The following is a 144,179-nucleotide window of genomic DNA, read 5'->3' on the forward strand; positions in this document are numbered from 1 at the left end:
AGAACATTGTTATGTTCTGGTTATTTTCTTGTTGCTATGGCAAAATACCAACAAATCGACCTAAGGAATGTAGGATTTATTTTGGCTCACAGATTGAGAGCAGCATAGTGGAGATGGAGTGACTGTGAAAATGGATTGGGTATTGCCAAAAGTAGCATGAAGCTTGGTGGCACCAAAATCCATAATGAAGAAGTCAGGAGTGATGAATGCAGAGGCTAAGTCTCACCTTTAGAGCACATACAGTGGCCCCTCTTGGCCTCCTCACTGGGAACCGAGCCCAGATGGGTATTACCTGGGATCTGTAGTCTTCTGAAACCTTGATCAAGTCTCCATGGTCTCAGATCCCTGCATTTTGCATGGCTGTAAAAGTAGCATCACATGGGCAATGTTGCCAAGTTCTACTGCCAGCATGAGATGTAGTCACACCTTCTTCCACCACACTTGTGCAGGCCTCCATGTATCTTGGTGTTTGGATCTGGGAAAACAGTTACCAAATGGTTGGTTTTGAGCAGGAATCTTCTTCACCTGCATCTTTAATTCAACTCTCTTCTTTCAAATGTATTTGCATTTATTTATTTATTTATTTATCTATTTATCTATTTATTTATTTATTTATTTGGTTTCTCGAAACAGGGTTTCTCTGTGTAGCTTTGGAGCCTATCCTGGCACTCGCTCTGGAGACCAGGCTGGCCTCGAACTCACAGAGTTCGGCCTGCCTCTGCCTCCCGAGTGTTGGGATTAAAGATGTGCGCCACCAATGCCAGCTCTGTATTTGCATTTTTATAGGTTGAAACTTTTGTTGGGAGGTGGTCTTGCCCTCAGGGTCCTTCTTCTTGTCCCCATGCATTCACAGGACCTCTCTTTAATCTTCTTCCAGCTGTTTTCTTTTTACTGTCCCTATCTGTGACTTTAAACTCAACCAATGTCCTTTCTTAACCAACCTGCACAGTTTTCTTATCTTTTATCTTTCTTTCTCTGTGGATATGACTAAGAGCAATGAGAAACAGCCATGCCATATGCAGATGTTGTGTTTGCAGGAAATTTCCTCTGATAAACAACTTAGCTTATTACTTTTGGGTTCCCTTAACTCAAACTATCAGGATAAGAGCAGAAAGAGGTCTTATACACTGTCAGAATATAGCAGAAATGACCTTTTGCCAAATTCTCAGTATAACTTATATTTCCCTCTGAACCCTGATGCAAAGTCTTGATTTTCTATCTTCCAATTGGTTTCCTATTCATCTATAATCCCATCAAATTGAGTATTAAGTTCTTATAATACTTAGGGTTTTCCCTCGAACAACACTCTTCAACATTCTTCCTGAAAATCAGTTTCAATGGCTTATAAACTATGCAGTCAGATCAGTCATAATACCAGTCCTCCATGTATCCTTCACTCCTTGCTACCAATTTTCAGTAATAGTTACTTTTCTCATTGATGTGACTAAATACAATAATACAAAAGCAAACTAAGGAAGGCAGGTGTATTGATCCATAGTTTAGGATGAATTCACAGTGGAGAAGGCGTTGTTTTGAGTGACTCAAGCTGTGGCAGAAGGAATGTATCATATTGTCACACATAGCCAGGAAACAGGGAGAGCAGCTTCCTTTTTCCTTTGTCCTGCTAACCCAGTTAATGGTGTGGCGAGCCCACCTTTCTGCAAACATTCCCTGAGACGTGTCTAGAGGTGTGCCTCCCAGATGTTTCTAAATCAAGTCAAGTTAATAAGGAAGATTGACATAAAGCTCTTCATATTTTCATCTCACTTTTCTTCTTCATTTCTCAGAGTAGTTCTAATCACCTATATTTACATTAGTATTATGACACTGACATTGGTGGGTAAAATTTTGGAAGAAATTTGTTTTTCTGGTTGTAGTAAACAAATTAAAGATCCTGAGGGCTGGAGTCTTGTGGGCAATATCCAGAAGCACACAGAGCTGCAGAAGCAGACACTTCAGCTCTCTGTGTTGGATGGATGATAAAGTTTTGAGTTTACCTCAGACATCACATTAACAGGCTGAAATTTTGTTTGTTTGAAGGTTGTATGTTGAAATCTCATGCTAATGGACAGTTACTGGCAAGTGAAGCCTTTCAGGGATGGTAAGGTTCATTAATCAATGGTCACTCTTGTGAGAGAGGTTCCATAATCTCACCCACTTTAAGAAAAGACTGACTAAATGTGAAGAAACTTGTCTATGAAAAAAAAAAAAGAGCAGGCTTTCTCCACATACTGACTTTGCTGGGGTTCTGATATAGCACCTCCCAGCCCACAAAACTGTGAGAAACAAGTGTTTGCTGTTTATCAGCCACCAGAGCTATTTGCTATTGTTGTTATTGTCATTTTAAGTTATAGAAGCTTTGATGGGCTAAGACCCCAAACAGCACATTGAAGTCTGTAAGAACTAAAGTGTTAGATATAATAGACAAAGCTCTGAGTGACATGTTCATGAGTAGCAACCAACACAACATAATAAGGCCTTTGAGCCCCCAAATGACATTTTGAACTTCTGCATATAGAAAATGAAACAGTACTTGCTGTGAGAACCTAATCTGGAGGCAAATTCCCAAGGTATTCATTAGTGGCTTGATCTAATACAAGGGCAGCCTCAGTAGGCTACTCTTTGGATTAATTCCCTGTGCTTTTCTCTGTCCTTGACCGAGAAAGCTCAGTCCAAACTGAGAGATCATAAAGCCATGAGTCACAAGTGATCACACTAAGTGCATTTCAGATATTTAAATATTTCTCACATAACAGATCTGCAATTGGTCTTTTGTCACCTAATGAGGTTTGCTGTCTGTTAAACAAATGGATTAGCAACAGTCTCTAGAGATTACAAGACTCAAACTCTCTTGATACACTTTTTAATCCAACATTTATTAAAACATTTGACAATTGGAAATATGATAAATTCTAAAGAGAAAATATTATCAATAGGTAACATCCTAAAATTACCCAAATGTTAGAGTTATCAGACTACCAATTATTTATTGCAACAATGTTGCATTAGGCAAACACTCTTCACATAAAGGCAAAACAGTATTTAAGGTAGATTACCAAAACAGTGCACAAGAATCAAAATAATATCTTTAAGTGAAATATAATATAGAAAACTTAAACTGTCTTTGTTGGTATCCCTTACCAAAATGGACAGGATGGGACAGTCAATGCACTTGAAGGTCATTCATGAGAAATTACTAAGCTTGATACATTTTTTTAAAAAAAAATCCATATATTTTGATGTAAACCCAAACAATTGATGATTATCATTAAAATGTAGTGCTCTACGTAAACATCAAATCTACTTTCTATTCATCTATCTGAAAATTTAGGTCAGCATAGTTAAATAATGATAAAAATTTTGTGTTGACATCTCTGCAAATTTGCTCCTATTTTACAGTACTAGTCATCATTTCACTAAGGAATCCTTAAACCACTTGAAGTGATGGAAGCAAATTTCTGAGTCATTCATTAGTAACTTGATCTAATACAAGGGCAGGCTCAGTAGGCTACCCTTTGGATTAATTCCCTGTGCTTTTTCTCTGTCCTTGACGGAGAAAGCTCCATCCAAGCAGAGATTATATAAGGCCATGAGTCAAGAGTGATCACACCAAGTACATTTCAGATATTTACATATTTCCCATGTAACAGATCTGGAATGGTACCACAGGGTAGTTTGATGTGCATTGCCCTGATTCAGAGCAAGGTCAGTGCTGCTTGTGTGAACTGGTGTGCAGTGAATAATTATAGACCAAGAAAAGTGACATATTGCTCATTTCTCACAATGAGTGTCTGTTACTTACATAGTGATTGTGAACTTGATGGCAGTGTGTAGTTCATGCAGTCACAGTTAATGTAACAGTGTGCTTGAAAGTTCCACTTGTTGTTGGTGGCACTTGTGTTGCTTAACTTAGTGTCTAAAATGTTTATATATATCAGAACTGCCTAAAACAATGACTGACTGATACATACATACATACATACATACATACACACACACACACACACACACACACACACACACACACACACACACACACACTATCTCTAATGTACATTGGCCCTTTCAGGAAAATGTGTATAAAATGTCTGCTACCCATGGAGTAGCATTTGTTTTTATTTGGTGACATGCATTTGTCATTACATTTAGTAAACTCTATATGCTTAAACTATGTATCTTTTCCAGTTCTATGCAAAGAAAGTATCTTTTGTTGGTGACAGCTTGTTTTAGAATTGTTTATACTGTTTTCAGAGTTTCAGTTTTCATTTCAGTGTGATTTCTCATGTATTGTACATTCTTTTGTGTCTTTTGCAGAAATAGTTTCTTCCTCTGCTGCTGTAAACACACATTCTCATGTTTCTACATATGCCTTGTGTGCACTTGTGTTTTGAATTTACATCTACAGTGACTATGAAATTGCTGAGGCTGGTTGTGGGCAGAGATACAGCTTGAATTATTTTTAATATACTTAGTTAATTGACTCAGTAAAAACTTACATTATTTCTTCTTCCTTCTGCATAGGAATGGTTTTTACATAAATTTAAGATATACAAGGCAATTCTCAGATTTCTATTTTGTCCTATTGACCTAGATGAATATTTATGAATCCTGATCACAATATTGAGCTATTATAATTTTATAAAGTTTCAGCATAATATTGATGGAACTAAAATCATTTCTTTTCTTGCATACAATTCACAGTTATTTCCAGTTCTTATTTTTTCATATTAATTTCAGAAACAATTATGTCAGAATTATAGCTGAAATCTTTTTTGTCATTTGGTTAATTCTTTTGGTCATTTTTAAAAGTAAATTTAGTATTATTTCGGTATATCACTTTATTGCCTGCAATAGAGTTTTACAATTTTTCCAATACAATTGTTTTTTTACAAAAGCTGGGTGTTGATGGTGCAGGCCTTTAATCCAAGCACTCATGAGGCAGAGGCAGGTAGATCTTTGTGAGTTTGAGTCCTGGCTGGTCTACAGAGTGAGTGCCAGGACAGGCTCCAAAGCAATACAGAGAAACTGTCTTGAAAAACCAAAAAAAAAAAAAAATCACAATCTCTGTTTGGTAATTTCTTGAGTATCTTGTAGTTTTCATTTAAAAAGAATGGTTATTGTTCTAAAGAGTGTGAAGATTTTATTGGTTAATTTCAATGTATAAAAGTATTATCAGGTATTAAGAATTATGTAATAATTTTACTGTGTTATCTTGATTTTCTATTTGAAATTATCCTGAGCATAATTTTATGGAAAGTATGATAATATTCATTGATAGCAATAATTCATTTTTTATATTGTTTGCTTTTTCTGTCTGCATTGTATATGATTTTTTCTGCATTGTATATGATTTCTAGCTTACTATGATATGGAAGTAATAATGCCAAGAACCCCTGAAATTTTCCTACATTTCCTTAGGAACACCTCCTAGCTTTTCAAACAGAATACTGAGTTTGTAGCAGTGGTCAATTTATGTTATAAGAATGAGATGTTTTCTCCCTTTTTTTAATTTGTAGAAATATTTGTGAAAGTAAATTGAATTTGTCAAATTATTTATTTTTGAAATATTCATATGATTTGTCTTCTTTTATCTTTAAAGTAATACACAAAAATATATCTTGAAAGCAAATAAAGACAATGACAATATGCAAAAACCAACAACCTATTGACTTAAGTGGTTGCACAGTGACTAATGTGTCCATGTCAAGAAGCAGCTTCAGGGAACCTGATTCTAAGGCAATTGTAGTTCTGAGTGGACAGGCCAAAGTGGGCTCCCTTCTGATTGTACTCTCTAATTATCTCCTTCATATATTTCAGAAGACAGGCTTACTTTTTGTTTGTATCGTTGCCTTTACCTTTTCTGGTAGGGTATTTTGTTTTATTTGTTGTGCTTGCTTTAGTCTGCCTTCAAATACAGGTTGCATGGAGGAATAATTCCCTTGCATCATGGGAAACAATAAAACAATTTAGAGTAACTCATATTGTTCATACTCTTTATTAAACTTTGAATGGATGGGTTACAATGAAACTGAGCCAGAGAGTAGAAGTTCCAGGCATTCAGGTTTCAGTAAGTGAACACAAGGTGCAGTATCTAAACTGCTGGGCTCCACTTGCAAATGCCAATATTTCTTTCTTGTGTACCCCCATCCATATTTCCTCCTTCGGAGCCTTGAGGAGAGTCTCAGTGGTAGTCTCAAGCCTGAAGAAAGCTATCTATTGGAGCCTGAGCAGAGATAGCTATTGTCCGGTGAAAGCATCCTGTTATGTAAGACTGCCCTGTTATTGGCCGGAGCAGACAGGTCGGATTCATGCTCCCAGTGTGTATTCGCTGGGCTCTTGCCAACACAACATCAACTTAAAAGAAAAACAAAGGAACAAAATGATGGCATCAAGACAGTCAGGGGGCATTTTGTGGTGCCACACACCGGTAGGATTTGCTGAGGCAGACAGAGGCAGGTGGATCTCTATGAGTTCTAGGCCAGTCTGTTCTACAGAGTGAGTTCCAGGACAACTTCCAAAGCAATACAGAGAAACCCTGTCTCGAAAAACGAAACAAAAAAAGAAAGAAAGGGAGAGAGGGAAGGAGAGAAAGGAGGGAGGGAGGGAGGGAAGGAGGGAGGGAGGGAGGGAGGGAGGGAGGGAGGGAAAGGAGGGTTTCCTTAGTGAACCACTGAGTTTATTGGGGTTATACAGAAGAGCATAGGGATGCAAAAGCAGCCATATTTTTGACAAACCTCCCTAGCATGGATGATGCTTCTCAGAAGCTCCATCCCTGGAGAAGCACCTTGCTCAACTTGCAGGCAGCTCCACCGGAGACACCAGACAGTATGTGCTCTCTCACAGCAATTATGCACATTTTTTATCACCTTGGGGAGGAGTCTTGAAATCTTGTAACTTTATGCACTTCCAGAGACTTATGAGTTTAATTAGCATCTAGAGTCTTATAAGTTTGAATCTTTTCTCCAAGAGGGAGTGTTTCAACTCAGAGGAAATGAGTGCACAGCACCATGCTGATGGCTCTTTTGAGGAATGTGGTATTGAAGCTAGAGGCTTGGCTGCTGGAACACTGAGATATGGGTTACTGAAATGAGATCAAAACAGCACAGTAGTTGTAAAAGACAGGCTACTTGGTTGCTATTTACCCCCCTTTTTCTTGCCAGTTCTCTATGGTATTTATGCAGAAGTTCTTCTAAATCCAGAAATATTGACAGTTGAGTTATGTGCCTTCATTTTGTGAAGTCTTTGGGAAAGTAGTTGAGACTTGATGATTCTTTAGAAAAAGAAAACTAATAAGACCATGTGCATGATTATATCAGTATATGTAGCATGTATGCACCTATGTGTCAAAATGTTTTCACATTCATACCTTCAAAGAGACATTATTTCAGGTATGGAGTTGGAAATATGAGCATGTGGATACAGTATTTTACATTTACTTAGGTTGATACTATTACCAGTCGATACTATTATCATCACAAAGTTTTAGAATTATAGATAATTCCTAGTTTACCAAGATCCAACACCATAATGGTGTGAAAACAGTATGTATTCAGTAGAAACTGCTTTGTGAATTTTGATCTTTGCCTGGAACTGATAAATGTAAAATAATATCTCCTGCTGCTTGGCAGGAGTGGTGAATCAAAGCTCCAGTCGGCCATGCAGTCATGAGGGGAATGAACAGAACTAAAACCCATGCACTGTGATAAACCAGGGTCTTCTATAAGGTAAGTGTAGTAGATATATTTTACACACAACAGTATTTTCAGCTTATAATAGGTGTGCTGAGACAAGACCTTTTCTAATTCAAGTACCATCAGCACTTATATTTTCCTCCAAATATTGTAAAGCAAGAAGATATACACCTTTCTTGACTCACACCAAAACATTGTTGCAGATGCTAAAACATAAAAAGACTAGGTGTACAGTCTGAAGTTCTGTTTGTTGTACTCGGATTTTTCTCATTGTTTTGGGAAAGCATGGCATTTATGTTTTGCAGCCTACTTATAAATTATCTATCACTATGGGTACTGTGTAAGAAAGGGCTACGCTGCTGAGAGAAATAAAATCTGTACAATGTGAGCTGAGGGACACTGGGGGAAAGACACACTTATAAATGTCTTCTACTTCATAAGCTTTCACTCAGTACTGAGATTTTTATTGCCAAAGTTTAATATTTTGAGTTTATCACTGTCTCAGTTAGAGCAAGCCTAATCCAGAGAGAGTAGGATTTAAAGCTTTTGTAAATTAATAATATTTTCATAAAGTATCTTATTAAAATCTTCCCAGAAGGTAAGTTTCTGTGTATAGAGCATGAATAGAGAAGTGAGAAGTAGGCAATGGCCAAGGCTGTACACAGTTGGTCCAAAGGCTGAACCAGGCATCATAGTAAAAGGGATGGATGAAGAAAGGAACGTTCATCCTCTCTCTCTCTCTCTCTCTCTCTCTCTCTCTCTCTCTCTCTCTCTCTCTCTCTGTGTGTGTGTGTGTGTGTGTGTGTGTGTGTGTGTGTGTGTGTGTTTAGTCTAATGCAAAATAAAGATGATTAGCTATATGGAGATAATACTTTTATATTTACATTCATGAGCACAAGAACAGCAGGGTAAAAGTTATAATGAAATCAAGTGCATTTGTAATTAGTATATCCTACTAACAAAATCAGAAGGTGCTGTATGTTAACTAGCCAATGAAGAAAACTCATTGTCCTTTAGTCCTTATAGTAAAATGACTACAGATTGCCAGGTGAGAATTGATATTTTTGGAGTACTTTAAGATTATAAGATATGTATGAAAGACAAGTATAAAAGTCTTCATTGCATATCAAACAACTGAGACCACAGAGGAGAGAGCTGGGCTAATTAGGAGCTCAATATTATTCTAAAATCGCAATGCCAATCTGCTGACTTATAAGAATAAATGTAACTTTCAAGATAAGTGGAAATCAGCTTGTCTGTTCAGTCTAAGGTATTGGCATGGGAAGCAGACTGAGTTAGGAATGCCAGAATGAGTATAAATTCCTACAGATATGGATGCAAACCCAAGCCTGCTGTGCACCACCCTATGATCTCACCTCATTTCCTAACCTCAGCTAATGCATTTGTTTTACACTTTCTGTAAAATGGCGGAAATAACACTTACTTTGGCAGGTTATTATGATGTCATGTGTGCAAAGAGTATAGCAAAATATTGATGCCATTTAGACCCACAGTAAACGGTCGGCTTTTAGCATTCCCTTTGTAATTCAAGTAGATGATGACATCAGTCACTGACAGCTTGATGTGCCTGTCAGACTGACAAGGTCCTTTTTTTCCATGTGTCAGTGTTTGGATAGAAGCAGAATGATGTTTAAAGAGTTCTCAGGCATTGGATCACCATCTCTCAGTTTTGGCATGCCTCTGATTCATGCACTTGGTTTAATATTTGGTGTTGAAGGTTAAAGAAATGTAGAACGATTACAACAACAGCTTGGCATGGGAGGATAGTTTTTGCTGTGTAGCGAACCACCAAACAAAACTAGCCACCTGCTATACTGCTCAGATTCCAGGGCTTATCATTGCCCCAATTTGATTGGAACCATGGGAAGGTTTTTATGGCTAACTTAATGTAAGGGCATTATATATTGATCTTTGTGTGGGGTTAATTTGCTGGCATTTGTGAGGTATGGATATAGATGTACTTGCAGAAATGGAAGTGTTCAAGTGTTTTACAAAGGCCTTTCCTTTCATAAAGCCCATGTGTCTGTTCTGTGTGCTATCAGCTAACTAAGGAGAATGACATTTGAACAAAGAGAAGGTGATTGTCAGAAGAAAGGTTTCATGCAGACCTCAACTGAAGCAGGAATCCTGAATGGCCTTGGTAATTCACAAAGAATCATCACAGTCCTATGAATCAAATACTACTGTCACCACAATGCTGGGCAGTAAACTATGCTATGACAACACGTTACTACATTGAGAATTTATTCAGTGCATCTATCTGTGGGGTAGCACTTCCACCTGAATTGGCCAGATGCTCCTGGCTTCAGCTGAGTTCACTCTCTGTCTGGGCAAGCTGATGTGACAAGGCAGACTGACTCAAGTACACCTTCTCCTCCAGAAGACGAATGTTGCGTGGTAATGTCACAGGATAAGAACTGGTGTGAAAGTGCCATTAAGACAAGTCATGCATATGTCATACTAACTACATCCATCAGCATGGTACATTGAATTGCCAAGCCCACCAATATCCATAATGAGAGGACACTTGACAGTGACTGGCAAGCACAGTGGGTACAGGCAGGTGAACATTCTGAGCCATTAATGAAAACCATTGTTCAGAATACCTCTTTGTGACACTACCATCCTGTCATGACTTTCCTATCTAGTCTCTAAATTTCATGGTGGTCTTTTCCATGCTGTTGACCGACAGTCTCCATTTCTTCTTAAGACAGTGTCCTGATTAAAATATAAGCATATTGTAGAAATATTACAAAATGAAAAAACATATCTTCTTACCCAAATCATCACCATTCCTTTTCTAACATGAATCCTTTCAGACAGTACTGCCTGCTGTTTTATTAAATGTAGTGTGTGCTTTCTGGGAAAAGTAGAAAATACAGAACACTGCTATTAAGAAAATTACAATTATCTAGTATTCCAACCCTGCAAAGTAATCTCTGTGAGCATTTTATCACATTTCCATCTGGTATTTTCTACCCTGTGTGTGCACATATTTGCATATAGATTTACATATATTATACTGCATGCACAAACTTATAGCCTGTTTCCTTCTCAAACTTATACCAATAGCATTTTACCACTTATAATTTTCAAAATATTGATCTTAGTGAATATATATGTATGTAGGCATACTCTAAGTTCTCTATTCTTCAGTCATTATATAAGAGGTTATAGAAAATCTTTAGTTTTACCATTCAACTCTGAAGTTCTTACATAGTTCCAGGGCCTATTCCTCTCCTTATGTGCCATCTTAGGTGAGGTTGCAAGTGATATTTTATTAACAGCTTTGTTCATGTATCTAATTATTTCTAACCTAATTTACTATAAGCTGTATTATTAGGTTAAAGGATATGAATGTTTATACTGTTGTTAGGCAAGCTGTTCAAATGCATTTCTAAAGAATCTTATCAATTAATTTACATCACTATGAGGTTTCTTTATCATACTGCATCTTTGCAGGCAGGTATTGAAGACTGAATTTCAAAAGTAACTTCTTTATTTGATTGCATATTTTCCTTTAATGATTGTACATATATTTTTATATATTTCTAACCTTTGTTTCTTTTCTCTTATTAATGGTTTTAAAGATTTTATTGATCTACATAAGCCTTTCATGTGTTAAAGGCATTAAGCCATTTTGGCCACATATGTTATAGATGTTTTCTGTCTTTATTACTTGTTGTTTATGGTTTTGACAAGAAGTTTAAAATTGTGTCTAGTGGTGTCTATTGATTGCTTTGTTTTCAATGTCTTCCATTAGTTTTGAATATGGTCACTTTGCCTTATCAAGGATTGGACAGTTATTCATTTATATTTATTTCCAGTTTATTTGTTTTATAATCGGAATCTGTAATTCATCAAGGTTTTATTTTGATGTTTAGTTGTAAATGAGGTTTTAAATTGATTTGCTTTTTCCTCATAAACCATGCCTACATTCTCAGCACCATTTACTGAATAATTCACCCTATCACCATTGATTTATGCAGCTTTTTCTGTCACATGTTGACCATGGGCACTCAGAATAAACCAGGGACTGCTTGGGGATTTCATCTACCAGTGGATCTTATTGTGTATTTGGTGGCCAGATAGACGTTTAATACATAGCTTTTAGTTTTGTTGGAATGAAAAATTATCAAGAGAAAAATAACCACGATTTTTTAACTCTGTACTGGGATCCTACTTCTGTATCCCAGTGACTCAAAAGGAAGCCATCTACTGTTCATGAAACTCAGTTTCTCCACCTGCTGTGCCATGCTAATAATACCTCTTTTTAATGCTGCTTTGTGAAGCTGTGTGGTGCAGAACAATCCACAAATAGTATGTATGGTAAAATGCATTGCCAATGTTAGTTCTTTGCTGCCAGAATGAATAGGACATTGGTTCTGACTTCATTATAAAACCCAATCAAATATGGCTGGTTTTATGTTCATATAAGCACAAAAAGTGAACAAAGACAGGAATAGACCAGCCCCATTTCTGCTCTATTGTGCTTTAAAGAGGTGTCCTGAATCATCTTGAAGACTGCTTCCCATTTTTGTTCTATGTAACTAGAAATCAATGCTGTAAACACTAAGCAGGATGGATGTTAATTAATGAGGTCATTTGTAGATGCTATTTGATGTGGAAGATAGAAAGTGAAACAATTAGTGGAAACTCTATAGAAAATGACATAAACAGTAGGTTGGAAAGACTATAAACACAAAAATCTAGTCTAGAAAAACTATTCTACCATGAAGAAAGGAGTTGACAAACTGACTCTCCCTTCAAATCTGTGAACTCAGTATTAACAAGATACACACACACACACACACACACACACACACACACACACACACACACACACCAACTCTCCCAAAAGGAATTCCCACAGGCTCAAGACACTCAAAAAGTTAGAATACAATCAGAGAAAGGATGTTTAGTTATATTTCCCTGTGGTACTAGTGTAATAAAGAAGCAATTAAACTGTCTTCTGGGTTCTCCCCCAAACAATATGACTGACTTTGAAGGTCTCTGGTGGAGGGCCTCACTGTCCCTGGGGAGGAGTTGGGGGATGGGTTGGGGGGGTTGGTGGGGAACATGGGAGGATGGGAGGGTGAGGGAATGGGGGGATGGATATGTAAATATGAGTGATAATTAAAGAATTAAAAATTGTCTTCTGGGTTTAAGAATTTTTCTCTAATATCTAACCTTAAGATTATCCTAAATGATGTACACAGAAGAATCAACATTGGCCCCAAAATTTCTAGTGGGAGAGGAGTTCATTGAAGACTTAGCTTATGGTTAAAGCTAACAGGGGGAATCAATCCATGTGCTCATGGCTGAATCTGTGTAAATATCAATACAGCAGGCTTATAGTAAAATTCACTGGAGTTGTGGCAATTTGAATTAAATAAGTGACAACGTCCTTGCATTCACTGAAATGACTGCTTATTCAGAATAAAACAGACTTATGTTTTTACCCAACTATCAAAAGTTTAGTAAATATTATATGTATGTCCATAAGTATAATGCAAAATAGAAAGTTATAGATAACATAAATGTGATATAGACAGGATAATGGAAGGAAAATATGTAGGTGTTGGGGGGATAACATGTGAAATGAGTTTTTGAGAAAGAGGAAAGAAAGATGGGGAGACAAAGAAAATCATTTGTAATGCAGCAGAACAATTTTCTTATGACTTAGAAATCTAGCAGATATAAAAAGAAAACTGAAAAAGTAAAATTCAGTGTTAGGCAGTATCTTGAATATGGAGTAATGGAGAACAGCTGGGAATTCAGGCAATTCTTGGAGAAATTACAACCACACACAAACAACTGGCATCTTGAAGATTTTGGTCAACTCTTGTAGACCATCAACTCTGTTTGTGCACATGCCTCTTGTTACCTTTGTATCTAGCCAAATGTTTGGCACAGTTCATAATAAATACTCTTAATAAATGAGAATTTTTCTGATCCATAAACCAAGAAACTAGATAGAGAGACACAATATGTATACCCTATGTACCTATCTCAAGGAGGAGAATGTGGGAGATGGGACAATGGGCTACCATTCTTGACATGAGTGACCACTGGTAAATCAAATTATTTCTGTAACTTTGAATCATCTAATCTATGCAACAAGGAGGGTGAAGAATCTCCCTTCCTGAACTATTCAGGATTTATGAAATCTGTGCTTATTACCACGGAATCATACTGTTTCTACTAGGTATGACAACAGTTGTGTTCAAAAGTAAAGTGCATTATCACTGGTGGGAGGACTTTCAATGACCAAAGACCTGGAGCAGAAGTGATCAGGCTTTGTTGTCCTGCAGTTAAGAACTTTCTGTGCTGGTTATACCAGCTAAGGACATGGCTGCTGGGTGACAAATACTCACTCTAATAACCCCTGGTTCTTTTTTTTTAATGGGCTGCTTTTCATATAACTTTCACTGTCAATTATATTAACTTAATTTTTCACAGTTTCATGTACATATGTACATCCAGATTACTCCCATTACCTCTTATGCTCTCTTTTAAAATTCATTTTTATCTAAATTAAAGAAAATCTTACTTTACATACCAATCCCAGTTCCCTCTCCCTCCTGTCCTCGCATTGCCCACACCATCTCCCTATCCCACCCCCATCCACTCCTCATGGAAGGTGAGACTTTCCATGGGGGATCATTAAGTCTGTCACATCATTTAGGGAAGGACCAAGGACTTCTCCCCTGTATCTAGGCTGAGAGAGTATCCCTCAATTGGGAATGAGCTCCATAAAGCCACTTCATGCACTAGGGATAAATACTGGTTCCACTTCCAAAGACACCATTGACTGTCCCAGCCACCCAACTGACCCACATTCAGGGGGCCTAGTTCGGTCTTATGCAGGTTTCCCAGGTGTCAGTCTGGAGTCTGTGAGCTCCCAAGTGGTCAGCTGTTTCTGTGGATTCCCCAGCATGGCCTTGATCCATTTACTCATCACTCCTCCCTCTCTACAACTGGATTAGGAGCATGGGGTGGGTGGGTGGGAAGGAGGTAGGAGAAAGAAGAGGGGTTAGGGGAGGAGAACATGAGGGATCAGGAAGTTTGAGTTGGGGGAAGAACAGAGGAGAGCAAGAAAAGAGATACGTTGATAGAGGGAGCCGTTATTGGCTTAATGAGAAACCTGGGAATTCCCATGAATCAACAAGGATGATCCCAACTAAGAATCTAGGCAATAGTGGAGAGGTAGCCTTAAATGCTCTTCCTCTATAGTGAGATTGATGATTACCTTAAATGCCATCATGGAGCCTTCATCTAGTAACTGATGAAGCAGAAGCAGAGATTCACAGCTAAGTATGAGCCAAACTCCTGGAAGCCATGGTTCTTTATCTCACAGTGAATGCTAAGTTTCCCTTTAAAAAACATGAACTTGCTGTGTGGTCTTCCTGGTGCCTCCAAACCCAACTATATCTGGTAGAAAAGTAAGAAAATAGTTAATGAAATGCATTATTTTTTCTTATCTTCACCTTACTTTTTTGTTTCAAATTGTGCTTTTAGTCTAATTGTCAAATGCTATGGGACCTCTTTCCTCTTCTGCAGGGAAGAAGAATAAAACACCTGTTAGGGCTTGACAATGAACTAGGTCCCAAATGATGAACTTTGTGGTGCTGCTTTGAGAGTGCTGAAATTTTTAGGAGTCAAGGCCTAGCTTGGGGAAGTAAATCCCTTGGTATCTACCTGTGAAGGTTGAAATGATGGTCAGGTTGGTCCTCTCATTCTGCTTTAAGCCCATTATGAGGTGAATAATTTCTACCTGAAGACTCCTGAACTATGGCACTCTGTCTCACCACAGACTCACATTAACCAGGAGGAGGATGGGCCAAAATAAACAAATCCCCACTTCAAGATTTTCTTTACATATTCAGTTACAGCTGTGGTTAACTAACACAGCATCCATACATCACATTATTGTGATAGTTAAATAGTAAGGATGATTGGTTTTCAGAATCCATGAAGCATCAGGCCATGTAAAACATGACAATGACATGATTTTATTATCTTCCCCTACTACCTACTGCTTAGGGATGGACATAGGAAATCTAACCTGTTCCTGTTTTCTATCCTGACCATGTCTGTAGACCTCATTTTAGTATCTGGAAATTCAAAGGCTGCCCATCGTGTAAAACAACAATGATTTCTATAAGATCAGCAGCTCCCAGACAGTTTAAAATCACACACTTTCAGGTTTCCTTATGCATACCCCAGCCTCTGACACATTCTGATGAATTCATGCATGTCTTGGTCTGCCCAAATTAACAGACACTGACCTTTTCTGCCCTATTGAGACTTTTCAGTATATAATCACTCCAGCCTTCTATACAAACCTCTAATTCCATCTACCTGGTGTTCCCATAGGCCTAATCATCATTTCCTTATAAAAATACCATCACAAAGGGTGCATGATGACATTAATATCAGTAAATATCATTAACATGGATTACGCATATCCCACAAACCGAAGGTTTATAAATTATTACATTAGCTAATATATTTTAAGCTAATATTCATTGGGAGCTTACTATGTATCAGGCAGTATAATCGATCGTGTTTCATTTATTATTAACAACAACTCCAAAAATTAGGTATTATTAGTTGCATGTGTTAGATGGGGAATTTGAAATGGAGTGAAGTGACATGATTTGCTATTCCTAAAAGTGCACAAACATGCTGCACTGTGGACTCCCATCTGAGTCAAAGCCCAAGCTCTTTCTCACTGTGGAGCATGAGGCTACTGCTCAGTGGTTTTGCAGAGATGTATAAAGTCTCATGCACCATATACTGGATGGGCCAGTTGCCCTTCCATGTGTAATTACTTTCAAGGGGCAGATACAGAGCTATTTGGGGACAACAATGATAGAGATAGAAATGGGCAGAGCTCAAATCATCCTTGGCTAAGATCTGAGAGAGAGATTTAGAGGTTTGGGATGAAATAATCTTGAATAGGAAATGGAGTTGAGGCCCATTGGCTGATCCATATGCATATCACCAAGCCAGCCATGGCTTGCCAAGGCTGTGGCTTCTGGAAGGAGAGGTCTGTTATGCAGCCTAACACCTCATAGTCAAATTCTGGGCAGTGGTCAGGAAGTAACCAGCTGTGGCATCAAGGGCTTACCTTCATTGGGATCTATTTAGGCTGATTAAGAACTCTAATTGTGACCAGCTGGTCCTCTCAAAAGTCAGTCAGGGCCCTGGCAAGTGATAAGGACAGATATGTCTGCCTGTCAGGGGAGCCCACTCCCACACACATACAGTGCAGACTTAGACCAGACAGCCTGAGGTGGCATCTTCTTCCTTCCACAGGTGAAAAGAAGAGTCCCAGCAGCTGACCACCTTTATATTAGTCCCACCTTTCAGCCTGCAGTGACTGCCCAAATCCTAACGCCATTTGTGATCATCAGACAGCTCAGTTAAGAAGGTTGTAGCAGAACAATGAACCAGACAGGTTCAGTCTGCAATAAATCACTGTTATAAACCAACTGACCTCAGACTGTGGGGGCAAGGGCAAAATTCTGAGCAATGGATGATATCCTGGAAGCTCATCTTGGCTATGAACCTGCGGTGGCAGCTGTGGGACGCAACTTTGGAGTCATCAATATAAATTCAGTGTGCTAATTCTCTGGGGATAGTAAATGAAAAGGGCTCAGATTATATGGCATTTGGAGTAGGAGCTGATTATCATGGAGGCCTAGGTCAATCAGGACAATGGCAGATTTCAAAGGGCTGTTTGTCTCTCTCATCCTGCAGGAGACTCCCATCAGACTAACACGACAAGCTTGTTAAACTTGATGACATGCCTAGCTTGTCTTCCAACACAGTGCTCTCTGTTTTTCTTCTAATTATAACTAGTGTTTAATTGAAAACTTTGCATTCCGAATTTTTATAGTTATGAAATGTCCTTTTTCATATATAGCAAACACAGCTCAAAATGTATAGCTTTTTTATCAAATCAAATAAGACATTATGCTAACATGTATGACAAATCATTCAGATGTGCATTTATGTGTAAAATGTGTCAACAATGAATGCCTTGTTCAGAGACAGACAGACACACACACAGAGGATAGAGAGGTAAGGGGGAAAAGAAAAAGGGGGCTGGAATGAAGAAGAGAATGAGAAGAAGGAAGAGGAGGGAAGGAGGAGGAGGGAAGAGAAGAAGAGAAACTGTTTGAATTTTTGTGAAATCAGTATGTCACATATTTGACCTATTTCAAAAAGAAACTTAGTAGAGAAATAAATCATAATTTGGGTCTCAAGTAGTTTTGTCCCTTACCATATGTTCTCCATATGTTGAGAGTTTGAGGGGCTAAGAGGTGGAACTTAGTGATATGAAGTAACTAAATCTTCCCTACAAATGTTTCTGAAACATTACAATTAAACAGAAGGAAAAAACAGCCTTAGACTATATCAGAAATCGAGTTCTGCCACTGAAACAGTAATTTGTAGGCTACAGAATTAAGAGACTAGGTGATGTGTTCCATATGGGTCATGCCTGAGCATGGTCTTGCCCTTTGAGACCTGGGCAGATGAAATGATCACTGCCAGTCCATTCCCCCAACTACAGCCCTGCCCCCACGCTCCAACCTGATGTCTGGGTTTTTGGTGAGTTTGGTGTGGGCCTATTATGCTTGGGTTGTAGACTAGTTGGTTGGAAGACATGGCCCACTCAGTATCCCCGATTCATGCTCTCATTTGGAAATTGATAGGAGCTTCTTTTCAGTCCCATAACTAAGCATTGGTGAAGCTCACAGAGAGGCCATGTTTTAAATGGCATTCATCCACTGGTAAACTCTTAATATAATGATTTGACTTCTTTTACCCTTTATCTAGTCTCTTCCAGCCTAAGATGCTGCTGTTGCTCCTTGGGACCACCACCAAAATAAGTCACAGAAATTGTTAAATGCTCAAACAGAAGGGACACTTGGATGATATCGATAGAGCTCATATTGTAAGACAGGACACAGGCGTAAGAAATAACAAGAAAACATAAAGTCACTGCATATTCCATGAGTCTGAAATGTGAGGAAATCATTCTTGCATGTTTTTGAGAACTGAAGCTAGTAGGGCTTTCATCACCCTGACAACACCTTTCTGTAAACAAATCAGGAGATTTAAAGATACTAGACAACAGGCTTTCTCTTTGCACTTCTCCCCATTACTTCAACTTACTAGTTAGGACAACCTTTGGGTTTAGTCTACTGCAGCTGAAGTTACAAAAGCAAGAGATTTACTCTGAGATGTCCCTTCATGCTAGCAGCTGGGGCATGTCCACTTCTTACAAATCACATTCCAAACAAAACTCCAGTCTGGAAGAAGAACACCAAAGAGGTGGGCATGTTGTCTTATTTGTCCTCATTGACTTTATGGGGGGGGGCTGTACAAGCATTTGCACATAAAAACAGAATATATACCCATATTCTGTGTTATTATGCTAGGCATCTGGGCTGTTCTGACAAGTATTTCAGAAACAGCAAGGACCTGATAGTCACATACCCATGTAAAGGCCCTTTTTGTCAAGGTCAAGACTAGGACAAAGGGTTGATGGAGGCAGAAATATAGAGAGTCCTGCTTCAGGAACCTTCAACTATGCAGGCCACAGCCAACACTTAACCTGCAGTCCCCAGTGCAATGTGATTAACACATCCTCTCTTTCTCAGAGCATTTTGGTTGAAAATCTATGAAGCCACTCAACTACCCACCTTTAACACGAATTCTGGAGGAAAAGGAGAGAATTCTCCACACCGCACTACCCTTCATATCTTCCTTTCTCCCACACTTAAAGGGTCTCCAATTTCTTAAATGGCTTTTAGTAATTTGTGTGGCTTTCATCCCAGCCTCTCCAGTGATGTCTCGTCAGACAACAGCACTTGGCAACTCTGTTGTCTTCTTCCCTCGCAGGGTTACATTATTTTTTATTTCCTACCTCCACTTCTTTCTAAATGGTGTCATTGGAGACTGACAGAAGCCAGAAATGATTTGTTGGGATTCCTCAGGCAGTTAAGGCCTCTTCAGACTACAGCACAGTAATATCAGAGTTATGGCTTTCCAAAATGGATTTTTTTAATGTTGGAAATATAATCTTAGGAGAAAAAAATGCAAAACAATACATAAATTACAGTTGGTAAAATGTGTTTGCATGTAGATAGTCCCTAGGAAATTATAAACAGAGGCCTCAACAGTTGTTTTGAATGGTAGTATTAGGTAAGGGTAAGTGTTTGTTTTCTTATGCAATTACTTGTGACAGTCTCTTTTTTTTTTCAATTCCAAAGGAATCTCTAATTTTGCCAATCTGTAAGTTAAACTAAATTCAGCCAATGAGCATGATTGGGACTGGGGTTTAGTCTTATTTCTCAAAGGGGGTGTCCAGAATTATAAGCATAACATAGCTCTTTTTACCCATTATTAAGCAAAATTCTATTAAAGATCAGGGTTAGGCCCAAGGGAATCTGAAAATCACTATTGATCACTCAAAATGATGTCTTCCCATGGCTTGGTGTAGCTTTGGAAGCTGCACTAGTTACTACTGTTTTCCTTGGATATTGACTTAGAAGGATAATTAGGAATTACAGGGATACTAACCATGGTAAAGGATAAGAAGCAGATCATGAGATAGCTGCTACAAACCAAGTTCCCAATGGGAGACTCTACTCTCCAATTTTACTTAGAAAGTAAAACAAAAGCAACAATGAAAGCTACATTTCTCTTACTTTTCATGTTTCTTCCTCTCAGGATCAACTTTATTCTTGTACTAGTTTTTACTAGCAGGTTTTACATAGGCTCAGAATTTCCCTTCTTTAGCAGGAGGAAGGCACGACTGCCTTTCTTAAGTTTTATCCCTTCAGATTTGGGTACTGTGTGTCAGGATTCTGATAATTTTGTAACCCTAAAGAAGAGTGGGAGATTAAAAGCTCACCTTTAAGCCATCCCTTCCATATGGCTGGTGAGTAACTAAAGCTGCCTGGCCACCACTGACTCTGCCTTGATCTCCTTAATTGAAAAATCTGCTCCCTAGACAATCCAAACTAAATTCTTAGGCTCTGATTAGTATAGCATTCCAAGCAAAAGGAAACCGAGACTAGTGGGATTTCTTCATAGGAAAAAGCCTGTAGGTTTTGTGAGCAATTTCTATGTGGTACTACTTCTTCATACCTAACTCAGTAAGGTCAATTGTATAATTGCCCACAATGGGTCCCTGGGCTTCTTCTGATTCCTTCTTAGGGACATGGTGTAGTGATCAAGCCTTCATTCTTCCCTAAGATTGAGGTGATATGATAGATAGTTCAGGAGGTCTGCCTTCTTTACTGCCTCTGACTCTTCCTTCTGCCTGTCCAGAAGCCCCTGGGGTCAAAACCATCTTATTAGAATAAAAAGGAGAACTGACTCCATGTGATAGCAGATAAAGGCTCTGAGTTTAGTAAGCTTCTCATTTTCCCCAGCAAGTTCTTATTTTTTTCTAATTTTTTTTTAAATTAGAAACAGGATTGTTTTACACAACAATTCCAGTTCCCTTCTCCCACCCGTCCTCCCCTACCACCCCCACAACTAAAACCCTATCTATCACAAATCCTTTCTGCTCCCCTTGGATGGTGAGGCCTTCCATAGGGTGTCATAAAGGACTTAAAATGTATGGATTTATTTACATCAAGATATGATAAGGAATATACCAGCTCTGAGCATCTTTCCTAGTGTTGGCTCATGGGCACCTTTCCATACATACCAAAAAGCCCCCATAGCAGTCTGGGATTCTGATTACTTCACACAATTGAAAACAAGCCATGACTTGTGTAACTCTCTGCATAACCTGTCTCCTCTATGACTGCATAAGCGGCAAACAACCCAAGATCAGTCACCCATGAGCACCACTGTGCCATAGATAGCACATGGCCCAGGGAGTGGTGGGTGTTCAACAAAGACACCTGATCCAGTCAGCTCAGTTAGTGAAAGGACTGAGAAACAGCTTAAATGAGAACTTTGGTTTTATCTCAATTTCCTCTGGAGAAAGGACTAGTTGTTTCATGTTGAAAAGGTTGTTGTCACCACCCTGCCTCCAACACTGTACAGTTTCATTTCCTGCTTTACAGTGCCTGAAACTTGACTGCACAGTTTCCCCAAAGATACTCAGGCTTCAAGTTCTGTAAAGCCCTGAGCAGCCCTTGGTGTATCTGTAGTTCAGTTAAAACACATCTCAAAACAAAGGAAAGCAAGTGCGTGTACACTCCCTGTTTAGCACCGAAACCGTTGTTCATGTGTCAGTTCTGTAGACACAGCATTTTCTTTGTTAAAGATCAGAGCCTGAAGTGGCAGTCACATACGTGCTCCTGGTGTTGGGCTGCTCTGAGTGGACTGCAGGGACCCGGTTCATACACTCACAGTTTCAGCAAAGTGGAGAGATGAATCACAAACTTCAATAAGAAAAAACCAAGCTCTACCTTTCCCATTTGCCTTTCAGGCTAGAAACGATTTAAGTCCAAGAAAGGAACATATTTTGTGCAAATTTTTTTTCCTTCTCTTTGAAGGAATAACAACAACTGCCAGTGCCTTGAGCAAGGACTCCAGATGGCTCTGTGTCCTGTTTTAAGAAAGTCTCTCCTGCTTCTGGGAACGAGTCAAGGCCAGAAGTTCTGACAGTACAAGGCCTGTTGCTTTTCTCCTTGTAGGGCCATTATGTGGTAAAAGAGATGTGACCAACCTTTGCAATGACACAAATCTCTGTTCCAACTAAACTCTGCTCTATGCTAACCCTGCATTCAATTCTAAACCACAGCCCAAAGCCACTGCAACCTCAAGCCTTGCTTTCCCCTGCCTTAAAGGCTGCAGGCTCATTTCCATGCACAGGGATTCTACTTCTTCAATCCTCTAAGACTGAGAAAGACATTTCTCAGATCTCTTTTGTCTATTATAAAATTGGAATGAAAAGATATGAGGTTAAGTGCACACTCCATGTTCTTTTTCAGTGCCTGATGCACAAGGGGTTCAAGTTTTAAATTTATTTAGAGCTGGTACCAAGAAAGTTCCAGAGGTCACGTTGGTAATAAGGCAAACAGAAGTCAATGATACAGCATTGTCTGTATGGTTCAAACCCTGCGGACTTCAGAAACAGGGAGCTGGAGACAAAGAAAGGCCCTAACTCAGCTCTTAACAAGTCAAATTTGAAGGGGCAGATGGCTTGGATTCATCTAGGGACAAATGGAACAATTAACATCTGAATAGGAAATACATCTACACAGTTGGAAAGTAAAATGAATCAGAAGTATGTATTTCTTGGTCATCACTAGGAAATATTCTAAAGCTGGCCTAGAATTTAACACTGTATGGTTAACACAGCTTTGCTCCGGGATGGTCAGTCTTTTGATAGTTTGATTCACAGCTCTGTCTATGCCACCTGAGAAAGGGCCTGGACCACAATGAGCAGTCAAAAATCACATGAACAAACAAATAAATGAATGAGAAGACCTGTTCCACAATTGACTTTACAACCATTTGTCACACTTGTACTTTGTAAGATCAATTTTCCAACAGGCTTAAAATAATCCACCCAAGCCCCTCTCCACCCACCCCCCTTAAAAAAAAGAAAAAAAAAACTTCTTAGGCTTTCCTATTTGGTATCATGATTCTAGAGAAAACCTTAAATGCAATAGAATTAATTATCTTAATTATACATTCCTTTCATAGGCTTTGTCTGGTACCTCTGGTTTCTTTGAAGAAGAAATCTAATATTTTCCAAGCCCTGTAGAGTAGATGCATGCCAATCAACTCAGTCAATATTCATAAGCAAACACTTTGCTTGGCACACACACACACACACACACACACACACACACACACACACACACACACACACATGCAGACGCAAAGGGAAAACTACATTAGCAATTGTAGCTCCCATTAATTCTTGCTTGCAAACCACTGTGGAGGCAAGTTAGATCCACACAGCCAGGAATGCCAATTGATCTGGGCCCAGCAGATAGAGCATGGCACTCTCTGCTACAGAAAAAGATCCACACTTCACATGATTACACACAGTCCTGAGAAGCATCTAAGGGCAACGTGTTCCTAGGCATCTCAGACTATAATACTTCCAGATTTTTTTGCTAAAATATTTTCTAAGCACTTTCTAAGCATAATGGTTATGTTACAAGAATAAGTCCAAGAAGTGGAAAGACCAACAAGGTATTTTAATTTAAATAGTTATTCCCCTACAATAAAAGTCCCCATATTTGATCACTATAACTCTTTTCTGTTAATTAGATATGGTACTGAATAATATACAAAATTAGAGGTTTCTATCAAGAATTTTCAGAGTTCTTATTATTTTTATGCAGATGGCAGCCATCTACAGGTTAAGACTTTACAGAGTAAGGTAAAAAATAACTTATTTCAAGTCATTTCCACTATGTTCTCAAAGGAAGATGCACAGGCAGGCAAATGCCAGATAAAATGGAACCTTGCAAATCTTTCTCCTGAAGGGAGATGTAAAAAGAGCTGTAGGAAAGGTACCAGCAAGACAAATAAAAAGGTGTCTAATGCAGTTCTACAGTGAACATCAATAAAGTGAACTGTCCCTTCCATTATCCCCTCATTTCAGAAAGGTATTAACTCCATGCCTACATGGGTCATCTAAATAGGAATGTGATTAAGTTGTTGAAATCACTTTATTTTTAAAAATGGATATTCGACCCTACAATTTTATTTTAAAACAGACCTACATTGGTAAATTAACACACAGAATTTAATAAATGTAAAAAGGTCTTTAGATGATTTAGAGATATAAATAAGTCTATTAAACCTAAAAGGCTTAGGATCTTAAGTTTTACATGTTTCCACATCAGTATATTCTGACTTATAACACATCATAAGGTTAAGGGATGTTGTTTTGTCTCTGAGATGCAGAAAGACAAACACAAATTGATAAAAAAAATCTTAATGTGTCAGGGAAAGTAATAATATAATTACTAAGGGCCTCCGTGCAATGGCCTTTGCTTTATTTTTACCAAAATGATAAATGCACTTAGCTGAGGTTTGTTGAACAATAATGCATATATATATATATATATATATATATATATATATATAGTTGTCCAAGAAGTGTTAATATGAACCCCCAAGCTTCAAACTTACTATTTCAGCATCCAAAGAAGGCCCATAATCATACACAACCCCCTTTCTTCTTAGAACTCTGCTAATCATTTTCCATTTCGAACACAAAATTACCTCAAGCTGTTTAGTCAGAGAAATGTAATTGCTATTTTTCTGATTGTTATTGATAGCAAATAAGAGTAATCTTGAAACTTCTCTGAGTATTAGTATATTTGCTTTCCAGAACAGTCTGCTTACATTTAGAGTTGGGTACCTTAGGAAAGTCCTGTGACCTCTGCTCCCTTCCTCATCTGAAAAATACATAAGCTCGCCCAGGCAATCTCTAATGTCCCTGCCAGCCTGGAAATTCTAAACGTCTGTGATATATGACTGTCACTTGTTAGTCTAATTTAAAAGGCTAGGCCAACTTTGGATCTGTTTTCGTGTCTACTATTGTAATTATTATTGATCTTTCAGTAATACTCTGTCCAAAGCCTCTGGGAATATCGTAAAAAGGAAACACAAGTACTATGGGAAAGAAAAATGGACAGAAGTTTCTGTAATAATGAATATTTCATTCCATTCTCTGGTCAGAGCATTGCAATACAGAGCTCTCAGTCTCCGTCTCAAGGGAATGAGAGTTAGGCTCTACTCATGGGTTTGGGCACTCTGACCTCATAGAGGAAAGCACTGATTCCACATAACTCTATTTTCTACATTGCTTATCTCCAAATAGAGCATAAACTCAGCTTCAGGCAGGGCCTGGGGAGAGAACATGCACCTTTGTTTGCTTCTTTTTTTTTGTTTATTTATTTATTTTTAACTAGCCTGCAGTGTCCCTACACTGACCACTTTTGCAGCTCTGCCCAGCAACTCTGCCTCCATTTTTCCTGGCATCAGTATGAGTCCTGCTTGGATCTGTCGGCCATGGAGGAGGAAGAACTTGGCTGTGAGGGGTTTTGGCTCTTACTCCTTCACAGCACTTCTCAGCTTGATTGGCACAGCATTGGATAGCAACACCACCCACTTCTTTCTCTTTTTGGCCTCCTGTTTCTACCAACTTTCTCTCAGTTCCCCTAGCTGAGATATATAGAGGTAAAACCTGACTCCACAGCCAGAAATCCTGAGCACAGTAGCGAACATAGAACCCAGGAATTCTTGGCATTTTTCTGGGCATGTCAAACAGAGCCGGCCAGGGTCCCTCTTTATCAAGGAAGGCACACATCCCTACTGTACTCAGAATGGTATCATAAAGTGATTCTGCCTCTAATTGTTCTAAATGTTTATGCAAAGAGTCTGGGAGGAGATACAGCTGACTGATAATTATAGAGTGATTAAGTCTGACATTTTCAGAGAATTGGTGAAAAAAGCTGCTCAACTCTGGAGGGGTCAAAAGACCAGGCACCTTTCTAAATTTCATCACTGCAATACTTTCCTGATGAGTAGAAAGAGGAATATTAGAAACTATTCCCAAAATGAAAAAAAAGATTTTATGATAATGGCCTGTTAAACATTTAATGCTCTGTTAACAAATGGTTATTTCTCCATTAAGCACCGTCACGACCTATGCATAGTTTATGAACATTCCTGTTGTCCTTGAGAGAAATAGCATACTGTATTAGCTAAAAATAACAGCCATGTGAGGAACAGAGTGCAATTTGCATCTGGAGTTCAGCTGACATCATCTGGCTTAGAAGCTGGCTCCCAGGGATCAGCCTCTGGAGAAGGCTCCTGGAACCTGACACCAAAGCAGAATGTGTAGATCTAAGTTCTCTCCCTTGAAGGAAACTGCTTGAGAATGGTGATGTCTCTTTAACAGTGAAGTTCACTAAAGAGCTTCTGTCTTCCAGTTTGTGTTATTCTTTTTGAAACTCCATCCCTTTTGCCTTTGTTTACACAATACTAGGGACTCATCTCCATCCAAGAGGAACCAGTCCTCTCATTTTTCTTTCACCAGGAAGAGCCAGCCACAAAGTCCAGCTATATCCAGAAGCCATTTTGAATATGACTTAACTAAGAACTCTCCTTTAGGGGTATAGACACAGACTGCCCCAGCGAAAGGGGTTTAGAGATTGAAACATAGTCACAAAGTGTCCTTGTAATGGAGGCTGCCTGAGCATTCTAAACCCCACATCAGTTTTCTTTCTTACTCCTATCCTCCACATACTAACTTTGCATCAGCTTTTCAAGCATTGCCTTTTTCAAGAAGCCTGCGATGAATGCTGCAACTATTTTGCCCTGAATTGAATAAAGCTCACAACACATCCTTATCCTAGAGCCCTTACCACTTCACTATGTTAAATGTAAAAGGCTTTCATTTCAAACAATGGAGAGAAGTCACAATGGAGGAAGATGACAAGCAAGTAAATGGGGACACAGAAGGTAGGTTGGACACTGTGATCTCAGAGCTAACCCAGTAATGTTAGGTAGGGATGGGGTCTAGACATAATTTGGTATTATAAACAACAGCACTCAGAAAACAAAAAATTCTCTCTTACCCAGCTTCTAGTGATGCCAAATCATCAACTAACCTGGTTCTGTTTCCTAGTTAACACTTTCATTCTCTGCCCCTGTGAAAGATGGGTCTCAGCACCCTTCTTTGAGAAGCTGAAACCTGTGGATGTTTGGTCTAAATATAAACTGACATGATGGATACATGTATCATACATACACACACCCCTATACTCTTAAAACATTGTCAGATCAGTTGAAATGTCTCACTCAATGGAAATGCTATGATGGGAATGATGACAAGAAGATAAAGTCTAAACTTGATCGATCAGCTTGATTGAATCTACAGAAGCAGATATAGTAGATATGGAGGGCTAACTGGACCTTTCAGGTACAAATGACTGGTTGGAGGATTAAATCAAAACTCCTTTGAACTGCAAGGCAAGCCCATTGTGTTCTCAACATGTCCCAAAACTCCCGGCCTTACACTTCACATTGCAATAATATTGAAATTTTTATATCTCTCTCTTTTACCATGTTATCTCAGGCTGTGCCAACTTCTTTCATTTGTTCTGGAAAAGCCCACTTTCCATCTTTTTCTGCCAGGATAACTCTCATTTCAGAAGTTTCTGAGGGCTCATCCTTTTGTGATCTTTCTTTCCACCTTCACAATAAACCTCCTTGATGCTTTCTAGTTATCCCCTGAACATCCTTGCCTTTGGAACTGAGTGTACCAAAATTTGAGGCCAATGAGTATCAACTCTTAGCATAGCCTAATACCTATCATGTATGGTTGGGTGTAGAGAGGCTTGTGTTACTTAAAATCTCCAGACTTGCTGAGTAGAGATAGCTATCAGTAGAGGGGGTACTACTGAAATTATCCACAGTGAGTTAGAGGTTAGAGAAGATATTCCACCATTGTTTCCCAATTCCTTTAGTCAGAACTCCTTAATGTCTCATAAATAATGTTAAAAGAACACATAACATGCCTTCTTCTTATTACTGTCCTTATCACTGTTACAAGTTTAAATTTAGAGTTTAAAAATTAGATTTGAGGTGATACTCTATGGGGATCCTATTATAATACCCAATGCTAAACAAGACCAGGGCATTGAAATACTTTCTTGTAATTAGTGTTCCAATATAGAGCAGTATAATATATCAAGACCATCTCTGTCAAATTTATTTGTAAATTCTGCCTTTTTAACTATGGGGTTGTTTGGTGAGTCCTGATCTTGCTTTGAAATTAAGTTGTGTTTTGGGAATTTGGTGCAGTCTCTTCTGTTGTTGTTCCTCTTGAGAAGTTAGGGGTCCCAGTATTCTCTCCCATGAATACCCAATCTTCTACAGAACTACATCCCATACCATTTCTGATGCAGGGGAATAACCCTAAGATAATCAATGCAGATCTAGGTTTTCAGACTTGTTGATTTCTTGGTCTTACTCTTTTTCACAAATATTCTAAACACTAATTCTTTTCTTGAACTTATCTTCTGAAAGAAATATATATTTCCAAAACAATTTATGCCAGACATGAGACCCAGTTCTTTAATATATGATGTGTACAATTGCATATTCTTCACCATCCTGTACTGAGTACTACATTCAGAAGTATACAGTAAGCACAGGGGGTTCTCCAGCTTGTTTTTCATAATACAAAGGAACTCATTCACAGAAGTCAGTGAGATAGGAGTGGCAGAAAATACCCATTACATTTTGTGCTGCCAGGTAACAGCACCTTAACAAGAAGGATACTAACTCAGATGAACATAGAAAACTACGAGAATCACAGTGTTGCCCATGTCCACCATCTTCCGTTTTAGGCTTGTCATTTATCATTCTACAATCTGAAGCTTGGTGCATTTTGACCTGGACTCCAAACTCAAATGTTTCCACTGTTCCTGTCACACTCTTTGGTTTCATTTAGTTACCCTCACTGTTTTTCCTAAATCATTATATTTACTTTCTATTTATTAGGACTTTAGCTGTTTAAATTGCTGACATGTCTCTGCTTGTTTGATTATCAAATTTATATAGTCTGAGTAGTTTGAGGCCAACTCCATTTTTCCTTATCCTTGTCAATTTTCAGAGCACAGTTTTTCACAATACCAGAAATGCATTCAGACATTAATTAAAGCTGAGTGAGGTGCCTGCATCACCTATGTTGCAGACACAAAATAAAGATAACTTTCAGTATGGCATGGAAACATATGGTCACCAGGCTGTTTTACACAACTTGAAGATAGCCACTGGATTAATGAGTGCCACACTGGCCATGCCAATCAAGCTCTGTTTCATTCAAAGCCATTTACTATTTTCATCACAGGAAGCTCAGTTCTCCCTTCTCTCTCATTTCTTCCTCATCCCCCAAGGTCCATATTACCTGCATAAAAGCTAGTCATTCCTATATATGTGCCTGCATGTCTGCATCTGGTGGCTTCAAATGCACTCCTTTGCTCATGTGCCTGCTTATTCCAGTGGTCTCAAATCCCTGCTGCAGGCAATTGGGCGTCAGCACTTAGATAAATGTGCAGAACTTGCAGTACAAGGAGTCTCCTGGGCAAGGGAACACCTGGCTGGAATCACAATGTTTTCCTTGGCTCCCAGAACAGCCATGTGAGCAGTTGCAGCAATTACCATGACACATGGGGATGACACCTGACTTGCCAGTCTGAATGGACTAGTGGAACATGGCATCCAGGAGGGAGTAAAATATCTCTATCATAAACTGAACCATTTTGCTGTTTGAAATGTTGCCAGTTTTTATAACAATTTCCATCTTAAGCTGGCTCAATACATATTTAATGAATTCATCTATAAAGCCTTTAACAGCCCTCAATTCATTTCAAGTGGCAAATGACTCAGCAGTTTTAAATGGTGAGCTGGATACTGCCTCTGGATTCATTACTTAAGAAGAAAAAGTGATTTTTGTTTATTTTGTTTTAATGATCTCTCATAGACAGGGACTTTTCCTTCTTTTCCTTATATTGATATCCATACAATATAAAAACACTTCCATATGCAGATCCTCTTTCTCTCAGGGATGTGGTTACGAGAGGAAACTTGTACGTTTCTATAGCAAAGAGTTGTTATATATACATTACAATTTCATGTTTGCTGGGTTTTGTGTTGTCATAAGTCATCTAACTTTAAAGACCTCTTCCCTGTGCAGCACTTCCAAATCCACCAGCAAGCCCATTGATGCTGACTGCTAAGGTGCTATGGAAAACACAAAGGTTGAGTAGATGAGAGCTTTGGTTTTGAGAAGCTTCCACACAGCATCAGGATCAGTTACCAGACAGCACACATCTGCTCTGAGAAATGTATGGGACCACATGCATCATGCTATAGTAAAATGTTTCTCAGAAAACTCTGACAGCTTGAGAGCAAAAGGGCCCTCTTCAACTGCAATGTCTAATGCCACCCATCCTGAGGCAATGCCCTGACTAGAGCATCTTCTCACTTACATATGTACAAACAACTAAGCTGCCCCAAATCCATTATCCTGTCTCCTGCCTCACTTCTACTGTTCGCCACTTCCACAGTTGACTCCTGTCCACTTATATAGACTGTCTAGACTGGGCCCTTATATTTGCTGTCCCTGATAGCTAAAATGTTTTCCCTTTCCATAACCTCATGGCTCTCTACTTCATCAACTTTTTTTTCCTGCTTAAATATTACTTTATCAGTGACTCATTTGAAGTAATCTCTTGTGAGATGACAAGATGGATTAGCAGATAAAGTTGCTTGTGGAATATACCTGGAAACACGAATTTGAACTTGGGATCCAGATAAAAGTAGAAGGAGAGAACTGACTCCAAAATGTATCTGACTTCCAATTGTGAGGTAGGACAAATACACATTCTATCAAATAAAATAAAAAAATAATGAAAAAAATCCTCCCAAATTAGCACTGTAGAACATTCTTACAGTTTCAGCACTCAGAGACTGAAATGGGAGAATTTTGAGTTTGATGTCAGCTATTGCAAAAGAATAAGACCTTATTACTCTAGCTAGAAGTTCAAGTAACATATTGAAGAGATATGGAGAGAGTAGACAACTTTGTCTTGTTCCTTATTTTAGAGGAATCCCATTGAGTTTCTCTCCATTTTGTTTGATGTTGGCTGTTAGTTTGCTGTATATTGCTTTTAATATTTTTAGGTACATTCCTGTTATTCCTTATATTTCCATGACGTTTATCATGAAGTTGGATTTTGTCAAAAGGAGATCCAAGGGATACAAATTGGAAAGAAAGAAGGCAAATTTGCACTATTGCAGATGATATAATAGTTTATATAAGTGACCTGAGAAACTCTACCAGGGAACTCCTAAGCTGATCCTGCAGCAAAGTGGGAGGATACAAGATTAACTAAAAAAATCAGTAACCCTACTATATACAGATGATACATTTGTGGAGAAAGAAATCAGGAAATATCACCCTTTACAATTGCCACAAAGAACATAAAATATCTTGGGATACCACTTTCCAAATAAGTGAACATCCTGTATAGCAAGAACTTTGAGTCTTTAAAGAAAGTAATTAAAGAAGATATCAGAAAATGGAAAGATCTCCCATGCTCTTGGATAGGTAGGATCAATATAATAAAAATGGCAATCTTGCCCAAAAGCAATCTACAGATTCATAGCAAACCCCATTAAAATACCAGCACAATTCTTCACAGACATTGAAAGAACAATTCTCAACTTTATATGAAAAAAAAAAAAGCACAGGAAAGTCAAAATAACCCTGTACGATAAAGGAACTTCCAGAGGCATCACCATCCCTGACTTCAAGCTCTATTATAGAGCTATACTCCTGAAAACAGCTTGGTATTGGCACAAAAATATACAGTTAGACAAATGGAATCGAATTGAAAACCCTGATATTAACCCACACTCCTAGGCACACCTGATTTTTTACAAAGAAGCTAAAATTATACAATGGAAAAAGAATCTTCAACAAATGGTGTTGTTAAAATTGGATGCTGGAATGTAGAATATTGCAGATAGATCCATATCTATCACCAAGCACAAACTTAAGTCCAAATGGATCAAAGACCTCAACATAAATCCAGCCACATTGAACCTCTTAGAAGAGAAAAAGATCTTCACCAACCCCACATCTGACACAGGGCTGATTTCCAAAATATACAATGAACTCAAGAAGCTAGACTTCAAAACACCAAATAATCCAATTAAAAAGTAGTGTACAGAAATAAATAGAGAATTCTCAATAGAGGAATCTAAAATGCCTAAAAACATATAAGAAAGTGCTCAACATCCTTAGCCATCAGGGAATTGCAACTCAAAACAACCCTGAGATACCATCATACACTTGCCAGAAAGGCGAAAATAAAAAACACCAATGTCAGTCTATGTTGGAGATGATGTGGAGAAAGAGGAACTTGTATGACAACTTTGGAAATCTGTATGGTGGTTTCTCAGGAAAATGGGAATCTGTCTATCTCAAGATCCAACAATTCCTGTCTTGGGCATGTACCCAAAGAATGCACATTCATACAACAAGGACATGCTCATAGCATGTTCATACATGTTCATAGCAGCATTGTTTGTAATATCCAGAAACTGGAAGCAACCTAGATGTCCATCAACAGAAGAATGGATGGAGAAAATATGGTACATTTACACAATGGAGTATTCCTCAGCGGGGGTGGGGAGAACCAATGAAATCTTGAAATTTGCAGGCAAATGGATAGAACTTGAAGAAACTAACCTGAGTTAGGTAACCCAATCATAGAAAGATAAGCATTGTATGTACTCACACATATATGGGTATTAGACAGAGCAAAGTACTTCCAGCTTACAATCCACACCACCAAAGAAACTAGGAAACAAGGAGTAGCCATAGAGAAAAACACATGGTCTCCTGAAGAAAGGGAAAGAGATAAGAACCCCTGAACAAATCAGGAGCAAGCGGGGAGATAGGAGGGAGGTAGGGAAAAGAAAAGGGGAGAAGAGGAGGGGAAAGAGAAAAAGAAAGATCAGAAAGACTGAGACAGGGTAGGAATAAAGGAGTGTAAGAAAGGAGATGCTTTGATAGAGGGAGCCAGTATAGGTTTAGAGAGAAGTCTGGTAGTAGGGAAATGTTTAGGGATCCACAGGAATGACCCCAACTAAGAATCTAGGCAGTAGTGGAGTAGTGGAGAGGCTGCCTTTGATGTCCTTTCCCTATAATGAGATTGGTGATCACCTTGGTGCTCATATTAGAGCCTTCATCTAGTAGCTGATCAAAGAAGAAGCATGCACCAACAGCTAAACACTGAGCCATACTCCTGGAATCCAGTTGTAGAGAGGGAGAAGGGATGAGCAAAGGAGACAAGACCATGCTGGAGAAACTCACAGAAACTGTTGACCTGGCCTAGTGAGAACACAGAGACACTACTCGTAAAGCTGGGGAAGTGACATTGGACTAAACCAATCTCTCTGAATGTGGGTGCCAGCTAGGAGGCCAGGGAAGTCTATGGGACCTCTAGAAGTGGAGCCAATGGTTATCCCTAGAGCACAAGTGGACTTTGGGAGCCCATTGCCTATGGAGGAATATACTATTGCAGCCCAAATATAGGAAAGAGGGCCTAGGCCCTCCTTCAAATGATGTGACAGACTTTGATGATCCTCCGTTGAAGGCCTCACTATCCTTGGGGAGTGGGGGGTGGGTTTCGGGGGTCAGTGGAGGGTATGGGATGATGGGAGGGTGAGGTAATGGTGGGACTGATATGTAAAATGAGACTATTTCTAAAATAAAAAAGAATACCTTGTCTCAAAACAAGCAGAAAGCATTCCAACATCCCCCTCTCCCTTGATTTGTGTTTTTTTCCCTTCTACATAGAACTCATAACATTCTGCCCTATTATAGATATTTTCTTCAGTATTCATTATTATTTGTTTTGCCTATTTAAGTATTATATAAAATTAACAAAGACACAATGCCCATTTGTTTGCTGTGTATGCACTTTTGGAGCAGCCTGGAACAAGGTAAAACTAATTTCTTGTCTGTATCATCTTTACCCTGGAGGCCAATATCTACCATACCAACCTGTACTATACATCTTCATGCATTATATTATTTGCTATGTGACAGAAAAAGTGAATGAAATAAACGCCTTTTCATTTTTGTGTTTTTGTGTCATGAAAAACCACAGGCAGCACCAAAGTTCTCTACATACATGCAAGGGAAAAGAGGGAATTCCCAGTCCAGTTTGGGCCTGAAAATCTACATCTTAAAACACAATAAGCTCTACAACCTATGTCATGTTCCACTCCAGAAACCATAGCCACCATTGGAGCTCTTCTGCTACCTTCCCAATATTAGGTTTAAATGACTACCTCCTATGAAATCTAGCAATGTTTATCATGGTGTAATTGATAAATGTGGTTTCCCACTTAAATTTGTGTGTTCCTTTGTAAATATCTTCCAAATCCAACCACTCTATGCCAAATAAGTCAAACAGGGCAACTGATGGCACATGCATGCTGTAATCAAAGCCCTCTGGAGTAGAAGCATCTTCCAAGGGCAGAGGATATATGTGTGCATCTCCTCTTATGTCCTGTTGGTGCCATGTCTTTTTTGGAAGAATTCCACTCCTTGTCCTCACAGGTCATCATAAAATGTTAATAGACTTAATGACATCATGTCTATCATTGCATATGCATCTCCAAGTTTTATATGTTGAAAAACAAGAGCAGTCCCATTGGAAGACATACTACAAAAGACAAAACAAAAATTCTACCTACTAAGTAATTTCTCCTCTCCTTTACTACTATTTTTTTTTTAGTCAATGAGACAAATACTCCTAAGGATGTTAGCAAAATATATTTTGTTCTTTTTGTGGAAACCTGCTCTTAGATGGTCAACATGAATAAAACAAAATAAAACAAAACATGCTTTAAGTACTGGAATCACAAATCTCTTTGATAAAGGATCAACCACAGAGGGCACATAGTTTCCAGCACATTATATTCCATGTGTGTCATTGCCTTACAAGACAGTGTCCAGTGGCAAATTGGGCTTTGGTCTATCAGTGATGGGTTCCTTTTCTGAACTCCATTTCATAGGATGCTACCCAAGAAGCAATTCTAATATAATATTTTAAGCATTCTTTCTGAAACAACTTTCTATTTCTGCTGATGCACTGAATGTATCTGGAATCCATGCACATCTGCTAGACAAGTACCTCATTCAACAAAGTCAAGGATTGTTCTGTAAGCTGCTGTCACCTGATTTACTAGAATCAGAACTTCCAAATCACAACTGCCCCTTTACAAACGTTGCAAGATCCACCAAGTATTTCAGATTCAAGGATCACAGAGATGCCTGGAAACATGCCGGAGGTCACAGAGTTCAGGGAAGGAGAAAGTGTACAGTATTCCAACGAGGACCAGCTGTGATAGATATTGAAGAGCTTGTTCAGAGTCACACCCACAGATCTTGTCTGCCTAATGAGGATGAAAGTCACATGTACTGTTGTCTTGTTCATGGTGGAACTCAGGTAAAGCAAAAGAAAATCGAACTGGACTCTGCCTAATGTCAACTTACTTCCTCGACCCTGTTTGTGCCTCCATCTGCCTGAGCACATCTGCCTTTCCACTCACCATCCCAGTTTCTTCTAAAACATTCTATAACACAGAATTTCACTTTTACACATGGCCCCCATCTTAACTCATGCCACATTTCTGCCTGTGGTACCCCTGACCCCGCACACTGGAATACAGTAATCTCTGGGAGTTTAGCACCAATCTTCTTCCTTTATGAATGCATCCTTGCCTCCATCCCCAAAGAAACTTCTGGGTTTCTCTTCCTGTGCTTCTGCTATAATTCATGAAGACATCTAAGATAAAGGCAGCCTTTTTAATTTCCCTTTGTGTGTCTGTCGTCTTTGTTAAATGCTAAATTTCCTAAGAAGAGAATTATGCTTTTGAACTTTGGTTTTCTGAAGCTCACAGGAGTGACTGACAGAATATACATTTTAAACCCTTCATTGAAAGAGATAATGGGTAATTCTTTGAGAACCCAGTACTCAGGAATAATCATTGATTTTTGCTGTATAACATTTCTCCATTTCTTAGAATCCAACAAGTGGTGGGTGAATGTTCTAGATTAAATTGGGCACTAAAATTTAAGACTATGACAACAAGGTGATAACGGGAAGGAACATAGACCCATTGAGGATGGGCTCCTGAGAGGATGCATGGCTTCTGGTTATTTTCAAGTTTAGAAACTTTATTCCTTGGCCCCAGGGGCAATTAAAAAGAGAGTAGGAGAGCTCTGCAGGACTCCAGTCCCTAGTTAAGTCTCACTTCTCCTTCTGCTACCTGAACATGTGAAGAATCAACAGATGGCTAGGCTCTGTATTTATAGACTGGAATGATAGGCAAAAAAATAAAATAAAATAAAATTTTGCAACTGGCTCCTGAACTTAGAGAAAAAGCCAAACTCTTTCCTGCTTTACAGATAACACCATGAAGGACAGCAGAGTTCAGCCACCATCATCACTAAATAGAAGATGTACTTGTTAGTATAGTCAGCATGACACCCACTATATAGACCTCTGCTTCTGGAGAATTATGTTGATTAAATTAATTATAGTAGGAAGACCCACTTATTGTGGGTGAAACTATTCCTTGGACAGGGAATCCTGGATGATCTAAGAGTATAGAAAACGAGATGAGCATCAGCACGAATGCATCTTTCCCATCTCTGACTGTAGATGATGTAACCCACAATTTCAAATTTCCAGGTACCTTGGCTTCTCCACCATGATGGTTCCTTCGACTGTGAGCTAAAATAAATCCTTTTGCTTTTGTTGGCTTATTTTTATCACAGCAACAATAGTAGAAACTAAGAAAGCAAGTGAACTTATTTTCTCAGGAGGTAAAGTAAACGATATTGCACATAAGGATTTAGTGATATTTCCAGAACTCCAATCAGTCATTGGTCATTGGTTAGGCAATTTTGGCCATGCTTTAGACATCATGGACATTACTACCTGCTGACCACATAGTCACTTAGAGAAGCCTGCTGACTGTGTAGGCCATAATAAGCAATATAATGACTTGCATTGTCATTATGTACTTTATCATTCAGAGATGGTTGTGGTTTATAATTCATGTGAGAATTTAAAGTCAGTATTTCCCACACAAGTTCTCTTTAACAACTTAAATTAAGAATGGACCACTCTTGTTAGTATTCTGGGTACAGATAGTTTGCTCAATCTATTATGCACTTCTTATGCTAAGATAGAAACTGAACATTTCTATAGATGGACAGAGGTTATTTCAGTGTATAAAAAAGAGAAATATTCTTTGCTTTGGTGCCTGATAACAACTGATCTAAAGGGGGTAGTGATAGAAGATGTAATGGGAAGAAATCCATGTGTTTCCAATGATTACATTTAAACCACTCCAGTAGAAGATATAGTGAGAATTTTTCTTCATTTTCATAAAACTTTCTGTCTCTCAGAAGTGACATAATAAGACCTATCAATAAACTACTTTTCCAAACTGAGCTCTGAATTCATAAAGATAACAGGGTGCCTATATACCCATAATTTTCTATCAAAGCAGTATAGTTGAAATAAGTTTTGCATTTGCTTCTCATAGTATAGGAGAACAAGATACTGAGGAACACACTATGTTGAATAGGGACATGCCACATTCAAGAAGCTATAAGAAAGTCAAAACATGTTTGGCTGAACAAGCACCATTTTAAGTTGTCATACTGGGTATCTTTCTCTAAGATTGTAAGGCACTTAAAGGGCTACTTTCTGACTGGGAGCAATGGAAAAGAAAAGTTCATTACAACTCATTAAAAATTAATATAATTCTAAAGCAATTTCCATTAGTTAAAGTGTAGATACTCTACATGTCTTGTAGAATTTTATTATAAATTCATGCTAACCCTGTGAGTGATGGTAGATAGTCCCAATATCTTTCCTAATAAAAAGTAACAGAAATCTGCAACCAGTACTTTCTTATTAAATGAAATATTTAAACGCTGTCATCTTGTTTCTCATGGTCATGTCCTGATTATGTCAAGTCAAATTAGTAAAGTATAGAGATCAGAGTAAACAAAAATGACAGATAAATGAAGCACATGGGGACAATCCTATGAAACCTATCTATGGAGTCTATAGTAGGTGGCAATCTTACCATCTGGGGAGTCAAAAGGAGGAGGCAGTCTTCCAGTGATACATGTTTTCTCCCATATACTTCTTTCATTTTCTATGTGTTTAATATTTTTATTAAAGTCTATGAGTTGCTCTATAAAGACCAATGGAAGAATATGCATCATATCACTCTGTAACAATCTTCCTTCTGCCTTTTCTTGCACTAATCAATCCATTCCAGCTCTGCCTTTTCTCTATCTAACAGGATGTTTTTAGGTCACTGGGACATTCTTGAAAAGAGATCATAGGAGTTTAGACTTTTATTTCAGAGCCATGACCTTGGGGTCATATCCTTCCAGGGGACAAACAATCATGGACTGAGACTCAAAATCTGTGAGCCAAAACCCATTTCCTCATGGAAGCTGGCTCTCAGGCATCTGTGATAGTTTCAAAAACTTAATTATCACTGTATTTATGGCACTTGCACCTAAGGAGTATCAATTGAAATGGATGCCATGTCAAAAACATGGGTTCTGGAGAACAAGCCAGTTTTTTATCATAGCCAAATTTTTGAGGGTTTGGACTGAATTGAATATCTACACAGAACTCAGCTCCTAGAAGAAATGTATCCAGTCTAAAGAAATCAAGATAAGGAAAGGAAAAAGGGACAAAATGAAAGGTTACCAAACAGTAGAAAACACAACACACTCAGAGAGAGAGAGAGAGAGAGAGAGAGAGAGAGAGAGAGAGAGAGAGAAATTTAAAACAAATCAGCAAATAAAATTAAACAAAGCAGAACAAAGCAGGTACTTAACACAAAGCCAATACCCAGGAAACTAAGAATTCTCTGGGACTAAAGAAATAGAGCCAAGCAAGGACGAGAACAGATGTGAAGTAATAAATCAAGACAGACTTCACTATGGGAAACAGGCTTTTTCCTCAGGCCTGGTGGTTATTTTATAGTTCTTGTTGATTTTAAAACCAGAGTCTTTGTGCTTTCTGAGCCTTGTCCTGCTGAGGCAGGGAGGAAGGAAGAAGGGAATAGGTAATTGGGACCATGTGGTCAAACTGATATCTGCCAGAAGATGGAGAGTGGTGAGGAAGAGCATCCTGAGTGAACCTGAGAGTAAATCATAAATACCTGTTACCAAGAGCAGAAACTCAATAATGATTTACTGTGTGAATAAATGAATGAGTAAAGAACATTTATTACAGTGAGTTTTCAATGGCAAAAAGAAGTGCTGGGTGACTTGTATGTCTAAATTATCTTTCCTTATAGTGAAAAATAGTGGACATGCTTTTTATCACTAAACATACTCCCCAAATTCTTGATTATTTTATCAACAATGTCACAGAAAAACTGACTGGAATTTAGTTGAATAACTTAATTCACTTTATTTTCAATTTGGAACTGGACAAAACTTCATTCTACACAAGGAAAAAATGTTCTAATGAGCTAAGTAGAAGGGATGATTTATAGACAGTATTTGGAAAAACAGAAAGACAAAATTTTAGTCATTTCTGTCAGGTAGATATTAGAATAGAAAATCACTAATTTGTTATGAGGAGGTTTTAAAATAATATGTTTTTTCACTAGTACTCAAGAATATAACTGTAAATGCTAATAGGTCATGTAAAGCTTGGATACAAGCTGGATGTTGGTGGCTCACACCTTTAATCGTGGCACTTTGGAGGCAGAGGCAGGTGGATGTCTGTGAGTTCCAGGCCAGCCTGATCTAGAGAGTGAGTTCTAGGACAACCTCCAAAGGAATACAGAGAAACCCTGTCTCGAAAAAACAGAAAAAAGTAATAAAAATAAAAATAAATAAAAAGCTTAGATACATAAATATATTTATATATTATTTAAATTAGGCTTAAACCATCATTTCTTTATTACAAAACATTCAAAATGAAGCTCTGTTATGATAAATCTTTCCGCCAAAAGCCGCTGAGCCCCACTGCCACATGTACGCTTTACACCAGCAGCCCGCCTGAGTTAGGGCCCAAATGAATACACAGAAAGACTTGTATTAGGTTCAAATTCTGTTTGTACAATGACTAGGATTCTCATCTGTTAGCTCAGTCTCAGTTATCATAAATCTATATATTTTATAAGACTTATAGAGGATACCTTTCGCTGGCACCCTCACTTGCTGGTGGCTCACATGGTACTGCTGGAGGAGGAAGGGGAAAAAGGGGAACTTCCTGTTTCTCCTTGCTCAAATATGAGTCTCCTTGCTATGTCACTTCCAGCCTGAATCATCACTTCTCTACTACATTTCCCAGAATCCTCTTTGACTCCTAGTCCTGTCTAACTTGCTGTTTCATTGGCCAAACAGAATTTTATTAAACAATCAATAAGATATATATACACAGAAGTACTTACCCCATCAAAGCTCCATCCCTACTGGCAGATTTTGAAGTGCAAAGGTTCTTTGCACACTACCATGGTAGAAAAGTAGTTAGCAATCTTGAGCAGCTGTGAACCTTGAGCACTACAATAATGACAGGCTAGCAAAAAATACTCATTGTCACAATAGTGTCTAGAATGTTATTGTAGTAACAAAGAAATTTCCAATTGGATTTAAAACCCAAAAGGTGTAATTTTACTTTATGCCTGGTATCATTAATTGGGCCAAAACCCAGTGACTGCCTAGGTCATAGGCCCTAGAGGAGACCTACTACTATTATTTGGCAACAAGGACATAGTATTAAACTGTGCCCATAAGATTAAAAAATGCATAAGATACAACCTCTAGGTTTTATCTCATACCATTAGATTAGTATAATCATTTGACACAAATCAAAGAAGCTTCTTTGTACAAAAGATAATGATTAGTATAGAGACAGATGTTAAATTTGTACAAGAAATTCTGGAGTGATGGATCAGTTCTACATGGGACACTTGCATCACAGGCTCCTTCTCCAAGGCTCAGGAATCATCACATAAGAAGGCAAAAGACCTTAGAAGCCAGAAGTAGTGATACTTGAAGCAAAACAGTATATGCCAGACATGATAGAGTCATTGCATGCATTCACTCATAGTGGCTGTGCCTACGTGCACAAAACCTGCATAAAATCAAGGCAATCAAACTCCAAGCATGGATACAGGATGGACTCATGAAGTCCCACACTTTGATGAGAAGCTACTGGGAATTGGTGGCTACTAAGGGAAAGTGGATCAGTTTCTCTTGGTGATGCAGCCCGTAGAGACTACCCATGTGCTGATAGATTGTCTTGTACTCATGTATGTACAGGCAGCACAAATAAACGTAGGGATTAAAAAAGGAACACATGAAATTGTGAGAGAAAAGTAGAGTGGGGATTAGAGGAGGACTTGCAGGGGAGAAAATGGGGTAAAATTTGAATAAAATAAAGTATATGCATGTATGAAATTCTCAATAAAAAGAGGGATGTTGGAACATAATTATAGCTTATCTAGCACAGCAGAATTTTTTTTTTGTTCTTAATTTATTGTAACTCAGAACCAACTTTTACCATCTTCAACCTCCAATAACCACTACTCTACTCTCATCTTCCATTAGATCAACATGTTTGATTTCACAAGGGCAAGATGTTACAAGTTTTTTTTGTGTCTGGCTGGTTTCACTTAACACAAAGAGCTCCAGATCCACCTATGGTATCTAAAATGATAGGTTTTCATTCTTTTTATAGCTGGTAAACTTTCAATTGTATACATTAAGTTAATTTTTCATCTGCTTTCCAGTTGGTAGACTAGAAATGTTTCCATTTGTGACTATTGTGAGCAATGATGCCATGAACAAGGCGAACACAGATGTCTCTTTAACATGCTAATTTTGTTTATTTTGGATACATACTTGTTAGCAAGATTGCTGAATCATGTGGTAATTCTATGTTTACCTTTTTGAAGAATCATTATATTGTGTCTACATCACTGTGTCTACATCATTGGCAGTATTGGTTGCATTAGTCTTTTTATAATAGTCATTACTAGAATTGACTGATGTTTTCTTTTGTGTTTGATTCACATTGGTGACTAGTTATTTTGCACATTTTCATGTATCTGTTGGACATTTCTATGCCTTCTTTTAATAAATACCGATTAGGATTTATTGTCTATTTTTTAATTTCATTATCTTTACCTATTCTATGAGAGTTTCATACATGTATACAACATGTTTCAGTCTATCTCCCCCTGCCTTCCTCTAACTTCTACTAGCTGTTACATATATACCCACCTCCCAACTTCATATCCATTTTTTAAAAAAGATTGAGTATTATTTGTGCTGCTTGTGTGAGCATGAGTGGATGATCAGATGGAACACAGGCAATCTACCAGCTGCCACAACCTGGAAGAAAAGTGACTTACCCTCCCCAGTATCCATAAACCCCAATAGCTTTTAGGAGCAGTAGAACCTTTTAAACCCCTCTCCTACCCATGCTGGAATGTTAGGTAACTTGATCTTGTTAGGTCTTGTGTAGACAGACACAGTTGCTCTGAGTGCATGCATGAAACAGCATTGACATAGATGGAAGACACTATTGAACTGATGTCCTCCTCAACTACTAGCTCCCACAATATTTCCATGCCCTCTTCTGCTATTTCCCATGCCTTTCCAAGGACCTTATGTAGATGTCCAATTTGGGACTGAGAATTCTATAGTCAGCTCTTCTCTGGATTTTGACTAGTTGTGAGTCACTGTATTCACAGCCATTCACTGCAACAAGAAGCTTCTCTGATGAGGATGAAGAGATGCAGAAATGGCAACTAGCTTGGCACCATGCATCCATTTGTGCAACAGTAGTATGAAAGTTATGGGAGTAACTATCAGATTTTTTATTGGAATTAAGACTCCTTCACAGGAGGAAACTCATTACACCTGTTCCCTTAAACATGGCCAAGAACCTGTGGCTGGGAGGTCATACTTCCCAGGAAATAGCCTTCCACTGTTAGTTTGCTAAACAGATATAGCATCTACTTGCCTTAAGTGCTTACCCTTATTTCCACTTTTAAAGATTATTTCAGGTTACATTTTCACTTTAAGGATAAAGACAGATGGAACTTCACAATAAGGATAATTGGTGCTTACTAAAAAACAATAGCTTCCTACAATTTTTTACAAAATAGTATAACATTTTACTATAATAGTTTTGATACTTTAAAGTTCCTGAAAAGAAACATTATGTGCAAGGGAGTGAATGTTCCACCATAGCAATGGAGCAAAAATTGAAACACACTGAACATCATTGTTGTTTATACTTACTCTACTGTATAAATGCATACCAAACTTTCTTGCTTCTTAGCTCCTTGTTTGGAAACCCAGCACAGTGATATTTAAGTTATTAGTCTGTTGCAAATGCTAAATTTAGAGCACAGATATTAGCCTTTGCCTTTCACTTAGTAGATTACAAAATGTCAGGTGAATTAATTTCACTGGTGAAACTATAATGTTTTCATCAAATGGTGCTCTATCAGCTACACAGTGACATGGAAAAGATGAACCTGAGACTTCAGCTCAAATCATCCACAAAAGTTAACTTAATATGACCATAAACTTATGAGACAAAACAAAGTTCCTGAGAGATATTAAGAGAAAAATCTTGGAAGCTCTGCTAAACCAGAGATCATGCCTACCAGAAAACCAAATAGGCTGCCCACAGACCTTCTCCTGTCTTACTATTCCTCAGATTCATCCAGCACTCTCATCCCCAGTGCTGCACTTGAAGACCAGCTACAGCCCCTCTCCATCTCCTGTGGATTTCACAGATCACTCTCTCTCACAAATTCCCTCCTCTCTATTGGATTTTTGCATCCCAACCCCCAGTTTAGCAGGCACCCCCAGCTAACTCAAGAGCTTCCCCTAATAGAGTAACAAATAGGCTAAAGACTGACCCACACCTCTCCCACTGCTCCTGGAAATGAGTACCTCCAGTAGGATTCCCACTCCTGTAGCTGCAAACCTGCTGTGGTGTCCTTTCCTCTTTGACCTCATACTCAAGGGGTGACAAAGACCTTCTCCATTAACCTTTCTTCTTCATACTCATTACAATTACTCAGCTTTAAATGACAGAAGGCATTCCATAAGAATTTTTCAGGGTAGGAAAAAATGCAATTAACAACCATTACACCAGAAAATTCAGAGAGGAAACAAAAACCAAGGAATAAAATACCCATCCAACAAAGACAAATCCAGAAATTAACACTTAGACATATAATCATCCCAAATCCAGATCATGAGATGCCAGCATAAACATGCAACAACAGCAAGAACAATATTTCTCTACTACAACCCAGATAACCTACCACAGCAGGCCTCTAGTATTCCAATATAGCAGAAACACAAGTAAAAGACTTTAAACCTCCCTTTCTGAATATGATAGAGATCTTTAATAGGAAATAAAAAAATTCCCTTAAAGAATTCCAGGAATGTGCAAATAATGTAAGGAAATAAAATTCTTCAAGACCCAAAACTGGAAATGAATCAATAAAGAAAACAGAAACTGAGGGCATTCTCAAAATGAAAAGTATAGAAACTAGAAAAGAAACTCCAGAGGTGAGCTTCATAAGCAGAATATAAGAAATGGAAGACAGAATCTCAGGCTTTGTAGATATGATAGAAAAATAAATAGATATATTTGTGAAAGAAAATATTAAATATAAAACCTTCTGACACAAAACATTCAGGAAATCTGGGACACTATGAAAAGACTAAACCTAAGAATAATATAGGAAAGAGAAGAAACCCAGATCAAAGGCTCAGAAAAATGTTTTCAACAAAATCATACAAAAAAATTCCTAACCTAAAGAAGGACATGCCTATAAAGATACAAGAAGCATACAGAAAACCAAACAGATTTGAAGAGAAAAGAAAATCCCCTCAGCACCTAATAATCAAAACACTAAACATACATAACAAAGAAAGAATATTAAAAGCTACAAGGGAAAAGACCAAGTAATATATGAAGGCAAAATGATTAGAATTATACTTGATTTCACAATGGAGACATTAAAAGACAGAGGGCCTTGAGAGATGTGCTGCAGATTGTAATAAACCCCAGATACCAGCTCAGACTACTATGCCCAGCAAACGTTCAATCACCATAGATTAAGAAAATAACAGAGTCCATGATAAAGACAAATTTAAACAATATATCTATCTACAAATCCAGCCCTACAGAAGGTGCTAGAAGGAAAATTCCAACCTAAGAAGGATAAATACACATTTGAAAATATAACACATAAGTAATCTTCTACTAGAAAAATATAAAGAAAGGAAGAACACACACACAGAGACACCACCACCACAATCACCACCACCACCAACATAATAGTAATCAACAATAATTATCATTGATACTTCTCAATGTCAATGTTCTCAATTCCACAATAAAAAGATACAGACAAATAAAAGGAATGCCAAAACAGGATACATCCTTATGCTACATCTAAGAACATACCTAAACATTAAAGATAGACATTATCTCAGGGTGACAAGGCAGAAAAAGATATTCCAATCAAATGAACCTGAGAAGCAAGCTAGTATGGCCATTTTAATATGTGACAAATTAGACATCAAACCAAAACTAATCAAATAAGATGGTGAAAGACAATATACAATTATTAAAGGAAACATCCATCAAGATGACGTTTCACTTCTTTACATCTATGCCCCAAACACAGGGGCATCCAGGGTTGTAAAAGAAACACTACTATAACTTAAATCTAATATTGACCCTCACATACTAATAATGGGAGACTTCAATATTCCACTCTCACCAGATCATCCAGACAAAAGCTAAATGTAGAAGTACTGGAATTAAAGATGTTATAAATCAAATTGACCAAACAGATATTTACGAAACATTTCACCCAAAAACACAAAAGACATAGAGTATATACTCAGACACAAAGCAAGTCTCTACAGATACAAGAAAACTGAAATATTTCTAGATATCCTATAGACCACCACAGATTAAAGTTGGAGATCAACAACAGAAACAAAATCTTACAAACTCTTAGAAATCCAACAATACCACTGAATGAAAAACATGTCAAGAAGGAAATAAAGAAAGAAATTAAAGACTTTTAAAAATTCAATGAAAATTGTAGTGATAAATTATTTATGATTTATTAAAGTTTGACTGAAGAGCCAGAAAAGCAAAGTTAGCCACAGGCTATAGAGATCAGGCAGTGATGGTGCACACCTTTAATCCCAGCAGCCAGAAGCTAGGAGGTGTTTGTACATACTTTTAATCCTAGAACACAGAATTAAGAGATAGATGGATCTTTGTGAGTTCAAGATCACCCAGATCTTCACAACAGTGAATCAATCTGAAAGAGAGTTATAGCTCACACCTTTAATCCCAAAATTAAGGAAGTATATAAGACAGAAGCAAGGTCTCAGAGAGATATTCGTTTTCCAGCCACACTGAGGAGAGGCAGTAGTTTGAGACTTGAGGAAGAGCTTATGCCTGGATCAGCCCTTTCAGCTGAGAGCTAGTGGCCAGGTGCTTTGCTTTTCTGATATTTAGCTTGAAGCTTGAACACCAATATCAGTCTCTGGGTTATTTATTTTTTCATATTACGGAACATGAATAAACAAGTTACCAAAACTTATGGAACACAATGAAAGTGGTACGAAAATGAAATTTCATAGAACTAAGTGCTTACATTAAAAAAGAAGAAGAAGAAATGGAAATAGCTCATACTAGAACCTGAACACGATACCTGGAAATTTTGGACAAAAATAAAATAATAACATCCAAGAGGAGTAGAAAGCAGAAAATAATCAAACTGAGGGCTGAAATCAGTAAAATAGAGTAAAAGAAAAGAATGCAAAGAATCCATGAAAGGATTGATTTTTTAGAAAATCAGCAAGATAGACAAATCCTTATCCAAACTAACTAGAAGGCAGAGAGAATATCCAAATTAATAAAATCAAAAATGAAAATGATGGTATAAAAATAGACTCCAAGGAAATCCAACTAATCAAAAGGACATGCTTTTAAAATCTATATGCCACCAAATTGAAAAATCTAAAAGAATTTACATTTTTCTCAATAGGTATCACTTACCAAATTTGAACCAGGATCAGATAAACAATTTGAGTAGACCTATAACCCTAGTATATTAGAAGCAGTAATTAAGAGCCCCCCCCCAAAAAAACAAAGGCCAGATGCTTTTAGCACAAACTTCTACTAGACATTCAAAGAAGAGTTAATGCCAATACTCCTCAAATTGTTCCACAAAATAGAAAGAGAAGAAAAATTATCCAATTCATTTTATGAGGCCACAGTTACCATAATACCCAAACCACATAAAGACACAACAAAGAAAGAGAATTACAAACAAGTTTTCCTCTTGAACATAGATGAGAAAAACACCCAATAAAATACTTGAAAACTAAAAGAAAGATCACATGAAAGGATCATCCACCTTGTAGGCCTCATTCTAAAGGTTGAGGGATGGTTCAATATAGAAAAATCAGCAAATGCAATCCGCCATATATATAAACTGAAAGAAAAAATGCATGATCATTTTATTAGATTCAGAAAAGGTCTTTAAGAAAATCCAATGCCATTTTTATGATATAAGTCTCCTGGAGAGATTAGGGATACAAAGTACATACCTAAATGTAATAAAGGCAATGTACAGCCAGCCTATAGCAACATCAAATTAAATGGAGAAAAACTCAAAGCAATTCCACTAAAATCAGGAACAAGCCAAATGTGTTCATTCATTCCTTATTTACTCAAAATAGTACTAGAAGTTTTAACTAGAGCAATTAGTTAACTGAAGGAGATCCAGGGGATATAGTTTGGGAAGGTAGAAATCAAACGATACTTATTTGCTGATGTATTATACCAGGGAAATCCCCCAGCTCACAAACACTTTTAGCAAAGTTGCTGGATAAAAGATTAACTACAAAAAAATTAGAAGCCCTCCTATATACAAATAACAAAGGGACTGAGAAAGAAATCAGGTAATATAAAATATCTTGAGATAATTCTAACCAACCAGGTGAAATGACTTGTATAATTAAACCTTCAAGTCTTTCAAGAAAAAGAAAATGGAAAGAGCTCCCATGCCCATCCATTGGTAGGATTAACATAGTAAAATGGCCATCCTACCAAAAGCAATCTACAGATCCAATGGAATCCCCATCAAAATTCCAACACAATTCTTTGCAGAGACCTTGATTCTCAACTTAATATGGAAAATTAAAAACAAAAAACCAAACAACAATCCTGAACAACAAAAGATGAAAGCACATTTCCAGATTTCAAGTTGTACTACATAGATATCGTAATAAAAAAAAAAACTAAAGGCATTGGCATAAAAACAGATATGTTGTTCAATGGAATTGAACTGGAAACCAGAAATAAATCCACACACTTATGAACACCTGGCTTTTTATAAAGAATCTTGAAATACAGACTGTAAAATAAAAAACCTTCAACAAATGGTACTGGTTAAATTGGATGTGTGCTTGGAGAAGAATGCAAATAGATCCATACTGATTACCCTGCACAAAAGTCAAATCCAGTTGGATTGAAGACCTCAATATAAAATTAGATACAGAGACAGAAAAGAAAGTTTGGAATAGCCTTGAACTCATTGGAGACATGTTTCTGAATAGAACATTGATAGTGCAGGCATTAGGATCAACAATTAATAAATGGGACCTCATGAAACTGAAAAGCTTCTGTAAGACAAATGACACCTCCAATCAGACAAAGTGGCAAACTACAGAATGGGAAAAGATTTTCATCAACTCCATATCTGACAGAGGGATAATATCCAAAATATATAAAGAACATAAGAAACTAGATATCAAACAAACAAACAAACAAGTAATCCAATTAAAAATGGGGTATAGATCTAAAGAATTCTCAATAGAGGAATCTCTAATGTCATAGAAACACTTAAATGTTTAACATCCTTAGCTATTGTGGAAATGCAAATCAAAAGAAACACTTTGAGATTTCATCTCACACCTGTCAAAATGACCTAAAACAACAACACAGGGTCAGTTAATACTGGCAAGGCTATGGAGAAAAGAGAACACTACTCTATTGCTAGTGGTTGTGCAACAACTACAGAAATCAATATGGTGGTTCCACATAAAGTTAGGAATCATTATACCTCAAGACACAGCTATGCCACACTTGGGCATATACCAAAGGATATTCCATCCTACCATAAGGACACTTGCTCAACTGTGTTCATTTGGTCTCTATTTATAATAACAAGAAACTGTAAATAACATACATTCCCCTCAATACATGTTTAGATAAAGAAGTTGTGATATATTTACACAATGGACTGCTACTAAGCTGTTAAAAATGTTGTCATGAAAACTGCAGGCAAATGGATGGAAATAAAAAAAGAAATGATGATGAGTGTGGATTATATGTATCTATTTCTAAGGAGATGTTAGTTGTTAAGTAAGTGATAATAAAGCTATACTCTGTAGACCCGGAGAGCTTAGGTAAAAGGGGAGGTCTGGAGCGATGCAGAGAACTCCCTTGGAGGGGGAAATATAATAGATTTTAGCAGAAGACTGGGGCAGGTGGGATTGTGAACAAGGGATCAGGTATAGGGGACATGGGGTGGAAGTACAGAGTGCAGGGGGAGAGATGAGAAATTGGCAGAGAAATTTTGGGGGGCAGTGTAGAAATCCACTGTAAACTTCTGGAATCTGTGAAGGTATCCTAATGAGGACTCCTAGTAATAGTGAATATGGAGTCTCAACTTGCCTTCTCTTGTAGCCAGGTGAGGCTTCCAGTAGAGGGATCGGGTTACACTCAATTGACTGCAGGCCAAGAGGGTTCCCATGGAAATTCCCTAACAACCTAGGCTATTTCTAAGACAAAAGGCCATTCCCAGCAAAAACTGTCAGTGAGACCCCATGGCTGAAGACTACACCCACAGAACTCAATGAACATGGAGAAGTCAAGTTGATGCTTACATGGAGGCCTTATCCTTACCTTCTAGTTTCTTTGGTATGGGAAGGTACTGTGCAGGATACTGAAAGAGAAACATGGAACGTACCCAGCTACAAAACCTTTGACCTACAATATATCTTGTGTGCATAATATGCTAGGAACATGTTGGTAAAGAACATGAGGCAGAAGCCAACAAAAATCTAAGGCCCACTGCAGACACTGCTTAGATAACTATGAACTAGACAAGATAGCACAGAGAATGGGGGTAAAATCAAACACTGTTAGTCAGAAAGAAAGAAAGAAAGAAAGAAAGAAAGAAAGAAAGAAGGAAGGAAGGAAGGAAGGAAGGAAGGAAGGAAGGAAGGAAAGAAAGAAACATGGGAGGTGAGTAGGGAGGGAGGAATGAAATTTCCTAATGTTTGCTGTACTAACAGATCAGTGCCTTATCTCTGGACAGACAGCAGATGGGAAGAGATGCTGAGACCCACAGCCAGACATTATGTGGAGAGAGGATCTAAATTGGAGGTCTCCATCAAATCCCTCCCATCAAAGCTCAGGGAACCCTGTGGAAAAGGAGGCTGAAAGAGTGTAAGAGCCAGAGTGGATGGAAGACACCAGGAGAGCAAGGCACTCTGAATCAAGTAAGCAAGGCATATATGATCTGTCAGAAACTGAAGCAGCAAGTACAGGGCCTACATGAGTCTACACCAGGTTCTGTGCATATATATTATAGCTATTAGCTTGGTATATTTTTATGGAACTCCTCACTGTGAGAATGAGTGGGTCTCTGATTCTTGTTTCTGCTCTTGGGAGTCTTTTCCTCCTGTTAGATTGCAATGTCCAACTTTGATATGAAAGCTTTTGCTTTATCTTATTATAATTTATTTTGTTATGTTTGGTTGTTATCTCTTAGAAGCCTGTTGTTTTCAACTGAGCAACAGAAAGGGAGTGGATCAGGAGGGGATGAGTTTGTAGATGGGGTCAACAGGTAGGAGTGGAAGGAGGGGAAACTATAATCAGGATATATTGTATTTGAAAAGAATCCATCTTCAATAAAAGAAAAAAAAAGAGAAAATCCTCAAGATTTGTACTAAGAAATTTTTTTCTACATGGGACATTGAAAATAAAAACAATGACAAATTGGGATCCATCAAAAGGTGAAACTTTGCATGTCAAACAAACCTATTGAGTCAATCAAAATATAAGCAATAGGTTGGGAGAAAAGTATTTACCAAGCACAATATGATAAAGGACTGCTTCAAGGGTTTACAAAGAGTACTTCCAGCTCAGTTACTGAAAGAGAGGCAACTCAATTTTTAGAAGGATGCAGAGATTATGAAGAGATATTGCTTCAAAGAGTCCCTGAATTGTGAAAAAGCACATGAAAAGATGCTCAAAATATTATTCATCAGAGAAATGTAAATTAAAACCACAACAAAACATGGCTTCATATCTACTAGACTGGCTATTATAAGGCAGATGTTGACAAAGATAGAAAAGTAGGAACCCTCATCTATTGAGTGGGGATGCAATACAGTATAACCACTTTGGATAAGTAGTCAGTGAATTTCTGAAAAAGTGAAAAAATATATCACAATCTAGCAATTCTATTTCTGGCACTATATCCCACAAGAGGAAACATATGCACAGAATGACCTACATGTAGATGTTCATATTTGTTTAAGATAGAGTTACTAGTGATGAGTGGAACTTGAAATTACCTAAATGCTTTAGCAACTAGTAAACAAATAGGTAATCCTTAATATCTATTCCAGTTTTATTCAGCAATAGAAAGGAAGGAGCTGATGACACATGTTATGACACAGATGAATCTCAACCCTTGGAGTACATGAAAGAAGAATCAAGTCAATGTACATTGCATGGTCAGTGTGGAGACATTATTTAATGGTTGCTTAGAGCAGGTGGCAGAAGTGTGAATTAGATAGCTGGATCTTCTTGACTGGATGACAGTGTTATAGAAATGACTGATGATACTTCCCTCATTTGGCAAGTCTAGTAAAAGTGACTACGTTTCTATTTTGAAGACTTATTTTTTAAATATTAGTATTCATGTGTATGTGTGTGTATCTTCACATTTGTATATGCACACATCTGTGGGTGTCTAGGGAGACCATAGAGGTCTTTGAATCCTTTGGAGTTGGAATTAGAGGTTGTGAAACAGCCCTATGGGGTTGCTGAGAACCAAACTCCAGCCCTCTGCAAGATCAGGATGCACTCTTAACTGTTGAGTCATCTCTCCAGCTACTGTCCTTTGCATTTGAAATGGGAAAAATTTATGCTATGTGAAGTATATTTCATTTCAATGGAGTTCATTTTTTAACAGAAACATTGGTTAAAAAAACTAAATTAATTGCACAGTAACCACTTAGTCTTTATACTTTCATGCTCTTACATTTCATAGAAAACTCCACAGTGAGGTCAAGTCTCCTCTCTTTCCTGCTTCATGCAGAAACTAACATTTTTTATAAAATCGACAACTTTATACATATATTTTAAAAAATTAAAGATCAATGGCTAGCTTTTACTCTTGACAATTCTTGTTTTGCTGTATATTCAAGACAGGGGTTCTGAATAAGCAAGTCTTGAAATGAAGACCCCATCTTTCACACAGCCTGCCTTTCCACCTTCCCTCTTGGGCCTGTGACAGTACAGATGCAGAACCCAGCTGGCAAAGTCCAATGTCGCTGGCTTAGCTGAGTTCCTGGGTGAGGACGCTGGCCTCAGCATGTTCACCATCCTTATTTGCTGGCTCTAATAGATACATTTTGCCTGCAGCAAAAAGTCTGCGAATAGTTAATAAGAATAATGAGCAGTAGCAGAGAATTAATGGCCTCTTTATTATGAGAGATGGAGTCTGGTGTTCAGTGTTCTTGAATAGAAAAATTGTTTTATAGACAGAATTAACTGGAGAGACCTTACTTAGTCAATTTTAAGGTAATGGGGTTTGGCTTCTAAATGTCAGTAAGTGCAGAGAAGAAGATTTTAGGTAAGATTTGAGCCACTCACGTGGCAGTGGCATTTCTTCAGCTACTGAAGGGATGCTTCACTTAGTCTCTGCAGCAGATGGAAGGCTGATAACTACTTAAACCTCTTCCCAAATAGCCAACAAAAAGAGCAACCTCTTGGGCTGCCTGTGAGTTTTCTTCTGGCCTCTTCTTATCATGCATGATACTTAGCTCTATTATTTCCCCAGTGTTGAAATGATCCAAATACCAATGTTTATTTTCAATATCATCAGTGGTCTCATCTGAGCAAATGACCCCTACCTACTTCACTGTCAACATGATCTGTATTTAGCATATGTTCTAAGACTGCTGAGCCTGACTTCAAGAGGCCTCTTTCCAGGTTAGTAATATGTGAGACATTAGAGATTTGAGGGATGCCATTAGTGTGATCCAAGATGGCCCCCAGAGCTTACTTATGAGAAACTTAACAGCCAATGAAAGAGTATTGGGAGCAGATCCCTAATGAGAAATGATTAAGGTTGTTATTGTGGCGCTGTAACAGTTATCATGAGAGTAGTCTTCTTATGAAAATGGGCAAGCTCCTCCCTTGCTCTCTCCCTCCCTTTCCTTCCTTCCATCTGCCATGGGATGATGAGGCATGAAAGCCCTTGATAGGTATGAACCTCTTAGCTCCAATGCTCTCTATGTCCAGAGCTATAAGAAAGAAATTTATTTTCCATGTATTCTGCCTCATCTGTGTTTTTCTGTTATAGAAACATAAAATGGAGACAACAAGCAATAGGACAGCAGTGTTTCAGCTGCCCAATGCATTGGGTTATACAATAAGCAAACAGCTTTTTGCTGGTCATATGTTCATTCAATTTCCTTAAGAGCAAATGAACAAGGTCCTGGAGAGATGGCTGAGTAGTTAAGAACACTTGTTGCTCTTCCATAGAACATGAGTTCAACTCCCATCACACACATGCTGGTTTACAACTGTCAATAATTCCCATTCTAGAGGATCTGGCACCCACATCTGGCTTCCGTGGGTGGTGTACAAATGTGTTATACATTTGTACATATAAGCTGTTTTGCCTGAGTCATGAGTCATGGTGAGAGAGATCACCAAGAGTCTGAGTTTGTAGGCAAAACAAAGAGCCTTTATTACAAGCTCCAGCTTGGGCTCTCCATCAGTTCTTACACAGTGGTTGGATCAGGGAGAGCAATGATCTCAGCTATGGCAGGGTTTTTAAGGAGTAAAGGACGGGAGTGGGATATTCTGGATTTAGATATGAGCTGAACACTTGATTGGGCAGGAATGAAGTAACAAAATCTATCAAACAGGGAATGGCACTGGCATGGCTGCAAGGAAATTAGCAACCTATATACAAGTTAGGTAAGTTATTCTCAATGGTCTAGAGCATCTAGTACTTGATTGTCTCAATTCTGATTGGTACTTCACAAGTTAGAGTTTGTGGCTTTACATGGTTAGGTTTAGGGTGAGCCCTAGTCCCAGTATGTTAGTCTGAGTCTGTCATGGCTGCACTGATGTTGAGTTAGGTCTCCTCAAAGCAAACACTCACACACATAAAATAAACATAAAGCTTTACTTAAAAATAGCATATACACTCACTCTCCCTACCATACTCCCCATTAGCTTGGGAGATCTTGTCCCTTTCCTTTTCTCCTGGGGACTATTTATGTCTGTCTTAGGGTATTTCTTGTTGTCTAGATTCTCTGGCATTGTGGATTGTAGGCTGCTACTTCTTTGTTCTAGATCTAAAATCTATATGTGAGTGAGTACATACAATTTTTGCCTTTTTGCGACTGGGTTACCTCACTCAGGATGGTTTCTTCTAGTTCCATTCATTTGCCTGTGAATTTCAAGATTCCATTGATTTTTTCTGATGAGTAGTACTCCATTGTGTAAATATACCACATTTTCTCTATCCACTCTTCAGTTAAGGGGCATCTAGGTAGCTTCCAGTTTCTGGCTATTACAAATAATGCTATTATGAAAATGGTTGAACAGATGTCCTTGTTGTATGAATGTGAATCTTTTGGATATATGCCTAAGAGTGGAATTGCTGAATCTTATTGTAGATTGATTCTCATTTTCCTGAGGAACCACCATACTGATTTCTAAAGTGGCTGTACAAGCTGGCAGTCCCACCAGCAGTGGAGGAGTGTTCCCCTTTCTCCACATCCTCTCCAGCATAAACTGTCCTTGATGGTTTTGATTTTAGCCATTCTGACAGGTGTAAGATGGTTTCTCAGAGTTGTTTTGATTTACATTTCCCTGATGGTTAAGGATGTTGAGCACTTTCTAATGTGTCTTTCAGCAATTTTAGATTCCTCTATTGAGAATTGTCTATTTAGTTCTGTACCCCACTTTTTAATTGGATTATTTGGTATTTTGGAGACTAGTTTCTTGTGTTCTTTGTATATTTTGGAAATCAGCCCTCTGTCAGATGTGGGGTTGGTGCATATCTTTTCCCATTCTATAGGCTGCTGTTTTGTCTTGTAGACTATGTCCTTTGCCTAACAGAAGCTTCTCGGTTTCATGAGGACCCAATTGTTAATTGTCCCGATCTCAGTGCTTCTGCTACTGGTGTTATGTTCAGGAAGCAATCTCCTGTACCAATTCATTTGAGTGTACCAGCTACCTTCTCTTCAAAGAGGTTCAGTGTAACTGGATTTATCTTGAGTACTTTGATCCATTTATACTTAAGTTTTGTGCATTGTGATAGATATGGATCTATCTTCAATCTTCTACATGCCAGCATCCAGTTATGCCAGAAACTTTGGTTGAAGATGCTTTTTTTCCCAGGACATGGTAGATCCTTCCATTTTCTGCTGTCTTCTTTAAAGACTCAAAATTCTTACAACACAGGTCTTTCACTATTTTTGTTAGCATCACCCCAAGGTATTCGATGTTGTTTGTGGCAATGGTAAAGAGTGATGTTTCTCTGATTTCTTTCTCAATGCAGTTATCATCTGTATATTGTAGGGCTACTGATTTTTTTGCATTAATCTTGTATCCTGCCACTTTGCCAAAGGTGTTTATCAGCTGTAGGAGTTCCCTGGTAGAGTTATTTGAGTCACTTATGTAGACTATCAGAAAGAGAAGGGGAGAAGAGGAGGGGAGAGGAGGACATTAGGGAACAGGAAGATATCGTCAGGAGAAGAATAAAGGAGAGCAAGAGAATAGATACCATCACAGAGGGAGGCATTATAGATTTAAAGAGAATTCTGGCACTAGAGAAATGTCCTGAGATCTACAAGATTAACCCCAACTAACAATCTAAGCAATAATTGAGAGGCTACTTTAAATGTCCTTCTCTGATAATGAAATTTATGACTACCTTGTATGCCATCCTAGAGCCTTCATCTAGTAGCTGATGTAAGCAGACACTCACAGTTAAACACTGAGCTGAACTCTGGAATCCAGTTGCAGAGAGGGAGGAGTGATGAGCAAAAGGGTCAAAACCAGGCTGGAGAAACCCATAGAAATAGCTGACCTGAACAAGGGATTAATCATGTAGCCCAGACTGATAGCTGGGAAACCAGCATAGGACTGTTCCAGACACCCTGAAGGAAGAAATCAGTTTGGAGGTCTGGACAATCAATGGGACCACTGGTAGTGGATCAGTATTTATCCCTAGTACACAAATGAACTTTGGGAGCCCTCTCCACATAGAGGGATACTCTCTCAGCCTAGAAACACTGGTGAGGGTCTAGGCCCTGCTCCAAATGATATGACAGTCTTTGAAGATCCCCTGTGGAAGGCCTCACCCTCCCTGAGTAGCACAAAGGGATTGGGATAGTGGCGGGGGGAGGTGAAGGGGAGAGAAATGGAATTGAGATTGACATGTAAAAGAAGCTTGTTTCTAATTTAAATTAAAAAAAAAGAAAAATAGCAAATACACAATAATAATGACCAGAGTACAATGTCTAAACTACATCAAGAGATATTGAAATATGGTTAAGTATTAGAGCTAGGATGCAAAAGCTGACCTGCAAGAATGGGAGCAATGCCCATGAGAAGAAAGGTCACAAAAAAATTTTCACTTAGTCTGCATTCATGCCAATTTTGTAGTCCAATTCCGGTTAAGGAAATAAGGAAGACTTTAACAAATGTAATTATTTAAATTTTCCCCTTTTCGGGTTTACATGCTTGCCTCTTCATTTTTAAAGTATTTTATTTAATTTACATAAGATTTAAAATTACATACCAATCCCAGTTTCCTCTCCCTCCCATGCTCCTGCTTCTCCCATCATCCCTCTCACCCCCATTAAAACATCTTCTATGATCATAATTCTCCAAGCACTGTGCTGAGTTTGGAGCAGAAGGCACCATTACACTCCTCCCAAACACATACTCATAGCTTGCTCTTTCCGTTTCTGTCTGCTATGTCTCTCTCTGTCTCTATCCCTCTGTGTCTCTGTGTCTCTGTGTCTCTCTCTGTCTCTCTCTGTCTCTCTGTCTCTCTCTCTCTCTCTCTCTCTCTCTCTCTCTCTCTCTCTCCTCACACACACACACACACACACACACACACACACACACACACACACTCTCAGACTATCAGTTGTAAACAGAAGGCTCACCGGAATTTTGAAGGATCTCTGTGCCTTCGGAATGGTACAAGGGAATAAGGAACAACATATTCACAGGGTGGCACCCTTAGTGTATCTGCCAGTGATATAGATTAGATCCAGAATGTCCCCTAAAGCCCATATGTTAAAGGCTTGCTATAGTCGGGTTTTCTTTGGGCCACAAAGATATGGAGACTTATTATTAATTCTATAAGCTGGGCTTTAGCTTGGGCTTATTCCTAACTAGTTCTTATAACCTAAATTTAACCCATACTTTTATTCTATGTTCTATCACAAGGTTCATTACCTCATCTCAGCGCTGTCTATCCCAATCTGGATGGTGACTTCGTGCACACCTAGATTCCTTTTCCTCTTCTTTTCTCTCCCTGGAAATCCTGCCTATCCTCCTGCCTATCTATCGCCTATCTATTCAGCTTTGTTATTACACCTATCACAGCAACACATCTTCACACAGTGAAGTACATAGAGTCCACAATAGCTTGGCCCTCAGTTTGGTATTATCAGAAGTGGTAGGAAACAGTGTAAAGTATGTTCCTGAAGGGCATTGTGAGACTCTGGTCTCTTTCCTTCTTTGTTTCTTGGCTTTCCTGAGGTGACAATGTAGCCTACCACATACTCAAGTCATAGTTTTATTCCTCAAAAAGACCCAACAACATTGGGGCCAAGTGACCAATGGAAGAGTTTCTTTAATACTGTGAGAAAAAAATAAGCCCTTTCCTCTTCTCAAGTTGACTTTCTCAGAGTGAGTTTGGTTTTGTTTCTGTGATAATGGAGATTGAACCTAAGCTCTTAAATACTGGTTGCACCTAGCTACATCCAGCTCCCATGCCATCTCCCTGCATTTCCAGTTAGGCAACACCAATGCCACCTAGCTGAATGCCCTGCCCTCAGTTTACTTTTTCTTTTCTTTTCTTTTTTTTTTTTTGGAGCAGGGTTGCACTAAATTGCTCTTTTTGGCCTTGAATTCACTCTTTACTTCACAGTCTTGAATTAGTAATCTTCCTGCCTCAGCTTCTGGGGTAGCTGGGGTTACAGACTGCTCCACCATATCGGGCTAGGTGTTTTATTCTAATAGCAGAAAGCTGACCAATGCAGAGCTAAATGTACCCAAAGGACAAGCTAACTGAGACACACTTTCAAATGAGATCAGAGGCATGGGAGAATGGAGTTTTCAGAACTATTTTAGAGATTCAAAGGAAGCTAAGTAAAGCCATGTGATATGAAAGCCCAGGGAGATGTCAGGGACCCAACAGAGAGCAGCATAACTAGCAAATTGGACTCTTGGCAGGAGTTGGGCATGAAGGAAACCAGGGGCAATCCTGGCAGTCTATGAGAACAGATGAACTTGTAGATCATGACATCATTTTCATAAAGTTCTTAGCATGGAGTTTTGTGAGCAGGTGTGTGACACACAGCATGGTCAACCTGGTAGCTTTGCATGTCATGGATTTGGATGTAGAGGGAGAGGTTTAAGCTGGGATGTTATTGGTTCCACAGAGCTCATGTTACTACTGGCTGAGAAGAAAGTATTTTGGAATGAGTGGAAGGGAGAACACTACGGATGTAGCATTTCAGGCTGTAGATCAAAGCTGGCCTCTGAGCCTTGTCAGTGATAGTGCAGATGAGAGAATATAGATGTGCAGTTTTGTAAATAGGACTGTTTCAGACAGTCCTGGTGCTCCAGACAGGAACTGGGCTAAGGCATGGGCTAAGTGTCTTTCATAGTTTCTCCATTTCTGACTGTTCACTTCATCTCCACCCCTAAATGTCTCCCAAGTTTTACTTTACTTCTCAGAGGAAAAGTTGAAAGCAAGCTTCCTACCTTCAGATAAACACTTCCTGATGAAGACTAGAAAAAGTATTACAAGGGATGGTCCTCTGGGAGCCTGTCATGTTGGAGGGCACTTTCTTCATGGTGAACATAGGGCCTGAGACCCAGACACATTCAATATACAATTGACCAATGGATGAAGAAAGGCCATTTCTTTGGATTTTTATGCAAACTTTGAGTTACCCCCAGTAGCTCTGTCTTCATTGGTTCCATCTAGGTTGAAATGGCCTGTCCCCACTCTTGTCTCTTCTGAAACAAGTACAACTAACATCAACTGGACTTTATGCTTGAGTTCTTCGGGAGCAGGAAAACATTCAGTGTTTGTCTCAATGTATTGTGGTTTCCTCTGCCTGATGGATAAAAACCAGGTAAGGCAACAGTCTTTTCTGTGACAGTTTCAAGAGAGAAGGAAATGAATTGGCTTGTGCTCCCCCCAACAGAGCTGCTTTCCTCCAAAGAACTCCCCTAGAAAAACTAAGAAGTTAATCATATTTACCTTGTTACTCTTGAGGCAGCTGCCACTGCACCCTTGAACTGCTTGTGTCTTTGGGGGATGATAATGACTGGAAAAGATGGCAACAAATTCTGGGACACGAATGGCATAGTTGCATTGGGCCCCAGGTATTTTAAGAGCTATGAAGAAGGTACCACAGAGGTGGCTGCCTTTGAAGGAAACTCATAGAGATAATCAATTAGATCACACAGGCAGACACTGAGGTATTTGTCAAAATGTCAGGGTTATGGATGGCACCAATATATTGGCTTTTCAATGCATTAGTCTTTTTAAAAGCCTATATCTACTATCACACTGGACAGTCTCTTTGCTTCCCACAACAGATTTCTGTTTGAAAATACAGAGACTTCCTGCCAAATAGAGAGGTGGTTTCGTGTGTGTGTGTGTGTGTGTGTGTGTGTGTGTGTGTGTGTGTGTGTGTGTGTGTGTGTGTGTGTTTATTTTAGGAAGGTTCAAGGAAGGCATGGTTGTGAGTGCATTCTTTCTCTGTATTAAACTTCAGATCCAGCTGAGGGGCAGGACAAAGTGCTGGACTCTAATGAGTTCCAGGCACCTCCTGTTGTAGCTTGCCAAAGCATCTGCTTCCTCCTTTTCATCCTACCCACAGAAACCTTGAAGTAGTAGCCAGCTGTTCCTGTGCTGTTCCCTGAGATCCCAAAGCTGCATAGACCTTGACCGTGCACTACCATGCTGATGTATTTTGTGCCTAGCACGACTGATCCCCTAAATTCCAAACTAGGAGCTTACCTTCAAATGGAAAATAGAGCTGGTCAACATCTTCTGAAACGACACTGTAGGCACAAGGCTGGTATTTGGTTCTGGATGGCAATTTTTCTTTAATCACTAGGAAGGAAGGTAAATCTTTTCCTCTTCCAGTGGCTTATGGGGACAAGAGAAAAAAATTTAAAGAAGCACTATATCTAGAAATTCTTAATATGAAAACCAATCAGCTGAAATCATCATCACCATCATCATCATCATTATCACCACCACACAGTGAAAGACTCAAATCCCCTGGGTGTTGGTGATTTGGGCTTCTGTGGATTTCAGGGGAAAGCCCTTCTCTTCAGCTGTGAGGCTCAGGTAGCACTGCTCTCTGCTTCTACTCTTTTTCAATCCATATTTGTTTTTGTCTGATAGAAAACATTCTTTTCCTAGTCCCAGCCACTCCCCTCTCCATTTCCTATCTGCCTTGGCAAGTTTCAATTTCAGGCTTTTCTAGGTAATTACACAGGAGTGTTTCTCAAATGCCTCTCAAATTCTTCTGAAACTTCAGATTTGGACCTGGTTTGTGTTATAGTTAGGAGCAGCTATGCAATCTCAGACAAATGTTTCAAATTAAGAGTTTTGATTTCTTCCAATGACAAAGTGATAATTATAACAATAAGTGATAAGTTCTGGGCACCGCTGTAAATTCTTGAGGTGTATCAGCTCATCTTGTTCACTTTATACCTGTCAGGAAGATGTCCTAAATCCATTTTACAAATGAGCAAACTGAGGTCCAGTAAAATAAAGGACTTACTAGCACATGATACATGGAAGCTTATTCTGAGGCTAATCCTGGTCATCAACTTGACTACATCTGGAGTAGACTAAAACCCAAGTAGCTGGGCACTCCCTTGAGAAATTTCCTGTATGATTTGTGGTAGAAAGACCAAATTTAAATGGGGCCACACTTTATAGTGGCAGATCACTTAAAAAGACATGGAAGAAGGGAGATTCTGCTTCTTGCCTGCTTGCCCTCTCCCTTGCTGGCAAGTGGTATCCTGCTGCTGAGAGATCCCTTCAACTGTATTAGAACCTACTTCTTCAGTATTCCAGCATAGATTGAAGACCAGCACCTCCTCATGTCCAGCACAAGGGTGGGACTGCTGAAACATCTAGTCTTGTACAGTAAATAATTACCAGATTCTTGGCTTTTCTATTACCAGACAGCCACCATTGGAATCACTGGACTACTGGGACTACAGCCTATATGGTACTACAATAAATGAATCTCTCTCTCTCCTCTCTCTTCTCTCTCTCTCTCTCTCTCTCTCTCTCTCTCTCTGTCTTTCTCTCTGTCTCTGTCTGTCTCTCTGTCTCTCTGTCTCTGTCTCTGTCTGTCTCTCTCATCTATTTATCTCTCTCTCTCCCTGTGTGTATATATGTGTGTGTGTGTGTGTGTGTGTGTGTGTGTGTTCCTTTAGAGAACTATGACTAATATAATTGATATTAGTGTTGATTCTCCCCTTCCCTTCCCTCAATTTGCACGTTGCCGTAACTCTTCCCAAAAAGCTCCTAGAGTAGCATACATGAAAGGAATTGGTACACAATGTGGTACTTTGTCACTTTTACCAGAGACAAAATATGTGGCTAAAATTGGTCATATCACCTCTGTGCAGGGTGTCTGTTTTTTTTTTAATTTGTTCATTTTTGTTCCCCCACTCTGGCTTTTAGCAGATAACATGGTGTCTATTATACTATTACAATTTAATATTAATGCTTAGCCAAGAACAAATGTTATTGTTGTAAGATTTTTTTTCTTTTGTGGGGACTGGCCACGAAGCTCCCAAATGAATCACACAATGAGGCTTATTCTTAGCTATGAATGTCTGGCCTTAGCTTGGGTTTTTTTTCCAGCCAGCTTTCTTATCTTTAAGTTAACCTGATGACTTTTTTTGCTTCTGGGCTTTTCCTGCTCTCTTACTTCTGTAAATCTTAGTCTTCCTCTGTGGATTACTGTCTAGCTGGATGGCTAGGTAGCTGGCCCCTCATGTCCTCTCCTTGTTCTCTTGCTTTCTTCTTGCTTCTCCTTGTTTCTCCTCTTTATACTCTCTTCCTGCCAGCTGGCCTATCCTTGCTCCTGTCTCACTATTGGCTGCTTAGCTCTGTATTAGAGCATCAGGTGTTTTAGACAGGAAAGGGATCACACCTTCCCTGAGTTAAACAAATGCAGCATAAACAAAAGTGTAGAGGAAACGAGATGGGAATAATAATTGTTCTCCCAGTGGAAGAAGTACAGATGCGCATTCCCCTACCAAGCCGGCAAAGCATAGTGATGACTCCCACCTCCTGTCCTTCCCTCCCTCCTTTCAAAACGCTAACAATTGGAAAGCCTTCCAGATTGCAGGCCTTCCAACATGCGGCCTTTCAGGTTAACTCAACTATCTCCTGGGATTGACACATTGTTTTTGATAGTGTAAAAATAGAGTTGCCTCTATCACATCAAAGGCACAGCCATGTCTCATCTATGAATCTGCATTGGCATCCCACTCACAGTTTACCTGCATGCTGGGGAGCAGTGAACACTGCGAGGCAACAGATAGCACCCTCTACGTCAGTCTTCTCTAGAAGGCTCCATAACTACAAAGAGCTCATAACAGGTGTGGCTGATCAGTGTGGTAACCTGGAAGTAGCTATGCAAATTAGCAAGAAAGAGTGTTAAGGCAATATCTATCATCAGCTATTAGTTCGGGCTCCAATGGTAAAGCGCCATTAAAGAAATATCTACCACATGCCCAGAGACTATGCACTGCATTCTGAGAAGTCTGCATATATGGCTCTCTACCCCACTGTTACTTTCACTCTATTGTCATTCCTGTACTTTGCTTCCCCTGAACCTGTTGGCTGCTGGCCTTCCTATCTAACACTTTCCACACTGCCTCAGCCTTTTGGAATCCCTCCTGGGTCTGCTCTGCTCCTCTGTCTGTCCTCCAAGGTTCTTGATGGGTATCAATAACATTTCCAGACTCATCTTTTTTGCCTAGTCCTCGAGTAGTCCTTGCCATAAAACAGGCCTTATAGCTCTCCCTAGCCCTAACTAATCAGACCAGATAATATCATCAGCAACAATTTTTTTGAGTGCATCTGGTCCATCTAAAGTGGGTACTGACCTAGCATGGAGTTTCTGAGAGTCATACAATTGGGTTATTGAATTTTTTTTAAACGTGCAACTCTGTCTGACAATTAAATGTCATATCAAAATGTCTCCCATAACACTGTAAAGTGTGTTGTAAAAATATGGTCTTGTAAATTTATTATATACATGCATATGTATATAATTTATTACATATATATATATATATATATATATATATATATATATGTAATCATGCTAGAGGGGAGGTCAGAGGACAACTTTCAGTCCTTGCTCTTCTACCACACATGGGTCCCCTGGATGGAATTCCGGTCATTAGCCTTCATGTTAGACATTCTTACCCAGTGTCCTATTTCACTGACCCAAAGCGGTACCTTTTTAATACAGATCACATCAGAAACTGTCCCTCAATATACCATCTAGATTTTGAGACAAGGCGTGGCAAAAATTTAATTCTGAACTGTAATATCTGTAAGAGGGGACATCACAAGGATGTGCGATTCACTGCTATGATTTCAGAAGCTATGATTTCCACAGCTGCGAAAAATCCTCATAGCGTGGGTAGTGTTTGAGAAGAGGAGCAGCTGCAGCAGCCTATCCAGAACAGCCACAGGGGTAAATGATCATACATTGATAACAGTGCTCCAGGAATGACTATGCACCCCCCAGGAAGGTATTACTCAGTGGATTGGCTTGGTTTAAGGTGTTACTAATTCCTGAAGGTAAATAGAATTTTCTTACGTGTGTAATGTTTCCACAAAAACAGAAGCAAAAGAACAAAATCCCAAATAACTAGAAGATCCTTTGTGATCTAGGAGCTCACATTCCACCTTTAAGCTTTTATACCAGGCACAAGAAATGATTTATTTTGCAAATGGCCCTCTCCACAACATGGCCTTTGGTTTTGTTTTCCTCAACAGTACTTCACCGGTGAAGTATAGCAGAGTGTCACCTTTAGAATCCCAGAACTGGCTCAAGCACCACTGAATTATAGGCAGCTTGGTATGTCATCACTTCAGCTCTGTCGCTTTTCCAGAGCCCTGTAGCCCAGATTTCACTGGTTTGATGTTTTTGAAGTTCTGTTCTGCCTTTCATCTATTCTGTCTCAATTACAAGCTCAAGTTATTCGACCTGTAACAGGTTATAATATTATAATACTGAGATCTATAAAAGATCCGCATACCTAATGCAAACCTGAAGAGCCCTTGCTTGAAGATTCCCTTGCATCTGCTACAAGGGTCAATATGATTCAGCTGTTTTTATAAGAGCAGTTAGAATGCCTCTTCTAGTGCCTAGTTCATGTTGGTGATGGATATTGGGGTGGTAGCTAGGTATCCTTCAGTTATGCTCTCCTGATGTTAAATGCAGGGTCTCCAGTGATCATAGATATGGAAACAGTCTTCCAGCATCCTGTGTTTACAATCTTTAGCACTGCTAGTTTAAAAAATAAGACCATGAACAGATCTGAGAATGTGTCATACTCATGGTAGTGCCAGAGACATGATCAGGACATGCAGATTCCATGCCAGGGCTGCAGCATAAATCCAGAATGATGGTGGCAGCAAAGGAAAGAAGGGGTCTAGGAAGAATTCTGAAGTTAAATCATGGAAGAAGCAAATAAATATTTTTAGAATCTAGATGATCATCCTCTCAGGAGGTGGCCTGTGGGGACAGATTTATTCACCCTGCATTGAAGCCACAGGCACCAGAAGTGGCTCTGACCTATAAGTGTTGTTTACAAAGATGGGGTAATGATAGCCACATGTTTTTCTCAGTGAATACTACTATATTTTCTTTTAATTTTTCTTATTAAGTTGAAATATCACACTCATATATTAAGATATCACAATTATTACAGCTTTTATGAGATCATAAATCAGGAGGGAAACAAATATTTGTCAGATCATGGGTACTATTTTCTAGAATAGGAAACTTATGGTCCTTGTAGCCAGCAAGCTAAGGCTCTGACAAGATCTACCTGGGTGAAAATGAAGAGTTTCTGTCCAGGACTTAGCTGCTTTCTAGTAGAAAAAAAAAAAAAAGATTAAAAAAAGTGTTGTTGTATTTCATCACATCTAGTTCCTACCATTACATACATTGCAAAAATGACTATAATAGTGTTACTCTGTTTTGATCTCCCACACCTTCACTTAAAAACTGCTTCCATGAACATTAGGATGACACACATACCTGAAGAATGCCAGCTATGGCTTCAATATGTACTGTTCCATAGTCTCATGACTTAAATGCTTGGTCCCTAGGTGGTAATGTTACTTTGGTAATTTATGGAAATTTTAGGAATTGGTGGCTCATTTCAGGAAGTAGTTCAGTAGGAACAATTACCCATGACTGCTTCCTGTCTTACACTGCTCTTTGGCTCACCAGAGAACCAAGAATGCTGTCATGCTTTCTCTGCCATAGTGGGATGACCTCTTAAAAACATGGGCCAAATAAATACTTACTTTAAATAGTCTCTGTCAGACATTTTGCTATAGCAACACAAAAACTAATATGGTAATCATAGGTAGAGAAATAGAGAATTATGTAAAGATGTAGCTTAATAAACACCTAATCAAGCAAGCAGCCAGATCTCGTGTCTTGGAAGATGGTCTGCTGTGATAATTCTCCCTCATGATTTTAGGACTTGTAAGAGTCTTGCTTCCCTGAGAACCCCTGGCAGAAACATCAGACTAACAGGAAAAAATAGGATGCAGTTACTGTGCAAATTTCTGAAGACCAAAGAACCTGATAGGTTTGAGTATCAGGAATAGCAAAAAGGTTCACCTTTAAAAATGAAGTCTTCTCAACCCTAGCCAGAGGGAAATCACAGGCACCTAGATGAAGGCACTATGTGCCTTCTCTTTGATGCACCCTCTCACAGGAAGATTTAGATTTAATTGTGTGATCACTTAATTAAGTCTGGCTCTATCAACACTCTGAAAGTTCCAGGAGAACAGGGCAATTGTTTGCACTTTTGCACTTTATTTTATCCCCTTGTCTAGCACAGTGTCTGGCTTTCAGTAAGTATTAATTGAATGGTCTAGTGAATGGACTAATGAGAGGACTGTGATGCTAAAGAAGGAGCATGGAAAAAACTACAGTCCCCAGTAGAAAATAAGCGATATGATATTAAATGATGAGAAAGCCTAGACAGGGCAGTCTGAGTGACACAACCAACTTTTTTCCCCCTTTTATTTCAGGTGTTTCAAAATAGAATCATACCAGTGACTCTTTTATTTTCTGTTCCTGACACCTCATTACTGGAGATCAAAAAAGTCAACTCTGCTGAGGGTGAAAGCAAAGTAAAGAATGGGAGACAAGCAACCTGATGGAACAAAAATGGTATTGCAGTATAGGCATGATGATGGAGAACATCACTTCCCCAAAACGATCTGGGAAGCGTGGTTGACTACTGTTGCTTCAGAAACAGATGACTCTTACTCCTGTCCTAACCAGGCACATGAAGACATGTTTTCTCCTTGAGAGGGAATCTCTTTGTTTTCGGACTATATCAACTTAAAAATAAGATAGCTAGTTTGTTGGAAGATTCTAGAATTAAGGTTGTAGGTGAACTGTTATAGTTGTAGTGGGGCTTCGCTTACAACCTTGGCCTCATTAAAAATAAACTTAACTATATTAAACTGAATGGCCTTCGGTCCAAGTTCAGCCTCTGTTCTTTGATTTTTCTTGTTTCTTCCGGTATTAACTTCTGTCTTAATAAAGGTCACTATGAGGTGAAGCTGCCATATGCAGCATCTTAAGAGGTAAATGGTCTGTGAGGAGGGTAATGGCTGCCATGCACCAAGCTCTTCTGATTTCTTGGGAAAAATATATTGATTGCCTACAGCCACAGAATGGATATCCCCGGAAGTCTGTGGGTTTGTTGCTATTGCACACTGAATTTACAATTTTATATTCTTAATTAGGTGAGATTTTTGCTTCAGTAAGAAGTTTGTGTATAAGCTCACAATTACATGGCAGCTTTTGCCTTTAATTCTGAAAAACACATTGAGGTTTGGAGAAGCATATGTTTTCTAAATGTAACTGGAAATCCGATCGGGATAGATACCTTATTGGTACTGTGGTCTGACAGTGTCTAGACATTGTAGCTTTAACAAGGAAAACAAGTTCCTTCATAGTTATATGTAAAATGGATCTTTAAAATCCACATCTTCATCCTCAGTGCTCTGCCCCTGTCTACTGTGGTACACTATTCTGCTTCGTTCAGTATCCCCACCCCTTCCTTTGCCATTCTGTAGCTCACAGTGTTAGGCCTGCAGTGAAAGGAATCTAATGTTCTAATACTGGCAGGACACAGATTAAGTGCTCCTAAGAACTTTGTCAATCAATTCAATTAGCCATGGAGGGAAACTCTCAAAGCTAGTCAGAGTTATGATCCTCCCTATGGAGGTTTGCTAACATGAAAAAGTATGCCATGAGTTAAGACACCAGGTGCAGCACCAGCCATGTTCAGAACTGAACAGAGCTCAAATGATGGCATCATTACTTAGTTGTCCCTTAGAAAGTGCCACCTTCCACATCTGGAATGCTAAATCTTGCTTATTCAAATTTTCTTCAAAGACAGGTTCTGGGGTTTCGTTAATGTTTATAAAACATTTTGAAATCTTCCTGAAAGTCATTAAGGAATGATGTTAGTAGCAGCACTAACCCAGTGGGAAGTCAAGTTCATCAAACATCTCCAGGAAGACTTTTTCTAGCTAAATTGAACTTGTTTTCATACACTTGCCATGAAGAGTGCTTGCACACTCACTATCCTTCACTATACCATCATTTCTTGGGGTTTGCTTAATTTTTCTTTGCACACATTCGAGAAAACATGCCTTGTATCAGGCTTTGTGTTTCTTTGTGGAGAATGAGTGGATTTGAAAAAGGGATTTTCTGCATGTATTAATATGCCCAATGCTTGGTACAAAGAACGTCTACTGTAAGTGTGTGTGCTCCAAAGCGACTAGGTATACAATTATTGGAATTTTGGGGAAAAGAAAGGGTGGAAGTCGAGTCTTCAATTCTGAGAATCTTTTACTTAAGAAGTTTATAATTAGATCCATTTTAACCGTAGACCTTCTGAAAAAGTTCTTATTCTTAAAATAAAACCCAGTGTAGCTGAGACTAGATCCTGGGCATGCTCTGAAGTAAATATTATGGTTGCTGTTATTATTCCTGTTTTTAGGCAATAAAAATTCAAGAGACCCTGTTAAGATACCTGTGAAATGTCACAGTGCAGCTTGTGCTCAGTCTGATAGCCAACTCAAGAAAAAAAACTCATTTTGCACATTGAAGGCTCTGGCTGATCTCTGGCCCTCTGGGTACTAGAGCAAATTTCCTGGCGTTGCCTGATGGTCACTCTTTGCCTCATTAAACAGCTCCAGATCAATGAGCATGTGCAATCATAAGAAGGCACCATCCTACGGAAGGCAAATTGAAGTCCGACTTCAAAGCAGCACACCTGACCTCATATGAGAGTGTTCCAGTTTATTGCTTTGCACGAATGTGTGTGTGTGTTTCAATCTATTACACTGATGACTTACCTTGTACTACTCTGTGTTCAATTATGTATTTCTTGCTCTCATTATAGACCTTCAAACGACCACAAAAATATTCATTTAATGCCTTTTCTGTTCTTTTAAAATTTTTATCATTCAGACAGGAAGAAGAAAATGGTTCAAGGATTAGCACTGGGTATAAACTCAGATTGATTCTATGCACTTAAATTACTCAGATAATTGGAGTGAAAAAACTTTCACCTGCTACGGTTAAATTAGTTGCTGAAAAATACGCTTGGGGTCTTACATACCTAGATAGTCTGAATACATCAATGTACCCAGTATGTATGGTGGTACAAAAAAGAGGGCAATGCAAATATCTGGAATCTCAGGGAGACAAGTATATAAAAGTGGGGCCTGAAGAAAGAGATGGAGACAATAGTTGAGAGTTTTTATGCTGGATAATCTTCTAATTACTTGGTTTGTGATTCAGTAATATCTTGTTTGTGGGAAAATGAGATTTACTAGTTTCTCACAATTTTAAGTTATATAATTGACTTTTACTTTAAAAGACAAATTAAGTAAAGTCAACTAGTTAATAATACATATAATATATATGTATATATACACATACATATGTGGTGAGTTATGTATGAGTGGTTTTTTTTCACAATGTAAAGATAAAAGCACATTGACAATAGTCTAGGCTTTGTTTCATGTTAGTATGAATCCTGTAGTGGGCTTAAACTAAGGAACAAAGAACATAGCATGCATTCTTACACTGTAGCTCTTTTCTTATATATGAAATTTATTTGTTGATAAAGAAATGGGTCAATGATAATGCTCTGAAGAGAAGCAGTTCGTTTACTGCCATTCATTCTATGGGGAATATGGATGGAGACAAGTGAATGAGAAGGTTCTCATTCACTCTAAGATTCAGAGCCACTGACTGAATTTATAAGAAGACTAAGGGAAATAGCCAGCTACTCTTTCAGTGACACCATCTACCATTTCTCTGCCTGAGAACTGTCTTCCGTACAGCTTCTGGACAGTGTTTGCCCTTGAAGACAGCTAGATTTTGTTGGGTTTTCAGTCCCTAACTCTGATTTGTCTAATCTTTGTGGTATAATCATTTGTCCTTGGGAATGTTGTTAAATTATTACCCCCAAACCTGGCAATAATATTCATTTTATCATCATTAGTTAAAAAAGTTGTCATTCAGCATTTTCACTTGGAAGCAAACTATCACAATAAGAACATGGTAATATGATGACTTATTACTGAAATTATGCATTTGAAGCAAAAAAGTTGAATATGAAAAATAGCACAGAAACAACCATTTGTTTAGGTTACAAAATGGCAAGCAACATAATGATTCTCCTAATTTTCTTCACCAATTTAATTGCATTTCAAAATAGTAACCTGTGGGTGATATGGTGGTATCTTGCTACATTCAGAGACACATTTGTCATTGTTCACTTCATCTGTTGCTTATTTACCTGATAAAAATTTATGAATTTCTACCACATTGCTAGGTACCCTGCTAAGAGCTTGGGGCATGAAAATTTAAAGACTAAAAATTCAGATCAGGTCTTTTGCCACCTTGTGACTCCTTGATATGGTAAACACCTGCTATCCCTCCCTTGTCCCTCTGTCCCCAGGACATTGCAAGGCACTACACAGTCAGGTTCTGAAACAGCTTGGTTCTCCAAGGTCACTGAAAGAAAACCCAACACCCTTATTATCCAAAGTGTGTCCATGAAGCATTGTGTATTTCATTCAGCACCAAGTTTTGTTTCTTGTTGGCCATGACTTTAGGATATGATTTTTGATTTAAACCATTCTTATTCTGATCTGCTTTTCTCAACATCACAGAGAGATCAACGTGCTTTTTCTCTACCACCTTCTTGAGGTTGAAATCCTTTCCATGGTATGCAAATAAGGGGACCTCTTTGACAGGCAAAGACCCAATCTGGAGCTGCCTTTGCTGAAAATGCCTCATTATAAAGACATTTAATAGCTGATTTTGAAATATAAAAGTCTTTTCAAGTCGTGGTTAAATAACAGCATATTTTAAGATTTGTCATGAACGCCTCCCTTCAAGGGCTGCTTAATGAGTTCCCAAGTTTAAAGGGAGTCAGAAAAAAATGGCTCCTTCTTGCTTTTTCTTTGTTACCTTAAGAAATGAATACCCATTATGATTTATGGAAGCCATTCCAAGGGACTTGTGTCTAAGATCACATTTGCTCGGCTCATCTTGCAGTGACTCATTCCTAGAAATACCTCCAGGGATGGACCGTGTGCCAGATCCTCTCCTCCTAGGAACAGATGGCACCATCAAATTGTGATAATACAAGAGGATCTTATTTACAAAAAGACTAACTACAATGTTGCATGTGGGGAGTTAGGGAGAGCCCGAGGGGTATCACAAGAACCCTGGGCTGATCCCAGCCAATTCTGCTAGCTCCAGTTCTAAGGGGACCTGGAAAGGTCAAGGTTATTAGAACATAGAGGAGAAAATGGCAGGCCTAGAAACAGGGTCATCTTCTTTGGAGATGACCTTAATGAAAGGAACCAGAGGAGCAAATCCTTTCTCCTTCCTTCTCGAGTTGGAGCTCCCCTTTGGCTGAACTCACCTTAAACCCATAGGACACATGAGCTTCTTAATGTTCCCTTCTAGGTCAGTGTCCTGGGGCAGAGAGCAAGGTGAGGACAGGTGCACAACATATGGAATGCATCTGGTACAAGCAAACTGCTGCCCCTTCCTCAGAGTGGCTTCCACATGGTCTCCCTGCATTAGGATTAGTATGCAGCTTGATTTCCCTGGGGCATTTTCTATATTGTTTTTCTTCCTTGCTGAAGCCTGGTGTCAATTTCCACACTCAAAAATGTCCTGGCTTTGTTTATAAATTGCATATGTAACCCACTTTAATCTCAATTATTTACTCTATTGATATAGGGTTACACTTTAAAATAAAGTGGGATCTCTATCCAGTGTATATGCTTTAAAATCTGAGAGAGCTGCCCACTTCCGTTACAGAGTACAAAAAAATCCTCATCTCATCCTCCAAGGCTGAAGTGTCCTGACTCCTGAATTTATGAAGGGGATGCATTCCACACCATGCTGTCACAGATGCATGGGGTTCTCCACAGTAGCCACATTGTCACCTGGGACCTTTTCAGTTGCTATTGTGTCAGAAAAGTTCTTTACCAAGATAGCATTCTGGCTTTATTTAATTTCCTTTATATTCTTAATGAACGATAATCACAGATTAAGGAGTCTTCCTTGGCCCATAATTCTCTTCCCTCCACAAACAATTCTCCTTGTTCTATTTTCTTCTTGGAACTTCAAACTATCTGTGTATTTATGTGTCTTCTGCATTCCCTCACAGTGGAAACTGTGTCTTATCAGGCCTAATTTGAAGAATTATCAGAGCCTGTAATTTAATAGATTGCTGGATATTGTATGCTAAATATATAATCATTGTACAATAAAAATAAAGTATATAAGTAAAGAATTTGGTTAGGATTCAACCATGAAGTGTCATAATTATACCCTTTAAACAATGGGGGACAGGTGTATGAACTGTGAGGCATGATATACAACAAGGATAGTCATTAAACTTGTTCCCGTCACATAAGTACAACACCCATGGCAGAGATCTAGATCAACCAGTATTCATGATCCTTCCTCTTTAATATGAAGTTTAAACACTGTATTTTTGTACTTCTAAAGAGATAGAAAATAGAAAGGATGATATAACTACAGCAAAGACAAAATAATCAAAATGACTTATTTAAAGTCTCCAACATGAAGAACCATATCATTTATAAACAGTGATACGTTTCTTTTGTTCCTATTCATATCCTTTTGTTCAATTGTCTTATCTTATTGCTCTAGCTAAGACTTCAAGCACTATGTTGATAAGGAGTGGAGAGAGTAGAAACTTGCTGTCCCTGTTCTTAGTGGAAACTGAGCTTTCTCTTCATTTAGTGTGAAGGTTGTGGTTTACTGAGGTAAGGTTCATCCATTGCAGTGCCTCGGACTTTTATGGTGGAAGAATGGTGGATTTTTCCAAAGGCTCTGTATACATAGAATGAATTGATTTATTGATTTGTGCATGTAGAATCATTTCTGAATCTCGGAAATGAAACAATTTTGCTCATGATAAATAACCTTTTTATATGTGAGTGAAAGTTTTAAATTTTCACTATATGCAGATGATATGATAGTCTACATAAGTAACCCAAAAATCACTACCAGAGAATTCCTAAAGCTGATAAACACCTTCAGCAAACTGGCAGGATACAAGATTAACTCAAAAAAATCTGTAGCCCTACTATATACAGATGATGATACATTTGTGGAGGTGATCAGGGAAACATCACCCTTTACAATTGTCACAAACAACATAAAATACCTTGGGGTAACACTAACCAAAAAAGTGAAAGACCTGTACCATAAGAATTTTGAGTCTCTAAAGAAAGAAATTAAAGAAGATACCAGAAAAATGAAAAGATCTCCCATGCTCTTGGATGGGTAAAATCAGCATAGTAAAAATGGCAATCTTGCCAAAAGTAATCTACAGATTCAACGCAATCCCCATCAAAATCCCAACACAGTTTTTCACAGACCTTGAAAGAACAATTCTCAACTTTATATGGAAAAACAATAGACCTGAGATAGTCAAAACAACCCTGTACAATAAAGGAACTTCTGGAGTCACCAACATCTCTGACTTCAAGCTCTATTACAGAGCTATAGTCCTGAAAACAGCTTGGTATTGGCACAAAAATAGACAGGTAGACCAATGGAATAGAGTTGAAAACCATGATATTAACCCACACAACTTTGAACACTTGATTTTTGACAAAGAAGCTAAATTTATACGATGGAATAAAGAAAACAACTTCAACAAATCTTGGTGGCATAACTAGATGCTGAAATGTAGAAGACTTCAGATAGATCCAAGTATATTGCCATGCACAAAACTTAAGTCCAAATGGATCAAAGACCTCAACATAAATCTGGCCACATGGAACCTATTAGAAGACAAAGTGTGGAATATCCTTGAATTAATTGGTACAGGAGACTGCTTCCTGTACATTACACCAGCAGCACAGACACTGAGATCAACAATTGATAAAAGGTTCCTCCTAAAACTGAGAAGCTTCTGTAAGGCAAAGGACATAGTCAGCAAGACAAAACTGCAGCCCACAGACTTGGAAAAGATATTCACCAACTCCACATCTGACAGAGGCTTGGTCTCCAAAATATACAAATAACTCAAGAAGCAAGTCTCCAAAACACCAAACAATCCAATTAAAAAGTGGAGTGCAGAACTAAATAGACAATTCTCAATAGAGGAATTTAAAATGGCTGAAAGACACATAAAAAAGTGCTCAACATCCTTAGTCATCAGGGAAATGAAAATCAAAACAACTCTGAGACACCATCTTACTCCTGTTAGAATGGATAAAATCACAAACACCAATGATAGTTTATGCTGGAGAGGATGTGGAGAAAGGGGAACACTTCTCCACTACTGGTGGGAGTGCAAACCTATACAGCCACTTTGGAAATTAATATGGCAACTCCTCAAGAAAATGGGAATCAATCTACCACAAGATCCAGCAATTCCACTCTCAGGCATATATCCAAAAGAAGCACATTCATACAACAAGGAGATCTTTGCAGCGATATTCATAGCAGCACTATTTGTAATAGCCAGAACCTGGAAATAACCTAGATGCCCCTCAACCAAAGAATGGATAGAGAAAATGTGGTACATTTACACAATGGAGTACTACTACTCAGTGGGGAAAAAAAACACAATGGCATCTTGAAATTTGCAGGAAAATGGATAGAACTAGAAGAAACCATTCTGAGTGAGGTAACCCAATCACAAACAGAAAAAAACTTGTTATGTATTCACTTATATGTGGATTTTTGACATAGAGTAAATGAATACCAGCCTACAATCCACACCACCAGAGAAGCTAGGAAACAAGGAGTACCCTAAGAAAGACATACATGGTCCCCTGGAGAAGGGGAAATGGACAACATCTCCTGAGCAAATTGGGAGAAAGGGAGGAGTGGGGAGAGAGCTAGGAGAATGAGAAGGGGAGAAGAGGAAGGATGCAGATGACATGAGGGAGTAGAAAGTTTGAGTCAGTGGAAGAATAGAAGAAAACAAGAATGGAGGTACCATAATAGAGAGGCATTTTTGGTTTACAGAGAAATCAGTCACTAGGGAAAGATCTGGAGATCTACTAAGATAACACCAACTAACAATCTAAGCAACAAATGAGAGGCTACCTTAAATAACCTCTCCTGATAATGAGATTGATGACTAACTCATATGCCATCCTATAGCCTTCATCCAGCAGCTGCTGGAAATAGAAGCAGACACCCACAACTAATCACTGAACAGAAAAGGAATCCAGTTGCAGAGAAGAATGAATGATGGTCACAGGGGTCCAGTCCAGGCTGATGAAACCCACAGAAACAGCTGACCTGAACAACAGGGAGCTCTTGGTCCCCTGACTGATATCTGTGATACCAGCATGGGACTGATCCAGACCCCAGGAACATGGGTTTCAGTGAGGATACCTTGGAAATCTACAGGACCTCCTGTAGTAGTTCAGTACTTATCCCTAGCATAGGTGTGGACTTTGGGACCCCAATTCACATACAGGGATACTCCCTGAGCCAAGACACACAGGGGGTGGGTCCAGGCCCTATCCCAAAGGATGTGATAGACTCTGATGACCCCCCCATGGAAGGCCTTACCCTCCCTGGGGAGCAGAAAGGATACGTGATTGGTAGTGTTTTAGTTGGCAGGGATGGTAGTGGTGGAGAGGAGGGAGTGGGAACTGGGATTGACATGTAAAACAGTCTTTTTCCAATTCAAATAAAAAAATTTAAAAAAGAAAAGAAAAAATAATTTTGCATCTGTATTCACCAATGAGATCCATATACATTTTTTTTTGTCTTTTCCATTGTTTTTTGCTTCTTTGTTTGCTTTTACTTGCCTTCCTCTGTTTTTGGTATCATGGTAATAATACCTACATCATAAAATGAGTTTGAGAGTCTCTGCCCTTTTCAGTTTCATGGAGTCATTTGAGTAGTACTGATAGCAGTTCCTCTTTGATGTTCTGAGAGCGTTCTTTGTTATTTTAGAAACAATCTTATTGTTTTATTTAGAAACAATCCCCCCATTACCTGTCCTCCCAAGCTCCCATATCCCCACTGACCCCCTCCCAACCAATCCCCCCCCACTCCCCAAGGCTAGTGAGACCCTCCACAGGGAATCATCACAGTCCTTCACATCATTTGGGAGAGGGCCTAGGCCCTCTTTCATGTATCTGGGCTGCAATAGTATCCCTCCATTGGGAACGGGATCCCAAAGTTCATTTGTGCACTAGGGATAAACACTGGCTCCACTTTTAGAGGTCCCATAGGCCTCCTAGCTGGCACCTACTTTCAGAGGACTTGGTTAGGTCCAGTGCTAGCTCCCCAGCTTTACTAGGTCATGCTTTCACTAGGTCATGCAACTGTTTTTGCAGGTTTCTCCAGCACTATCTTGGCCTATTTGCTCATCCCTCCTCCCTCTCTGAAACTGGATTCCAGGAGTATGGCTCACGATTTAGCTGTGGGTGCCTGCTTCTGCTTCGATCAGCTACTGGATGAAGGCACTAGGAATGGCAACCAAGGTAGTCATCAATCTCATTATAGGGAAGGACATCAAAAACAGCTTCTCCACCACTGCCTAGATTCTTAGTTGGGTCATCCCTGTGGATGCCCAAATATCTCTGCAGTGCCAGACCTCTCTCCAAACATATAATAGATCCCTCTATCAAGGCATCTCCTTTCCTGCACTCCTCTATTCCTCCCATGGTTCTGGTCACCTGTTAGTTGGTAGATTTGTTAAAATTATTATTGCTTCAATCTTGGTGCTGGTTATGGACCTATTTAAATTATTTGTTTCATCCTGCTTCAGTATTTGTGTGTTGAATTTACCTAAAAATTCATTCACTTTTTCCCCATGAGATTATATTTGTTAGTTCAAATTAGAAACAAAGATGCTTCACATAGCAATCCCTTCTCCCTCTCCATACCCTCCCCCCAAACCCCACTAGCCCACCTCCCCCCTCTGCTCCCCAGGGAGGGTAAGGCCCTCATGGGGGCTCCCTAAAGTCAGTCCTTATCATTCTGGGTGGGGCCTAGGCCCTCCCCCATGTGTCCAGGCTGAGAGAGCACCCCCCCTCAAGTGGGATGGGCTCTCAAAGTTCCTTCTTATGCCAGGGATAAATACTGTTACACTACCAGGGGCCCCATAGAGTGTCTGGGCTTCCTCATTTACATCCACATTGAGGGTTCTGGATCACTCCCATGCTGGCATACCAGACATCAGTCTGGGGTCCACGGGATCCCCTTGTTCAGGCCAGCTGTTTCTGTGGGTTTCACCAGCCTGGTCCCAACCTCTTTGCTCTTTCATTCCTCTCTCTCTGCAACTGGGTTCCAGAGTTCAGTTCAGTGTTTCACTGTGTGTGTCTGCCTCTGCTTCCATCAGCCACCCAATGAGGGCTCTAGGATGGCATATAAGGCAGTCATCAGTCTCTTTATAGGGGAAGGGCATTTAGGGTAGCCTCCCCACCATTGCCTAGATTGTCAGTTGGTATCATCTTTGTATATCTCTGGAAATCTCCCTAGTGCCAGATCTCTCCTTGAACCTATAATGGCTCCCTCTTTTATGGTATCTCTCATCCTGCTCTCCTCTATTCTTCCCCCGACTCAACCTTCCTGCTCCCCCCTTTCCTCCTCTCCCCTCCTCTTATTCCCCTATCATTCTCCCAGATCCCTCTCCCCTTCCCTCATGTTCCCAATATCCACTTTTTAATGGTTTCGCAGTACATGGTATATATATATTTCAAAGAATGCCTTTATTTATTTTTCTGAATTCTATTGGTATTTATTATAAAGGCTACCTTTACATTCTTAATTTTATTAATTTGAGTCTTCTCTTTCTTTTGGTTAATTTGGTTGAGTACTTGTCAATCTTGCTTGTATTTTGAAACAACTCCTCACTTCATTGATTCTTTGTATTACATTTGTTTCTATTTCACTGATTTCATCCCTAATTTTTGTTATCTCTTCCCATCTTCATTTTGAGTTTGGTTTGCTGCTGTTTTCCCAAGTCCCTTAAGTACATCATAGAGTGACTAATTTGAGATCACTTAAAGTTTTTGGTGTATCAACTTGGTGCCATGAAGTTTCCTCTTAAAGTTTACCTTCTCTGTCCTCCATACATGTTTGGTATGCTGTGTGTTATTTTTAATTTAATTGAAGGAATTTCTGTTCCCATCTGATTTCATTGACCAATTGTTCTTCAGTTGTGTGCCCTCAAGTTTCCATGAGTTTATATACTTTCTGGGGTTTTTATTGATGTTGACATCTAGCTCTATTTTATTCTTGTCAGACAGAATACAGGATATTACTTAAAGGTTCTTGTATTTGTAGAGAATTGGCTTGTTTCCTAATATTCAATTAATTTTAGAGGAAGTTCCATTGGCTACTGAGAAAAATAAGTATTCTTTATTGCTTGGGTGGAATGTTCTGTAGATGTCTGTTAGGGCTATTTGATTTATGATGTCTGGCTCTGTTTATTTGTTGCCTAGATTATCTGATAACTGTCTATAGTTGAGTATTCATGTCAATATATTTGGATTAATATATGGATTCACTTTGTATGTATGTGGAATTTGAGAGCTCTGTGTTTGACATATATAGAATTATAACATCTTATTGGTATATTGTTCTTTGATGAGCATGAAATGACTTTCATTGACTCTTTTGACTAGCTTTGGTTTTGGGTCAATTTTGTGAGATGTTAAACATGGTATCCTGCTTATTCCTGATTCTATTGTAAAGAATAGCTTTTTCCATCCTTTTAATCTAAAGTGATGTCTATCTTCATAGTAAAGTATGTTTCTTAGAGGTACCAGAAATATGAACCATGTTTTCTAATAGAAATACTGGACTGTGTAATTTTATTGTAGAATTGAGCTACAAAAGTCAACACACAAAAATCAAGAGTCTTCCCATATACCATTGAGAAACATTCTGAAAAAGATATAAGGAAGGGAAGTAATTCTATTCACATTGGCCACAAGATGGGAAATACCTGGAAATTAAGGTAATTTAAGATACAAAAGGACTCTACAATGAAGTTGTTAAGACACTGAAGATAGAAATTGTTAATGATGCTAGAAGATAAAAAAATCCCCCATGCTCATTGATTGAAATAATATTGCAAAAGGTGATTGTCTTAGTTAGGGTTTTTATTGCTTTGAAAAGACTCAATGACCACACCAACTCTTATAAAGAAAACATTTGAGGAATCTTGCTTACAGTTTCAGAGGTTTAGTACATTATCATCATAACAGGGAGCATGGTGGCATGCAGGGAGATGTGGTGCTGGAGCTCAGAGTGCTACATATTACAGGCAACAGGAAGTTGGCTGATGGTTTCACTGAAAGAAGCTTGAACAAAACAGACCTCAAAGCCTGCCCCTGTAGTGACACTTTCTCTAACAAGACCACATCTCCTAATAATGTCACTCTCTTTGGGGACCACTTTCTTTCAAACCACCACAGTTACCATCCCACCAAAAGCAAATTACAAATTCAGTGAAACCTCTATCAAAAGCCTAATGGCCACACACACATACACACACCTACCCCCAAATTTATATGGAGGGAGTAGTGGGTTGTTAACCAAAACTAAGAAGGTATTGAAAAACCTATGGAAACTCACTAGCTAGTACGCTCATTACAAACTACAAATTTAAAAGACAAATTACTAAATGAAATTTGCGGTACAAGGAATGAGATACAGTATGATGCATGAAATGCTTCCCTCTGAGTTAGTGGTTAGGGACATACCAAATGTTCCTAAAGCAGCACAAGTCATTGATTGACATTGCTTTGTGTGACTGACCACAACTACACGGTAAGAGCCTACTGCTGAAGATACAATACACTTTGGCTACAGGACACAGAGAAACCAATCTCACATTGACCTGAAAATTTCCTTCCTGCTGGCTAACTTTTACAATGTCATAGGTCCAACGTAGGGTGTTTGGTGAGATAAAATATGAAGGATTTTCCCTAGCATTGGGCCTGGCATACCACAATACAATACTAATGTGCTATGCCAGATGCACCCACTGTTCCAATAATTGAATAACTGTTATGAGTAACTGACTATTTTCTTATATTTGAGATCTTCCACTGGAGGGAGTTTCATGTCTGGTATTAAAATCCTAGTCCATTTTCTCCATGGCTGGGAAAGTCACAGGCCCTAGGGTAGAACCTTCTAGTGTTATTTTTACCAAATGGTCATACTACCAAATTGTCTTCTAGTTATTTGTTTTTACCAATCCCTAGACTACTCTCAAATTTGGTCAAAGAAGCATCTTTTTTGTAGTGGGCAACAGTCAATAAAAGGTGCATAATGGTTAAGATGCAGAGAATCAGAGACTGAGTGGGACATTTGTATTAACTCAGCCCACCAATTCCACCAACTGACAAGGTTCAGGGAACATTGTAGAACAGGAAGCAGAAATAACATAAAAGCCAGAGGATAGTGAGGAAATGCTGTGAAGTGCTGTCTTCTAGACAAGACATAAGTTCACACTTATGAACTTACAGCATCTGTGGTTATTAGCACAAAACCTACAATGATCAAGCTTGCACCAAAGTTCCAACACAGTTGAAATGGTCTCTAGTCCTGTCCCCACCCCTCAACAAATACCTATATGCAGTGCATAATTGCTTGGGAAGAGAGATTCATTTGGTACTGGGAATGTGACCACTGGCAGGTTTTCCATGATCCAGTGGCTAGTCACACACCCATGCATACATAGGCAAAACCAACAAGACTTAGTGAGTTAATAAGGAAAGGACATGAAGTTGAGAAAGAGCATATTAGGGCAAACATTGAGGAAGCTAAAGGATGAAATGTGGCATAGATGTAAACATATTTCATTGTGTACATGAAATTCTCAAAACTAAATGAAATTGAAAAGGTAATAACTTCTGATATTTTGTCACATCATGGAACAATAAAACTAGAAGTCAACAACAATAGAAACCCCAGAAGTTAAGAATCACATGCAGATTGAATAATACACTCTTTTTGTTTTTTGTTTTTTTTAAACTTTTTAAATTTGAATTAGAAATAGGATTGTTTTACATGACAATCTCAGTTCCCTTCTCCCTCCCATACTCCTCTACCACCATGCCCAACTAAAACCCTACCTATCACATATCTTTTCTGCTCCCCAGGGAGGGTGAGGCCTTCCATAGGGGGTCATCAAGGTCTATCACATCCTTTGGGATAGGGCCAACACCCAACCCCTGTGTGTCTGGACTCAAGGAGTATCCCTGTATGTGGATTGGAGTCCAAAAGTCCACACTTATGCTAGGGATAAGTACTGAACTTCTACAGGAGTTCCCGCAGATTAAAGAGGTTTCCTCACAGAAACCCATGTTCCTTGGGTCTGGATCACTCCCATGCTGGTATCACAGCTAACAGTTTGGGGAATAAGAGATCCTCAGTGTTCAGGTCAGCTGTTTCTGTGGGTTTCTCCAGCCTGGTCTGGACCCCTGTGTTCTTCACTCATCCTTCTCTGCATCTGGGTTCCAGTTCAGTTCAGAGATTAGTTGTGGGTGTCTGATTCTACTTCCACCAGCTGGTGGATGAAGGCTATAGGATAGCATATTAATTATATCAATGTCATTATCAGGGGAGGGCATTTAAGGTAGCCTCTCCTCTGTTGTTTAGATTTTTAGCTTGTGCCATCTTTTTAGATCTCCAGACAATTCCCTAGTGCCTGATTTCTCTGTAAACCAAAAATGTCACCCTCTATTATCCATTCTTGTTAATATCCATTCTTGTTAATATCTATTCTTCCCCTGACTCAAACTTTCTACTCTCTCATGTCCTCTGCATCCCTCCTCTTCTCCCCTTCTCATTCTCCTAGCTCCCTCCCCCTCTTCCTGTGCTCCCAATTTACTCAGGAGTTCTTGAATCTTTCCCCTTCTCCAGGGGACCGTGTATGTCTCTCTTAGGGTCCTCCTTGTTTACTAGCTTCTTTGGCAGTATGGATTGTAGGCTGGCAATACTTTGCTCTATGTCTAAAATCCACATATGAGTGAGTACATACCATGTTTGCCTTTTTGTGATTGGGTTACCTCGCTCAGAATGGTTTCTTCTAGTTCTATCCATTTTCCTGCAAATTTCAAGATTCCATTGTTTTTTTTCCACTGGGTAGTACTCCATTGTGTAAATGTACCACATTTTCTCTATCCATTCTTCGGTTGAGAGGCATCTAGGCTGCTTCCAGTTTTTGGCTATTATAAATAGTGCTGCTATGAACATCGTTGAACAGATGCCCTTGTTGTATGAATGTGCTTCTTTTGGGTATATGCCTAAGAGTGGAATTGCTGGTCCTTGTGATAGACTGATTCCCATTTTTTTTGAGGAGTCGCCATACTGATTTCCAAAGTGGCTGTACAAATTGGCACTCCCACCAGCAGTGGAGGAGTGTTCCCCTTTCTCCACATCCTCTCCAGCATAAACTATCATTGGCGTTTTTCATTTTGGCCATTCTGACAGGAGTTTGATGGTATCTCAGAGTTGTTTTGATTTGCATTTCCCTGATGGCTAAGGATGTTGAACACTTTCTTATGTGTCTTTCAGCCATTTCAGATTCCTTTATTGAGAATTATCTATTTAGTTTTGTACCCCACTTTTTAATTGGATTGTTTGGTGTTTTGGAGACTGGCTTCTTGAGTTATTTGTATATTTTGGAGATCAGCCCTCTGTCAGATGTAGGGTTGGTCTTTTCCCAGTCTGCTGGCTGCCATTTTGTCTTGCTGACTGTGTCCTTTGCCTTACAGAAGCTTCTCAGTTTCAGGAGGTCCCATTTATCAATTGTTGACCTCAGTGTCTATGCTACAGTGTCTCCTGTACCAATTAACTCAATGATATTTTCCACTTAATATTCTAATAGGTTCAGTGTAGCTGGATTTATGTTGAGGTCTTTGATCCATTTGTACTTAAGTTTTGTGCATGGCGATAGGCTTGGGTCTAACTGCAGTCTTCTACATGTCCAAAACCAGTTATGCCAGCACCATTTGTTGAAGATGTTCTCTTTGATCCATCATATAAATTTGGATATTGTTTTTTATCAAAAATCAGGTGTTCATAGCTGTGTGGGTTAGTATCAGGGTTTTCAACTCTATTCCATTGGTCTACCTGTCTGTTTTTGTGCCAATACCAAGCTGTTTTCAGTACTATAGTTCTGTAATAGAGCTTGAAGTCAGGGATGGTGATGCTTCCAGAAGTTCCTTTATTGTACAGGGTTGTTTTGGCTATCCTGGGTCTTTTGTTTCTCTCTATAAAGTTGAGAATTGTTCTTTTAAGTTCTGTGAAGAATTGTGTTGGAATTTTGATGGGGATTACATTGAATCTGTAATCATTTAGAGAAATGGAAGAAAAGACCAACCAAAAGATGCAAGAAATGAATGAATAATACACTCTTGAGTAACCTGTGGTCCATGGAAGAAATCAGTGTTCTAATCATGAATCATTCCTGAACAATGTCAGATCTCTCTACATCTAGTTGGATCATTAAATGACTTCAGTCCCTATGTCTAGTTATATGCTATATTATATTCAGTGAACAGCATATGTTGAGCTACATTTGCTTCCCAGCAAAGAATTCAACATGGTCATGGCACATAACATTTTTTTTTTATTAGTCCTAGTTAGGGAACAATTTTGTTTCACATGTAAGTCCCTTCTCCCTCTCCCTCCCCTCACCCCATCTCTCCTTCCCCACCCAAAACCTACCCACCACTCCCCAGGCAGGGTAGGGCCCTCAACTGGGGCTCTGCAAAGCATACAGAAAATTGCAGATAGATCCATACATGTCACCATGCACAAAACTTAAGTGCAAATGGATCAAAGATCTCACCATAAATCCAGCCACACTGAATCTTCTAGAAGAGAAAGTGGGAATTACCCTTGAACAAATTGGCACAGGAGACCTCTTCCTCAACATTACGCCAGTAGCACAGACATTGAGGTCTGCAATTAATAAATGGATTAAATTAATAAACCTCCTGAAACTGAGAAGCTTCTGCAAGGCAAAGGAAACAGTAGGACAAAACAACCACCCACAGAATGGGAAAAGATCTTCACCAATCCCACATCAGACAGAGGCACATAACATTTTTAATGTGCATCAAATTCAGTTTTCTAATATTTTATTGAAAGTTTTTTGCCTGTAGAAATGTGTTGGTAGTTTTCTTCTTAAAGTGTCTTTATCCAGTTTTAAAGTGTTTTTAACCAGTTTTCATATCAGAGTAATTCTACCTAAATAGAATAATTCTGGTGGTGTGTCTTCCCTTTCTGTCTTATGTGAGGAAAGTTCTGAAAACTGGGAATCAAAGGATCATGGCTTAATATGATAAAGGTTAAATATGACAAACCTCTAAGCCAAACTGTGTCAAGATCTGAAATGATACAATGGTGGCTCCTCTCTGTGTTCATTCAATTTAGAGCTTCATATCTTAGCTAAAGCAATAAAGCAAGTGAAAGAAATAGAAGGGTTGTAAGTAGAAAAGGAAGAAATAAAATTATCCTTATTTGTAGGTGATATGATCCTATACTTTAAAAACCCTAAAGATTCTACAGAAAACTCCTAGACCTTGTAGGCACTTTCAGCAACATAGCAATATACAAAATCAACCCACCCAATATTATGTATCTTTAATGAAGTTGCAGGAAAGGAACTCATAGGAATATCCTACTCAAAATAGCTTCAGGAGCATGGATGATCTTTCCACCTTATATTATCTTTTTCAATTTCCTCTATGTTTTCATTTTAGATATCCATTTTTAGGGTTTGGAGTGTAAAAGGGACTACTTTTTAAGCTATTTTGAGTAAGTGTCCACATATATTCACTGGAATTCCCATAAAAATTTACTTGGAAGCTCAAAAGACCACTAAAACAAAGGCAATTCTAGACACAAATAGCAGTGACTTCAGACACAGATCAACAGTATGAAACACTACACAATAGTGTCACAAAACAGAAACAAAAAGAATATATCAGAGGTTCCCATATATGCATGTAATAACAGTTATCAAGAAGGGGGGCCATGAATTTGAATGAGAGAAAGAAGGGGTAAATGGAAGGATTTAGAAGAAGGAAATGGAAGGAAGAAAGTTGTAATTCTATCATGCTGTCAAAAATAAAATTAAAAAATACTTTGAGAAACTTTTAAAAGTAAATCTTTGCAGCTGCAGTCACCTAATTGTTATGAAAGCATCAAAAATATATTGGAAAAAGATGTCTTTAGCAAATGGAGCTACAAAAGCTGGATATCAACATGTATAGGATGTTAAAACTAGATCCACATCACCAATGTTGCATAAAATCAATTCAAAATAGGTCAAAGACCTTAATGTAAGACCTGACATTCTGCACTGTTTGAGAAAGACTTAGGAGAAATACTGTTCAATACAGGTACAAGTGATCTGAAGAAGGAAGGGGATAAATGTGAGCGAGCTCTAATTAGAAAGTAGGGGATAAATACATAAGAAGGCAGGAGGAGGGTAAAATAATAGTAATGATATCTGAAAAGTAATAAGGAATCATATATAATATATATATATATATATATATATATATATATATATGAAATTTACCCATCTGGACTGACAATGCCTCCCTCAAGAGGCATAGACCCACCCCCCATACTGTGCATGAGAAGCCCTTTTTGAGTTGTTGGTGAAGGTTGTCCAAGAGACTCACAAAATATTATAGGCTATTGCTATAACCCTTGGTTGTACCCTAGATGTGGAAAGTAAATCCTCATTGCTAAATACATTATTTACTTTGGGCACAAGGCACACAGGCCCTGAGCTGTTATTGAACTGAAAGCTTCCTCTCTAAGGTCAACCTTTAATGGTACTACTACAAGACAGCATACAAAGGGTGGAAGTAACCACAGTACTATCTAGCTATGATGCATATGAACCACAGTAATGACCATCATGACATGATAACACTATTGTGCAATAGTGGCATGCATACCTTGGGGATGAACAGTAGCTCTATAATTGGACTACAAACAGATGGATGGATAAAGGAAATGTCCCAACATGTATGTGCATGTGCTCTGCTTGTACAGCATACACAAATAAAGGTATTTTTCATTCATAATGTGATGAAATTGTGTCTTTTAATGGACAATGGGTAGAACTGGAAGGGACAAAATGTTAAGTGAAATAAGCCAGACTCAGAAAGGTAAATATTACTTTTCTCTCACATGTGAAATTTACATTTAAATACACATAATATATAATATATGGCATGAAAATAGAAGGACTGTCTGGATATATAAATAGTTTAAAGGGGGAAGGGGAGTGAAAAGGTGTGGTTAATGCAGTAGGAAATGGAAGACTTATTGCATGTTTCTCTTACCCTTGATTCAAATTCATCTGACATGACATGATCTACAGAGGAGGCTACATCCTGTAAGGGGAGCAGCGGTGAGGTGATAGGTGGCAAAATGCAGTAGAGAAACAAATATGAGCAAAGTACAATGATAAGGATATGAAAAGAAATTGATCACTTTTATTTTATGTAATAATTTTTGAACATTAATAAAAATACCAGAAGTGTTTATAAGAAATAATATCTTTATTACATCTGTAAATACTCTGGTATATTTATGAGTCATATTGAAAATATAGCATGTTGTCCTTGGTTTATTCATGTCCCCCTAAAATGAATGAATTATATCTGATCACTCACTGAGCCAATGATAACATATTAAACTATAAAAACAATGACCCCTTATATTTTTGGTTGGGAACTCCATGCACCTTGACCTGTCCTTGACGGAGGGATTGTCATCATGGATCGCTTCAGCTGTCTCCTATTTTAAGGAATGGATGGGGATGGGATTGTTTGGTGCAGCCGTTTGCTGTGGATTGGTGTTGCTTCTCTGGCTGGTCTGTAAGCTCAGGGCTCAAACTAAGAGAGACAAGATGGTTATCGCCCATGCGCTTATAGCTTTGGAACAAGGGGCTTCCACTGATATTTGGCTAACTATGCTTAAGCAATAGGCCGCCGGCCAGACAGCTCTTGCACACCCGGAGCCTAGGCTCATTGCACAGGGTAGAGTGCCTGACTTGAGCAGCCCATGAGGGATGTTGAGCAAGGCATCGCACAGAGAGTTGCCCAGTATGCAGGCTTCTCTGGGAGGCATGTTGTCCTGCATAAGGGTTGCCTGCCCTAGTCTCCCTTTCCCAGAAAAATGGCAGAGGACAGGTCGAGAGCACTTCAGGTCAAGCTAACAGCCTGATGGTGACTCTTGTACACAGTCTTAATGTTTGATTGGGAAGGTACAACCTCTGCCTCTATCCCTCAACATTTGGGTGACCTATTTGCTTGTAAAAATATAAAGCCTTATCATTAATTAATAAAAAGGGGGAGATGTAGGGAGCGGTCCCTGCATTCTCTATTACAAGATGGCGCCTGCATCTGGCAGGCACCGAATGTAAACAAGTTATTGCGCAGGCGCTGGGTAACTTTCCATCCCTTGGTCTCTGCCGCTCCCGTGGCGTCATATGGTCCGATGAGTTGCAGCCAATCATGGGGTGACACGTCCAAGGCGGCAGTTGCCAGCCTTTATTAGGGGACGGGATTCTTGGCTCGGGGTCTCTGCTTTTGTAAGCTGATGCTCTTCCTCTCAAGAGGCATTAAAGCTTTACTGCAGAAGGAAAAAAAATGACCCATATTTTACTAGAGAAAGGAATTGAAGATTAAGTTGAAAGATTTCCTTTTATTGAAGAGGTTTATTTTGTTTTATCCAACTAACCAAAAAATGGCAGACAACACAGGATAACACTGCATCTACCCTGAAATTTAGGGGAAAAATAAAACAACATTCACTTTGTACCAACCACGTTTTCTTTGACAATTAAGATACTTCATATATTGGGGGGATTGAAACCAAAATAAGGATTTGGCTTTAATAAAAAATCAATTTATTTTCTTGTAGTCAGTACTGCTAGATTATCAGGGGTATCATGACGTAAATGGACTGCAGATGAAAGACCACACTCTCTGCTCATGGGAGCCTGCATTGTGCCTCCACTATTTTCATGGATGAAGATGCCAGAGCCCAGCAAGTATGTAACTTGCCCACATTGACTCAGTAATTCTGGTGTTTGATAGGGGCTGGAGGACTTTAGCCTCTATCTGTCTATCTCTGAAATCAGTGACCTTTTCCTTGGATCATTCAGCCCTTTCATTTCCAGACTTACTAGAGTAAAAAGACATTTTATTGCTAGAGTTTTATCCAAGTTCATGTCCTGGCTCTACCAGCTAGGGATCTGAGGCAATTTCAAAGAATCAAAGTTAACTCAATCGAATTTAGAACCAATTTGTTTCCATTCTCTTGAGGAAGAAAGGTGTCAGCTATTACCATTACTACCATCAGACCTTATCACTTTCAGAGGACCACAACTTGCCCTAGCCTCACTCAGGTCCTGAATCCTTAGATTTTTCATTCTAAGCCCAAGGTTTGGAGGCTCAAGATTTTGCAGTAGATGGCTCAGCTGTTAAAGGCTAGGCTCACAACCAAAAATATAAGAGAATATTAACTTTGAAATAAGATACACTTGATAAATTTCCTGGAGTTGAGATCATTGGGGATGATATTAGTGAATACCTCCCTATTAAAAGAAGACTAATAATTACTCATATTTCTAAAGACTCTAGGGCAAAACTGCCCAGAGATAAGCTTGAATGTGCAAACATCACCATTCATATCTCAGCCTCAAAAATATATTGTCCCTTTAAAAAAAGCCAACAATATTCCTATTTGTTCCAGAAACATAGTAAGTTTAATAAAAATTTGTTAGTACCACCTGCTATCTGCTCACTGGCATGTAACAAGAAGATTATGATATAATCTGTGACCTTTAGGGAATTTTAATGTCATACAAGAGCTAGGAAATACACTCACACTTTAAAAAATTCCTGCTTAAAAAATCCACTTGACTGTTCAAATATCTCAGATACAGAAAGCTCCTTGGAAGTCTAAGAGTGAGGAACACCAAAATAAGCCAGCTAGACAATAAGACAGGACTGGCAGTCCTAGAATGTCAGGAATGTCCCTGGGACACCTCCTCCTCTCCATTATTTCTTCCAGTTTCACTGTATGTTCTTCTCTCTCACCTGCACACTTGTTCCTCAAAGTTCAATGATTTGGGGAACTTTAAAATATTGGACCCCAAGCACATCTTCTCAATGAGGATTTGAATTTGAACCACATTGCCAGGCTGTTTACACACACAGTAAACTTTGAATAGTGTTCACCAGAGTGCTACGTCACTTCTCCAAGATCTTCTTATCAGTTCACACTCTACATGGTCATTCAATGACTTTTCTACTGTGCATGCCTGACTTTGATCCCCAGCTAAGAGAGTACCACAGCTCCAAGCTTGCAGTGTTCAGTAAAAACTTAATAGTGTCATGCTTGTGCCTTTAAACTAACCCTACCATTCTACATTTACCCTTCTCTTCCATTTCAAGAACCTAGGAAGTCCTCAGACATGTTTATGAGTTCACATTGCATGGTTTTAGACTTCAATTAGTCAATGTCATCAGGAAGAATACTATTCCCTGTTAGTATTGTGGGTATGTATGGATTTTCCAGCATTTTTGCTCAACACCATAGGATCTCAGTGGCAATTCACATGTTTCCTCACTAGGAACTGACAGTTTCCTCTTCTCTGATTTCAAGGTCTTTTGTTCATGCATCAATTATCCCACTTACCTGAAACCCTTGTCCCCAATAGGATATAGGTTTAAACATGACTGATGGCTCTAGCTTAGGCAGCTGAATAGGTGTCATTTCACATTAGTTTATTAGTTGTATTCTGGTGTGACAGCTTGGGAAGAAAGGAATTTAAATTCTAAAGGGTTTCTAGACATCTCTCCCCTTGTCCTCCTAGTGCGTGATGCTTTGGAAAAACATGATATGTAGAGAGTTTAAGACTCCAAATCTCTGCCACTTCCAGCTGCACGATTTTGGACAATTAACCTCTGTAAGCAAGCTTCCATCATCTTTAAAACATGAACAACAACAATTAGAACTGTGTCCTAAGATACTTGTGAGAATTACAATAACCTCAAGAGATGATTGACGTATATGCACTGAGAAAACTAGGGAGCATGGTACATATGACATTCACTGATTATCATATATATATATATATATATATATATATATATATATTCCTTTAAAATAATTTGATAACTATTTCCTTAAAACCATCTTGGACTATCTCAGTCATAAATATGATTATGAAATGGTACCAGCTATAACAAACAAAGTATATTAGGAGAAGTGTACTCAAAGGAATTTGGGAGACTGTGTGAGCCACACTCTAGCAGTACAAAACTAATTAAGTGTAAGAAATTTTGGAAAAGGATTCACAGAGGAGATGACATTTCATTTTCCCTCCCCCAAATACCCTGGCTGAAAATACAATTTGAAAGCCCTACCCTAGAAAGATCTATAATTACTACAGTTGCAAATTCTATTATCTTCTAGTCTCCAATGGTAGGGCTTTCTTCCTTTCATTTAATAATGCTACAATGAAGAGTTGTCTTCCCCTCCCCTCTTTCCATACATGTCCAGGGTAATGCATATTGTTTTATTTTTTTACATTATACTAGGTCTTGATTGATACCTTGATCCCAAGTGTGCTACATCTTCCATGCCCCAGGGCTTAATCACCGACAATTTAATTGCTATTCTCATTGTAAGTCCCTTCAAACCCACACATCCTCCATCAGATACTCCCTGTTGTCACAGTCCCCAAGGACTTTTCAGATTTTTGCTGTGGTTATCTAGCAAGTCACTCCATCCTGTACATGGTGCTACTCCACAGCCTTTCATGTCTGCCTTTCCCTCTACAGACTGGGTACTCCATTCAAAGTGGAGTCTTGATGTTTCTCCCCCTAGATTTTCCCATGTCTTACCAGGAGAATTTGGATATGATTTCCCCATTCAACTCCTTGTCAGCTCCCAAGGCCTATTTCCTCCTCAGCACACAGAAAATATCTCAATTGTTCAATTCTAGGATTAGACTAGAAGGCTTCAAGTTTGGCCAACTGTTCAAACCAACAGTCCCTTTAGAAACCTTTTTATGCCCCTACAAAATTAGGCTCATTTAAAATTGTAATTCCTGTGTATCCCCAATCCACCTCAGTATGATGCTCTGGGAGAGGAATGTGGTATATTTTACAGACCTTGTCACTGTTATACCACATAGCATCCTATTATTCTTCTGAAATGGAAGATTAAGTTTCCCAGCACATGGCTGACTGAAGGCCCAATATCACCAAGTACATAACTATTTGTTCTGAAGTTCCCCTGAGGAAGGTTATTAACAGCAACGTCATCCTTGATAAATGACTATGTTTCTGAGATAGTGGTTTATATCAAAGTTCCTAAATACACAGCATTTAAATTGGCCCAGACAAACCCATGTGTAAAATAAGCAGTAACTGATGCTTCAAGCACACACCCCTTCTTAGGGAGAAGATGCTGTGTACTGCTGAATGCTCTGCCTCTCTGGCATGTCTCAAGCACACTGGAGTATTCACTACTCTGCATTCTTTCTTCATTCAAAGTATACTTACAGTGCGACTAACCTAAAAGAGTCAGGACCTGTGATCTAGATACATGCCTGTTACATGAAGCTGAATGTTGCCTAAACAGTGGAAAAATATAGAATGTTGGGATTAGAAGGAACTTAGAGGCCTTCAAGACCAAGTTTTCATTCAATGACCTAGCATCTTCTCTCAGGCCTTCACCAAGAAGCATCTGGGTAGCATGTAGCTACTTCAGTATGAGTTTTTCCAATCAGGGGACTACAGTTCCATCATTAGAGTGCAGTCTGTTGATGGTCTTTAAGTCTTGGAAAGGCATGTATGGAGAGTTTTTGATGCTCCATAAAAGACATTTATTTATTTATTTATTTATTTATTTATTTATTTATTTATTTCCACACTAGCAGAAGTACTGAAGTACTGAAGCAGGAAGTTGGGATAATACTTTTATATAAATATGGCTGTAATCTCTAAAAATACACACCAGAGTCATCTTTCTCTGAGCTTGGTGTGTCTTGCCAGCCACTAGTCATCCCTTATTTCACCTCACATCATTCTCTAGGTCATTTTAACCCTTGTTAAAAGTTCAGCGTGTGCCAGACATAGGACAACCATGGGTCACCACCAATTACAGGCATAAGTGAAGCAATGGTCTTGATCCACCAGTAATAACACCTAAATCAACACTGTAAAAGCTACACCTCCACTTGACTTCAAAGTCAGTGAGAGGTCCTCTGACATTGGCTGGTGTAGCATTTATAGTATATTAAATGCTGAATCCATGTATAGATATAGAAAGAATGAAGGAAGGAATAAATCAATGAACAACCAGTGGGTGGACAAGTTAAGAAGACAGATTAGCAGTGGCTAAAATGGGAAAAAACAGTTTTCTCATCAGCCTGGAAAGCTAGGTTTATGAGTTGTCATAATTGAAATTTCCCAGGGAAGGGTGCTGTTACTGAGTTGTACTATGGGAATTCTGGGAGTCCACTTGTTCTACATGTTTTAATATTTGCTTCTGCTCTACTTTGTCACACCCCAACTTTATTTCCTGTTTATTTTCCCTGATGCTTCCCTTTTATCCATGAGATGGACAAAGAATTGCCTTGTCAGAGCTTTCCACCTACAGAGTGTTCTGTGTCCAGTGCTGAACAAGACCTTCATGTAACAGTTGTTTGACAATGCCAGGTGCCACAAACAAGTTTTCAGGCTTGCTAAAAATTACAAGACAGGTGTGCCAGCTCATGCTGAGACTGGAAAATTGCCATGAATTCAGGGCCAGCCTAGGTTACCTTGTGCACTCCAGACTAGCCTAGGCTACAGAGTGAGACACTCTCAATAAAAAGGGAGCCGAGTTGGAGAAATAAATGGTTCTATGGGTAAAGTGCTTAGTGTACTGACATGAAATTGTGAATTCACATCCCTGGAATGTGTGCAAAAGCTTGCCATGGTATTTTGATTTGTCTCCAAGTACTGGGCATAGGGAGACAGCAGAATCCTGGGGGCTCACTGGCCAGCTGGCTTAATAAACAGGCCATGCTCTAGGTCCACTAAGAGCTAGTCTTGTCTCAAGAAACAAGTTACGGCAGAGAAGTGATTGAAGAGATAAACCTATTACTCCACACACTTCCCCATATGCATGGGCTTAGCCATATAACATATGAGAGAGACAGAGACAGAGACAGAAAGAGAGACAGGGGGGAGGAGTTCTGAATGCCCAAGGAAAAAATGAATTGTAATAGAAATTAAGAAGCTGACCTGATTCACTTAGTCATGATATTTTCTCTACCTCCTTTCACATTTGCAGTGATCTTTTCTCTATGGATCTTTTGTATGAGCTTTGGCTACAGGAACACCTCTCTTAGGCTGACTGACAGGAAGAACTGTCAGAGAATCAGCTCCTACAATGGGAGAAGATTCCTTCTATGATTGTAAATGGATCATTATAAGCTCAGCATAATGAATCAGTAATTACCTAAGAGGTGATGTATTTTGGAGAGTTCTTATGCTTAATGATTTCTAACATACAGTATTGCAGCAGTTAAGCTAAAATGATCTTGCAATGCCACACTTGACTGCTGAAGGCTTTCTTTCTCAACCCCTGGCCCTTCTGTCTTTTTTTCCCTTCTTTCTTCTTTCCTCTACCTTTCCTTCCTTAATGTTTTTTCCATTATTACTCCCTTCCTTTATGCTCTGTAAACCTTATATTATAGTGGTCACCAGTCCTTGCAATCAACACACCCCACCTGAGAGAGAGAGAAAGAGAGAGAAAGAGAGAGAGAGAGAGAGAGAGAGAGAGAGAGAGAGAAGAAGAAGAAGAAGAAGAAGAAGAAGAAGAAGAAGAAGAAGAAGAAGAAGAAGAAGAAACATGCTTAGAAGCATACTTTTACTGTGTATATGTTCAAAACCACAAAGAAAGGCTAAGGTTGGCCCAGTGCATCCCAGAAATCATACATGCATTCCCCAAGACAATTACATACATCTAAAAGGAACCATGAGCCAGACAGCAGGCAGATGTGCTAGCAGTTTCCATTTAAATCCTCTCATTGAAGTAGAAAATCATCTCAGGAACAACAGGCAATAATGTAGCTACAAGACTTCTACCTGTACATTACTATGAATGTCCTGGGCTCCCTTGGAAATGCTTTGTGATAATTTACATAAAGTAAAAAATAAACCTTCTCTACATTTTCAAAAGAACCTGTGATTTTACATCATTTTTCCTACATCCCAGAAGTGGATATTTTAATACTCTCACTTGTTGCAGAATATCAACGGGGAAGCTGGCATAACACTTGGGGCACTGCACTTTTCATGCAGACTCTTGAATACTGCCATACACAGGGTAGCACGTGCTGCCCACTCTGGGTAATCCGCTATTTTGGTGTGTGAAGCTAACTACGAATGTACAAGAGAAAGAAGCAGCTAAGGGCTACTGAACAATAAGACAAAGAACAAAAAGTAAAGCTCAGCTCTTGAGAAAGCAGAAAGAGAAATAAGGGAAAATCCCAAAGACTGAAGGACCTGGGAACCTTGGTGTGTGCCCTGGGTAGACAACAGAGAGATTCAGTCACCCAGTGCTGCAATAGTCACTGAGGAGCTAAGTAGAGTCCTATCCTCAGGAGGACTTAAAGAGTCAGGTTTCCCAGAGGGGACCTGTCCTGCTTCTGTGATTTCAGTGTGACCATGAACTATTACAGATCCTACAAGGTCAACAAAGTGGTGTAGAATGTTAGAAGCTTACTAAGAGTCAAGCATGTACCTGGAAGCAATCTAGTTTGTTGACTAGTTCCATCAACTAATGAATGGTTGACTACCTCTGCTAAGGTTCCCATAATGGGAACAACACAAGTATATGTTCTCTACTTCATAGGATGGCCATTCATTACCGGTAAAAAAAGAGACTTCTCACCAAACTGGCTGCATCTCACATTGCATCTGCCCTGTCTCATCACGGAAAGCCCATAAAAAAGAGAGATGATGAATCTTCTGGGGAAACTACCACACTCCACAACTGTAACAGTTAATTATTTTATTTTGAGAACTAATAATTTCAAAGTATGAAAAATGAAAAGAAAACATTGAGACAATGGATCTTCTGGGACCATCTCCCTCTCACATCTTGTTTTGGAATCATTTTGTTTTTTTCATTGGGCTCTAACTGTTTACTCTCTACATAGCCTTCTAGAGATGGCTACATACTATGGCCAGGCAAAATGCTGCCTTATATCCCAAACACAGCTCAGCAGCAGCTAGAATAAATGTATGTCAAAATATATTATTACTCTGCATAAAAATTTTTTAAATCTTGTCAAGATAGCATTATTTGATTCACTTTCCATTTCTCAGCAGCCACAATACCCCCAAGGCTTTATTTTTACTGTTACATGCTGTAGAAAACAGGTTAGCTCCCACATGAGGGAACTATCCAAGGCCTACCTTCCATGTAGAATGAGGAGTTACATCACTTTTGGTTGTGGGGAGAAGACCATAGCTTGAGCCATGCTCATTACCTCCTGATACTCAGTGTCTGTTTTTCAATCCTCCATGTTAAAACTAGTCCAACCTGTCTTTTCGTGCAGTAAAGATTCACTGGAGCAATAAGGGAAAACAAATTGTATGGGGCTCCAAAACAATCTGTGTCTACACTTTCCTGAGAGTCTGTTGTTGAATTGGATCTGATAAATATCAGAAGAAAGATGCCAAATGGGCTCCTCTCAGGCGCTGTGATTGACAGCTGTCAGATGCAGTGACAAATCAGGCTGTCTTTCAAGACCAACATGATTCATAGACCACATTATAGGTGAATGGATGAAGCATGCAGACTAAAGATGGGCCTCTGGGCATTGGTTCTCAAAAATGCCAATGTGAAGAACATAATGGGACAAACAGAAATGCCAATCCCTTCACCTACTGCACTTTTCTCTGCCGACTAAACTCCAGTCTAGCAGCTGTCCTCCATATTCAACCCATTTGAATCACTGTTTATAGAGAGGCTACACATTAGCAGGCTTATTTATTGCATGTCTATACTGCACCATTTGTCTCTCCATTCATGCTATCTGATTATGGAATTTTAATTGTCATTTTCAGACCACAATAATGAGACAGAATGCAGAAAACAATAGAACGTTAGGTCTCTCTGGCTGGGGAAAGTCATTGGTTGTCCTGTATTCTCATTCAGTATGAGTTATAGAGGCTGGGATATGACCAAGTGCTTAGGGAGGTTTCCCATAGACCCAAAATCCACTTTAACAGTATCCTAGTTGGCTTTTTGTCTCTTTCTTAAGAAACTAACAAAACCAAATGTGGGGAAGAAAAAGTTCACTTCATTACTCCTTTGAGTAACAATTCTTCACTGATGGAAGTCAGAGAAGGAACTCAAGACAGGAACCAGGAAGCAGGAAATGAAACAGGTCACTGAGGAACGTTGACTCCTTACTTGCCTTCCATTGACTTTCTTATACAACCCAGGACCACCTTCTGGCGGTAGTGCCACCCTTGGTGGGCTGGGCCTTTCCATATCAGTCATTAATCATGAAAACACCTCACAGACACACCCACCGGCCAATACATATGGAGGCAGTTGCTCACAGAGGCTCCCTTTCCCCAAGAGGTATCTACTTGACAACCAACATTAGCAATCACAAACAGGAAAAGTGAACCTGGACGGTAGATGAGCCATTATGGAAGAGAAGAAATTGACCATGTCAATTATATCTGGCTTGCATATCTTACAGAGGTTACAAATAAGTAGAGAATGTTTTAATTTAAATCTTCTATGTGAAAATCACTGTGGCTTTTAAAAACATTCTGAATGTTTTAGTTCCATAGGCTGCTGGATTCTAAGAGCAGACTACTTACCAGTCTCATCCAGGATGGATCAGCTCCTGAAGTGATTGGCAACCACTCTAGGGAGATCAGAGGTATCCATGAGGATCCTAGATCTGCTAATCTTCAGTAGCTCTTTGAAGTTAAAAATTGGAAAGGAAAAATAAAACCATAAAGTGTTATGGTGAATTATTTCTTTGGCACAATCTCTGTTTGAATATTTCAGAGTTGACATGTTGAAGTTTGGGAAAGACCTACATTGTTTCTTAAATAATGCAAAGATTACTAGCTCTTGTAATCCTGATGAGCACAAACCCTCTAGGAACACATGAGGATCACCCATTTTCATAATGAAGTAATGGTGAAAAGGATGTCCAATCTGAGATCATTTTAGCTTTTGTACACGCTTAGTGGTTTTATTAATTGAAATTGGGGTCGTTTTTATTTCTGACCCCAACATATTTTCTGTGGCTTTCCTGGGAAGACTTCCAACTAGACTGTTCTCTTTTTAAACAGCATGTCTTCCCATAAAATTATAAATCATTCTTCTTCATGGCAATATCCCTGTGTCTAATAATTATACACACATATCCTGGTATGTTTATTTCTCAAAGGGTTATCTCATACTTCACCTAAGTACAATCTACTAGTTAGTCTAGGAGACAGACAGTCTCCAACTGAACTAACACAGAAAGGGACACTAATTGCAGAGACATTACGTGATGCCTAAAGGCCATGAACTTGTTAAAGACAAAGATGAAATGAGCCTGTGTTCTTGACTCCATCTTTATTTTTTGTATTATGTCAGAAATACTCATAAGACACAGGAATAGGGATATGGGAAGTATGAATCTCTTGCCACCAGAAAAGCATCAACAGTTTTGTTTAGGTGCATAATATATTTTATTCTCCCTATGGGGAGAGGATCAGCACCAGTGAACTAGATAATGTCACTATGCTCTTTCCAATCTTCAGGGGAAAATCTATTCCTAGAGGCAGAAAGGCTGGTTACCAGAAAATAGCTGTCAATCTTTATTCAGGTCACCTGCAAGTGCCTTTCCACAGGGAAAAAGCAAATGGAGAGAAGTTTTCAGAAAACTGAGATGAAAGTTTAAAGAAGTGTGTAAGTGCTGATATGTATTCAATAATCAGGATTATTAAATAAATTAAATGAGGAATTATTTGGGGCCTGAGAATGTGCTCATCTTTATGGAATCTCAAAATTAGAAAACCAAAGTAGAATGCAAAGCAATCATGGCCCTTACCTCTCTGTTGTTTTCAGTTTCAATCATGTTATACTAAGGAGCTCTCAGCTTCTGTAGTTCTTTCATTAACTGTCAAACAGGAATAAAGCAAGGAAAAGCTGGTCTATCCCACATTATTCACAACTGGGCAATCTTTGTATGAGATTTCCCAGATTAGAACAATCTGTTGGTGTTTTGTGGATGACCTCTCAACAATCAGCTCACTTCAGCAACCCAGTTAGGTGAGCTTTCAGAATGACTCAGAGCAGGGTACCACTAAATTTGTCAAGTGGTCCCACTGGCCTGATTTCATTTCTCTTCTCTACATAATTATAAGTTCCTTATTACCAAGAATCATACCCTGAACATGGCAAAAAAGCAATAGCACTTTGTAGAATGGAGAGATAAACAAATCTGTTTTCTATGTCTAATATAGGTATTTGGTGTATTTTAGAACCTGAATTAATTCCCTATTACATCTTGAAGGCCTAAATGAATATTTATCAGTAAAATGGTATTCCAGGGGAATGGGAGGAAACGAAGGTTATACACAGAGAGGAAAATAAACTTTCCTAATTTGAATTCTTTAAAGTTTTATTTATTTCTTCCCCTTATACACTGATCAACTGATTTCTCAGAATGACAGACAATAGTCTCCAAAATACCATCCAGTGGGGATGACAATATTTTGAGGGAAGAAAAGTTAAACTTCTATACCTTTGAAACAAACCTATGGTCGCAAATCATTCTGTTAGTTAAATCATATCTCCCATGATTTTAGCTGTTGTAAGTTTCAAAATGAAAGCAATTTCTACACTATTCAGGAAATAATTCTGAAAATTGACTAGGGAGATAAAGATTGGATTGTAGGATACCTGACAGGTGATCTAAAGGGAGGTGAATCATGGTGGTAATATTCCAGGCACCCTATATTTTCTTATCTGTATAAACACTGCTCATATCATTATCTGGAATTATCAAAAGCAATCATTACCCAGTTAGTGTAACTACAATGTGATGCCTATAAACAAAAGCTTCAGAACAACTCTTCAGAAGCCGATTTCAAAAGAAGCAAGTCTCCACAGACAGAGAGCATCAAGTCAATAGCCTTGATGTACGCCTTGTTTTTGTTCTCAAAGGAAGTTAATAATGGAAGTTCCTCTTGTAGGATCAAATCTAATTCTGTAGCCAACAGTTGGTTTACAAAGCTATTTTTACTTGTCTAATAATTTATAGATGCAACTGGCAAAAATAGTTTAGTGATAAAGAGATTTATCTGTCAGCTTGAGACTCTGGGAAGATTCATGATGAAGGGAAGCAGAAACTACAATAAGGGATCTGGCTCTACCTCAGCAGAAGAAGTCTGCCAAGCCGTCACAGAAATGCATGCAGCTTTGCTAACAGCATTTGAAGAACCCAGACTATTAGTCCTTTGCTGAGCTTTCGTGAGGCACAAGTGATTTTTTTCCAGGATAGAGCTTCCTGATGCATTAGGATAGATCTGGTCTGCCAGTAGAATCCTTTCATGAGTCAAACTCTTATTAGTCTGTAATGATGTCTTTAAAGATGGTGGACAGTATAATGAAGGGCCCTTGGTCCAGGTTACCAGGTTATGAAGCCCTGCCCAGAGTTACCTAGCCATCTACTAGGGAGTCCTTGTTGTTTTGCATGGACCACTATGTTAGTCATATTTTTCCATTCTGATGAAGCATATGTGCAAATCAAGTTACAAAAGGAAGGGGTTCTAGTTTCAGAGGCTTTAGTCCATGGTCACCTGGCATCATTGCTTCTAGACTCATGGAGAGACAGAACATCACAATTGCCTTCATGGGGTGGACCAAAGTGACTGACCTCACACACAGTATAAGAAAGATGGAGACAAAATGAGATGACAGACCTTAAAGATCCCCTGTGGAAGGCCTCACCCTCCCTGGGGAGCAGAAAGTGGATGGGATAGGGGTCTGGTGGGGAGCAGGGGAAGAGGGCAGGGAGAGGGAACTGGGTTTGACATGTAAAAGAATCTGGTTTCTAATTTAATTTTTTAAAAAGGAAGAAGAAAGATGGAGATAGATATAGAAGGGGTGTGGTAGCAGGGAGTATACTTTCAAAGATGTGCCTCAGGATCTATTTCATCCAACTAGGCCCTACATTCTGTTGCCCATTCAGCTACAAAATCATTAAAAGATTTACCAACTGGTTAAATTAACACTGTCATTACCCAATCCCCTCACAATGGCTACACTGACTGGAAACCAACCCTTTAGTATATAAGACTTTTGTAGACAATTTCTACCCAAACCTAACAACTACCCCAAAATAGCTTCTTTGAGGCTCTCCATGAAAATATAACTGGCATTCTTCCTATTTCACCTAGTGGCATATTTTCTTCTGAAAATGACTTTAAATACTGACTGAGCATCTGACACCCCAAGACATACAATTTTACAAAACCATACAAAGGTAGGTTCATCTTCTAGAGATTTAGCATTGGCGCCTTGTCATATTAACATTCACAAAGTAACAATTACAGTGTGAGATGCTGATGTAATCTGCAGCAAGCCCAGAGGTGAGGAGAAAAGGGCACCATCATCTGGAGATAGGCTGTGAGACTATTAGTTATCCAGACAGTAGAGGAAAGTCTATCTATGAACAAGAAGGGTGATAATAGAGAAGATTGATGTCAGAAATGCATGTGCTCCACTATTATGTTCTAGAATGCATCATGTTATGACTTTCATTGTGATTATCTGAGTGCATATTTTCCATGTCTGCCTCTAAACCATCAGCCCTTAGCATAATAGTCAGCTATGTTCATAATTCTGTTTCCTTACAAGTTCAATACAGTTTGTTAACAAGAGCTGAGATTGAAAATATCATTTGTTTAAAGTTCTTAGAAATCCCTGCATGGCCCGATAGTTAATTACAGACCTGGCTTAATGATTTAATGTCAGTGGCCACAGAGAACTATGCTGATAAAAAATGAATGCACTCTATACTCATGTCTGTCATGTGCACCAGAATCAGCTGAGAGTCAAAACCCAATGTTCCAACTTTTCTGACGAAATTGTCTTTTTTTTCACGGAGGATGATATGGGACAGCTGGCTATAAGGCAGCTCTCTACCATGGTCTCATTTCCATGGCTGTACTTTAGATTGGAGCCAAGATCTCAGGGGAAAGATGTTCAAAATTTCAGAATTAGGTCACTGCCTACCACCATCATTAAATGGGAAAGAGTGAGATCTCACTAGGGATTCATAGAGAACTGATCCCTAAATTGAAATAAGACTGAAAGCTGTTTCTCCCAAGGGACAAGACACTGAAGTTGGACAGGTTGTGTCTCTGAGGGTGCTGGAGGGACATGCACATATTGATTCTCAAGAAAATATGGTGGAAATTGACCCATCTTAACAGCCGATGATAGGTACCCACAGACTATTAGTGGCAGAATTATATTTAGATAAATTATAAATATGATAAAAGTGATTTGTACTTCTTATATACATCCATTGAGCACATATTCTGTGGTATACGGAGTCCTATTCTGCAAGATACCTCCTTGAAAAGCAATGGAATGTCCTTAAAAATCAGCCACAATTTCAAAGCTAGAATGAGCCACTTGTACGATAATACTGCAGACAGATATATGTTTTTGGCTAAAGCCATCAAACGTTGGGGTTATACACTTATACTGTTCAAAGTATCACTTACCATATACACTAGCTTCTTCTTTGAAGTAAGTCAAAGGTCAGGTAAAAAATTAAACCAAACCAATCAACAACAAATATATCCCTAGCCCGATTCCTGTTAGATTAGTGAAGTCTCAACAAAACCCGTGTCCTAATTTTATCATGTCAGTTAGAAATCTGGTGTTAAGTGAAGCAGGTAAGACCCACCTGTACAGTTCTTATAAACATAAACATGGACCATATGCAGCAAAAAGAACACATGCTGTCATAGAATGCAAAAGTGCAATTTCTCTCATAATCTCCAACACAGACTACAATAATGGCTAAGCCTTGAGAATAGGTGCATCCCAAACCACAGGACCTCACACTGAGTGTGTGAGGTTTTGTTCTATTTTTAGAGTTTCAGGCATAAGCAGGGAGTGTTTATTATTATTGGATCATGATTATTCCTAGGCATTTCTTTCTGTTAAAAGTTTGTGACATCTTGGGACTTCATTACTTCACCTTCATTCTGTCCCCATCTGCCCTCGTGGGTGCCTTTCTTGCAAGGCATTTATAAAGCAGAAAATATCCCAAATAGACATATGGGATAGAGGGATACACTTACTTATACATAGTGAAATTGTGTAAGACATAATATCATGCAAGTTGTACAGTTGCCTAGCTAGACATCCACTGGTGATATAAATGAGATTCTGCCATAAGATATTCATAAATAATCTATGAAATGAAATCTTGAATATTGAAAGATCCCGATGATTTGCATGTGTTTTATAAATATATCAAACATGATGATTCAAGAAATTGGAATGGGGTTTCAGTAATGCGTCTTATTCAGCTTTTGCTCTTTATCCAAATTCCTTATCAAGTCTCTACTGACACCTTCTTAAACAACAGCACTGAGGGGCAGGCTTGGGATTTCTCCATGCCCGAATTACTATTTAGTTGGGCATAAAAACCAGATCTTTATACAGCCTGTCTTGCCATATCATTATCTTGCAAATGGCCAAGACATCACATCCCTGTCCACTTTGACAATCATAGATTTTTAAATAGTATCCAAGTGTGAAATCTCATTATTGCTTTGAGTGGCAAGAGAGGAAAGAGTGTGTTCAGGGGTGAAAAAAATGTCAGGTGGCTATCACTGATGTAGTTTTGATTGGTAATGAAGCTTTGGGTAATTTATCCCATGAGCTGTTTTAATAACATGAATAACAATAAATGTATAAGTAGATAAATAAACAAAAATGGGTTGCTAGCAACATGTTACTTCCTCCCTACCCCCCCAAAAAACAACCCCTCAGACTTATATAACAACCATTGTTGGTATATAAAGTAATGGTTCAATTTTTAAGGAAAAGATGTCATAAGTTCTTGGGAGTTTATGGAAGGTCCAAAGATTCGGGCATCAAGAGGAATCCCAAGTTTCTTTTCTTTGTTTCTTTAGTCAGACTTATGAATAGGAAGAAGTCATTGGTTCCCAGAAATCTAAAGCTTTTGGCCAACAACAACGTTAGTTAACACATATCAGATTATTAATTCATAACAGATATTATGTGGTGAGCTGGTTATATCATTACATTTAATTTTCAAAGCAGTTCTGTGAAGTTAGTGGAAGTTTACACTTTGTAGAAGTTCTGAGTCCTTCTCATCAAAGACCATTGGAATGAGCAGGGTGGCTGACTCCAAATGTGTATCTGCCTGATGAGAATCAGTGTCCTTAGTGCTGTGGATGCTGCCACAGGTCACATGCTACCAACATTTGGGGGTTTCCCATCATGATTTGGGGATAGTGAAGTCTCTACAAAATTATATTGCTATTTTCTTAGGTACTACCTGTTGTAATTTAAGAAAAGCAATGTGCACAAGAGAAAGATGCCATGCAACAGAGTTCAAGCAGAGGGGATTTTCCCCCTCCATTGCTAAATTTAAATTAGAAACAAGATTGTTTTACATGTCAATCCCAGTTCCCTCTCCCTCACATCCTCCCCTACCCCCCCCCACTAACACCCTACCTAGCCCATACCCTTTCTGCTCCCCAGGGAGAGTGAGGCCTTTCATGGAGGGTCTCTAGGGTCTGTCATATCCTTTGAGATAGGGTGTAGGCCTTCCCCAATGTGTCTAGGGTGAGGGATTATTCCTCTATGAGAAATGGGCTCCCAAAGTCCATTCCTATGCTAGGGATAAGTACTGATCTACTACAAGAGGCTCCATAGATTTCCCAGGCCTCCTCACTGACACCAACATTCATCGGGTCTGGATCAGTTCCATTCTGGTTTCCCAGTTATCAGTTTGGGAGCCAAAAGCTCGCCCTTGTTAAGGTTTCACCACCCTGGTCTTGACAACTTTGCTCATCACTCCTCCTTCTCTGCAACTTGATTACAGTTCAGTTAAGTGTTTAGTTGTGGGTATCTGCTTCTACTTCCATCAGCTGCTGGATGATGGCTCTAGGATGGCATATAAGTTAGTCATCAATCTCATTATCAGGGGAGGGCATTTAAGGTAGCCTCTCCACTGTTGCTTAGATGATTAGGTGGTGTCATCCTTGTAGATCTCTGGACATTTCCCTAGTGCCTTATTTCTTTTTAATCCTATACTGGCTCCCTCTCTGATAGTATCTCTTATTTTGCTCTCCTCTATTTTCTCCCCTACACAACCTTCCTGCTCCTTTTTGTCCCCCTCACTCCTCCTCTTCTCTCCTTCTCATTCTCCTAGCTCCCTGTACCCTTCCCCCGTGATCTCAATTTGCTCAGAAGATCTTGCCCATTTCCCCTTCTCTGGGGGACCATGTAGGTCTCTCTTAGAGTCCTCCTTGTTGCCTAACCTCTCTAGCAGTGTGGATTGTAGGCTGGTAACCCTTTGCTCTGTGTGTATAATCCATATATGAGTGAATGCATATCATGTTTGTCTTTTTTGTGATTGGGTTACCTTGTTCAGAATTGCTTCTTCTAGTTCCATCTATTTGCCTGTGAATTTCAAATTCCATTGTTTTTTCCACTGAGTAGTAATCCATTGTGTAAATGTACCACATTTTCTCTATCCATTCTTCAGTTGAGGGGCAACTAGGTTGCTTCCAGGTTCTGGCTATTACAAATAATGCTGCTATGAACATAGTTGAACAGATGTCTTTATTGTATGAATGTGCTTCTTTTGGGTATATGCCTAAGAATGGGTTTGCTGGATCTTGTGGCAGACTGATTCCCTTTTTCTTGAGGAATCACCATACTGTTTACCAAAGTAGCTGTACAAATTTGCACTCCCAAATGCAGGGGAGGACTGTTCCCCTTTCTCCACATCCTCTCCAGCAAAAGTTATCATTGGTGTTTTTGATTTTAGCCATTCTGACAGGAAAAGATGATATCTCAGAGTTGTTCTGATTTGCATTTCCCTGCTGGCTAAAGATGTTAGCATAGATGTTTCTTATGTGTCTTTCAGCCATTTTAGATTCCTCTGTTGAGAATTCTCTATTTCATTATATATCCCACTTTTTAATTGGATTATTTAATGTTTTGGAAACTAGCTTCTTGAGTTCTTGGTAAATTTTGGAGATGATCGCTCTCTCAGATGTGTGGTTGGTGAATATATTTCTCCATTCTATGGGCTTCTGTTTTGTTTTTCTGCCTGGGTCCTTTGCCTTACAGAAGCTTCTCAGTTTCAGGAGGTCCCATTTATTAATTGTGGATTTCAGTGTCTGTGCTACTGGTGTAATGTTCAGGAAGTGGTCTCCTGTACCAATTCGTTCCAGGGTACAGGTTCCATTTTCTCTTCTAAGAGGGTCAGCACTGGGACTGCCAGAGAAACTAGTAAACAAGGAGGACCCTAAAAGCGACAAACTTTGTCTCCTGGAGAAGGGGAAAGGGTCACTATCCCCTGAGCAAATTGAGAGCATGGAAAGAGGGGGGAGGGAGCTGTGAGAATGAGAAGGGAAGAAGAGGAAGGATGCAGAGGTCATGAGGGAGCAGAAAGGTTGAGTCAGGTGTATATTAGAAGAAAGGATATGTGATAGGTAGGGTTTTAGTTGTAGGGGTGGCATGGGAGGAAGGGAGGGCGAAGGGAACTGGGATTGTCATGTAATTCAATCTTGTTTGTAATTCAAATAAGAAAAGAGGTTCAGTGTGGCTGGATTTTTGTTGAGGTCTCTCATCCTTTGGAATTCAGTTTTGTGCATGGTGATAACATGGATCTATCCACAGTCTTCTACATGCCAACATCCAGTTATGCCAGCACCATTTGTTGAAGAAGCTCTCCTTTTTCCATTGTATATCTTTAGCTTTTTTGTGAAAAATCAGGTGTTTGTAGGTATGAGGGTTAATATCTGGGTTCAGTTCGATTCCATTGGTCTACCTCCCTATTTTTTGTGCCAGTACCAAGCTGTTTTCAGGACTATATCTGTATATTAGAGCTTGAAATCAGGAATGATGATGCCTCCAGAAGTTCCCCTGTTGTACATGGTTGTTTTGGCAATTCCAGATCATTTGTTTCTCCATTTAAAGTTGAGTATTGTTCTTTCAAGGCTTCTGAAGAATTGTGCTGGGTTTTTGATGGAGATTGCATTGAATCTGTAGATTGCTTTTGGCTGGATTGCCATTTTCACTACATTGAACCTACCTATCCAAGAGCATGGGAGATCTTTCCATTTGCTGGTATCTTCTTTAATTTCTTTCTTTAAAGACTAAAAATTTTTGCAATACAGGTCTTTCACTTGTGTGTATAGTGTTACCCCAAGATATTTTATGTTGTTTGTGGCTATTGTAAAGGTTGAAGTTTCTCTGATTTCTTTCTCAGCCCACTTATTGTCTGTATATAGTAGGGCTACTGATTTTTTTTTAGTTAATCTTATATCCTGCCACTTTGCTGAAGGTGTTTAGCAGCTGTAGGAGTTCCCTGGTAGAGTTTTTTGGGTCACTTATGTAGACTACCATATTGTCTGCAAATAGAGATAGTTTGACTTCTTTCTTTCCAATTTGTAACTCCCTGATCTCCTTTTGTTGTCTTATTGTTCTAGCTAGCACTTCAAGTACATATTGAAGAGATATGTAGAGAGTGGCATCCCTGTCTTAATCCTGATTTTAGAGGAATCATACTGAGTTACTCTCTATTTAGTTTTATGTTGGCTGTTGGTTTACTGTATATTGCTTTTATTATATTAAGGTATGTTCCTGTTATCCCTGATCACTCCAGAACCTTTATTATGAAGGAGTTTTGGATTTTGTCAAAGACTTTTTCAGTATCTAATGAGATGATCATGTGGTTTTTCTTTTTCACCTTGTTTATGGTTGATTACATTGAAGGATTTTTGTATGTTGAACAACCCTGCATTCCGGTGATGAAGCCTACTTGATCATGGTGGATGATTTTTCTGATATGTATTTGGATTCACTCACAAAAACATAAGCAATAGAAAATCCCACTTTACCAAAAGTCAAAAGAAAAAAGAGAGGAATTCCACAAACAACACCACGCCACCAACAAATCAAAAACAAACAAGAATAAGCACTCAATTGTTCTTAAATTCCCTCAATATTAATGGTTTCAACTCACCTATAAAAAGACACATGCTAACAGAATGGATATGAAGTCAGATTCCATCCTTCTCCTGCATACAATAAACACACCTCAACTTCAAAGACAGACATTACCTCAGAGTAAATGGTTAAGATAAGATATTCCAATCAAATGGAACCAAGAAACAAGCTGGAGTAACTATCCAGGTGTCTAACAAATTAGAACTTAAACTAAAATCAATCAAAAGAGATGAAGAAGGTCATTTCATATTCATCACAGGAAAAATCCATCAGTAAGAAGTCTCAATTCTAAACATCTATGCCCCAAATACAAAGGCACCCATGTTCATAAAAGAAACATTATTTAAACTCAAATGACAAATAAGACCTCACACAGTTATAGTGGGAGATTTCAACTTTCCACTCTCACCACTGGACAGGACCACCAGACAGAAACTTAACAAAGAGACAAAGGAACTAACAGAAGTTATGACACAATTGGGATTAACAGACATCTATAGAACATTGCATCCAAACACAAAAGTATACACCTTTTCGGCACCACATAGCACTACATGGAACCTTCTCTAAAATCAAGTACATTCTTGGCAACATAGCAAACCTCAACAGGTACAAAATTTGGAATAACACCCTGTGTCTTAGCAGAGGGTTTTTTTATTAGTGAAATTGATCATAAAAAGGGGAAAGGGAAGAGGGGAGACCAGCCTCCAGAGACAGGAGTAGCAGGAAAGAGGAGAGAGGGAATTGGGGAGATAGGGGAGAGAAAGGGGAGAGAGAGGGGGAGAAAGTGAGAGAGAAGGATGGGAGGTATACAGGGCCCCTTTAAAAGGTAACATAGTGAATATGTACAGGTTGTGCTCTTAGTAGCCTCAGCTGAGGGTTTATCCTGTCAGAGCCCCCAGTACAGGCCAGTACAGATGCCTGAACACCAACACAACCAGGATGCAAGCAGTACAGAGATTCTTGGTAAATTGAAAAGAACATTTTTCCCCATTAGCCTCTCAGAGTTACCATATCACCACTGTCTTCTAGGGAGGTTTCCTACTTCTAGTTTACTGAAACAGCAATACTAAGGGTTGACTATCCTTATTGGTATGAAAACTACTTGTCTCCAGCATGCATTACAATTAGTTAATTTTTTTCAATTCTTTAGTTAATGTTTTTCTGAGCTCTAACTAGAACTAAAACTCTGATAGTTGTTATCAACAGCTTAGTGAGAATCATTGAGTAATATTTGAGGTAGAGGTATTTCCCTGCAAGAAATCTAACCTCTGAGGAAGGAATGACAAATTCTAAGACAATCCACAAGATTCTGCTAGCTCAATATATTGCAGATATTTCAGAATTTTTGGTAGTTTTCTAACTTGTTCAATTATACACACACACACACACACACACACACACACACACACACACACACACACACACCTTATGACCAGCCCTAGATTCTTTTGTGTGGTAGATTCAAAGGCTTAGACTATAGATAAGCCAGGTATTAGTGTGATCTTCCTCTAGGAATCTTGTTCAAGATCTTCTGAACTCAAAAATGTTGACTTTCCTATGCACTCTTTGAAATCATTCATCCCTGACTTCTTGTGTCAGATGTTATGTTGAATGGCTTAGATAATTCACTCATTGGGAATAATCCTTTCTTTTTGCTCAAAAGGAATACTACAAGAAGAACCCTTGTCTATGAGCACTCTTATATGATTATATCTTTTTAAGTAAATAAAATCTTCTAGTTTAGAGTCATCCTTCCTTCTAGGCAACACAAACCTATTGGTTGTCAATTTTGTTTCTCTCTGCCCCAGGAAAGCACAACTCTGAAAGACCATTTCAAAGCTCAGAGCTATGGATAGGGGTTACAATGACTTTATGGGACTGTATCACACCACTACATTTCTCTCTATACAACCTACTTCCTGGCCTGTGTTCCCCTTAAGAGTACTGGCCTCTGCTTCCTGGAATACTCAACCTGTCACACCTGAATATTAGAATTTCTTTAGTTATCTTTGTTTTCTCATATTTTCATACCAATAGAGTATGAACATTTTGGTGGAGGGGGCAGTAATTGCCAGGAACATATGCATACAGTCTATCAATTAGCAGGGAAACACTGCCATTCCTCTGGGTATTGCCATTATAAAATCCTAAGTGGTTTGGGAAGATGGCTCAGTGGTAAGAGAATGGGCTATTCTTTCAGAGGACCCAGATTCATCTCCTAGCAATAACTGGTTAGGTCACAACTTTTAACTCTAATCCCAGGGAATCTGATACAATCTTCTGGTCACCAAGGACATTGCACACATATGGAATATAGACATACATCGGGGCAAACATTCATACACATTAATAGAATAAATTGCATTTACAGATATACCACCAAAGAGATTTTAACATAATTAAATTGCACCTGGCATCCTTTGAGACATACCAGATGAGACATACCATGCTGCTTTTTTAGCAGCATGGCTTAAAAAAAAAAAGTTATCGCTTGTGGGAACAGAGAAGACTAGAAAGGTAAAATTTGTTCTCCTTGCTAAGTGACTAAAGCCTCGTCCATCTTCAATTCCCCACATCCACCCTGAGATTCAACCTGGTTCTTGGTCTCCAGGAGTAGGCAGCTACCAGAAGATTGGCCAAAGTCAAGTATTCTAGAATCTTCTTATTCTTAATTCCTCCTAAGTAGCCGAGCACCAAGCAGTGCTAGGTATCTGTCATCCTAAGCAGGTAAAATTAATGCATCATCCCCTTTCCATGGTTCAGTTCTCAATCATAGAATCCACTGGTGTAACCATAGTCCCCCAACATCCTGAAGCAGCTGGCCTCATAGAAAAATGGAATGCCCTTTTGAAGACACAGTTACAGCATCAATTAGGTGTTAGTAGCCTAGAGGACTGGATTGGGTTATCCAGAAGGCACTACATGCTTTGAATCAGTGTCCAGTTTCTGGCACAGTTTCTCCCATAGCCAGGATCTGTGTGTCCAGGAATCAGGGGGTAGAAAGGGGAATAGTTTCATACATGATCACCCCTATTGACCACCTAAGAAAATTGCTTCCTGTTCCCCTGATCTTAAGTTCTGCTAGCCTAGAATATTTGGTTCCAGATAGGGGAGCACTCCTGTTAGAGAACACAACACATGTCCTTTGAACTGAAAGCTCAGATTTTCCCCTAGCCACTTTGGACTTCTGATACCCTTAGGCCTACAGGCTATGAAAGGTATAACAGTGTTAGAAGGGGTGATTGATACAGGTTGCCAGAACAAAATTGGATTGCTTCTCCAGAATGGAAGTAACAAAGATTATGTCTGGAGTCCATGATATCCTTTAGGGCATCTCTTGGTGCTACTGTGTCCTCTGATTAAAGTCAAGGGAAACTATAATGACCAAATCCAGGCAAGATAATGATAGGCACAGACCCTTCAGGAATGAACATATGGGTCACTCTTCCAGGAAAAGAACAAAGACCTGTTGAGGTGCTAGATGATAGTGGAGTAAATACAGACTGGGTAGTAGAGGATGGTAGTCATAAATACCAGAAAAGGCCAGTTATAGAAATAAGAAATGTAATTGGGATGAGTATTTCTGTCATATTTTGTTAAAAATGTGTTTGTACATATATTTGTATTTTTTCTTGATTTCTTTACCAGGTAATATAACATAAATTAAAAGAATATCACTGGTTATTATTTTAAGTTAAGGTACTAACAGAACATTCCTCAAGGGACATTGTCACCTACTCTATATTTATAATATACTTGCAATTATATGAGCAATAGTTGTGGAAAGTTACATATAATTATGACCTGTTACTGTTTTCATTTGGGAATTAAGCATGACACAAGGAGATATCATTGTGTGTCAATTTGACATGGTTGAACTTGTGGATGGTTAATCATGGTTGTCAACTTGACTATATCTAGAATTCACTAATACCCAAGCAGCTGGGTACACTTGAAAGGGGTATTGTCTTAATTAAATCATTTGAAGTGAAGACAGCCATTTTTCACATGGATCTTATGAGGTGAGAAGACCCACTTTTAATTGAGATCTTTCAAGGAGGGAAGATCCACCTTGAATCTAATCTGGGCCACACCTTCTGATAGCAACCTGTATAAAGGATATAGAAGAAGGAAGCCCTTGTTCTTTGTCTGCTTGTTTTCAGTCTCCCTGTCAAATTCATCCCTTCACTGGTATTAGAGCCTACCCATCTTCAGGGTTCTGGCATGTACTGAAGACCAACTGAGACATCTCACCTTGTAGACTGAACAACTACTGGATTCTTGAACCTTCCATTGGTAGACAGTCATTGTAGGACTAGCTGGATCACAGCCTGCAAGCCAAATTCCCTTCCTATGTATGTACAGATGTATTCTATGAGTTCTGCTCCTCTAGAGAACCCTTACTAATACAAGAACATTTCCAAAAACTAGTTTCTGCGTGTGTTGCTAGCCTGGGAAAAACCTTTGTTATTTTATGCAAATAAACTAGAGGGTTTCAGCTCAGTTAAATCTCAATAGTTACACCAAGGATCCCGTGAAAGACTGAAGCAGGAATCACAGAGATTCTGCATATTAATTAAGGCAAAAAGGCATTTATAGCTCTCAGAAACCTTTGGAAAAGGGAGACAGCAGAGCTGATTAATATTCAACAAACAAGTCTTGGGCTTTTACAAATCAAGAAGTCAGTATATCTATCCTAAACTCAACTTTTCTGGGAGTTCTATATTTATTAAATAATTCAAGATGTTTCTAAGAAATATAGTAAATGATTTGATTTCTCCAGCTATATATATTATTTCAATATTAATATTAATAATTAGTTAGTATTAATTATTTTTCTTCCCAGCTCAATCACAGTTCCCCTCCCACCTCTCCTCCCAGTCCCACCTTTGAACCCTTTTCCCGAATCCTCTCTTTTCCCTTCCCTTCAGAAAAGTACACCCCCTCATATATATCCTCCAGCCATGGCATATCAAGTTACAGCAAGGCCCCAGAAATTTAAGTATGACTTTGATTAAATTTTCTAAAAGTGAGGAAACTCCAATAAAGCCATTTTCTTATTTCAACCAGGCCAGGTCCACTTGTGGGAAGAAACTTACTGCAAAGAACTTGGCTGGTGACTGCCATTTAGTCTGGCCAGCAATAGCTTCATACAGTAGACTGCAGAGGAATTACGAGCTATCCTGCCACAAGGGTTCAGATTCAGTAGGTCCAGACAAGGATTGAAACTCCATCTTTCTCACAAGTCCTAGAATCCATTGATGGTGCTATTTTGCAAATGAAACTGGGAAATCACACCTCTATAGAAGAGAGTCTCTTTTCAGAATAGGTAAGGAGAGGGCAGAACATTGGGCAAGGCAGATAGATGATTCACTTACAGTAAAACTGCATGACAAGAACACAAAGAGCTGAGCGGGTGACTACCCTCCCATAGTTATAAATTCCTTCCATGAGTTAGTGTTAACCTAACCAGGGTGATGCCAGATGCAAAACAGTCCCTCACTAAACAAGACAGAAAAGCAGCCAGCAGCTGTGGGCCCTTCCACAAAGAGGTTTTGTACATTGTATTTAGATTTTGCAATAAAATGAATAATAGGAAAATGTGATTTCTCCCTGAAGAGAAGGTGAAGTGCAGGCACAGAGACAAACATACAAGAGTACACAATAAATAAAAGAAACTGGGTGAGTCAAATAACAGAAAATCAGAAGAAAACTAACCTCTCCCCTTGCCTGGTCTTCAGCTACAAATGGAAGTGGGGGAGACAGAGCTAACAATAAACGCTAGGGAGTCATTTAGCAGCTTTGCAAAGTTCTTTAAGTTTTAATAACAGGAGCAAGAGCCCTTTTTAAAATATGAATTTCATCTCGCCTATGTGCCTTTAAGGGGAACATAACTTATTTATACTTCTCTCTCCCTCTAATTTACCGACTCCTTCCATCTCTGGCCCTCTCTCTTTCAACTAGAACAATGGGGTTTAAAGAGAGATGTGTAGAAATAGCTGCATCCTCAGTTCTCCCTATGACTCCTCATTATAAGGTTATTTCCTTGTTTCTCGAAGTACAAACCCTGCCTTTGAAGCTACCGTTAAAATTTTTCTCCCTCTCTTCTTTCTAAAGAAAGTGCCCCCTACTTATTCCTTTCCCTTGTCACCTTGGCACAATTTGGTAAATAGCATTCTAAATAAATATTTTCTAATATGCCTTCAAATACAGCTCTCCTTTTTGAGAGCAAATAGGATAATTGGACTGAGAAGAAGAAAGCTGCATTGAACATACTGTTTTAAGGGGAGAAGAGGGTGAATTTCCCAGTGCTGTTCTCAGTGAAGGGCTCATCAGCAATTTCCAAGAGAGCCTGCTGAATCCATGAACACCATTTTACTGAGTGCACTGACTGCATTTGAATCCCAGCAGGGGCAGAGATTGGAGTCTCTCCTGACTGAAAAAAGAATAGCTGTTCTCTTGGTAAGGAGCCTCCTTCCTGGCTGTTTTTGTAGCCTCTTTTACCCCTGACCTTTCCCCATTGGTCTCTTTCATCAGAGCCCATACTTCTTCAAATTTTCTCTGTGCTCTCCCTTTCTGTCTCCCTCCTTCCTCTGTCTTATCTCCCTTTCTGGTCAGCTCCTCCATCTCTATCTGTTTCCTCTGCCTGTCTCTCTTGGGTTTGCACTGACATATGGATCTGCTCCACTTGCTACAAGGGAGCTGCTTTTGGCCTCCTGACAACACAAGGTGCCACCATCCTGACAGGCAGAAAAAGGCAGGCAGCCAGCCACGTGTTAATGGAGGGGAGATGGAGGAGCAAGGGAGCCAGAGCTTGCCAGTTTCAGGCATAAGTTACCTAATTAAAAGCCAGAGTCTCTTAGCTGTGGTTGTCACTTCCCTACTTTAAGAGCTCAGCTGTCCCTTTGGTGTCCTCACTCCTAAACAGCACCTGTCTGGGTTTCTTATAGCTTCGTGAAGTTGAGTCTAGTCTTTCCAGCTGACAGGTAACAGACAAAAGAGGAAAAATATGAAAGGGGAATCAGGAAGCTGGAAATAGTAAAACAACTCTTTGCACATCATCATGCAACAGCCAACCATGAACCAAGATAAGGACTCCATACCTAGCCTCCAGACAATGACCCAATGGTGCTCAGCACTGGGCACTGACCCTTTCACTGAAGCAGTCAATATGCAGTCTGTGTCTTCACTGATCCTCAGCTGTATTGGAGGAGGCAGATACACAAACATCCTTGCTCAAAAAAGCACACAGCATGAACCCTACTTTTCTCCCTAGTCTAGCTCAAGCCTAACTCACATGGTGCTCAGCTCTTATTCCTTTGACAGTCCTTCAAGCCTGGGAATGTTCTGTTTTCTTTCCATGCCATCCCCTACCTGTTCTTTAAATCAAATGTGCTTCCTCTGCACATCTTCCAACACATCCCTGTTTTCTCTGGCTCTTCCTCCTATCAGCACAGGAAGTCCATGAATCTAAAGAAACACCACCATTCGGGGAAGTCAGGATGGTGGCTGACCATGGCCAAACCCCTTTATGACAGCTTTGCTCTGTTTTTGTTTCTTTTTAATGCAGCACTTTCACTTTGAAGTTTGTTTATTGTTTAAAAATTGGTTTTTATTATTTTCAATTATGGTAGGGCAGCATGGCACATTGTGTGGGTGTCACAGAAGCTGAGGCAATGGATAACCAAGAAACTTGGATTATTCATGGTTGGAGCCACATGATGTGGGAACAAGGCACTGACTCTGGTCCTCTGGAAGAGGTTCTCTTTATCATTGAGCAATCTCTACAACCCCTTTAAATTCATTATTATTTATGTGTGTGTGTGTGTGTGTGTGTGTGTGTGTGTGTGTGTGTGTGTGTGTGTGTGTGTGTGTTTGTGTGTGAATAGATGCCATGGGTGTTCATGGAATCTGGAAGAAGCCATTGGATTCCTTGGACATGGAATTAGAGATGATTGTGAGCTGTCCATTGTGTGTCTTGAAACTGAACTCTGATCCTTGGAAGAGCAGCAGGAGCACTCAACAGCCAGGCTACCTCTCCAGTTCCAACAGTACAGCTTTGTTATGCCTTAATTAACAAACAATAAAATGCATCTTTAGAGTTAGGTCAATGGTTAAGCCAGTAAACTGCTTGCCTTATGAACATGAAGAGATGAGTTCTACCCTTAGAACCAAAGTGAAAACCCCAAAGCAAACCTTTAATGGTTTAGAAAAATGACAATTGAAAGTTCTTATCTTGGGTCTGTGACATGTCTCGCCATGGGAGGTGGTGAGGCTTACAACACCAAATATGAATTACCTCCTTGATGAGTGGCATTTAAGTCTAAATAGATAGTTATTAGTTACTTCCTAGATAAAAGCAACACTATTGTGCCATCACGAATATTTGCCTGTCCAGTCATTGTGTGCCTCACAGGCTTTACAGGTTGGTAGGACTACTGTTTGCTTATTTCCCTTGTCAGCTTAGACAGCATCTTCTAATACTATGCGATCCATCCCTCAGGGAGGAGGTGTCCATGATCATTTCAGATCGATTCCTCGACATCTTATATCCAAAGTGTGTAGTATATTCAGCAATGGGAATTAGTTCAAATTAGGAACAAGCTTGTTTCACATGTCAATCCCTTCTCCCTCTCCCTCTCCCTCCCCACACCCACACCCACACCCTTCCTACCCCCCACCTACCCCCCACCCCATCCACCCTCCACTCTCCAGGCAGGGTAGGGCACTCTACAGGGGCTCCTCAAAATCCACCACATCTTCCTGGGCTGGGTCTAGGCCCTTCCAAATGTGTCCAGGACAAGAATGCATCCTTTCACATGGAATGGACCCTCAATGTCCCTTCTTATACCAGGGAAAAATGCTAATCCACCACCAGGGGCCCCCTAGAGTACAGAGGTCTCCTTATTGACATCCATGTTCAGGAGTCTGGATCAGTCCTGTACTGGCCTCCTGGACAGCATCTGGGGTCCATGAACTCCCCCTTGTTCAGGCCAGCTGTTTCTGTGGGTTTCACCAGCCTGGTACTGACACCTTCGCTCTTCATTCCTCCCTCTCTGCAACGAAGTTCCAGAGTTCAGTTCAGTGTATATCTGTGGATGTCTGCCTGTGCTTCCATCAGCCACTGGATGGGGGCTCTAGGATGGCATAAAAAAGTAGCCATTAATCTCATTTTAGGGGAAGGGTGTTTAGGTTATCCTCTCCACCATTGCCTGGATTGTCAGTTTGTGTCATCCTTGTAGGTCTCTGGAAATCTCCCTAGTGCCAGATCTCTCCTTGGACCTAAAATGGGTCCCTCTAATATAGTATCTCTCATCCTGCTTTCCTCCTTTCTTGCCAGCAATGGGGTTTAAATAGTTAGAGCTGCAGATGAGTGTAGCTCTCACCTCTCATCAAAGAAGCTTCTTTTTGCAAAAGATGCACACTACTACAGAGATCCACAACTAGTCAAAATGACAATAAATGTTCCTGCAATGACCAGATCCAATTAGTACATCTCCAATGCAACCCCAACAACTACAGCTCAGGGAAAGCTATGGAAGAGGGGCCAGAAAGCTGGCAAAAGCCAGAATTCCAGGGTATCTGCTGGGAGATAGTATCATATACATACTCAAGAAAGCTATACCCTTGAACTCTCAACAATATGGTTGTCCAAACAAATTCAGCATAATGATATCAGTTGGCATGCCAGTGCGGGCAAGGAAAATCCTACTAGGTCTCATGTCTACATGAAAAATTACAGGTGGTCAATGCCTGCTCAGAAAGGGAAAACCAGTCTTTTCTTCACACATAGGTTGTCCAATTTTAAGTGGTCAGCCTGGACAAATGTACATATGAGCAAAGCTAAATGGACTCAATAAGTGAGATATGATTGTGTGAATATACATATATACATACTTAGATGTAACCATAATTAATAAAGAAAAGATCAAGAATTTGAAAGGGAGTACATGGGAGGCTTTGGGAGGAGGAGGCAGATTGAGAGGGATGTAGATGTAGTGGTTATGTATGAAGCTCTCAAAACGCAAAAGTCTTAAAGAAAAAAGAAAGCATTAAATAGAAAACTATAGAAATAAACAATTTATAGACTTGGAACAAAAAGGAAGCCAGCAAAATGGGTAGTGTGTGTGTTTGCATTCCCAATTCTAGGAAAGTCAGAGATTTCAGATGCTTGCATCTCACCAGCCAAGCAGCCTAGCCCACTTGGAATGTAGGCTAGTGGGGCACCCTATTATCTTCAAAGTGATGGACAGTGCCTGACAGAGATAAGATCTCACCAACATAAACATCCTCTGTGTTCCATCTAGTCATTACTTCTTCCCTTAAACTTCCAACAATCCATCTATTGCTTTGTCCTTATTTTTGTTATTGCTACGTGATATGCAATGGGACCCTATGAAATTTCTAGTCTTTTCAGATGAGCTTTTTCAACTGATAATATTATGGAGGCTCCTTGATGTCGTTAATGTCATGATTTGTCTATTTTGTTTTGTTTTGTTTTGTTTTGTTTTGTTTTGGCTGTGAATAACACACTAGAGTTTCATCATTTACCTACAGAAGAATGCCATGATTGCTCTAAAACTTGAGAATTAGAAAGACAGCTGCTGATGTAGACACCTACACACAGGATTCTGTGTGGCTGTGCTGTCCTTCCATATCTCCAGGACTTGATGGTGTTGACATTGAACAAGTGTTTTAGATTTGTTTTAACTTTACTTTTCTTAATGATGCATTATTTTTTATAATTTTTGTATAAATTCTCTGGTGAAGTACTTATTCAGGTTTTTGACCAATTTTAATACATCTTATTTTGGTTTCTTATTTTTTATTTCTGGGGATTGAAGAAAGGACCTCACACATTAGATCAATGACCTACCTCTGACCAATAACCCTAGCCCCTTTATTTGATATTTTTGAATAGCATATCATCTTAAAATTCATATGGAGACAAAAGCAAAAAGAACAAGATCAGATGTACCACAATACTGGAATTTTGCCTGATCTCAATATGTTGTCCAAATTCTTAATGTCAAAATTTAAAACTTCTTCGTATATTTTCCAAGACAGTTCTTTGTCAGCTATGTCTTTTCCAAACCTGTCTCCTGCAAACATTTTCTTCAGTCTGTTCCTTTTGATTCACTTGGTGGTGTCTTAAAAGAGCATGAGTGTTTAGTTTTAATGAAGTTCATCTTATCAATTATTTCTTTTCTGGATCACACCTTTGATGTTATATATAAAAAGTGATTGCCATACCCAAGGTCACTCAAATATTCTGCTATGTTATCTTCTAGGAATTTTATAGTTTTGCATCTTACATTTAGAGCTCTGATCCATTTAGTCTGTATCAGACATTTAATCAGAAACAGAACAAACAGATTAGATAGACATAAGTACAAATGGTACCGATTACAGTACACTTGAAATTTTACTGTAAGACCTGACCTCCTCAAATACAACCTGCTGTCTGCAAGGGCCTTAGCAGAGATGCCAGTGGCCCATTTCAGAGCCCAGAGCCCTAGATTCTTATATGAGATGAAACGATAAAACTTCCAGTTCAAGCCTGAAGTCCTGGGAAGTAAGGATGCCAGGGTTGGGGGTCAGGAGAGGACAGACAGTCCTGCTCAGGCAGAAAGGAAGTTCCCCCTCCCTGAATGCCTTTTACTCCCAAAGGCTTGGAGGTTCTCTTGAATGTGGGTAATGTTTACTCCACCCATTGTTTCTATGCTAATATATTCTGGAAAGATTCTTAATATCCACACCCAGAAACAATGCTTTCCTATGTCTCTAGGCATCCCTTAGCTCAGTTAGGTTCACACAAAATTCACCTTCACATTGTTAATTTTTATGAATGCAACAAGTTCTGGGTCTAGGTTTGTTTTTCTTTTCTTTTTTTTTGAATTTTTCTACATAAGAAGTCACTTTATTTAACACAAAATAAAAGAATCCTTGGCGACTACTGGTTTTCATTTCTTAGATATAACTCATTGTATATCTTCTGGTTTCTTCAGTTATTATAAGCTTATTTTCTTTGAATTCTACATATTTACATGGTTATCCAATCAGGCTAAACCCACGGGTAATTCTTCATGTCCTCTAGAGGGAATGAATCATAAATACATTTCTGAGAATGGCTACCTAAACAGTTCTTGTTGATGCAGACAACCTGTGTTTAAATTATAAGTTTTTTTTTCATTTCTTTTTTTTCCAACATTTTTTGTTTGAATTAGAAACAGGATTGTTTTACATGACAATCCCAGTTCCTTTCTCCCACCGGTCCTCCCCTACCCCCCCTCCCCAACTCAAACCTTATCTATCACATATCTTTTCTGCTCCCCCTGGATGGTGAGGCCTTCCATAGGGTGTTATCAGTGTCTATTGTATCCTGTGGGATAGGGCCTAGGCCCACCCCTGTGTGTCTTGGCTCAGGGAGTATTCCTCTATATGGAATGGGCTACCAAACTCCACACCTATGCTAGGGATAAATACTGGACTTCTACAGGAGGTTGCATAGATTTCTGAGGTTTCCTCATGGAAACCCATGTTCCTGGGGTCTGGATCACTCCCATGCTGGTATTCCAGTTATCAGACTGGGGAGCAAGAGTTCCCAGATGTTCAGGTCAGCTGTTTCTGTGTGTTTCACTAGCCTGGTCTGGACCTCTGTGCTCTTCATTGGTCCTTCTCTGCATCTGGGTTCCAGTTCAGATCGGTGAATAGGTATGGGTGTCTGCTTCTACTTCCACCAGCTGCTGGATGAAGCCTATAGGATGGCATATAAGTCAGTCCTCCATCTCATAATCAGGGGAGGGCATTTAAAGTAGCCTCTCCTCCGTTGCTGAGACAGTTAACTGGTGTCATCTTTGTAGATCTCCAGACAATTCCATAGTGCCTGATTTCTCTGTCAACCAAAAATGTCTCCCTCTATTATGATATCTCCATTCTTGTTCTCATGTATTCTTCCCCTGACTCTAACTTTCTGCTCCCTCATGTCCTCGGCATCCCTCTTCTTCTCCCCTTCTCATTCTCCTAGCTCCCTCCCCCCTCTTCCCGTGCTCCCAATTTGCTCAGCAGATCTTGAATCTCTCTCCTTCACCAGGGGACAATGGATGTCTCCCTTAGGGTCCTCCTTGTTTATTAGCTTCTTTGGCAGTGTGGATTGTAGGCTGGTAATCCTTACTCTATGTCTAAAATCTGCATATGAGTGAGTACATACCATGTTTATCTTTTTGAGATTGGGTTACCTGGCTCAGAATGGTTTCTTCTAGATCCATCCATTTTCCTGCAATTTTTAAGATTTCATTATTTTGTGTGTTTTTTTTTCCCCCGCTGAGTAGTACTCCATTGCGTAAATGTACCACATTTTCTCTATCCATTCTTTGGTTGAGGGGCATCTAGGCTGCTTCCAGTTACTGGCTATTACAAATAGTGCTGCTGTGAATATCGTTGAATAGATGCCCTTGTTGTATGAATGTATTTCTTTTGGGTATATGCCTAAGAGTGGAATTGCTGGTCCTTGTGGTAGACTGATTCCCATTTTTTTGAGGAGTCGCCATACTGATTTCCAAAGTGGCTGTACAAGTTGGAATGCCCACCAGGAGTGGAGAAGTGTTCCCCTTTCTCTACATCCTCTCCAACATGAACTGTCATTGGTGTTTTTGATTTTGGCCATTCTGACAGGAGTTAAGATGGTATCACAGAGTTCTTTTGATTTGCATTTTCCTGATGGCTAAGGATGTTGAACACTTTCTTATGTGTCTTTCAGCCCTTTTAGATTCCTCTATTGAGAATTATCTACTTAGTTCTGCACCCCACTTTTTAATTGGGTTGACTGGTGTTTTGGAGACTAGCTTCTTGAGTTCTTTGGATATTTTGGAGATCAACCCTGTGTCAGATGTGGGCTTGGTGAATATCTTTTCCCAGTCTGTGGGCTGCCGTTTTGTCTTGCTGACTGTCTCCTTTGCCTTACAGAACCTTCTCAGTTTCAGGAGGTCCCATTTATCAATTGTTGACATCAGTGTCTGTGTTACTGGTATAATGTTCAGGAAGCAGTTTCCTCTTCCAATTAATTCAAGGGTATTTCCTACTTTGTCTTTTAATAGGTTCAGTGTAGCTTTGTTTATGCTGAGATCTTTGATCCATTTTGACTTTTGTTTTGTGCAAGGCCATAGGCTTGGGTCTAACTGCATTCTTCTACATGTCTGCAACCAGATATGCCAGCACCATTTGTTGAAGATGTTCTCTTTGTTCCATCGTATAGATTTGGATTGTTGTCAAAAATCAGGTTTTCATAAGTGTATGGGTTAATATCAGGGTTTTCAATTCTATTCCATTGGTCTACCTGTCTGTTTTTGTGTCAATACCAAGATGTTTTCAGGACTATAGCTCTGTAATAGAGCTTGAAGTCAGGGATGGTAATGCCTCCAGAAGTTCCTCTATTGTACAGGGATGTTTTGGCTATCCAGGGTCTTTTCTTTCTCCGTATAAAGTTGAGAACTGTTCTTTCAAGGTCTGTGAAGAATTGTGTTGGGATTTTGATGGGATTGCATTGAATCTGTAGATTGCTTTGGCAAGATTGCCATTTTTATATGTTGATCCTACCTATCCAAGAGCACGGGAGATCTTTCCATTTTCTTGTATCTTCTTTAATTTCTTTCTTTAGAGACTCAAAATTCTTATGGCACAGGTCTTTCACATTTTTGGTTAGTGTTACCCCAAGGTATTTTATATTGTTTGTGGCAATTGTAAAGGGTGATGTTTCTCTGATTTCTTTCTCCACCAATGTGTCATCGGTATATAGTAGGGCTACTGATTTTTTGAGTTAATCTTGTATCCTGCCACTTTGTTGAAGGTGTTTATCAGCTGTAGGAGTTCCCTGGTAGAGTTTTTTGGGTCACTTATGTAGACTACCATAATGTCTGCAAATAGTGATAGTTTGACTTCTTCCTTTCCAATTTGTATTTCATTGATCTCCTTTTGTTGTATTATTGCTCTAGATAGGACTTCAAGAACAATATTGAATAGGTATGGAGAGAATGCACAGCCTTGCCTTGTCGCCGATTTTAGAGTAATTGGATCAAATTTCTCTCCATTTAATTTGATGTTCGCTGTTGACTTGCTGTCTATTGCTTTTATTATGTTGAGGTATGTTCCTGTTATCCCTGATTTCTCCAAGTCCTTTATCATAAAGGGGTGTTGGATTTTGTCAAAGGCTTTTTCCGCATCTAGTGAGATGATCATGTGTTTTTTTTTTTTCCTCAGTCTTTTTATATGGTGGATTACATTGATGGATTTTCGTATGTTGAACCATCCTTGCATCCCTGGGATGAAGCCTACTTGATCATGGTGGATGATTTTTCTGATATGATCTTGTATTCGATTTGCCAGGATTTTATTGTGAATTTTTGCATCAATGTTCATGAGGGATACTGGTCTGTAGTTTTCTTTCTTATTCGTGTCTTTGTGTGGCTTAGGTATCAAGCTTATTGTACCCTCGTAAAAAAAAAAAATTATTTTGTGGAACAATTTGAGGAGTATTGGTATTGGCACTTCTTTGAATTTCTGGTAGAATTCTACAGTGAATCCATCTGGCCTGGGGCTTTTTTTGGTTGGGAGACCTTTTGATGACTGCTTCTATTTCCTTTGATGACTGCTTCTATTGGGTCTGTTTAAGTTGCTTATCTGTTCTTGATTCAATTTTGGTAAGAGATAACTGTCCAGAAAATTGTCCATTTCCTTTAAATTTTTAAATTTTGTGGAGTACAGGTTTTCATAGTATGATCTGAAGATTCTCTGTATTTCCTTAGTGTCCGTTGTTATATTCCCCTTTTCATTTCTGATTTTGTTAATTTGCATGATCTCTCTCTGCCTTTTGGTTAGTTTGGATAACAGTTTGTCTATCTTGTTGATTTTCTTAAAGAAGCAACTGTTATATTGATTCTTTGAATTGTTTTCTTTGTTTCGACTTTATTGATTTCTGCCCTCAGTTTATTTCTTGGCGTCTGTTCCTCCGGGGTGAATTTGCTTCCATTTGTTCTAGAGCTTTCAGCCGTGATGTCAAATCTCTGGTGTGGCTATTCTCTAGTTTCATCATTGAGCACTTAGAGGTATGAATTTTCCTCTTAGTACTGCTTTCAAAGTGTCCCATAAGTTTGGGTATGTTGTGTCAACATTTTCATTGAATTCTAGGAAGTCTTTAATTTCTTTATTTATTTCTTCCTTGACCCAGGAATGTTGCAAATGCATGTTGTTCAGTTTCCATGAGTTGGTAGGTTTTTTGCACTTTGATTTGTTTTTATTTCTAACTTTAAAGCATGGTGGTCTGATAAGACACAGGGGATTATTCCAATGTTTTTGTACCTGTTGAGGTTTGCTATGTTGCCGAGAATGTGGTCGATTTTTGAGAAGGTTCCATGTGATGCTGAAAAGAAGGTATATTCTTTTGTGTTTGGATAAAAAGTTCTATAAATGTCTGTTAATCCCAATTGGGTTATAACTTCTGTTAGTTCCTTTGTCTCTTTGTTAAGTTTCTGTCTGGTGGTTAAGTTTCTGTTCAGTGGTGAGAGTGGAGAGTTGAAGTCTACCATTATAACTGTGTGAGGCCTTATTTGTGATTTGAGTTTTAATAATGTTTCTTTTATGAATGTTGGTGCCTTTGTATTTGGGGCATAGATGTTTAGAATTGAGACTCCTTAATGATGGATTTTTCCTGTGATGAATATGAAAGACCTTCTTCATCTCTTTTGATTGATTTTAGTTTAAGGTCTAATTTGTTAGACACTAGGATAGTTACTCCAGCTTGTTTCTTGATTCCATTTGATATGAATATCTTATCCCAACCCTTTACTCTGAGGTAATGTCTGTCTTTGAAGTTGAAGTGTGTTTCTTGTATGCAGCAGAAGGATGGATTCTGTCTTCGTATCCAATCTGTTAGCCTGTGTCTTTTTATAGGCGAGTTAAGACCATTAATATTGAGGGAAATTAAGGTTCATTGAATGTTTATTCTTGTTTGTTTTTGGTTTGTTGTTGGTACTTGTATTGTATGTGGATTTACCCTGCCTTTTATTTTTTGTTTTTGTAGAGTGGGAGTATCTATTACCTATGTTTATTCGAGTGTAGTTAATTTCCTTAGGTTGGAGTTTTCCTTCTAGTACTTTCTGCAGGGCTGGGTTAGTGGTTACATATTGTTTAAATCTGGTTTTGTTGTGGAATATCTTGTTTTCTCCATTTATAGTGATTTAAAGTTTTGCTGGGTATAGTAGTCTGGGCTGGCATCCATCTTCTCTCAGAGTTGGTAGAATATCTATCCAGGTCCTTCTAGCTTTCAGAGTTTTCATGGAGAAGTCTGGTGTAATTCTGATAGGTTTGCCTTTATATGTTACTTGGCCTTTTTCCCTTGCTGCTCTTAATATTTTTTCTTTATTCTGTACATTTGGTGTTTTAATTATTATGTGACCATGGGACTTTCTTTTGTGGTCCACTCTATTTGGTGTTCTGTAGGCTTCTTGTACTTTCATTGACATGTCTTTCTTTAGGTTGGGAAAGTTTTCTTCTATGATTTCGTTGAATATGATTTCTGCACCTTTGAGTTGGGTTTCTCCACCTTCTTCTATACCTACTATCCTTAGGTTTGGTCTTTTCACAGTGTCTCATATTTCCTGGATAATTTGTGTTATGGATTTGTTAGACTTCAGATTTTCTTTGCTTGATGAGTTTATTTCCTCTAGTTTTGTCTTCAGCATCTGAGATTCTGTCTTCCATCTCTTGTATTCTATTGATTATACTTGCATCTGTGGTTCCTGATTGTTTACTCAGCTTTTCCACTTCCAGCATTCCCTCAGTTTGTGTTTTCTTTATTGTCTCTAATTCAGTTTTCAGGTCCTGAACTGTTTCCTTCAGCTGTTTAATTGTATTTTTCTTGGCGTTTTTTGGCTTTCCTTGATTTCTTGCATCTTTTGGGTTGTCTTTTCTTCCATTTCTCTGAAGGATTTTCTGATTTCCTCTCTTAGGTTCTCTATCATCTGCATGAAATTGCTTTTAAGGTTGCTCTCTTCTGCTTCTTCTATGTTGGGATGTTCATGTCTTGCTGGTGTAGAGTCCCTAGACTCTGGTGGTGTCATATTGGTTTTCTTGCTGTTGGATGTGTTCTTATATTGTCGTCTTCCCATCTCTTCTTCCAGTGGGTACAGTTGGTGTCACTTCCTTTCCTGGTGTGTATGGGTCTGGTGTTCTCTTCAGGTGTGTACAATTGACTTTGATACTCTGATGGGTTTCAAGTTGGGTACAGGCAGGTTTGAGGCACTCAGTCTCCAGGTGGGTGAGAGCAGCACTGGCACAGAGATGTCAGCAGACTCTGGGTGGCTTGGTCCTCAGGGGTTGAGTCGTCCTGTAGAAGATCCCTAGGAAGGATTTGCCAGGGTGGGCAGGCAGAAGTTGGGCCCAAGGTAGGGGCCAAATCATCTTACCTTTGCACTCTCCTGTACTCTGTGGGGGCTGGAATAGCCCAGAGATCTCAGCAGAGTCAGGATCCCAGGGTCCTCAGGGACCAATTCAGTCTGCCTGAAGATCCTGGGGCAGGATTTGCTGGGGTGGGCAGGCAGAAGTTGGGCCCAAGGTAGGGGCCAAATCAGTTCACCTCTGCACTCCTAGGTTTGTTTTTCGAGTGCCTTTTTTGTTTGTTTGTTTGCTTGCTTGCTTGCTTGTTTTGTTTTTAAATTGCCTTTTCTCCATTGAATTGTCTTTGAAGCTTTTGCCAACATCAGTGGCCTCCCTTTATGGGGGTTGGCTTCTATGATTTATATTGATATATTTGTCTACTAACAAAGACATCTTTAAAGTGCATTGCTAAACCTCTTTCAGAACATAAATCCCTGTTTTAGTTTTCTACATAATGTATATACTATAGCTTTCTAATATCTAAAATTGCAGTGATCAGGTCCATCTACTTTGGGGACCATGATAGCCCCTGTCCTTCGTGTTGTATCTGACACACAGTAGGAACTCAATAATGTTTGTTGATTAAATGAATCCATGAAAATTCTCAGGAGAGTCTAGAAAATGGAACTGATGAAAGAAATAGTAGAGACAGAACATAGTTACGAACTACCTGTCTGTGATGAAACAAATTTAACAAAAAGTGATCTAGTGGAATTTGCCAAGCAATTGAAAATATCTTTGAAAGGCCTGCTGGACCTCTTCTTTCTAAAATTTTCCAGACTTCTACAGGTAGGCCTCTGTCACTGAAGCTCCACAGAAACTACATTACAGCATCTGAAAGTGGTGACAGTCGCTAATTTACCTAAGTTTATCAGTTTTCAGTACTACCACCTTTGTTTTTTTTCCCCAGGTGTGGGGATCAGAAAAGCAATCTCACATCATAATCAGCTGAGGAAGGTGTGAATTGAATAGCGACACTGTAGCTCAGCCGAAAGATTTAGAAGTCTCTAATTTAAGAGGGCTAGAGTTGGGAGTTGGTTAATGCTTGGGCATGGACTAACAAAGAAATGCAGACTCTGGAGGAAACTCAGGTGTTGTCTGCCCCACAGCAGGCTGTTCCTCAGAGGATGGTGGGCCTGCCCCGGGCAGACATGATGACTCAGGTTTGTTTCGTTTTAAGCAAAATTGCACAGATGCACCACCACCCATTTTGTAACAAGTCGGTGTGGAAAATAAACATGTTTTTCCAGGTAACTTTTCATATATTCTTTCTAAAGAAAAAAAAAACCCTATTGTGTGTTAAGCTTAATGAGAAGTAAGAGGATTGCTTGTTATGGTATAACTCTGAATGGGCAGGCAGTGAGGGGAGCACAGAAATGACATTGGTCCTGTAATCTAAAAATATTTGTGGGGCTCACTACTTCCACTGTCTTTGATAAAGGCCAGTTCAGCAGTGCTTCAGATGGTTTCAGAAATACCTCATCCAACAGGTTCCTCCAGAGGAGACTAGAGAAAGCTAGCTGCTTAGTGTGTTCCGCACAGACAAGCTCTTTATAATAGGCAAGGGTAACACCGTTAAATACAATTCTGACACCCTGTGCTTTTGAGTAAGCAGAATATAATGCTCAAAGCAGGGGACTGTGTGCTGAAATTTTGCATCCCTGTGTGCTGTTGTTTTAAAAACATGACCGTCACTAAGGTGATGTTGATCATATGACAATCCCAGCAATGGTTTTGTAAGGTTTCTGCATAGAAAGTTTATTGGACCTAAGAAAATAATTTATTTCTCACTTTCACACTCTTTTGTATACTGTTTAGATCTACTTTGAGTATATGTGCTTAACTATGACTTACAAAGATATGCTTTTCCACTGGATTTCATCATTTGCCTTTAATTATGTCTACAGTAGAATAAGGTTCTATTTGAGGAATCTAACCCAAAGGATGAGAAAATAAAAGGCAAGCATTCTTCATGGCTTCAAGTTAGCACACTAAAGAGTACAAGTAAATACTTTTTTATTCAAATTATTTCTCAAAATGTGTATGATCTGTAAGAAATTTATTTCTTTTAAATGAGAGCCCATGTAACATCTCTTTGGAGTGAGACAAAGCAGATAATCTGTTATAGAGTAATTATTAGCTGGCTTCAACTTTTATTTTCAGAGCTTTGTTGGGAAGGAGGATGAGTGACATGGTTGCCAAGGGAAACACTGCTCTGATTGGAAGAGGGGTCACACTGGTTTTTACAAAGGAAGAAGAGGGATGGTTTTATTTCCTAAGATTTGCTCCCCATTCTTACATTGTTTAAAAAAGAAACAGAAACAAGAATTGCCTCTCTGGCTCCTTATTCATTCTGCAAATTCACAGTTCTTTGAGAAAGTAGCCCCCAAAGCATTCTACCTCCCAGAACCACTTTTCTTAGCATTGTCCAAATTGTTATTTTAAGGTGCTATTGTTTACCTCTCTGTTTGTTCTGACGAATTAGAATACAGATACTCATTGTTAAGGGCTACATTTTATCATTGTTGTATTACCCAAGTGCCCCATGGTAAAGGACTCAGAGAGGTATTTTCATTTTATTATATTGTGATGTATTGTAACTTTTAATGTGGAATGAATGAGTTTGAATGGAAATAGAAGATATCCTTACGTCTCTCCATTGACTGCTTAGAAAGATTAATATGAGTCTTTATACTCATAAATAGTCTCTCCTGGAATGCAGCGTCTCAGAGGACCAGGTCTGTGGTTGACTTTTTCACCTGTATCCTCAGCTCTGAGAACTATGTCTGGTATACAGAAATAAATTGCTATTTAATGAAGGAACCCCTCTGTTCCTTATTATAACTGGTGGAAGCACAAATGCAGGGTCAGAAAAAAATAATCATCTTCTCTCCTTATGCAATCCTAAAAATTAAAATTAAGTTAAAAAGATAAATCTCAAAGCTCCTTTAAAACTTCAAAGCATTGTGGAAGTAACTCAGAAGGAGGCAGAGAATATTAGGATACCATCCAAAATATATATGCAAAATAAGGTGAAGTTCTGCAGCATCTGGGTATATGTAATAGAAAACAAGGAGAGGACCTGAAAGGAAAAGCCTAATCTTGAGGATTCCAAATTTGTAGCCTTTCTTGAGGGCTTGTCTTCATGTTTCTGGAATGTGTTCCTCTGCCTCTCAACTCATTGCTTTGAGGAGAATCTCCTTGATTTTTTTTCCTACCAAGGTGCTCCTTTCCCTTGAAGATAATGACTCAGTGAAGGGGATACCTCACTGGAACCTAGCTTTTCAGTTGTCAGACATAGAACCATCAGTATATGGATGAAATTACTGAAGAAAATGTACCCCAGATATGGATAATCCAATTGCTCATACGAATCCCATCTCAGAGAATAGACAGAAACACAGGAAGCTTGGAGGCTAACAACAACAACAACAATCATCACTTGCTGAAAATGTTCTGTCATCAGAGATTGTGTGAAGTATTTTACTTCCTTCCCTCTTTGCTTCATTCCTTCATTTCCTTGTTAGGGAAAGCAGAAGTGAATCTGGAGGAAGTCACAGGACTTGGACATCCACCTCCATTCTTGCAGTGAAGAGCAGGAACTGGGAGTTTGATGTTCCCAGTGACTGGTTTTTCAGGGGGAATCCAGTGTCGCCTTGCATCAGCAGCTCAATAATCGGCCCAGTAATGGAATGTATGTTTTCTACCTAGAAATACTTAGTGAAAATAGTGTTTGTAAGGAAATATGAGGTTGGCCACTGTTACTTTAAGATTCATCACTACAATGGAGGGATGTGGAAACAAAATACCTAAGATTTTACAGGAGCAAACAAGATGAGAAACAAATGATGCGCGCGCGCGCGCGCACACACACACACACACACACACACACACACACACACACACACACACAATCTCCTATTTATGTCTCCCTAACTAGGATTTCAGCCATTGTTAAGATTATGATAATGATCCCACAGTTGCAGAGGTCAGAGAGAGTATATATGTGCCCTGTATTCATTTAAGCGAGTTGGTGTTGAGTCTGTTGAGTACATGGGAGGGATGTTTCAAACATTCATAAAGAATGACTAGGTAACACACTTTTATTTTTAAACAAGTCAACTTGATAGAGCCTGGCACACACATTATTTCATTGGGATACCTAAGTATTTTTATAAAGGAAGAAGGAAGAGTCCTTGGTGTCTACTGAGAGAAGGAGATATCCACACACTGAAAATCCATGGTAATCCTATAGAAATTAGACAGAACACACAATGCAGCATGGAATCAAGAAGAGGGACTTGAATGATGGACCAAAGAGAATCACATATTTTCCTTTTGATAAATTTATTGTTTCCATAGCAGGAGAAGAAAGCAGTGCTCTTGTTGAATCCTTTATACATATCTGAAATCATCTCACAGCTTTACATCCATTAACACATTTTATCTTTTTGACAGTCTGATAAAATGAATCATCTAGGAGGTCACCAAGCTATGTTCCATGAATCTAAATGCTTTCCTATTATATAATGGTATGTGAGGTAGGAATATTCTTTAATTTTTAAATGTTTATTTAAGTACTTCCATGTCACCTCTTGGCCTACAAAGTCACAAATACTTATGAGCTGGTCATTTAAAAAGGACTTTGCAATTAATAGCTTTATTATCTCTTCCCACACCCATACTAGAAATGAAAATACTGAGACAGTTGCTTCTTCTCTTCTCTTCATAAATGGGACAAAAATTTGAAACAAGGTCTGTTGTATAATGTGTGTTCTCACTCTATGACTGGAGTATGAGGAAAAGGTGTCCCCAATGGTGGCTGTGAGTGAAATATGAAGTTAGCATTAACATCCAGCACCAAAAAGACTCTTTCATGAGTAAATTTAGCTCTAGATACTGGACTAAAGCAGAGTTTGAAACAGGGAAGAACTAGTTTTAACTAATGGTCAAACACACACCCTTAGGAAACTCAGCAAAAGAGACAGGTGGGATGAGAATGGGAGTTGGATACCACAGGGTGCTCTAGACTAGCCTGGGGATGAAGGATCAACAACTATCAAAAAGATAAAATGTGTTAATTTGAGGGCTGGAGCCCCCAAATTCTCAGGGATATTGAAGAAATATCCTTACTATTTCCAGGATGAGTGAAAAAAAGTGATGAAGATGGCCAGCAGGGAAATAGGCCCAGAGTCATTTCTAAGTTTCCATTACCCATCATGCTAATGCCAATGACATCTCATCATTTAACATAGCCATAGATTAAATGCACTTAACTCCCAGACCAGTTCTGACTCTTGCTTCCTTTGAACCTGTACCCTTGATATGAAAACATCTTTCTTATTCTAAATTTTTATTTTCTTATTTTTTAGAACTTGCACTCTTAAAATCAAGTCTCAATTAGTTCCTCGGGCTTGCTTTGAACTCAGTCTGCAGCCCAGGAAGGTGTGGACCTGTGATCTTCCTGCCTAAGCCCCATGAGTAGCTGTGTCACCAGGCCTGTTATCCGTTTCTCTTAACTTCTTTCAAACATGCCACTCTAACCCTGAAAATCCTACTGCCCTTGTGAAATGGAAAGAAAATTAGTCCTGCAATATTGCTGAACAGAAAGACAAACCCTATGATGCTCTACAGTGGTGAAACAGTAGCTTTGGTAATAGCAAACAACTACATCTGGCTGAGGAAAACATCAGAGCAGGGATCTGGTACGCCCCGCCAAAGGAGCAGGCTTGCTGGCTCTACTTCCCACTAGGAAAACATGGTACCCAGGGTTCCAGGTAATGCCTCTTGTCTGCCTGTTGCTGAAGACAGACAACCTAACAAGCACTTCTGAAGTGGAGCAGATGTTGAAGCAGAGAAGATAGAAATAGGAAAAGGCCAGAACCATCCATGCTCTACTTTCAATTCCTAACTTTTTTTTTTTTTTTTTTTTACTAAAAGTTTGGTGTTATAAAGATGCTTTAAATATTCTGAAAACAGTTTGTCATTGTATAGGTATCCTATTCTTAATGCTCATGCCTGGTGTCCTTCATTTAACTATCCTGCTTGACTATTGTTTGCCTTCCCTTCTAGAATGAAAACTCCACAGGAAATCCATGTTTTGTTCAAGGATGTGCTGATGTATACAAATAATCCACTGTGGTGTTTTTGAGCAGCAGACCCTCAATGAAGAATTGCGGAACATTTCCTTTTAAATATAACAAAAAGCAGTAAAGCAACCATTTCCTTAGTCTAATGAGCATGATGGTCACAGCCTCTTTTATTTCCTATGATCAGGAAAGATAAACTGAATATGTGCTTTTTGTGTGTATGTTGCCATAGAGCTCAGTGAGCAATACGTCCATTACTACCAACTTCCTTCAAAAACTCTGTCCTCAAAGACCTTCAAGGTTGGTGGTCACAGGGTCGCTATTAACAAGGCACTAATTGTACCTCCATCTCTTCAAGAAGCCCTGGTATACATTGGAACATTAAGTGGTACAGAAACTAGCAATGAGTCCAAGTTGGCATTTCTGTCTCTCTTCGTGTTTTGAAGTTAACAGAGCATAGCCTCCCCTGTAATGGAAGCCCATTCTTTGGACCAGACAGCCAGGTGCCAGCTTTCACCAACAAGGTAAGGACAGGCTTTGATTCACACCACCACTAACTGCTTTGGTAGAAGAGATTTTGTTTGATCTATACTTTGGAAAGGAAAAAAAAGGCACAGTAAAGAAAAATCATGGCTTCTCCCTTTTAACCTATCTCCTACGTGTTTTTTTTTTTTTCTCCTCCTTTGGACAAATAAAAATTAAAAGAGAAGAAAGATCAATAAAATGCTGTAAGCACAAAAATATTGATCCCTCTCAATTCTTCATTTGTCTTCAAAAGAAAGTTATGACAGAGTTAAAAAATAAAATAATAAAATAGAACAAGAGTCTAAGAAATTCTAAATACGTATGAAGCATTAAATTAAGTTTTTTTTTTTTTCATAGAAAAGCCTCAGATTCTAGCTGAAAAAGTTTCTGCTTCGTTTTTCTGTGTTACACTTGAGCTTGACTCAGTGCATGGGGGCCTTGGAACCTTTGAAATTTGAGCCTTGACCCTCTGAACTACTTGTTTCTTTTGTAACAAAGCAGATTCATCCTGGCTCAACACAGAGCAGAGCATAGTAATGCTGTGTGTGTGATAAACTCCCAAACAAATTATTTCCCAGATAAAATGACCTTCAAGGGCCAGTTTCCTGCATGCTTGATCTTTGCTCCTCACTCTCTTAATTAAAGCAATTTGCAACAGAATAAAGAGTATTATGTCAGCATAAAATGCATCAGTTGACTCCAAGGGAAAATTCCTTTACTTGTACGGGATTGCTATTTTTTTTCTAAGCGTTTGTCCTGGGTGCCATGACCAAAGAACATGCAAGAAGTTCCATGCTTTCCTTTGGGGTGCTCAAAACTGCTTTCTGTCACCCCTTTACAGGACCTTCTTGACCGTATCAGAAATGCGGCACACTCACCACAAGAAACTATCCCTGAAATGCAATCACAATCACTTTTATTTTGTTTTGATCCTTCACTCTATTTTATCAGGTCACTTCAATACTGATTGTTCCTTTTAAGGCCATTTGAGTGGGTTATTCTGCTGATTTCTATCGAAACCCTGGAATTCATCGTCTTAGGGACTGGTAAGAATGGTGGTGGACATGCTTGTTCGCCCATTCATGTAGAAATGAAAACTGTTGATCTGGTAGAAGTAGAGGGTAGAAAAATGGTCACTAGAGGCTGGGCAGGGTGGTAGAAGAGATGGACAGTCAGTGGTTAGTGGACATGGGGATTCAGTTGTATAGGAAGTACACAGTCAACAGTTCACTGCGTACTTCTTAATAGCCAGTAAAGGTTTCTAGTGTTTCAGCACAAAGAAATGATGTTATGCCAATTGCCCTGACCTGATCCTTCTATTCTGTACACATGCACTGAAATATTACCTTATATACCATAAATATAGCAACACAAGTCAACTAAAATTTAAAAAATGCAAGTGTTGTGGGCAGTGAAACTTGGGACTCCTGGCTAAAGAGCAGGAATCCCACAGCATATGCCATGGAGCAGTTTGTCATATCCTTCCTATCTATCTATCTATCTATCTATCTATCTATCTATCTATCTATCTTTCTGTCTACCTAATGATCTATTTATCTATCTATTTATCTATCTGTCTACCTATCTGTCATCTATTTATATGTTTTGCACAGCAAACAAATGTGTAAGAATTTTTCTTTTAAATTTTGTTCCAAATCACACATAAGTTTTTCAAAGGATGAAACTGGAAACTGAAGCTGCCATGTCTCCATCCTGCTTTTTCCTTTACCTCACACTTCCTTGGACTTTACCACGCAGGGCCCATAGGTTCAACTTTGTACATCCATACATGTGTTCTGGGGACAGCATCTTGCCTTATGCAGACCTAGAAAAGCTGCTCTTTGGTTGTCACAGCACAGCCCATTGGCAGATGGCAAATGAGCCTCGGGCTCAGCATCAGCCTTTACTTAAAAAGAGCTCCCCCAGTGCCTCTCCATCGTGCTCTCTGGAGGACGCCTGTCAGGCTAGTCCCATCTGCTGCAGTTTTCCAGGAACTGTATCTGGGTTTCACACCGGCTGCCATGTGCCTGGAAGCATTTCTCCTGCCTACATCACTTCTGCTCACTTTCTTGGCTCTCTCCAGAGCAAACATTTCAGGCTCTCCTTGGCTTAAGTACTGATTAAGAAAGAAGAGAGAGAGAGCAAGTGCTCCTACCATGAGATCTATGAACCTACCTTCCAGCTGCAACTGGTCTCCACTTCCTTCCTGTCACAGTGGCTGTATGTTCTCTGTTGGCAACAAAAACCAAATTCCAGGAAGACACTGCACCCCAAAGCTCTTCTGGATTGCTTCTGCAGCCACCCACTCTCTCTTCCCTAACTTCAAGTTCGCCATTTTCCTGGGTGCTGGTTGCCTTCCCAATAGAACATGACTTTACATGGTGATGTATTTCCCAGAAGAAAAACAACCTCTCCAGCTGTTATACCTTTACCACTTGGACTTCTCAGTCCCCTAACAGCAAACTCTAAGGTTGATTCATATAATCTTTTATTTCCTAATCTCAAATGTCTCTCTCAACCAATTATACTTTTATTTCCCACCATTTTGTTAACATCACTTGAGGTTAATTTGTCAAATTTACCAGCTATATCTGAATGACCAAGCCCCGTGATATGCTTGCAGTTCTTGACATCTCAGCAGCCCTGGATAATACTCCCTTCTTAAAAGGTAATTTTCACCTCACATATTAATTACTTTTTTATGTTGCTGTGATTAAAAAAATATGCCCAAAAACAGCTAATGGAAGAAACAGTATTTTTTGCCTTGCAGTTCCAAAGGGAGATTCTGTAATGTCAGAGACTTATGACAACAGACTACAGGGGAAGGGAACCAAGAGATCACATCTCAGGTGTGAACAGGAAGCAAAGAGTAGAACAGGAAGCAGAGCAGAAGCAGATAGTAGGAGAACTGGAACAGGGGACAGGCTATAATAACTGTGATCCACCCCCAGTGATACTTTCTCCAGGACCTCCTAAAGGATTCATAGCCTCCCCAAACAGCATCATCAGCTGGGGCCCCAGTCTTTTTTGTTTTGTTTTGTTTTTGTTTTGTTTGAGTTACAAACATGATTGAATTACATGACAATCCCAGTTCCCTTCTCCCTTCCCTCCTCCACTATCAACCCCCAACTAAAACCCTACCTATCACATATCCTTTATTCTAATTTACACCTGACTCAACCTTTCTGCTCCCTCATGACCTCTGCATCCTTCTTCCTCTTCTCTTCTCATTCTCATAGCTCCCTCCCCCCTCTTCCCATGCTCTCAATTTGCTCAGGGGACCGTGACCCTTTCCCCTTCTCCAGGGGACAAAGTTTGTCTCTTTTAGGGTCCTCCTTGTTTACTAGTTTCTCTGGCAGTGTGGATTGTAGACTGGTAATCCCTTACTCTATGTTTAAAATCCACATATGAGTGAGTACATATCATGTTTGTCTTTTTGTGATTTGGTTACCTCGCTCAGAATGGTAGCTACCAGTTCCATCCAATTTCCTGCAAATTTCAAGATTCCATTGTTTTTTTCTGCTGAGTAAATGAACCACATTTTCTCTATCCATTCTTTGGTTGAGGGGCATCTAGGCTGCTTCCAGTTTCTGGCCATTACAAATAGTGCTGCTAAGAACATCATTGAACAAATGTCTTTATTGTATGAATGTGCTTCTTTTGGGTATATGCCTAGGAGTGGAATTGTTGGATCTTGTGGTAGACTGATTCCCATTTTCTTGAGGAGTCACCATACTGATTTCCAAAGTGGCTGTATGAGTTGGCACTGCCACCAGCAGTGGAGAAGTGTTCCCCTTTCTCCACATCCTCTCCGACATGAACTGTCATTGGTGTTTTTGATTTTGGCCATTCTGACAGGAGTAAGATGGTATCTCAGAGTTTTTTTTTGATTTGCATTTCCCTGATGGCTAAGGATTTTGAACACTTTCTTATGTGTCTTTCAGCCATTTTAGATTCCTCTATGGAGAATTGTCTATTTAATTATGTACCCCACTTTTTAACTGAATTGTTTGGTGTTTTGGAGACTACCTTCTTGAGTTCTTTGTATATTTTGGAGATCAGCCCTGTGTCAGATGTGGGCTTGGTGAATATCTTTTCCCAGTCTGTGGGCTGCCGTTTTGTCTTGCTGACTGTCTCCTTTGCCTTACAGAACCTTCTAAGTTTCAGGAGGTCCCATTTATTAATTGTTGATCTCAGTGTCTGTGCTACTGGTGTTATGTTCAGGAAGCAGTTTCCTCTTCCAATTAATTCAAGGGTATTTCCCACTTTATCTTCTAAAAGGTTCAGTGTGCTGGGTTTATGTTGAGGTCTTTGATCCATTTTTGACTTAAGGTTTGTATAGGGCAAAAGGCTTGGGTCTATTTGTAGTCTTCTACATGTTTGCATCCAGTTATGCCAGTACCATTTGTTGAAGGTGTTCTCTTTGTTCCAGTGTATATATTTGATTGTTTGTCAAAAATCAGGTGTTTGTAGGTGTGGGGGTTAATATCAGGGTTTTTAACTCTATTCCATTTGTCTACCTGTCTACTTTTTGTGCCAATACCAAGCTGTTTTCAGGACTATAGCTCTGTAAAAGATCTTGAAGTCAGGGATGGTGAAGCCTCCAGAAGTTCCTCTATTGTACAGGATGTTTTGGCTATCCTGGGTCTTTTATTTCTCCATATAAAGTTGGGAATTGTTCTTTCAAGGTCAGTGAAGAATTGTGCTGGGATTTTGATGGGGATTGTGAAGACTGTAAAGACTTGGAGCTATGGCAGCATTTCTCATTCGAATCACAAGATCTGGCTTCTGAACCCTTATGCAAGAGATGGCCTTAAGGCTCTTTCTGTCTCTTCCTTTTCGATTTCTCCCTCTACAACTGATTTCTGAAGATGCTGACTTTTCTTGATTGTGCCTTAATCCACACCCCCCTTTTTCCAGTTAGGTCTGGGAATAATTTCACATGGGTTTGCATCTTTAGTCACTCCCAGATGAAAATCATTACCACCAGTTTCTCCTGAGAGCTCTGGATATACAGCTGCCTCCTCACTTCATTTTTCAACACAATCCTCTCTTTAACACTCACTATTTATTTATGTATGTATTATTTGTACATTTTTGTGTGTGTTTGTGCATATGCATTTAAGTGTGTTGGCATTCACATGCCACAGTATGCATGTGATGGTCAGAGTACAGCTTTCAAAAGGCAGTTCTGTCATTCCACCAAATGAGTTCAGGGATCAAACTCACTCAGGTCATCAGGCTTGGTGGTGGGTGTCCCTAGAAACCATTTCACCGGCTCCAGAACAATCCTCTTAGTCATGTGCCATCTCTAGCTTTCTTGTATTTCAGTAAGTATTTCTATCATTCATCTAGAAGCTAGATGAAAACCTACAGAATTTTAGTCATTTAAGCTCCCCATACCAATCTTGTTGGTTTCACTTCAAGTTGTTGAAACACGACTGTCTTACAAGGGAGCTACAGTGCTGTAGTCCACCGTTTCCCTCACCTTGGTTACCATATGGGTTTCCTAACTTTTCTAGCTATTCTCCTCCACACAGCCAACAGAGGGGTCCTCATAGACAAGAAAACAACAAACCCTTCATACTTTTTTGCCACATTTGGACTATGAATGAGTCCTCTAAAATTAGTCTCAGGTGACATCCTTCTCTCTTGCTCCTTCTTCTTTGTGTGATGAGGGCTCCTTACCCCTAGGTCTTCCCAGGGCCTGCTCTTCATTCAGTGTTCTTCTCAAACTGTAATTATTCACAGGGGACTTCAACAGATCTGTATTCAAAACAGGCCTCTTATGCGCATTTTAAGGCAATATTTTTCTTTAAATGTGTGCTTTCTTAAATTGTATTTTCAGGTATTTATACAGTAGTTTATTGTTTATTAATTTTTAATGGGAAATGTTACCTCAGGAAAGGCACTCTTCTGTCTCTTTATTGCCACTAAATTCCCAGAGGTCAAAATACTACTTAGCATATAACAATTCCTGGCTAAGACCTCATTGGGATATAAATGAATAAATGGATGAATTCAAACTACTTGTTGTGAGCCATATGACAGTTTATTTATTGTGAAGTGCATAGGTTGAGCAACTTGTCAATCAGGTTATTGTGAAGGATAAGGGAATTTTTGTTGTGATATTTCATAGAATATATTCACTCAATAGTTTCCTCCTGAATAAGTGAGCTAAGTGTTAAAAATATCACCATCTTTTGCACGTTGATCTATGCTAATTTCTTATAAAATGCAACATTTTTCCTAATTTTTATTTCATGGGGCTTTAGCCATACTATTCAGCATGACAGGCCAAATCCAATTCCAAACAACTTTCGCTTTCCTGTCTGTAGCTATTTTCCTTCTCTATGTGATCCAGATTTCACACGAATATTCATCTGCTCCAACTGTGCCTTCTAAGTACCATTCTCAATGCAACCTCTTGAGACTTTGACAACCCACAGCCTCCCTAGCCTTTCTTCTAATATTACATTCATACCAAAGACCATTCTTATTCCACATGCAAAGAGTTGCTACAGAAACGTCACTCTCCTTGTGACTCCATAATACTTTCAGCAGAACATGTTTCATAATGTATTCCACTTAAGATGACAGCATCCTTAAAACCACATTCATTATACTTCTTTGTAATTTAACTCTTGAGAAGGTCAGACATGAGTTGTATGTTTGTATCATTTTATCCTGCCCCCTACCCTTCCAATTCCTCCCATTTCCCCAAAACTCTCAAACTCATAACTTATTCTTTATTATTGAGACATATGTATGTATATAACATTATATATACGCATATATAAAAACAACCTGCTGGATCCATTTAGTGTTCCATGCATGTGTTAGGTCTGCCCCCTCAGGAGTGGTTACCTGTCAGTAGATTTTCCTAAAGACCAATTCTCCTTGGAGAAGTCATTAACAGCCTATAGCTCTTCATGTAACGGCAGTTTTCCTTCTTCCTTTCCGTCATTCCTTCCTTCCCTTCCTTCCTTCCTTCCCTCCTTCTTTCATTTCCTTCCCTTTCTTTCTTCTTTCCTTCCTCCTTTTTTCCTTCCTTCCTTCCTTCCATCCTTCCTTCCTTCCTTCCTTCCATTTTTTCTTCCCTTCATTCCTTTCTTCCTTCCCTTCATTCCTTCCTTCCTTTGCTCTCTCCCTTCCTCCTTTCTTTTTCCTCCCTCCCTCCCTCCCTCTCTTCCTTTCTTTCCTAGGTTTGGTATTTTGGTAAGGCTGGCTTCATAAGAAAGAGTTTGGAAGTGTTTCTTCTGTTTCCATTTTTTGAATAATTTAAGAAATTTTGGTTGTAGATATTGTTTGAAAGTCTGGTAGAATTCTGCTGTGAATCCATCTGCGCCTGGGCTTAATTTTAGTCAGAAGGCATTTTGTTGCTGGTTTGAGCTTCTTCTTTGTTATGAATCTGTTTAAATTGTTTATCTATTCTTGGCTTCACTTTGGTGTTCTGGATAAACCTAGAAATTCATCTATTTCTTTCAGGTTTTCTAACTTAATGGAGTTAAGTTAGGATACTTTTTAAAAGTATTCCTTTACAAAATTTTAAATATCTTTGTTGTCTGTTGAAATGTATCCTTGTTTATTTCTGATTCACTTAATTTGGCTTCTTTTTATTTCATTTCCTTTTGCTTTCTTTTATCGTGCAAAGGGTCTGTTAATCTTGTTTTTTGTTTTTTTTTTTTTCAACAAACTTTCTCTTAGATTTGTTGATTCCTTGCATGTTTTTGTTTGTATATTCTTAGTAGTAATACTAATAATATTTTGGCTTTTCCAGGCAGGATTTCTCTGTGTAGCCCTGATTGTCCTGTAACTTGCTCTGTAGACCAGGCTGGGCTTGAATTTACAGAGGTTTGCCTGGCTCTGCCTCCCGAGTACTGGGATTAAAGGCATGCAATACCATCACCTGGTTTGCTGTTTTGTTTCTATTTTAATAACTTCTCTGAGTTTTAGGGGATTTTTCTTGCCATGTAATGGTTTGGAGTTTGGTTTGTTTTTGTTTTACCAAAGTCTTGAGTTATATCTGAAAGTCATTTACTTGTGTATACGTGTATTATGTTTTTCTGATTTTTAAATGTAACTGTTTAGAGATGGAAAATTCCATCTTAGGATTGGTTTTAATGGGACTCAGATGTTTTGTTGTGATGTGTTTTCATTTTCATTTAATTCCAGGAAGGTGGTTATTATTATTATTATTATTATTATTATTATTATTATTTCTTGATTTCTTTTTTGACCCCTTTGTCATTTATTTATGTGTTATTCAATTTCCATGGATTTTTGTAATTACAAGAGAGTCATTTCCTTTCGATTTTCAGTTTTATGGCATTATGGTAAGGTATAATTCACACTTATTTCATTTCTTATGAATTTGTTAGAACTTGTTTTGTGTTCCAAATTGTATTCTGTTCTCTGACCCACTGGGGAGTTTCCAAGGGCTTTGAGTAGAATGTGTATTCTTTGTGTTTAGGTAGAAGATTATGTAGGCATCTATTTAGCTCTATTTGATGCATAGTATCAATTAATTTGATAGTTTTGTGGGTTTTCTTTTTTTCTAGATGGTCTGACTATTTGAGAAAGTAGAGTATGGAAATCATCTGCTGTTATTGAATTGGAGCTACTCTGTCCTTAATTCTGGTAGTATGTATGATTCTTATGAAATTGAGTGCAACGTAGTTTGGTGCATATTTGTTTAGGACTATAATGTCATCTTGGTTAACTATTCCCTTGATTAGAATGACTTGTCATTGTATGTCTCTCCTTATTAATTTAACTTCAAAATATATTTTGAAATTTATTAGGATACCAACACATATTTTCTTCCTGGTCCTATTTGTTTTCTTCTTCTTCTTTTTTGTTTTTATTCTTTCACTGTAAGGCAGTATTTATCTTTAAAGGTAAGATTAGTTTCTTGTAGCCAGAGTTGGTGGCACATGCCTTTAGTCCTAGCACTCAGGAGGCAGAGGCAGGTGTATCTCTGTGAGTTCAAGGCCAGCCTGGTCTACAGAGCAAGTTCCAGGGCAACCTCCAAAGCAATACAGAGAAATCCTGTCTTGGAAAAAAAAAAGATTAGTTTCTTGTAGACAACAGAAAGCTGGATTTTGTTTCCTAATCCATTCAAGGAAATCAGTGTCTTTTTATTGTGGAGCTGAGGCTATTAATATTTAAAGTTATTATTGAAAGGGATATGTTGTTGTCATTTGTGTTCTTGGCCCTATTTTGTATCACAATAAGTTTAGTATTGTGGTGGTTTGAATTAGAAACACTCCCCCTAGTAGATCCATATATTTGAATATGATTCCCAGTAGTAGGACTGTTTGAGAGGGATTAGAAAGTGTGGCCTTATTGGAGGAGATGTGTCACTGGGTGGTATTTGAGATTTCAAAGGACTCCCACCATTCTCAGTGTGCCATTCTCTGTCCTCCAACCTGAGGATCAGGTTGTTATTTCTCACTTATTTCTGCCACCATGAACCATCTTGGACTCTAACCCTCTGAAAGTATAAGCCCAATTAAATGTTATATATATATATATATATATCACCTTGGTTGTGGTGTTTGTCAAGGCAATAGAAGCCCAAGTGAATATTAGCTTCATTTGATTTATGGCTATAGTCTATTGCCTACCCTTGTTTACCTCTTTAGCCCAATGTATAGCTTCAGCATGCTCTGTAGGGATGATTTGATGGAATTGAAATTTTTTAGATTGTTAAAATATTTGTTTCTTCTCAACTCTGACAGAGAGTTTTGCTGTTCTTCAGGGTCTCTTAGAATTGGCTATTATGGTGCTTAAAGTTCCCATTGATGAATCAGATGTTCCTCTGATAGGTTTTATTTTATTTGTAACTTGTGGTTTATCTTTTGTAGCTTCCAGTACCCATTCATTGTTATGTGTATTTGATGTTTTCATTTTAATATGTGGTATGAACTTCTTTTCTTGTCCTGACTACATTCTGTGTGTTTCTTATATCTTCTATCTGCCTTTCCATAACTTGGAGAATGTGCCGGGTAGGTTTGATGTCAATGTAATACGTGCTAGAGTAATTTTGGAAGGGGAAGACAAAGTTGAGGCAATGATCCCACAAGATTAGCCTGTTCATTTCTTTTACTGAGCACTGATGTGGGAGAGCCCAGCTCACTGTGGGCAGTGTCACCCCTGGGCTTGTGTTCCTGGTTACCATAATAAGAAAGCAAACTGAGAGACCCATAAAAGCAAGACAGTAAGTATCATGCCTCAATGGCCTCAGCAACAGTTCTTGCCTCCAGGTTCCTGTCTTAAGTTTCTGCCCTGATTTCCTTCAATGGTGGACTGGGATATAGAAATGTAACCAAAATAAACCCTGTTTCCCAAAGTTGCTTATAGTCATGGGTCTGTTTCACAGAAATACATACTGTAACTAAGACAGAAATTGGTAATATGAGTGTGGGCTACTATTGTGACAGGTCTGAACATGTTTGGTGGAGAACTGTGGGAAGGTTTTGGAACTTCAGGCTAGAAAAGCTGTTCAGTGTTTGAAGCTTGATGAGCTGTTCTGTGATAGCTTGAAAAAGTAAAGATGATGGAAGCTGGCTTGTGAAGGTTCAGAGGGAAGCTAAGACTCTTTTAGGACCATGCAGGATGCTTTGAACTATACATCTGTGATTCTGAGAAACCAGATCCACTAAAGTAAAACCTTTCCTCTGCTGGGACAAATTATGCTGGTCAGGGGGAGTTGAGAAATTAGCGGTGATTAAGAGGCCAGCTTCACTGAATTGAAGTCTTTGGGTGTATGACCTTAGGGGCAGCATCCAGGAGGAGCAGTTCTGACAGGGCTGAGACTGCATGCATCTGATGCTAACAACTTAACTTGGAATGAAAGAGTCATCCAGGAGTATTGAAGGCATGGAAGGGTAATGGAGATCAGCTCAGGCTTGGTAATCTGTGGACAGGCTGAAGTCCCTGAAGAGAAGCTAAGAAATGCCA

This window comes from Cricetulus griseus, chromosome 4 (assembly GCF_003668045.3).
Source record: "Cricetulus griseus strain 17A/GY chromosome 4, alternate assembly CriGri-PICRH-1.0, whole genome shotgun sequence".
Lineage (NCBI taxonomy): Eukaryota > Metazoa > Chordata > Mammalia > Rodentia > Cricetidae > Cricetulus > Cricetulus griseus.